The sequence below is a fragment of the Nuphar pumila genome, chromosome 7 (genome assembly GCF_984573655.1).
Source record: "Nuphar pumila chromosome 7, dmNupPumi1.hap1.1, whole genome shotgun sequence".
NCBI classification, from domain to species: domain Eukaryota; kingdom Viridiplantae; phylum Streptophyta; class Magnoliopsida; order Nymphaeales; family Nymphaeaceae; genus Nuphar; species Nuphar pumila.
The window spans coordinates 100186749-100305321 of record NC_143255.1 but is presented as its reverse complement, the minus strand read 5'-3'; the positions used below and the strand labels follow the sequence as shown (position 1 = coordinate 100305321).

Genomic DNA, 118573 nt, shown 5'->3' with positions numbered 1-118573 from the left:
CTATAGAAAATACATAATATCTTATAAATCGATATACATATCACATAATATATTACAAATGGATAAGATAATTCAGCATAATAGATTACAAATCGATATTAACAAACAAAACAATATTTCACAAATCGGTAGTATGTTACTATAATCGTGATTTGCGATACATTGCATATATTGAGTGAATGGACAATAACAGATGGAGTAGAGGCTCTTCCTTGCATCTGTAACAAAGCATTTTTGTCAACAGGTCCCAGCATCCTACAAATATCTTTAATTTTCTAACCGTCAAAAATACAACATTCACCTGCAATAACAAAACAACGCCTTAGTGGCACTCACAATCACATACGTTCTTCAACAATAACATGATGACATGGAAAGGTACTCACGACGCCTTAATGGCACTTGTTGGAATGTTTGTGCATCATTATTTTTTTTCATATTGCCTAACAAAAATGAAGAAGAAGAGAAGACTGTAAAAAGTGATGGCCGACAAATCCCCCTATGACGCTCGCTAATGATCGAACCAGTCGATTGATTTATAGTTATCTCCATGAGGTTATGAATGAACCCGAGAATGTTTTGTAACAAAAGACAGGAATGAGAAGGCGATAATGTGTTGTAACATAAGCTAAAAACCAAGGCGATAACCTGGACTCACGGGAATGTGCAAAGCTATTTACGGGAGAACATTTTTGTCAAACGCATATCTATCTTATGGGAAGACATTTTTGTTAAACATATATCTATCTTTTTTATATATTATTTTATTATAAAATCATCATGGGTAACATTAGCATATGAATTATCACGGGTCCCAAGATATTCCTCCGTACACCCCGGAACACACGAATCTCTCTTATGGGGAAAACACACAACCCCTCCCTCCTGTAGGGGAGCCCCTAAAGATAGCGTACCTTTGCTACTTAGTACGTGCTAACTTTTGAGGATCATAAATTTGTTTTGGATTTTGGATCTACATGGGAACGCAGGGAGGGATGGGGACTATGTCAGATGAGCGTGGATACAGACCTGAACGTAATGCGGATTCGGGGCAGATTTGGTGATGCATATTGGGAGTCACGTTCCACCCCTATTACGAAAAGAATAGGACGGGAAATCATTTAGAAGAAAAAAAATGCATCGACGAGCGCGTCTTAGATGCTTCTCTCTCAAACTCCCTTTCCAATACTCCCTCCTTTCTCTTCCCATCTTCTTCATTGTCCATCTGTTTGCAACTAAAACATTTCTTCCAAACAAAATCACCATCTTCGTCTTCATTCTCTCACTAACAACAAACCATTTTTCTTCATCTCAAGCAGCATTGTTTTCGAATGGCGTCAAACGACAAGCGAAGCCAAGGACAAAACCAATTTAAGAATCCTCTCTCTCGATCAACGCCCATTTCGATCTGTGTGAGATTATTTGGCCTCAAACCCTCGTTTCTAATTTGCTATCAGCGGAAAAAAGGGGGGCCAAGGAGAAGAGAGCACTCTTCCTCTTCTCCCTCTCTCATACGCAGTGTTTAACCCCAAACCCTCATTATCTCAATCTGAGGACCCAATCGATGTCATCGGAGATGCATCTTGTAAGTCGATCATCCCCTTTGATCATCATATGATCCCTCCAATCGCCCTAAGATCCCTCCGATCATCATAAACTCATTCTAATCATCTATGATCATTGTAAACAATGTCTGATCATCTTCATCGCATAGTGAGTGGCAGTGCATGTTTGTTCTTTGTAAAGCCTTGTTGAGGACGACCTCTCTTAGAGATCAAGCCCGTGGTTGCTAAAGCTAGGGCTATGAGATTCTGATGCTTGTCCTTATTGTCCCCACATCGTCATTAAGCAATGGACATTTGGAACATAGCATCCCAGTACAGTCCAAACAAACGTTGGACTTGATACAGTTGTTATGGAACATCATCTTTTTTGTTCATTTTTTCCAATCCAGTACAAACCATCAAACATAGCATGCTATGTTGTTCACTTCGTTCATTTCGTCTGAGACATAAATATGTTATTTTTATTAGGGATAGCAGGCAAAGGAACTAGACAAAAACGGGTCGGGCTGGTTTGGCCCATGTTCTTGAACAAGCTCAATCATGCCATTGATGAGCAGAGCTGGATAAAGTTCAGTCTATCAACTAGCCGGTTGAGGTCGGCTCTGGATTTGATGCCTAATCGACAACCCACTTGTTAGACCTATATGGACTTAAACCAGGTTGTGCTGGCAGACCCATATGTGCATACTCTCTCTCTCTCTCTCTCTAAGGTAGGGATGGCAGTGGACTAGGGCAGAGGCGGGGGACAAGGTCTCCACCCCCACCCCGTCCCAAAATTTTGCCCTCTAGCCCCACCTCCATTCCTGCACGAGTTTTGATTTTAACCTCCATCTCCAATCCAAATAGGGCGAGGCAGGGTGGGGCCCTATTTTTCCAATCCTTCTGTGGCTGACGCCGTCAAAGGAAAAGAGAGAAATAAGTGCTTGTGCGGTGATAATGCATGAAATACATATCATATTATCATAAAAGCACACAATTATATGAACTCTTATAGCTTAAACACTCCTTTTTATGTTGTTTTAGGTACAAATGAGCTACGATTCGAATTTCATCTGAATCAGAGTTAAAACAAAAAAATTAGAGCATTTTATGAGAAATCAGATCTGTGTCGATATGATTTAGATCCAGATACGATCCAAATCATGCCAAATGAATATTCAATCTGGTCCACATGTCCTCCAGACCCAAATCTAATATCCACATGTGAATACTTTCACAAAAACCTTCTTTAAAAATGTTATAGGTGGTTTTTAGCAATTTTAGAAAGTTTCGAGTACTAAATTATAAATAGTGTAAAATGGGCATTGATTTGAAATTTGTAAAAAGTTTTTCTACATAGAGTGAATGTCCAGACCTATGTTCATTATCTTACACCTAGGGTTTCATGCCCCCTTTTACCAGATTCTTCTTTCCCCTTTTTGTCTCCCTGCCTCTCCCTCATTTCTGCTTTCCTTCTTTATGCTATTTTGCTTCTCTATACCATCATGTTTTTCACTATTATTCATTTTTTTCTTTATTTGTTTTTTGTATTTGTTGTAGGTACACATAGCTAGAAGCTTATAAACTCGGATTTGGTGTGAACCACCATCTACCACCACAATCGGCGGCCAAAACCTCTTCTCCTGCAACCGACCGATCTCTTTCTTCCAACACTGATCTCCCCATTCATTAACTTGGTTTCCAACCATGCTGCAACAAAAATGGAATCCCAGCAAGAAAAAGATGTATATGACCTGAGATCTAAAGTCTAAGTCCATTCTTTCCTCTCCCTTTTTAATTTTTGGTTTTTATTTTATTTTTTTTAAATATAAAGAAAATAAATCTTGGCCATTTTTCTTTTGAGTTTTTGGTTTGGGTTTTTTATATTAGGTATTATTTGTCATTTAGAGTCAATTTATGATGTTTGATCATTTTTTTGGTATTTTGGTTGAGTCTTGAGTCATCCGGGTCCAAGAACTTAACCGAAAATACTCGTTGGGTAAGTTCTGATTTATAAAATCTATTTGTATTGATTCATAGCATAGTATATTTTTATATTTACTTTGATTTGATTAATTTTAGAGTAGTTTTAGAGTAGATCTGAATTTCTTTAGTTTTAGATTTAGGTTTTTACAAAATAAAGATTAGGCAAAAATTAGGGTTTTTCCATTTTCTTGGTTAATCTTCATACTTTTAGGATTTTCTTAAAATCGTTAGGTTTAAATTAGTTTCTTTTCATTATTTTTGGGATTTTAAGATAGTTTAGGTTCAGATTTAGTGTAGATTTAATTTAAATTAGGTTTTAATGTTTGGTATTCATTTAGATTTAATTTTTTTAGCAATTTTTAATTAGCCAATTTAGGGTTTTTAACAATCTTTTTAGATCTTTTTAATTGGCATCAATTAGATCTGATTCCTTTTTGTTTATCTTCAGTATTAGTTTAGTTTATTCAGTATTTAATTCATGTTCTTGATTATTTTAATTGCCTAGATTAGTTTTTATTCAATTAATAGTAGAATAGATTAATCGGTAAAATAAATAGTTAGTTATTTTAATTTTTTTTATTCAACCGAGCAGCTTAGCTTTATTTTTTTGTTTCTTATCAGTAGTAAATGTTACTTCAATCCCAGAATTTTTAATTTCAATGCTTAGTTAGATATATAATAGTTATTTATTAATTATCATTTTAATTAAATCATTAATTGTTAGTCGATTAGATAGTTGTATTTTATTTGTAATTGCAGTTTTTAATTCATGTCAGATTTTATTTTCACAGTAATTAGATTAGTGTAGTGTTAGTTTAATGAGATTAGTTAGATTAGTTCAATTAAATTAAATTAGATTATATTAGAATTAAAGTTATTTTAGCCGATTTCCGTGTTTTCATAATTATTGGTTTGCTTAGTAGTTAATATTATTTTTCAATCAAGTTTTGTTGCAGCTTAATAATAGTTTATTTCAGTTAGTCATATTTAGTTTTAGTCACGTCAATTTTAGTTTAGTTGGCTTTTAATTTTTATCTTGAACATTGCATAAATAAGTAGTTTGTAACATTAGCCGATTCTTGTTCTTATTTTAATTCATTGTCAATTAGTTAAATTAGATAACGTAGTTAGTTTCTTTTTATTATATTTCCATATTATTAAATTAGCTATTAGGTACATTACAACCATTAGTTAGTTATTGAATTAGTAACCTTCTTAGTTCACATGTTTGTTTTATTTCTTTTCTTGAAGTTTCAGTTAGATGATTCTTTTCATTGTTTGTTAGTTTGTTATTTTTGTCATTTAGCATATTAGTAGTTTCAATTCTTGTTATATGGTTAGCATGTTTCTTCATTTAGTTAGTTGGTTATTTCTTGATACTTGTTTAGACTTTGGATTAGTTGATTAGTTCTTGAATTTACGTTAGCATAGTTTATTAGTTAATTGAATCATTGTTGCATTAGTTAATTAAACAGTTTAATTATCTTTCTTAGCCAATAGTAAGTTTTCAATTAATTAGAGTAATTGATATTTCTTTATTAGTTATTAATTACCCTTTTTAATTTAGTTTTCTTTAATTTTGTAAACCCTTTGGGTAGTAGTTTCCTTGGCTTTTTATTTTTATATGACAGGTCCCTACTGTGCTAGTGTAAGGAGGAAGGGTGGGCTGAGGTGAATACAAACAAAGATGAGGATTATAAAGCTCTCTTAATTTGATCTAAGGGCCCAAGCATAATTAGCATTTTTATTATTTTGGTTCCATTTTTATTTGTATTAGCTTGTAATTAAGAGATAGTGCAATTTTCTTTTCTAGTTATTAATAAAGTAAAGTTCAGAGAATTATTTTGACTAAGTTTCATTCCTTGTGGAGACGATCTGACTTGCTACTCTACAATGAGTGCAAGAACTGATTTTAAATTATTATTTGGTGTGTAGTTCTTGATTTAAAAATATTATTTTCAAAATCATCACCAAATTTTTGGTGTTGTTGCTGGGGAACGACGAAAGACAATAGTTCACTACTTGATTTGTTAATATCTGTGTTAGTTTAGTTTCTTACATAGTTAGTTAGATTCAGGTTTGAACATATCTACATATAAACTCACTTTCTTTTGTGTTTGTAGTTAGATTTTTTTATTATTCGATTAGGTTTGTCTGCATACCTGGTTCATATACCAGTGTATGTAAGGGCGTAGGACTTTGGGTAACCTGTTGCATCCCTTTGCCGAACATCCCTAGAGAATAATTCATTCTCCTCGAGGTCCAACAAAAACAGGTGACATGGAACCTGTTGCTCCCGCATGCCCTCTGAGGGAGTACTTCATTCCCACGGAGTACACCTAGGCATCCTGCATCAAGAGACCTGAAGTTGGGGCACCACAATATGAGATTAAGGCCAGCGTGATACATATGTCATCATCCTTTTACGACCTTAGTCACAAAGATCCCTATAGGCACCTTGACTAGTTTCTCAAAATATGCTGCACGGTAAAAATTCAAAATTTTGGAGACGATGCTTTAAAGTTGACCCTTTTCTCATTTTTATTGAAGGACAAGGCCAAATATTAGTTAAAGTCCTTAGATACCATAGAAATAGGGTCATGGGATCATATGCAAAAGGAGTTTCTGAAAAAATACTTTCTCATAGGTAGAACCAACCAGTTTAGGTGAGTCATCACTAGATTCTTAGAGCAAGAGGGCAAACAATTTCATGAGACCTGAGAAAGGATGAAAGATTTTATTCATAAGTGTCCCCATAACCAAGTGGCAAGATGGCAATTGGTGCAATGCTTCTATGACAGTCTATTTAAACGAAATCGTCAGATGATTGACTCTTCTTGTGGGGGCACATTCATGTTGAAGAACGAAGATGAGGTATGACAGTTATTTGATACATTGAGCAAAAAAGGCACATTCATGTTGAAGAGCACATTCATGCCTCTAGATCTCGTACCGAGAAACCCACACCTAGCATTCTCAAGAAAGGTGGTGCTTTAGAAATTGGGAAAGTTGTTGAGTTAAGAAGAAAAGTTGATCTTATTACTCAAAAGCTCGACCAACTTCTCGCAGGCCGATCACCCATTCATCAAGTGTGTGCTCTCTATGCCAGTCTGGCACATTCTGTTACTGAGTGTCCTTCGGCATCTCAGTACCCTAAATTTGTTAAAGAACAAGTTTAGTCTGCTCAGAGGTTTACCAAACCCATGAATGACCCATATTCTCTTATGTATAATCCGGGTTAGCAAAACCATCATAACTTCTCATAGAGAAATCTACAAGCTTTAATTCATGTCCCTCTGAATCATCAGGTTGGGCCTAGCGCTTTCACTTATTCTAATCAGAGGCTAAAATATCCCCAGACCTCTCTGATCTTTCCTTCGGTTACCCCTCAAGAGACCACTCCACAGTCATCGTTTAAGGAGAAACTTCTCCAAGCACTTTAGGATATGACAACTTCCAACCAAAATGCTTTCGAGAAGTGTAACCAGGTGCTAAGTTCTCATACCCAATCCATAGCCAAGTTTGAGTATAAGATGAGATAATTAGCAGAGGGCCTAACATAGAGAACTGAGGGTAATCTACCCAATCAACCTGTTATGAACCCCAAGAGCAAGGATCCCATGTTTATCCTACATATGACAGATTTTCATCAACCACAGGCTAAGACAGTGATGGCCCTTAGGAGTGGACGAGAGTGCCATGTAGCCCCGAGAGAGACGACAAATGAGCCCAATGAGACCATGACATCTACTTCTGCTCAGTCATCTACCTCCAATAAGAGAAATGATAGATGTGAGTCTCCTCAGTAGGAGGAGGAACCCCCAGCATATGTCCCTAAACCACCCTATCCTAAAGCATTAGAATCTCCCATTGGCATCAGCAAACAAGGGGTTAAAATGCAAGACATGCTTGAAGTATTCAAGCAAGTGCAAATTAACCTTTCCTTGCTAGAAGCCATTAAGCAAGTTCCAGCATATGCCAAATTTCTGAAAAAGCTTTGCAAACAAAAGCATAAATCTAGAGGCAAAGTTCCTACCAAGGTTCTTCTGACTGAGGAGGTGAGTTTGGTGTTTCAACACCAAACTCTACTTAAGCTCAAGGACCCTAGCGCCCTGATCATCTAATGTATTATTGGAAATATCAAAATCGAGAGCGCATTGTTGGATTTAGGGGCTACTGGGAATATCCTACCTGGATATTTCTATGATTCTTTTGTGTTAAGAGAAATGAAGCCAACACCTATGACCCTACAACTAACAAATCATTTTGTCAAGGTTTTGAGAGGAATCCTAGAGGACGTGTTAGTCAAGGTCGATGAGTTTTATTTTCCAGTCGACTTTATCATCCTGGACATGGAGGGCATAGAAAGCCATCGACAGACTCTGATTATTTTAGGTCGACCATTTTTGACGATGGACAATGCATATATTAATTATCGTACCAGAGCGATGTATTTATCCTTTGGCAACATGAAGTTGAGACTGAATATCTTTAATGCTGCCATGGGACCCGTCGAAGATGAGTCTTGCTTCCATGTAGATATTGTTTAGGAGTTGATGAAAGAAGATTCAGACTTGTTGTTTAGAGATCAACTTGATCATTATTATACATTCAGAGATAGCCTAGATAGAGACTTTATAAATGTGTCTTCCGTTGTGTCAGAGGAGGGGATTATGCTCGGGTATATTGTGCCCAAGAGAGGAATATGATAGGATTTAAGCAGAGATATTGTACCATATGTATATAGTAAGAGTATGATTAGATTGTTATTTTCTTTTCATCGTTGCTTTGCTTTTGATTTGATTGTTTTATTTCTTTCCATTTTTATTTTTTTTATTTTGTCATGCATATATGCTTTAATCTTTTGTGCTTTAGTGCTATGAGTTATAGGTTATAGAACATAGAGCACTTTTACAAGAGCATCCTATTTGTCAGACCAGTAAAAAATTATGTATTATCATATGCATGGTGGTGGTGTGAGGACAAGGCGACAATCAATTCAAGAGGGTTGTATCCTTCATTTCTCCTATATTTATTTTTATGTTCTTACGTGTGCATCAACATTTGCATGTTTGCATTATTGTATGCCACTAGGGACAATGTCATTCAAGCATGGGGGAGGGTATGAGATGCATACAAAAAATTTATCTATGTACCTTTTAGAAACTCATAAAATTAGGCTTTTAAGAAACAAGTTTTAAGCATACATGAATATTTTTTACATAATCTGACATCTTAGAGATTTTTAAGTCCCATGTGAATTTTTTTTCTAAAACTAATCTAGAAAGAGTGGTTATTTATATGGATTTTAAAGAAAATATTGTATATAAATGTTAGAGTTTATTTTGAATCACAAATATGAATATGCATAGTATGTTTTTAAAAAACTAAGGGAATGAAAAATATAAAGAAATAAGAGCTTTATAGAAAAAAGAACATACATTTAGTTTGTTTGATATCTTGGTTGTTCTTTAGCAACTGGGTTCAGATACAAGCAGACATGTTTACTTCCCATGTTGAAAAGAATAACTAAGAAGATCATTTCTTTGTCTAGTCAATATATGTGGCCTATTTGGTTCGAGCAAGTAGAGCCTGAGGGGTGTTTACACCTGGTGGCCTAAAGTCATCTAGCTTGGGAGCCATCGACCCGAAAGCCCATTACATGGACTCAATGGAAAGCCTAAGAGATGTAGACATTGCACATGACAGAAAGAAAACTATATGAAACTATACAAATCTAAGATTTAGTGACTCAAGTAATTAAGTTTGAGGGATATTGTGGCGCCCCAAACCCCGACCTTGGAAAATCCTTTGAATTTTTTTGAGGATTTTTTTTTTGAAATGGTTTTACGATAAACAACTGAAAGCAAGGAAAAAATGGCTAACTTAAGTAACAAGGCCTCAAGTCTGAGCGGGCCACATGTAAGTATGCATATCCAACAAGTTTAAAATATACAACCCAAAGTTTAATTACAAAATGAGACAAGAGTATAACAAATGTAACAGTCTCTCAAAAGTAAGGAGGGACATCCCCTCAAAACCCCAAAACCAAACATGAGCAGGATCTGCAGCTAAGTGTGGGTCCCCAAGCCTCCACCGTGTGCCGTCGCATCGTCGATGTACCTATTCATCACCTGCATCCTCATAAAATGGGGTCAGCACTCTTGCGAGGTGGTGAAGAATCAACAACATCATATCTCTATTTCTCAAAGAAGAACATGTACATAACATGAAACATGTGAAACAACAATTATATGTGCCTGTGTCAAGTAAGTGCACGTGTAACAAGTGCAAACAAGCTAAAGCAGTGAACAGAAAACCAAGAAACTACTAAGCACAAGTAGCTAAGAAATAGTAAACAAACAAAACAAGTGCAGTAAGAGAGGTAGCAAGTAAAGAACAACTAAGGTACGTCAGTTGTGATTGGCTAGTAATTAAGTTCTTCTGATTACTCCTTTGGGTACGCGAAGGAACCTCGCATTCTGTGAGCCATGCACTCGGCGTCTGTTATTCAATTTCTAATGTGGTAACCGAGGATGCTACAGACCGAGTAAACCTCATGCGGCAGCACACAACTGAGAGAAACCCTCGCATAGGTAAGGATTTCAATCCATAAGAAAATGAAGACACAAGTGGTGATCTTCACCTTTGCTTTCGGATGGAGATGGAGGAGAATCTTGGAGTGCCACGAAGATGGTGCCTAACACCCTCACACCCACTGTTGGAGGAAGAAGGGGAGAGAGAGAGAGAGAGGGAGAGAGAGAGAGAGAGAGAGAGAGAGAGAGAGAGAGAGAGAGATCACCACAATGGGCCTCTCTCTCTCTTTCTTGTAGGTTTAAATAAGAAGGAGGGCAAGATGGATGGTTGGGAAGAGGTTGGAGAAGATGGAGGGCTGGGGTGATTCACGCCCCCCATAGCCACCAAACTCCACCCCTTCACCTTCCAAGATTCAAAAGGGTGAAAAGAAGTTACAAGGGTGCCATGGGGCTGCACCCAATGAGGCTCCACCACCTTTATTATGGCTCTTTCTTGGAAAGAGCCATAGGGATTTCGTAAATCCCATGGAGCACAACCCCATGCTGATTGCTTGGAGGGGCGCCCCACCTTCATGATGGTGCTCCTTGTATCATTATGAAGTCGCCTACTATGGGTGGGGCCAATCGTGACCCTCCCTTTAAAAATGTCTTCTAGTTCTTACAAAAATGTCATTACCCCAGCTAGTCAACTTGACCAACTGGTCTTCGTGGCTAAAGATGTCCACTCTTGCCAAGGATGGTCGACCATAGGCTTGGTCAACCCTCCCCAAGTCGCCCCTAATTCAAAACGGGATAATGCTTCATGATTAAATTTATTTATTTATTATTATTGATAATAATAAAAATATCACCATATATTTTTATACTTTATTTCTTATTACAACCAAATTCTCAAGCCTTTCCCAAGAAAAATATCATCTCTCATGAAATTTACTCGTGTTATGACTCGTATACTATCGATATGCATTTTTCAGTAATTCACATGCACTGACGATGTTTTTTCCTCGTTTGGGTCTCAAATTTGGGGACAAACTAAATATATACATTATGAATTTACCCTTAAAATTTCAGAACTTAATTCATTACGGAATTTCCTCAAATGCTATTTATATTTTACTTACGTGATTTTCAGACTTCGTATATTCATACAGGTACAGAAATGAGAAATTCTCTAAATCGCACAAGAAATCTCATACTCTAAAACACTTTGCATTTTATTACCTTAAAAATATCATGGATCTTACATTCTTTCCTCCTTAAAAGGATTTCGTTCGCGAAATCACCCATATTAGGTTACAAAAAGATCGGGATATTTCTCTCTCATGCTAGCTTCTGGCTCCCATGTGCATTCTTCGATGCCATGGTATTGCCAGTGTACCTTACCTAATGGTACAGTCTTCGTATGCAACACTTAATCTCGTCGATCAATAATCTCAATCGAACATTTTATCATTGTCAGATCTTCTTGAACTTTTATGTCTTCATAACAAATGATATGCGATGGGTCAGGAATGTATTTCCTTAGCATCGACACATGAAAGACATTGTGAATATGGGCATACTGCTGAGGTAGCTTGACCCGATATACAACTTCACCAACTCTTTCCAGAATCTCGAACGACCCAATGTATCTAGGACTCAACTTTCCCTTCTTACCGAAACAGAACACACTCTTGGTCGATGAGACTCTGACAAAAACCATGTCACCAACCTCGAACAATAACTCTCGCCATCTCTTATTAGGATAACTCTTCTGTCTATCTTGTGCTGCTTTCAAACGTTCTTGGATCTTCTGCACTTGCTAAGTGTAGTGTTGAAGAACAATTGACGATTCTCTGGATCTATTGCTGATATCTTTCCAATACAACAGTGATTGGCAAGGTCTCCCGTACTGTGCTTCGTACAGAGCCATTCCGATTCTGGCATGATAACTGTTATTATACGCGAATTCAACTAAACACAAATGTGAATCCCATTAGCCCTTCTAATCGAGCATACAAGCTCGCAACATGTCCTCTAACGTCTGAATAGTGCTTTCTGATTGACCATCAGTTTGAGAGTGAAAAGTTGTACTGAACTTTAACTTCGTACCCAAAGCCGACTGCAATTGACCTCATAGTCGTGATGTGAACTTGGGATCATGATCGAAAATAATCGATCTCGGTATGCCATGCAATCGTACAATCTCTCTGACATACAAGTCAGCTAAACTTTTAAGAGACTGACTGATCCTGATAGGTAAGAAATGGGTAGACTTGGTGAGTCTGTCCACAACTACCCAAATTGCGTCATGCTTACGTCTAGTTCACGGTAAACCTACTGCGAAGTCCATAGTAACATATTCGCATTTCCACTGAGGAATCTCAATCCTCTACATGGAACCACCAGGACGCTGATGCTCAATCTTGATCTGTTGACAAGTCAAGCATCTCAATATGTACGCTGCTATCTCACGCTTCATACCATTCCACCAATATTTCCTTTGTAAATCTTTAAATATCTTTGTCTCACCAAGATGAACTGTATACCTTGACATGTGAGCTTCATCAAGAATTGCGTTCTTCAGCTTAGGGTTATTCGAAACCCAAAGTCGATCTCTCATACAAATACCACCAGCATCTGCCACACTAAAGAATGTATCTTCTCGTTTTGCCAGGGTTAGAAGCTTACCATACTAAGCATCGAGCTTCTGAACCACCACAATTCTGGGCAAAATCTCAGATCGAATGGTCAGATCAGACAACTTGATTGATCCATTTCCAATCGAAAAAGACTTCCAAGCCACGAAATCTTCAATCAGCTTCTGGCTCCACACGAGACTAGCCAGAACATTGCTCAACTTGCAACTAAGCGCATCTGCCACTATGTTTGCCTTATCAGGGTGGTAAGACAATGTGAAGTCGTAATCCTTAATAAACTCAAGCCAACGTCGATGTCTCATGTTCAACTCCTTCTAAGAGAACAAATATTTGAGACTCTTGTGGTCTGAAAAGACCTCGAATAATTCTTTGTACAAATAGTGTCGCCAAGATTTCAAGGCAAACACTGCTACCGCTAATTCCAAATCGTGCGTCGGGTAATTCTTCTCATGAATCTTCAATTGCCTTGAAGCATTAGCAATCACCCTACTATGTTGCATTAGCACGCAACCCAAACCTGTTCCAGAGGCGTCTGTGTACACTACAAAACCACATCTGCCTGAAGGTAAAGCTAACACCGGTGAGGTCATCAGCTTAGACTTTAAGATCTCGAAACTGTCTTCACAAGCATCATTCCACTCGAACTTGATGCCTTTACGCAAAAACTTCGTCAATGGTAGTGTGATTCTTAAAAAGTACTGGATAAATCACCAGTAGTATCCTGCTAACCCAAGGAAGCTACAAATCTCTGAAACATTCTGAGGCTGCTTCCAGTCTAACACAGCTTCAACCTACATTGGATCAACTAACACTCTATCCTTGGATATCACGTGACCCAGAAACATAACTTGCTCAAGCTAAAACTCGCATTTGGAGAACTTGGTAAACAATCGATGCTCATGAAGTATTCCCAGAATGATACACAAATGTTCTTGATGCTGCTCAGAACTCTCTGAGTAGATCAAGATGTCATCAATAAACACGATCACAAATGTATCCACGTAAGGACAAAAAAACTGGTTTATCAAATCCATGAAAATGGCTGGTGCATTCGTGAGGCCAAAAAGCATCACCACGAATTCGTACAAACCATACTTCGTTCGAAAAGATGTCTTTGCAATATCTTCCTTTCTAATATGAAGCTGATGATAACCTGATCTAAGGTCTATCTTCTAGAAAATCCTCGCTCTCTGCAACTGATCAAAAAAGTCTTCGGTCCTTGGTAACAAATATTTATTCTTAATCGTCGCTTGATTGACATCCTATAGTCAATGCACAACCTCAAAGATCCATCTTTCTTCTTTACGAACAACACTGGTGCACCACAAGGGGATGCACTGGGTCGGATAAAACCTTGATCCAAAAGTTTTTTCAATTGACGCTTCAACTCTTCAAGCTCTGTCGGAGCCATACGATATGGTTATAGGAGTAGTTTCAGGCAACAACTTGATACAAAACTCAATCTCATGCTTCGGAGGTAATCTGGGCAATTCCTCTGGAAACACATCGGGAAACTTCCGAACTACATCCAAGTCCTCGATCGAAACTAACTCGGGCTCAACTAGGGTAATACTGATCAGAAACGCAGTACCCCCATTTCGCAAATACTTCTGGGCTTTGAAAGAAGAAATCAAACAGCTATCTCGCAACGGTCAAGAGAGCGTGATCTCCAGAATAGGATGATTAGGCGAAAATAAGACTACTCTACCTTCTCTACAAAGAACTTAAGCATGATAGTCAAACAACCAATTCATACCTAGAATGACATTAAACTTAGTCATATCTAGCAGGATTACGTCAGCTGACAAGTTCTGCCCTGCCACTGACACCTCGATGCTCAGAATATAAGAATTATAAAATGATTGATCATCTGTCAAAGTACAAACTTCCAACGGGTAATTCAAAGATTCTACGGTCAAATGCAATGTTCTAGCAAATCTGACAGATATAAAGGAATGTAAAGCGCCATAATCAAATAACGTAAAAGCTGCATAACCAGCAACTGAAATAGTATCTTAGACCAATTCGCCTTTGGTCACTTGTTCCACTATAGCTGCGTAGGCACGACCTGTGATAGCTTTATGGTTGTCTTGCCTCTGCTGATGCGACTGTTGTGGTTGATATTGCTGAGGTTGTCTATGTTGTACTGGTTGTGATGTGCTTGGTGTATTTCTCTTCAAATCGTCTGACTACTTCTTTCGGCAGTCCTTGATATAGTGTCCCATCTTGCCACAATAGAGACATCCGCCTGTATCACGAGGACAAGGTCGACTCGGATGGTCGACAGGACACTTAGGACATCCTGCTGTTGTTGCGATCTGCCTCTGAGGCTGTTGATGCTGGCGCTGTTGCTGCTGGTATTGGGGTCATCAATGCTGATACTGCTGTTGTTAGTTGTTGGTTGTTGTTGTTGTACCGATTCTTTTTTGAAGGTAGATGAAATTTCTTTCCACCTTGGTGCTTTTGAAACTGACGCTTTTTAGACCAACTCTTTTGGCCTTGCTGTTGCTGTTGTTGACCCTGAAAGATTGTGTCCTTTAGGACTAGGACCTATCTTGTTCTAACAATGAAGTTGTCTCCAAAGCCTCGTCAACTGTCATCGGGGCACATGTGTATACCTTCGTGCATAAAACAGGCTTAAATCCTTGAGCGAACTTCAACGCTCGGTCCTTCTCAGTGGCATAAAAGTTAGGACAATATCTCTCAAGACTGCAAAAACGAGTGGCATACTCCACCAACGTAGAATTTCCTTGTTGTAGATCAAGAAATTCTTGCATCTTTTTGCTCTTCTCATGAGCCAGAAAATAAGTTGCAAAGAAGGTCTCTATAAACTGCTCCCAGTTGACAGGCTGGTTCTCGAACTTAATCTCCCAGGTGGTAGCCCACCACTGCTCTGCATCTTTTCAGAGATGGTATGTCCCGAAATCAACCTTCTTGTCATCGTTCACTTGCAAAACGCAAAAAATCTGCTCGATCTCTGGCACCCAATCCTTTGTTGCTTCTGGTGTCAATCTTCCATTGAAAGAAGGAGGGTTCATACCCATAAACTGTTTATAGGGAACCACAATCACAAGAACTTGAACAGGTGTTCCTCGTCCTTGGGCAGTCTGATGAATATGATTGCTCATGTTTCACATAGTTTCTGCTTGACGGCCAACGACATATGTGAGGTTGTTGAGTGACTCCATCAGGTCATCGCAATGAGCACGCCACACCATCTTAAACAAGTAAACAACATATAATCAACAAGACAATTCTCAAAAGCAAATTTTGTTGCATTACTTAGAAAGTTTATGCATTACATGCCCAAAATACCCTTCATCAAAGATAGGGTTACAAATCACATCCAAACATATAAGCAAACCAAAAAGTGGAACACTGACTCAGTGTTTCCAACCAAACAACAAAACATTGTCAAGGTTTGCTGGTGTAAAAGTCTCGGTAATCCTTCCGAATTCCACATCGTCGTGGCCTAATACGAGGAGGAGAAACAGGAGTTCTCAAGGGCGTATCAGATATTTCTTGAACTTCCATCAATACTAGAAGAACAGGAGGATCTGGCATAAACTTTGAGGAAACTACATACGGGTAAGATTCTGGTGAGTACTAAGGAGAGTTTGGTGAACCACGCCTATCTCCTTCCTGACTATCCACTTCCACCATTTCTGGTCTAGTGATCGATGTCACATCTTCAAGATCGCTTGCATTACTCTTCCAGAGTTCATCGTGAAGCTTCGTCTGACATTCCTCTTGTATATGCCCCTTAAGACCACAATATGGGCAATCATACAATCTGTCCTGCGTGATCCACAAGACACATGGCACACTGAGGTGCCTGCTGTGTCATCATATGAACACCACGAGCAAGGTGTTGAACAGCTCAGCCCAAGGATTCCTCTCCTCAAACTAAGTCTTGGAGAGCTTTCAAAATCTTCTCGTAACTTGGGTTCATCGACATCTAACCCATGCACATACAATTAAGCATATAATTCCATCTAAGCAATAGAGAGCATTTAAGTAGCATCAATTCAAAATTAAACATACTTACAGTGTGATAAAAGATACACGCTGAAGTCTTGGACCACACTTAGGCTACTTTGATACCAATCTCTGTGGCGCCCCAAACCCTGACCTTGGAAAATCCTTTCAATTTTTTTTTTGAAATAGTTTTATGATAAACAATAGAAAGCAAGAGAAAAAGGGGTAACTTAAGTAACAAGGCCTCGAGTCTGAGCACGTCATAGATAAGTATGCATATCCAACAAGTTTAAAATATACAACCCAAAATTTAATTATAAAATGAGACAAGAGTATAACAAATGTAATAGTCTCTCAAAAGTAAGGGAGAACATCCCCTTAAAACCCCAAAACCAAACAAGAGTAGGATCTGCAGGTAAGTGTGGGTCCCCAAGCCTCCACTGTGTCGTCGCATCGTCACTGTACCTATTCATCACCTACATCCATATAAAATGGGGTCAACACTCTTGCGAGGTGGTGAAGAATCAACAACATCATATCTCTATTTCTCAAAGAAGAACATGTACATAACATGGAACATGCGAAACAATAATTACATGTGCCAGTATCAAGTAAGTGCATGTGTAACAAGTGCAAACAAGCTAAAGCAGTGAACAGAAAACCGAGCAACTACTAAACACAAGTAGCTAAGAAACAGTAAAGAAGCAGAACAAGTGCAGTAAGCGAGGTAACAAGTAAAGAACTACTAAGGTACGTCAGTTGTGATTGGTTAGTAATTAAGCTCTTCTTATTACTCTTTCGGGTACGCGAAGGAACCTCGCATTCTGTGAGCCATGCACCCGGCGTCTGTTATTCAATTTCTAATATGGTAACCAAGGATGCTACATATCGAGTAAATCTCATACGAGCAACACGCAGCTGAGAGAAACCCTCGTATAGGTAAGGATTGTAATCCATAAGAAAATGAAGACACAAGTGGTGATATTCACCTTTGCTTCTGGATGGAGATGGAGGAGAATCTTGGAGTGCCACGAAGATGGTGCCTAACACCCTCACACCCACAGTTAGAGGAAGAAGGGGAGAGAGAGAGAGAGAGAGAGAGAGAGAGAGAGAGAGATCGCCACAATGGGCCTCTCTCTCTTTCTTGTAGGTTTAAATAAGGAAGAGGGCGAGATGGATGGTTGGTAAGAGGTTGGAGAAGATGGAGGGCTGGGGTGATTCACGCCCCCCATAGCCACCAAACTCCACCCCTTCACCTTCCAAGATTCAAAAGGGTGAAAAGAAGTTACAAGGGTGCCATGGGGTTGCACCCAATGAGGCTCCAATGCCCTTATTATGGCTCTTTCTTGGAAAGATCCATAGGGATTTTGTAAATCCCATGAGGCGCAGCCCCATGCTGATTGCTTGGAGGGGCGCCCCACCTTCATGATGGTGCTCCTTGCATTATCACGAAGTCGCCTACTATGGGTAGGGCCAATCGTGGCCCTCCCTTTAAAAACGTCTTCTAGATCTTACAAAAAATGCCATTACCCCAGCTGGTCTTCGTGGCTAAAGACGTCCACTCTTGCCAAGGATGGTCGACCATGGGCTTGGTCAACCCTCCCCAAGTCGCCCCTAACTCAAAACGAGATAATGCTTCCTGACTATTTTTTTTATTTATCATTATTCATAATAATAAAAATATCACCATATATTTTTATTCTTAATTCCTCATTACGACCAAATTCTCAAGCCTTTCCCAAGAAAAATATCATCTCTCACGAAATTTACTCATGTTATGACTCGTATACTATTGATATGCATTTTCCAGTAATTCACATACACTGATGAGGTTTTTTTCTCGTTTGGGTCTCAAATTTGGGGACAAACTAAATATATACATTATGAATTTACCCTTAAAATTTCAGAAGTTAATTCATTACAGATTTTCTTCAATTGCTATTTACATTTTACTTATGTGATTTTCAGACTTCTTATATCCTTACAGGTACAGAAATGAGAATTTCTCTAAATCGCACAAGAAATCTCATACTCTAAAACACTTTGCATTTTATTACCTTAAAAATATTGTGGACCTTACAAATACTCTGTATTTGGTGCCTTAATGTCATCTAGATTGAGAGTCACTGACCCAAAGCTCGCTACACGGGTCATGACAACCTGAAAATTGACAGTGCTCAACTAAAAAAAATATGGAAAATTGAAAATAGAAAAAGAAAAAGAAAAAAATAAGAATAAGAGCTTAATAAAAAAATCATTGCTTAGAAATAATTATGAAAAACTATGCAGAAAATATACAAGTGATGATAAATGAGCAATATCATAATTATACTTGACTTTTTGAGAAAAAAATATAGATAATTATAAATTTTAGTAAAGTGAAAGAAATTTTTTTTCTTCTGTGGAGGCATGTAAAACTCTAAACATGTCGTGAGAATGTAATCGCATGAAATATTTATTTAAACTAATTTTTTAATTGCTTAATACTTTTTAAAAAATTTATACTTATGCATGACAAAGATGTTTGCGGGTAGCATCACTGCAAACCCTCACGAGACCTTGCTCATCCACTTGGATAACCTAGGGGTTTAAAGGCCTTGTTGCATATGCCAAATACAATCATGATTCCTATGAAAGTGAGTTAGAATTTATTTATTATTTACTTTTAAATTTATGCATTGTTATTTATAGTTTCTTAGCAGAGTAGTTTAGATTTAGTTTGCTCAAGGACTAGCAAACAAATAAGCATGAGAGCATTTGATAATACGTAAAATACATATTATATTATCATAAAAGCATGCAATTATACAAACTCTTATAGCTTAAACACCCTTGTTTATATTGTTTTAGGTGCGAAGGAGCTACAACTTGAATTTTGTCAGAATCAGAGTTAAAATGAAGAAATTAGAGTATTTTCTGAGAAATTGAATCTGTGTCGATGTGATCTGGATCCAGATCCAATCCAAATCATGCCAAATGGATATTCAATCTGGTACACACATCCTATAGACCCAAATCCAATATCCATGCATGAATACTTTCACAAAAAACTTCCGTAAAAATGGTAGAGGTGGTTTTTAGCAATTTTAGAAAGTTTTACGTATTACATTATAAATAGTATAAAATAGGCTTTGATTTGGAATTTGTAAAAAAAAAATCTACATATAGTGAATGTCCAGACCTGTGTTCATTGTCTTACACCTAGTGTTTCAGCCCCCTTTTACCAAATCCTCCTTTCTCCCTTCTGCCTCCCTCCCTCTCCCTCCTTTCTGCTTCCCTTCTTTATGCTATTTTTCTTCTATATATCATCTTGTTTTTCATTGTTCCTCATTTTTTTTCTTTGTTTGTTTTTTTGTATTTGTTGCAATTACATAAGGTTAAAAACTTATGAACTCAGATTTGATGCGAACCACCATCTACCATCATGATCGGTGGCTGAAACCTCTTCCCCTATAACTGACCGATCTCTTTCTTCCAATAACGATTTCCCCTTTCGTTAACTCAGTTTTCCGCTGTGCTGCAAAAAAAATAAAATCCCAACAAGAAAAGGACATATATGATGTGAGATCTAAAGTGTAAATCCATTCTTTTCTCTCCCTTTTTATTTTTTGGTTTTTATTTTTTATAGAAAAAATTTAAAGAAAATAAATCTTGGCCATTTTTCTTTTGAGTATCGTTTGAGATTTTGATATTAGGTATTATTTATCATTTAGAGTCAGTCTATGGTGTCTAGTCATTTTCTTTTTGGTGTTTTGATTGAGTCTTGAGTCGTTCGGGTTCAAGAACTTAATCGAAAAGGGTCGTCAGGTAAGTTTTGATTTGTAGCATAGTATATTTTTATATTTGCTTCGATTTGATTAATTTTAGAGTAGTTTGAGAGTATATCTGAATTTATTTAGTTTTAGATTTTGTGTTTTACAAAATAAAAATTAGGCAAAAAATAGGGCTTTTCGATTTTCTTGGTTTTTCTTCATATTTTTAGGTTTTTCTTAAAGTTGTTAGGTTTAAATTAGTTTTTCAACATTATTTTCAAAATTTTAATATAGTTTAGGTTCAGATTTAGTGTAGATTTAATTTAAATTAGGCTTTAATATTCGGTATTCATTTAGATTTATTTTTTTTAGAAATTTTTAATTAGTCGATTTAGGGTTTTTTGCAATCTTTTTTTTATCTTTTTAATTTGTGTCAATTAGATCTGATTCCTTTTTGTTTATCTTCAGTATTAATTTATTTTATTTAGTATTTAATTCATGTTCTTGATTTTTTTAATTGCCTAGATTAGTTTTTATTCAATTAATAGTAGAATAGATTAGTCGGTGAAATAAATAGTTAGTTATTTTATTTTTTAATTCAGCTGAGCAGCTTAGTTTTATTTTTTTGTTTCTCATAAGTAGTAAATGTGAATTTAATCTCAGAATTTTTAATGTCAATGCTTAGTTAGATATATAATAGTTATTTATTAATTATCATTTTAATTAAATCATTAATTGTTAGTCGATTAGATAGTTGTATTTTATTTTTAATTGCAGTTTTTAATTCATGTTAGATTTTATTTTCACAGTAATTAGATTAGTGTAGTGTTAGTTTAATGAGATTAGTTAGATTAGTTCAATTAAATTAAATTAGATTATATTAGAATTAAAGTTATTTTAGCCGATTTCTGTGTTTTCATAATTATTGGTTTGCTTAGTAGTTAATATTATTTTTCAATCAAGTTTTGTTGTAGCTTAATAATAGTTTATTTCAGTTAGTCATATTTAGTTTTAGTCACATCAATTTTAGTTTAGTTGGCTTTTAATTTTTATCTTGAACATTGCATAAATAAGTAGTTTGTTACATTAGCCGATTCTTGTTCTTATTTTAATTCATTGTCAATTAGTTAAATTAGATAGCATAGTTAGTTTCTTTTTATTATATTTCCAGATTGTTAAGTTAGCTATTACGTATAGTACATCCATTAGTTAGTCATTGAATTAGTAACCTTGTTAGTTAACATGTTAGTTTTATTTCTTTTCTTGAAGTTTCGGTTAGATGATTCTTTTCATTGTTTGTTAGTTTGTTATTTTTGTCATTTAGCATATTAGTAGTTTCAATTCTTGTTATACAGTTAGCATGTTTCTTTATTTAGTTAGCTAATATATTAGTTGGTTATTTCTTGATTCTTGTTTAGACTTTGGATTAGTTGATTAGTTCTTGAATTTACGTTAGCATAGTTTATTAGTTAATTGAATCAATGTTGCATTAGTTAATTAAATAGTTTAATTATCTTTCTTAGCCAATAGTTAGTTTTCAATTAATTAGGATAATTGATATTTCTTTATTAGTTATTAATTTCCCTTTTTAATTTAGTTTTCCTTACTTTTGTAAACCTTTTGAGTAGTAGTTCCCTTGGCTTTTTATTTTTATATGATAGGTCCCTTGCCAGCGTAAGGAGGAAGGGTGGGCTGAGTTAGATACAAACGAAGATGAGGATTATAAAGCTCCTTGAATTTCATCTGAGGGTCCGAGTTTGTTCCCTTTTTATTTGTATTAGCTTGTAATTAAGAGATAGTGTAATTTTCTTTTCCAGTTATTAATAAAGTAAAGTTCAGGGAATTATTTTACCTAAGTTCTGTTTTCTATGAAAACAAGCTGACTTGCTACTTTGCAACGAGTGCAAGAACTGATTTTAAATTATTATTTGGTGCATAGTTCTTAATTTTAAAATATTATTTTCAAAATTATCACATTGCTCGTTAGAGAAAGAAGAAGAAGAAGAGATGAGATTTTTGAGAAAGGCTTTTATTTTAGAGCTAGGAATATATGTATGTACATGTATGTATGTATTTATAATAATATAATAGTAATTTCCTTAACGGGGATTGGAAACGAGATGAGGTGGGGCAGGGACAAGAGTAAGTCCATACCCGCCTCCATAGCTGCATATGTTTTGATTTTAACCTCTATCCTTGATCAATTCTTCGTTTCATGTCCTCCATCCCCAATCTAAATGGGAGGAGGTGGTATGGGGCCCTATTTTCCACCTAGTTTGCTGTCGGCCCTACTCTGAGCTTAAGTCTTGGTCCAAAGACCAAGCCCAGGTCTGACCTAAATGAGCTGGGTCACAAGGTTCTCATGGGCCACCCACCAAGCCTATTGTCGACCCCTAGTTTTAACTTATTGTAAAGAGTTAAGGATAAATAAGCCAATGTTATCATGGTACACTTCCCTATATTCTTTTATTTTTCTATTGGAGACAATGTGAAGGAATCACCACTTTGATTTGGATATGGCATTTTGGTCTAGAGATTCCTATTTCAATATTTATAATGCCTTGTTTTAGGGAATGAAAAATTGAAAATTGTTCATGCGACAAAAATAATGTAATTAAAAAAAATACATAATTTGTCAAAATTGGCCTGATAACCAAAATCGCAAATATTAGGCATTAAATTGACCATTTTAACCTTTGCATGCATGAACCTCTTGAGGATATGTTAATTCCTTCTATGATAAACTTTACTATTGATTTTCGACCCAAAAATTAAAGGATTATGGGAAAACCTAGAAAAGAACAAAGAAATTAGATCAAAATACATTTTTAATGACATCTGAATCGCTCAAAATTAATGAATGTGCACTGAGATACAACTTCAATAATGTTTCAAAAAATGAGATGAATAGACACAGTTGCTTCTAGTCTAGTTATTCTATGTTGTTTTTTGAACACCTACTCTGAAAACTAGGAAAACAATAAAAAAGATAGACGAATCAGTGAGTTAACGCCACCAAGATCACCTTGATCTGATGAGTGGTTTGGAAGAAACGTGATCTGAAAGATAATATTTTCAGTTGTATTACACCCTCTCATTAAAAGATAGCTCCAAACGATTTTTTTTTACCTCATAAAATTCGCATAAAATACATGAAAAAATTATCAATATTTAAGAGGATGAGGAAGTCTGCATAAAATATAGGCGAGGATAAAAAAGTACACATATATTTTATGAGAGGTGAGGAAGTCCCCATATATTTTATGGGAGGATGATGAAGTCTGATTGTGAGGTCTTCCTAATAAAATATATGCAATAAAAGAACATGTTGCAAGCATAAAGTTATCATTGAGGATCTCAAAGAGATTATGTAAAGTCAAAGTTAAGATGCACATCCTTCCATCAACGGTCAAAGCCAACAATAGTGCTCGGACCCTCAGAAGCCTTGAAAGTCGGCACAATAGTATACCAAGAGGAGGTAACCATATTCAAGAAGACAATTCACTCATCGGAATCCAGTTTTATCTTCTCCAACTTATCCTTAGAAACCCTATTGTTTATGGTTCCTTGGATCTGCGAAAATTGGTGCAATCACCGCTCAAGATGATATGCAATCCTATAATAAGGATCAGCCAACCAGAGAACCTTCCGAGGGATTGGTACTGTAAACTTAAGTGATCCAAAAGTAGCTAAGGGCAAGTCATTCTTGCATAAAATATATGCAGACTTTCTCACCCTCATATAAAATATATGCAAAATTTCTCATCCTTGCATAAAATATATGCAAACTTTATAATCCTCGCATTAAATATATGTGAACTTAGTCATCCTTGCAAATATTGATTATTTTTTTTCTATAGTTTATGCAAACTTCTTGAAGTTTGCATAAAAAATATATGAATCTACCTTTTAGTCAGAGGGTGCGATACAACCAAAAAGTCTATCTTTCAGAGGATGTTTATTCTAAATCGCTCATCAGAATACGACAATCTTGGTGGCATTGGAAAGTTAATGCACTAATCTATCTGTTATTTTTTTTTTGGATTTTCAGCGCAGGTGGCTGAAAATTAGCATAAAATAATCAGGTTTTGCGCAACCATGCATCTTTTCTTTCTTTTTTGAAACATTGTTGGGGTTGTATCTTAATGCTTGTTTGTCATTTTCTAGCGATTTAGATGTCATTAGAATGGTATTTTTTTATAGTTTCCTTGTTCTTTTATGTGTTTATTCAAAATCTTTAAATTTCTAGGTCAGAAATCAATAATAAAGTCTATTATAGAGGAAATGTGCATATCCTCAAAAGGTCCGCATGTGCAAATATTAAAATGGTCATTTTAATGCCCAACATTTATTGATTGGGCCATGAGGCAAATTTTTGCAATTTGTGTGTTTTTTGAGAAACATATCATTTTTTCATACAATAGTCATTTTTGTATTAATAGTAAATCGATAATACAGTACTTCTACTTCGATGCTTCTATTTTGTCAGCTTTGGTATGGTGTCAAAGGATGTGCACCCTAAATGTCAAGCTCTTAATGCCCTAACGCTTGACCCAATGTTGTCAATATGGGTGCATATTGATGATATGTATCATATCACTAGAAAATCGATACGATACTGACCTGAATCAGCTATTTTTAAATAAATAAAAAAACAACTTAAAATAAAATGTAATATAATTTTAATGGTTTTAACACATATCATGTTTTGATTGACACATAATATTTTTTAATCATTTTTTGGCCGATTCAAAATGATACACTCGGGTATCGGTATCGGTCGATACACCTGAATCATTGGCCAAACTTTACAGGTTTGATTCTGATACTGACAACATTGGGATGACCAACTTAGTCAAGTATAACTGTCAGAGTATGTCTGACGGCTCGTCCCGTGCGTTACACAGGACAAAAAAGATATCGAGAACATGATTTTTAACAAACATTAGACACGATGGACGATGTTCCGTGTGTCTGCCACGTTCATTAACCTATGTTATTTTTGATCCACCTCCTTCCCCATTGCAAAAAGAACAGAAATGAAGGGAACAAGGTAAAAAAAATGGTCGCAGGTGAGATGCTCGGTGGTACTTGATCCTGGGCGATACTCATTATTTTCAATCCACCGTCGTTGATCCTGGGTGCAGGCACGATGCTCAATGGAGAAATGCCAAAAACCGATGATATGGTGGGGATCTTTGGTTATGGCGAGTAATCAGGCCGGGGGGGGTGTATGTGTGATTGCCACGAGGAGGATTTTAGTGTCAATGGCGACGGATCCATTAGCACTAGTGAAGCTGAGGGTGAAGCTCCTGATGCCACGCTCCTCCGTCTCAAGGGTCGGCTGAACGGGGTTGATGATCGACTACAATGAGCTAAGCGGGTAGTAGAAGTGGAGGACGTGGTACTTGAGCACCACCACCTTCGTATTGGCAGCAAGGCTTTGAAGGCATTGCACCGAGAGTGAGGTGAAGGCATCGTCCGTCGGGAGGAATGCGGTGATCTCAGTGCCCTGCTTGTTGGCCTTGAACTCCGTCATGATCCCAGTGCCTTGCTCGTTGGTCCGCCCTCTTCGTACCGGCAAGGCTGCTAGGATGCTTGGGGTTTAGCTCCAAGAGCTACTCGGTGGTGAACGACTTTGCCAAGGCCCTCCATCACCACCATCTTGTTCCATCCAGGTGAGCGGTGGAGAGCCCCGCCTCCTTCGACCCAACTTCTCCGTATCTGTCCTCTAAATCTCCATCCTCAACGTCACTGACAGTTGTCCGCACATCATCATCAAATAAGAGATATTTGAAACATAGCATTTAAGTGCGGTCCAAACAAACGTTGAACTTCAAACAGTTGTTATAGAATGAACATAACCAATGTTTTGCTCGGTCTTCTTTATTTATTTCGTCTAACCCTAGACATGCCATTAAACGTACCCTCGTGTGCCCCCATCATTGATTATTTTAAGAGGTATAGTTGGCTTTCTGACGACGAGTTTGTTCCTGCCCAATTTGTGGCTGAAATCTTCCCATTGTTCCTCATGCGACAAATCATTTAGGCAGAGTGTTTGTAACACCATCCCCATCGCGGGGCGGTTACGAGAAAATAGGGAACTGTCGCCCCTTCCTCTCCCATGAACTCGATCATGGGAGAGAAAAGGCGGAGGGGAACAGTTCCCCCCATTAAATTGCAATGAGCGATTCTGGGGGGGAGTAACTGATTCCCCATGGCTATAAAAGACAGGGGGGCTCCTCCTTTCCCCATTCGAATCCAAGCTCAGAGAGAGGGAGAGACATTGGGAGAACGAGAGAGGAGGAGAAAGAGGTTGTAGCAGTCAGCCACCAGGTAAGTTCCTCTCTCTCTCTCATTTTTCGTTTAGAATGAGGGTTGCCGACGAATCGCAAAGATATAGGGACAAGGAGAACCCTATCATTGTTCCTTGTAAGATGAGGGGGTAGCAGAGGGATTTTCCCTCTACTATTGTCAACCCCCCCCCCCAGAGACAAAAATGGGGAGGGACGAACTGCCTGTCGCGAGGAGTCAGAAGGTCTGGCCGCTGACCTCATCATTTGCAGACACAAAAAAAAAAGATTGATCGACATACCAAGTCAGATTTGTGTTATTAGACAGACTGAGTCAGGGTTGTGTTATTAGACAGACCTACTCGGTCTTGACAGACAGAGTCAGGTGTATGTTTTTCGACAGAATGAGTCAGGGTCTGTGTATGGTGACAAACCATCTCGGTCTGGGCAGACCAAGTCGGGTTTGTATTTGTGGACAGATTCAATCCAGACCAAAGTCAGACCCAATATGAGTCAGACCAACTTAGTTTAGACTGAGACAAATCGAACTTGTGAGGTATATAAAGATATGCGTGCACGTGATTGATAGGGTGCAGTGAAAAAATTGAGATAGCGAAGACTCGATTTTTTTATTACGAATTGGATCCCAGTTTAGACCCAAAACTTAAGTGGATTGTATATACCCAAATGAATTAAAAAATAAGTGAACTTAATAAACTTTAGTCCAAAATCCAAGAATGTCTAGTGTAGATACCATACATGTGTCAAACCATCACAAATAGGTTTGGATCAAGTGTACTGGATCAAAGATTCAATTGGAATTTTGGTTGAAAAAACTAAAGTGATCAATTTTGAAATCAGTGTGGATTTGGATATGGAATTGAATACGAAGTTGACATAGTATACAGAAGCAGTGTAGAAACGATATTGATATCATTATGAATGGTTGAAAGAGCAAAAAGACTACTTTAGCCTTGGTATGCCTACATAATAAACATGGCATAACTTGATCCCCCAAAGTCAGATTCATGAGATTTTTGAATAATTGGATTCTATTGCTTGAGTAGAATCCATTAGTAGGGGATATGAGGACAAACTCTAAAAGAATAAAGTTAGAGCTTGACATTTAAGTTTAAGGGTATTTTTGTAATTTTGATGATAATACAAGATATTTATTGATTTTAGATCAAAGGTTATGTAAAACTAAGAATTAGAATTTAAGCATTTCAGGTAAGTGAACATTTGTAAATTCTTCCTTAATTGATTAAAACACATGCTAGCTAGTTTAGGCATTCATTGATATGATTCTAAGTGCTTCAAGTATGCTAGTTTTGTTTATTGTGAATAAACACGGTTTTGCATGCTTAAGAATCTATAAAGTTCAAGTGTGATGCTTAAACTTGATTATACATATTTTCTGAGTTATGAAATAAATATAGCATGATATGATTGCATGTATGAGATTGATGTGTTACGTGGAAATTGAGGGTAAAGTTTTAGAGTCTGAGAGTAAGTATTACATTGGAGAAAGTCACGTTTATGCCTTGGGAGGGGCATTGTAAGTATCATGAATTAATCTGTGGTGGGTTGTCATCTTTAACAGTTCAAACATGTGATCATATGTTAAAAAGTAGTTAGTAGATATACATTGATGATTGTATAATGCACTGACTTCAAGACGTGAATATTGAAAGAAAGTTGTGTATATGATGACCACATAGAATATGATGAAAAACTTTAATAGGAGGCATGGTCTGAGGCAATGTTGAGGTGTGTACCTCTTGAGCAACTTGAGAATACCTCAGATGTTCCTAGGTGACCCTTAGAGGTTAAAACATTGCCAACTAGACACATGTAAGATGTAACATGAACCACAAAAACCTTGGGGGCAAGTATAGCTCATTGAGACACCTTGGGGGTAGGTATAGCTCCTTGAGACACCTCAATGGCAGGTATTGCCAACCTGGCTCTTCGGCTAGCTATCGATTGAGCTCATTCGTTCCCGGCTTGCAATTGGCAAGTAGCTGCAACACCTGTATCTTTAGTTTGGGTCAGTTTGGACTACGTTGTTGTGAGTGATTCATATGTCTGGCCAACATCGTAGACTCTGAGTTGTCTACATGGGTTGCTACGCCCGATGAAGCTATGTTTGAAATAGCCGATTAGAGTAGAAGATGTGTTTGAGAATGATAATAGAGATACAACAAAAATGAGGTAAAACTCATAAATAACATGTGTGCACAAGTCGCAAAATAAACTAAGACTAGGAGCTTAGAGCTCACTAGATTTGTAACGGTCATCTCTATTTGTAAATGAAATCTTACTTGGTTGTAGACTCATCCCTTCTTTTGGTTATAACTGTAGGTTCAGAAACTGCTATTACTCACATGACCTAGTTTTGAACTGCAACTCTGCTACATCAGAAATATGATTATTCACTTTTACTTTTTATTCTGCTTTTGTCTTTGGATGATTATGATATTATAAAGGGATGTATGAACTTTCAGTTATTAAATAAAAAAAAATCTTGGTGGATTTTGAGTTTTTGAGATTATTGAGTAATTTCTTTCTAAAAACATTCACGAACCCAAGCCCGAGAGGCCCCGGATCGGGTCGTTACAGTGTTTGAGGTGAACTAAGTATCATTTGCTGTGTTTGGGATCACCGAGTCGGTGTGCGTGGGCGTTGTATTGCAGAAACGTCGGTGCACTCCACTGTTTGGGAGCCACGTTTTGTCAAATCATGAGTATTGGGCAGGGTGTTTGAGGTGAAGTAGTATCATTTGCAGTGTTTGGGATCACCGAGTCGGTGTGCACGGGCGTTGTGTTGCAGAAACGTCGATGCACTCCATTGTTTGGGAGCCACGTTTTGTCAAATCATGAGTATTGGAGAGGGTTTTGCCAGTGCCAAAACCTTCCCCAATGCGTGGTTTCGACACCCATCCCAGGAGATGGGTTTTGGTGATTCCAAGAATGAATGCAGGGCCTGATGCCCTACCCAAGGCCTTGTGTCCATCCTACTCTGGCTCTGCCTCCCTCCATTGAAGCCATGCTTACCTAACCTTCTCCAATGAACTCAATCCCCCGCTTTCTCTTATCCACCGAAATGTGTCTGCTCGCTACAGAGGGGGCAAGTAAACCCTTATTCTCCCCCAAAAGCTTCGACCAAGGTGAGTTTCAATCTGTTTTACCTTCCGCCCATCTTTGGGTTTGCTTCTTTGGAGCTCTTTTGTGTCTCCCATATACTCATTGACCAATATCTTTCCATTTGGTTCCCTTCAAATCATCAAATGCTCCAGATTCTTGGTTTTTAGTTGAAACGGTCACTTGGGTGCCCTTGAATTCAAAAATCCCCTCGTCCATTTGAGGCGGTTTTGTGTTAAACCATCATCTGGGTGTCTCAAAATTTGTGAGGAAGCCACTTCTATCGCTCTCAGGCCATATTTCGGCTTGCCTTTTTGTTTTCTTGTTGATTTTGATGAGGGTTTCTCCATTGCATTTCTTCAGTGATTGCATTAGAGGGCTGCTTTTTGTTTCAAAGAGGCACTCGCTTAGTTTTCCCTCAATTGGGGTCATTGCCTCACTATGGTAATCATGCCTAAAGGTTCAACCAATGGAAGCATAAGATGAATTGCACAACCGTGGGTGTGTGTCGGTGGTGCCCAAGAACGAAAAAATGGATTTTACCAATCAGATATCATCTACTATAAGAAGTGGGTGAGATTTCAATTCATCTGACAGAATCATACACTAATTCTGTTTTTTCTTTTCAGTAAAACAGTTGCAAAAAAAGGTGGAGAGGAATCCCGTTATGCAGGAAAACAATTTTTGCACACTAATGCAAGGCTCCCAAACGCAGCCTTGTTCTCTAACCATGTGTCTAAATCCTCTTAGTAACTCGTCCCATTTACATCGGTTGCTTTGTGCGCCCCCCCCCCCCCCCCCCCTCTCCCTCTGCCACGTGTCTTTTGAAAACCGTTGGTATTTCTCTAATGATTCGGATCTCTCGTTCATGCACCCACCTACACAAAAGCGTCTACACATTCGGATATTTTAAGACCTCATCTCTTGTTTCATCCCCCATTTTCATATACCTTAATCTTATGATGATGCAAGTTGTTTTGTGAGTCCTAGTTGCAGTTTGCACATCCTCGTTCTCATGATTTTTCATTAAAAACATGTTAATTTTTGTGATTATCTAGGATTATAAACTTGAGCCTAAAAAAGCAAGCAAGTCTGCCTTATACACGGATTTAACAAGGTCAATTTGATAAGAATAGACCTTTGAATCATTTCTGTTATAAAAATTTGATTTTATCATAATGTTGTATTGCAAGTTTTTTTTTTGTAGTGGTTTGGTTAAGACATTTACATCGATTGAATGAATATTGTTGTGCAAGATATTCTTTAGCGAACAAATTCATAATTACTTTGCACATGTTTGTTAACTCAATTCGTACATATATCTATCCTTGACTTAGTATTTGATTGTTCCATTGTGGAATATTTATCCCAATATACATACAATACTTGGGCTTAAGCGAATAATTAAATTTCATTAAGGTATGTTGTATGTCATGTTTTGTTACAAGCATATGTTTATTTTTTTATCTAAACTATTGCTAGTTGTTTATTAATAACCTTTTTTTGATGGAGAAAGTCTATTTTCAGTGCGCCAAAAAAATGGTTGTAGAGATAGAGGGATGAAGGAGAAAATAGAGGGCATCAGATGATGAGGTGTCAGATACCAAGGAGAATTTAGCTGAGTTATGGATAATTTTGGAGAATATACATTGATGGTTATGTATATTCTATTTTGACAATAAAAAATGTGGATGCAATTTTAGCAGAATGAACAAAACCTTAGATGTCATTTGGATGTAAAGTTCATTCATGATTCTATTTAAAATTCTTTTTATAATTTTGTATGTTAGGTTGACATAATTTATAGATGTTCTGTTATGTTTGTAGATGAATTTAAGTTATAAATTTTAATTCATTTTTTGTGTATCACTAAATTGTTAAACATGCAGATTTGTTCCGTAACAATGTAATTTAAAGAAAAGATATTATATATATGATGAAATTTTGTACATATGTTTAATTTCTTATAAAAATTCACACGTATATATGTACAGTCTATTCTTTATACGTGCAAATTTCTCATTATTTTGTGAAATTTTACACATAAGAAGAAAATTTGCTTACATACGAATTTGCATAAAAAGTTTATATGTTTAGTTGAAAAATTTTGCATATTTTGTATACATGCGATATGTTTTATATACGTGCAAAATTTTCATTCTTTTGCAAAATTTTGAATACAATGAGAAAATTTGCTAAACTCATATGTATACATGAAATTTTACATAAGAAATTCACATACATAGATGAAATTCGCACAATTCAATCTTCAATTCAAACTTCATTTGAAACTTAGAATTTTTCTATTATTATACAATTCAAATACACTTTAAACTGAAAGTTTTCTTGCTATATACAAAATTCAAACTTTATTTCAACACAGTCACCTATTATATATACAATTCAATCTTCATTTCAAATTTCTACATAACATACTCACCTGTTATATATACAATTCAATGTTAAATTCAACAAAGTGCCACGTGATATATACACAATCAAATTTTTAATTCAAAAACATTTCAAAATTCATTTCAACAAAGTATTACTTGTTATATATAAATTCAATCTTCAATTCAAACATTTTAAACTTTATTTCAATAGAGTCACCTGATATATATATATAATTCAATATTCATTTCAAACACACAAACATATACAATTCGAACTAGTCAACCAATGTTAAATAATAATTAAATTATAACATTATTTATAATAATATATATAACAAAGTTTATGTTATTTTTATTTTATAAAACACCTAAAAAATATGCAGTCATTCATTGTTTACCTTATCCATGTATTCAATAAGGCCAACTTGACTTTGTAGCATGACATCATTTGTTTTAAGTAATTCTCTTAGCATGCCAACTTCTTTCCTTAAAAGGGTCATCTTTACCTCCACTCTTATAGCACTTTTTGTTTTTGCGTAATTTAGACTCCTTGCCCCAACTTCCTCCTCTATAGATGAGTTGTTAATTTTTTTTCGTTGTCGTACAAATCTTCAAGTTCAAATTAAAACATTGGGTAATCCTTCTTTCGATCCTTGAATGTGTCATGGATGGTTTTGCTTATAACACCAGGGTGATGGGGGTGGTTATTGAACAAAATCACATTGTTGAACCACTTAGTTGGTTAGTTGGCACTCAACTTGTAATATCTGTGAATTTTATCAGATAAATAAACTTGAAATTTAGGTCGTTAAGCTGGTATGAGGTTATTTGTATTGTTTTAATTGTTTATTCGTAGTTGGATCTCGGATATCCTATTTGGATCTTCAATGTTGGATCCCTAATATCCTGTTCAGAACTCTGATATTCTATTCGGATCTTAGATATCGGATCACGAACCTTAAATTAAATATTTAATAATAGATTTTCATCAAATGGATTGGATCCTTAAAGTTGAAATCAAATTTTTAATGAGAAAATTTCTATATTGGGCCTACAACACTTTAGTGGGAATGATATAGCCTACGGGATGATCAGATCTATAATATTGCATTTGGATCTTCGACATCGGAACTTCAATATTAGTCTGGATCCTTGTATCGAAACCATAAGGATCAGTGTATATTTAGTTGGATCCATAATAATTCATTTAGATCCATAGTTTCAAATCCTGTTATCAAAACTTTGGATTCCTGGATCCAGATTTATTAAAAGGATTTACGAAGCACAATGGATCCTGGATCCATATTAAGTTATGTCAATTTTTGGATAACGTAAACGGATCCGGATAAGTCGAGTAAGGATCCATGAAAGAACCATATATATATATATATATATGTATATATATATAACATAAAATAAACATATTGCATGGATATGTAGTTGGATCTATTCGGATCTGACCTTCGGATCCACTCCGCAAGGCTGTCACGGATTCACACCATTGGAGTCCTATGGATCCAAATCGCGGACCCTAATAAGCAAGGGATCCGTTGATCCATATCGCGGCAGGTTCGCGGGTCTCAGACCTGAACCGCGCCCCGTGTAACGAACTAGGTTAAAAAAAAGGCAGCCCAATATAAATGAGTGTTAGGGTTCATTTTTGAACCCTAACACAACGTAGAGATGAGGAGGTTGAGGAAAGGGGATGCGCAGCCGCCGGAAAATGGTGGTGGGGGGGGAGGGCAACCCACCTCCCTTCTTTCTGGGACCGCCATCCCTATTTAGGGCCTCACCCACCCTCTTTCCCTCTCAACTCCTTCTCGCTTTCCTCCGTCTCTGTCTTCTCCTCTCTCTCTCTCTTGTCTTACAGTCTCCCTCTCTGCTTCTCTTGTTCTCTCCCTCTCTCGCTCCCGTCCTTGTCAATGACTCCGACCATCAGCACTAGATGTCACCAACAACCATCTTCTCACTGTGGCAGCCACCCTCACCGGAGCTGGCGACCCTCCACCCGTGACAGCAACCTCTGAGCGTCGAAACAGGTAGGATCGATAACTTTTCTTGTGGGTTATTGATTGGGTCTGGGTGTGCTTGGGTTGGTCAAGGGGAAAACTTTGAATGATGAAGGCCACTGCTAACTCTAAATCGAGAACCCCAATTTCTTGGATTTGGGGGTTTCGGCATTCTGTTACAAGTGGTAAAGGTTACAGTGATGCAAGTGGGGGTATCACTATTTTTTTTGAAGTCTAAAAATCCAAGGATTTTGGCTTGTGTAGATCTCTTCCTAGCTGTTTTTATTAATTCTTGTAATGTCATACTATCACATTCGCCTGTGGTTTTGTTTTGCTACATTTGTTTGTTAACATACTCTTTCTCCAGGATGTCCTTGTAATCTTTGTACGCCATTATAGTAGTAACTTTTATTACGGTTGTTTCTTTTTCACTAACCATTCAATGTTTTGTTTCTAAAGGTGTACTTGGATTTTCTCTCAATGATCTAGACTGTTTTTTTTAGTATGTGGCTTGAAATAGCGTTCACCGACTTCTGTATTTCATTTAGAGCAGTTCCTTCTTCTTCTTCTTTTTCTCCATCATATTCCTTGAGGCCTTGTGGCAAGTGATTTCTGGTTTTTTTTGTGGTAAATTGTGTAAATATGTCTGTATTTAAGGCATATTGTATTTGCAGATGCTGGTCAAATATTTTATCAAAATCTTTTGATTCAGTAATTTAGTTCTGAGGATCAACTCGTGTAGAAAGTGATCAATTTTCTTATTACAAGGATTGCTTGATTTGGATTTAGTCGCAAGATAGCATCCTATTATTGAATATTCTGAGAACTGGGGTCATCTCTGACTTACTAGTCTTGTAGGTGCAAGGTGGTTGTTTCTTGAATTTTGAGTCGACTTATTTCTTCTTGGATGGTGGAGTTGTTTTAACAGATTTCAAGGTCATGATAGTTGAAAGTTGAAAATCTGATTTGGGATTATAATTTTTCCTTTGGATTCATCCAACTTCTATCTCATGCTTCTATAATGCAAAGTTAGCAATCTGGAACTTTATATTTTTTTTATAGGGCTGGTAAACGAGCTGAACGAAGCCAATCCATGAGATACTCAGATCATTTACTTTCCCTAATTGTGGATATTTGAGATACATTCTTTTGTATGTTTTGTTCAGTTGATATTTTCCATATGCTGCTAAATATGTTGTTGTTCAATATGTTGTAGCATATGAAGTGTAGCCTAACTTAGCAGGATATTACATTGAAAACAGGTGAGTGCATGCTCATTAAAATTATATCCTACACCGAGAGTTTCTATCCCAAAGTGTCTCTCAGGTTAGAAGCATGAAATCATGTAAACTTGAAATGTATATGACAAAGGATTATTGTTGTACCCAGTTGCTGTTGGGCTCTATAGGGTTCTTCAAATTGCATTCTTTCGGGTTTCTCTAATGCGGTGACTGATTTACATGAAATACCATGTGCTTAAACTGCTTTTTGTCAGAAAATGCATGTTTTGTATTGCTTATCTGCAACATGTATTTGGAAGTGTATCTTCGGCTTTAAAGTGGATATGCTTTGATCCATATTGCATACTACTCGTTAGATAGTGCAATAGCCGAAGGGTGCGTGTTTTATTTTGTGAAATACGGCATGCTAGCTAAATGGTGCATGTTTTATTATGTGAAATAGAGCATGCTTAATATAGGTTCTGTTACAGTTAATTTAATACTGTATGAAAATTTCGTTGAGTAATTTCACTTCAAGATTGTCAATCCTTTTTTTTGCACTGACTATCCTAAGTATGTATAATTGGTTGAAATGAGGCAGAATGGGTTATAGTAAAGAGCCTTTGACATGTTTAAGCTTGCATATATTTTCCTGAGTGGGGTTCGGTTTTTTGACTCCCTTATGCACTATATGGTTTCCTAAAATTCTGATTTTTTTTTTATATTACTCTTAGTGATGCCTAATAAATTCTTTCATGAGCCAACCATCATTACTTTATAGAACTTTGGCTTGACCTTAGATTCCACATGTAACCACAAGTCACATTACTTTCCAATTTCTACTTAAGAGCATGATTTGCACATGAGTGGAGACAGTTGACTCATAAACTATTGTTGAACATACATAAAAGCCAGTATATACTGGAGGTTGTCTCAAACACACTCAGCACATATTCTTGTGCACTCTGTGGCATTTAGATATGTGCCTTGCTTAAATGGGCAAGATGGGTTGAATACCTGATACGGGTACTTGGATTGTTAACTTGTGTGTTATGGCAATAAAGTGGTGAAAAAACTGTGGGCCCGACTGGTTTAAAGGTACAGGGGCATCCGTGCTTGATGGTTTATAGGTACCAAAACATTCTGGGTAATAATCAAAATACTGATGAGAACTTAAATTTAATTTATATGGCTTGATTGGTTTAAAGGTACCGGGGCTTGTGTGCTTGACTGGTTTAAAGGCACCAGAGCACTCTGAGTGAGTTTATGCAATCGATATGAAAAAGGATGGGATGTGTTTAAACCTTGGTAAAATGACTAAGGTTGGGAATCTACTACTATGGTAGTAGAAGGTAGTTGGGGAAATGCCCTGTACTTCGGTAAATTATTTAAATGAAAAGATCAACCCACTCAGTTCTTCGGCTTACCTTGGAGAGGGTAGGTGGTACAAAACCCCGGGGATATGTGTTTTGTGTTTCAAGCAAAAATGGCTCGTTGGTCCCCAGTTCTCGGAGTTAGGGGACCCGGACTACCAATTGTGTCCTAGGTGGTAGCTCTATGTTCTTTTGCAGAAGTTAGGGATGCATCATGTTTTGGTTCTGCCCTTGGGAGGTTCTCTTGGCTATTGGCCGCTTCATTGGGATTCCAGTCTCAGTTAGAATATTCGGGTTAATAAAACAACCTTGAATAATATACCCCCGAACGTTCTTTTCTGTGATGGTTGCCTTGTCCCGTGTGTACTCGCGGAATAAGATAAGATAAACATTAATTAGAACATTTTAAGGTCATTTGAGTAGACTTAGTATATTGCTAGTCTTACCTGTTCTTGCAGAATGTATTTCCTTAAATTTCAGTATGCTTTAAAATTTTAATTATGAGATAATTGAATGCATATTATGATTGTTACATGAAAGTTATGCATATTGTTGTTGTTGCATAATTTGCTTTACTTGCTTAGGTATATATATGTTATTGCTATTAATTCGTCTGCTTTACTTGTTTTTGCATATGCTAAAGAACTACACATGACACCCACATCACATACTAGATTCATGATATACCTGCAATAAAATTTATCATTTTCGTACTTAGACAGTTGTAGTTTAATTTCTATAATTTTATAATTTTTCAGGCGATGATTAAAGTAAATGAGCGACTGCAAGCCGAGGCTTCGATCGAGATGTTGATTTATTGTGTTCCTGGGACAATCTCATTAAATTTCAATTTATTATTATTTCTGTTATTTAGAAACTCTGATGTCATTATTTATTTGGAATAAAATAAATGTTGTTGTTTGATCACTCCTGTAATGCGCCTGAATGCTTAACCCAATGAAATGATTGTTTTTGCTGTTATAAAAAAAACCTCTAAAAATTTGGGTTAAAATTTTAGGGCGTTACACAACTTCATTCATGTTGTGAAACCAAATATCCTTGTTCGTGAGACCCTTCACTACCACAATCACATCTTGTTTATCCTCATTCACCATGTCTACATAGGGCACCACCTTACCTATAATAACATTTTATTCATGGTTGAACTTATATCACATTATAGCAAAAAACATAAAAAATTATTTCAAGAATATTTACATATGGCATGGTCATCTTGTACAATTTTGCAACACAAACTTCCTTGCTCATATGATGACTTAACCCTCTTTGATTTGTGACTGTCTACACATTGCAATATGAGAAAATTTAGGGAAAATGTCACGTCTCAGGGGTCTTCCAATAGATATGTGCTTTCATATTTCGACCTACAAGGATCAATACAATGATTAATACAAATTAACACATGATATAATACATCAATGATTTTTACATAATGTTTGAGTATAAATCATAAGTTAAGAAGAAATAAAATAATAAATACATCCAACAACACCAACATTCGAACAATATTTTTCTTGTCATTTTTGCACTCATTCAAACTTGCATATAGTTGTGCAGGTGCAGAAACTTCCTATGCATACTTATCGACTCGATCCAGTGAATGCAACTTTTTCAAGTATGATTCATAGATCATCTTGCTACTAGTGTCGATGAATAAACATGTGTCAAAAAAATAGAGTAAAAATATTGTGATCTCCATGTCCATACTATAAATGTCCTTCCCTCTAAATTTTATTAGCTTCACATTTGAACTCTATGAAATAATAGAGTTATAGTGGCTCCTCAACCATCTTAAGTTGAGTTTGTCACCTTCAAACATAACCTCCCCTACTTCTAGGATCACTTGACCAAAGTGCTTTAAATATCCCCATCGATGTTCAATCACAAGCACCCCATGACACTTAAATTTTGTGATTTGTGCTATGTCCTTTAATGTAATGGTTATCTCAATGCTTCCGAACTGGAATGTATTTGTTGATAGATTTTCAAAACTAGACAACGAACTCTAAGAGACTTTGACCAGTGTTTCATGATGTAATCTTCAAGAATTTTTTAAAATGCATCTGATTCAGCCAATCCTTTGTATTTTTTGTTAGTGCTCGAAACCACAAGTGTGCTTAGAACCAGTATAATTAGTGCATGCGTGAAGTTAGACCCTCTAAATATTCTTCATGTGGATCTTGCATATATAAACCAATATAACATTTTAAATATTTAAATAAAAGATTAAATCTACTTTTTTGTAACATAAAAACATGCTTACATACACAAATGAAGCAAAGTACATCTAGACGAACATGAGACCTTGTTGGAATATGCAACCTCTTCCTCAGAGCATGCACTATCTCTGATTCCCGGAGAGGAGGAACTTCATGCGTACTCACCAGCCTAGCCCCACTCTCCTCCACTTCCTGTAGACCCTCCACAACTGCCTTGACTTTCAGCCTCTCACTCTCTTCCACTTTCGGTCCCTTACTTTCCTCTACTCTCCAACCCACCCTCACATCCTCCCCTTGTTGTGGTAGCTTCTCCACCTTTATACATATTGTTTCTCTTTTATTCTCTATCTCGCCATGACCACTAGAGGTGACTCCGTCTCCAACTTGATCTAGTTGAGGATTGAGGTTAGCAACAACCTCAGGGTGAGTCAATGACTCAAACTTATTCACTAATGGGTCTCTCTCCCCTTTAATGCTTTCAGGACGAAAAATAATATTTTGACGCAATCTCATCAACCTTTTTTTACAGCTTCAGTCACATCTTTGGGCCAATTTAAAATTGCTAGCTGTTGTTTTGTTGAAAGTGCTAGCAACTCCTAGGTTGAGCGAACATTTTTATGGTCCAACTTGGTGAGTGTATTTTTTATGCATATTTGACACCTATATTTTTTGCCACAAAGTAGGCTCTCTCTACCCAATGAGCAAGCGTATTGTAAGTTTCAGTATAGGAAATATGACCCCACTGCATAAGGATCATCAAGTACTTCAGGTTATGGATGTGAACTACTTTTACTCTTCTTTTGCAAACATATTGTAGGTTATGTGTTTTTCTTCTTCTTTGGTGCCACATTAAATAATCAAATTAAGTAATTGTTGCAATAACAGAAACGCGAAACAATCTACTGAAAATGCATGACAATCAATATTCAAACTTATGACAATGCAACAAAAAAACTTGACACTCACATGCAAATGTAATAAACAAAGTGACAAACATATGATGTTTCTAAGTATAACCAAATCGAAGATAGAGGCATACCAATGCTTAAGAAAACAAGGCTGCAAATAAAAGGCTTTAAGAAATAAAACATGCTAAAATGGCCTTGGGTTGCACATAAAAGACTTTTAAGAAATGAAACATCGCTTTTAATGCTTGCAAAATTCTCATGCTAAAAAGGAATTTTGCATCACCTCATGCGAAACTTTGCGATTTATGCAAACTTTTAAAAATATTGCAGATATTTCAGGAATTTCTCATACACCAACGTGCAACTATTGATGAAATTCACATTATAAACACCTATATATATACAGGTAAATTCACACACTAAAACATAATCGCACATCGCTTAAAGTCGATAACATGCGAAAGCCGATGAATACTGCAAACTTTTTATGAATCCCATATCGAAAGTAGATTTTCACAACGTGAAACTCTTGACGAAATCAGTACTCTAATCATCTATATACACACACACACAAATTTGCACGCAAAAACAACATTTCACATTGAGTTAACAACATGCGAAAGTCTATGAATTCTGTAAACTTTTAATGAATGTCATATTGAAAGACAAAATTTTGCAATCGTCAATGCGAAACTCCTGATGAAATTCGCAAGTAATGGATTTTTGCAAGCAGAGTTGGGATATTTGTACTATTTGTGCAAAATTCATGATGTTTGTAAAAATATCATGTGAATTTAGCTTTTAGTGAGATTTAGCAAGGCGAGAAAGCTTTGAAACATAACACGAAAAAATCCGAGAGACATTCACACGTGATAAGAGTAAAAATGTCATAAAAAAATTGGAAACCTAAAAAAAATGGACATCCAACAAATTTCAAAAATTATGTAGCATTTGGGAAAACACATCAAATTTGTTGTAGAGTACAATCATTTTTAGTATATATATATTTAGCTTATTCTGTTTGACACGACCTAATTAGGCCTACGGGTCTAACAGGTGGGCCATGACCCGAGATTTACCAACGAGCCATCCCGAATAGGGCTTTTGATCTGACCAGCCCGGTGGGGTCCAAAGAACCTTAAACAGAAAAACCGTACAAGATATCATCGTCAAAATGAACCGCACCCAACACCTACCAAAAGCACCATGTTTTGGGCGATTTTCAACCGTCCATTTATCTGTCATTGATGACATCAATTTTTTCTTTGAAGCCTATCCAAGTCACATGTCGTGGTCCCAGATTTTCCAATGAGAGCCTACGGGCTCGTTGATGAGATCAAATTTTCTTGAGGAGCCCACGGACCTAACAAGTATTTGTCCTGGCTATTCTGGTGTGGTACAAGGACAAAAAACTGTACATGGCACCACAACATGACGTTCATCATCAAAATGAACAGCATCCACTACCTACCAAAAAACACCCTGTTTTGGGTTAAAAGATCAGGTGCAATATGATTGTAGAAATATTTGTCCTTAAGTACCTAATCACCATCCATCCTGGGGACAGGGCTTGTCAGGTGTGGGACTCAAGACCTGATGGAGGGCGATGGAGTTCTTAATGGACAGAATTCTGTGCAATCAAATTTAATCCGGACTACTGTTTTGGGGGCTTTTCAACCGTCCATTTATCTGTCATTGATGATATCATAGTTTTCTGTGGAGCCCATCCAGGTTGCATGTTGTGGGCCCAGATTTCCCAATGAGCCTTTATGAATCGAGCTTTTGACCTAGCCGGCCCGGTGGGTTCCAAGCATAGTGACGAACTTTTTTTATGGCAAAATCTCGTTTGTCAAAAACTCGTGAGAAATTGAAAATATTTCATAAATCATTCATTTTTTTGGGTAAAATCTCGGCAATAAAAAAATAAATTTTTTATAAGAAAATATTAATAAAAATTATTTTAAAATACAAATACATGGGTTTTTTATGATAAATATCCGTTTAAAACATAAATATCAAGTTTAAATCACGATATTTATGTTATTTTCATAAATCTCAGGATATTTTGAAAATCTTGCGAGATCGCCGTTTTAAACTTTCAGGCACGCGAGATTTTCATAAATCTAGCGATATTTGTTACAGAGGTTTCAAGGAACCTTGGACACAAAAAACTGTACATGGCAGAATCATGCCGTTCATCATGAAAATGAATGACACCCAACACCTACCAAAAGCACCATGTTTTGGGCGATTTTCAGCCGTTCATTTATCTGCCATTTTCTATGGAGCCCATCAAGTTAACATGTCGTGGGCTCAGATTTCCCATTGAGGTTACAGGCTTGTTGATTACATCAAAATTTTCTGTAGAGCCCACGAGCCTAACAGGCGGGCCCATGGGCCCAGATTTCCCTAATAGTTTCTTTTTTACCTGGCCGGCGTGGTGGGGTCCAAGGAGCATCATCAAAATCAACGGCATCCAACACCTACTAAAAGCACCATTTTTGGGGCGATTTTCAACCGTCTATTTATCTTTCATTGATGACATCAGAATTTTCTATGGAGCCCATCAAGGTTATATATTATGATTTGCGCTGCAAGAAGACAATGAAAAGATAAAGTGTTAAATAGCATGTTAAATGGATTTTTTCCAACACATTTATAGGGTTGGGTAAGAATTCACATCAATCATTCAATCATGTGTTTTTGATACAAATGATGCTTGGAGCCTTAAAAATTTTCAAAAATTTTGGACCGTTATTTTTTTTGAACTTTATAAAACTCACCCATGTGTTGGAATCAAACGCTTCAATCTGTATTGTCAGAATTTATAAATAAAAAAAAAAAACCAAAAAAACTATTTAACATTAAACGGGTTTAGCACCGATCCGATACTATATATATATATATATATATATATATATATATATATATATATATATATATATATATATATATATATATAATAGAGAGAAAGAGATGAAAAAGCAAAAGTGAGAAACAGACAATTAAGAAAGGGTTGGCCAACAGGGAGGAACATGGAAAGAAGCAACACCAAATCTGCAAAGTGGGACTCTCATATAAGAGGAGGACTGAGATGATGATGGTGACGAGGGCTCTCGTGCCGGGGAACTGCCTCTGAAGAACCCCTTCCTCTTCTTCTCACATCTTAAGATAACAATGTACTGCTCTACTGCTGTTCCACAGGCCACATATTTTCGGAATGTAAGTTCACTTTTCCTTCATCTCTAATGTCATGAGTGTTTATGTACATTTAAACATGTAGTGAGTGTATGGGTAAACATTATTCTCTTCACTGAGTTCATCCTCCTCTTGCCATCTATTTCCTTGCTTTTTTTCAAACTTTTTATTCATTTAACTGAAGGATCAGCATTGGAGCCTATAATAGATTGTAGGATTTTTTGTAGCATCATCACTAATGGCAGAAAAAACCTGACTCCCGACCTGATGCCATCTAGCTCTGCACCAGGTGGTCTACCATGATTCCTGTGTTCTGAAAATCCTTTATTATATACATCTGTTTTTTTATTATTTTAGATTATTTTTCAATTGGTATCATCCCATTAATTTCGAAGCCTACAGAATGGAGGCTCATTGATGCAAAAAAAAATGATGGTATGTGAAGTGACCTAGTTGCAGGGGCTTTACATAGTGAAAACGAGGCTCAAGTATGTGATAGGTGACATAAAGTAAATCTCAGAATTGGAATTTTAATTTTGCTCAATGAAGGCAATGAAAATCGCTGATTGGTCATTCCTAACCATAATAACAAATATCAGTGATTTTCAGTGATAAACACACACATCTGCAGATTTAGACTAGGCAAAAACTACTTGTAATATTGAAAACTAAAACGGTCTATTCCTTGTATACACTATAAGGTGTGAGGGGAGACCAACACACATATATGTATGTATGTATGTATATAAGCACGCAAAACCCTAAGTACAAGTTACAGTTCATTGGGATGATATAATGATCATTTTAAAGCCTTTACTTTTTCATTGACAGAAATCCAGGGGAGAGAAACCTGCTTTAAAAGTCAGTCCAATTTGGAAAACTGATAGATTGAGGAATTTCTTTGGCTACAATTCTTTCCAGTACTGTCAGGGCTTGCATTCATCATTGAAAAAGGTAACTGTCGTTTACTATAAGGACATGGACTTTAATATCTGCAAAAGACTTGCGAACTATTAAAATAATAATATGTTTAAAGTCGTGATATTTTTGCTGCATAAATATCTAGATTCTCGACTGATGCCTAAATGTCCTCTGTGTTTTCTATTTTTTTTCTTTATGTGCACTGAAAGGCTGAGAATGATTTCGCAAGATATACTTGTACTAAAAATGATGGATTGATAGCTACAGTTGTTGAAAATGATTCTGAGATTCTCAGTATCTTGGATATGGATCCAACTTTGAGACCATATAAAGAACATTTGAGATACAGATCAAGAAGGTATCTAGAACAAAAGGAGCAGATAGAAAAGTATGAAGGAAGCCTCAACGAATTTGCCAAAGGTCATTATGGTTTATGGAACCTGCATATCTATTTTTCATCTTTAGGAAGATAAGTGTCAATAAGAATGAAATGGATGAATGTGCTAAGACAAGAAACCTAACTGGATTTCTGTTCTTTCTGGATGTAGGGTATTTACAGTTTGGATTCAACAGGGAAGAAGATTGTATAGTTTACCGTGAGTGGGCTCCTGCTGCAAAGTGAGTTACTTACAAGGCTTGCAATTTCTAGCTTAGACAATTCTGTTTCAATTTCTGCTTAATATGTGTCATTCCTGTTTTGCTTCTTTTCAAATAATGTAAAAATATTTTATGATACACCCACAAATATCTGACGTTAATATGATATATCTGTAATGAAATACAAGCTCACAAGAGATAGATCACAAGAGGCTATAGAGAGATCTCAACCACACAATAATAAAGCTACTAATGGGCAAGATACATAGAACCACAAAGTGCTTAAGCACAAGATCAAAATACAAGAGCATAAAATAAATAACAAATTGATTAATGGAGTGCTAAAAAGCATAGAAGAGAAGAGGGGCTAACACCCTTTATTTATACACCAAAGGAGACCAAGGGGGGGGGGGGGGTTGTGCTCCCATCGAGTTGTTGAGAGCTCCCAAATATGTCCGATGGGGAGAGTCCCAATGGCTCTATGAGAGGACCAAAATAACCCTTGGTCAAAAGAATAAAAGAAAAGAAAAAAATAAAATAAAAAGAAAAGAAAAAATACAAAATAGTCCCCAGTGGACTATTCTAATTACATATGACAAAAAGACCAAAATATCCTTATGAGTTGTGACAAATTACAAAAGTATACATATATATTTTAATATATATGTATTCAATAAGTTAAATGACATATATAGAGAGAGAGAGATAGATAGATACATCTTGACATACATTTTGACACCCTCCCTTAAATACGGTGATCTCACCGTAAGTTTGTTGAGGAGAAAAATAAATTGAGGTCCAGGAAGAGCTTTGGTGAAAAAATCTGCAAGCTGGTATTTTAATATGACATATGACAACTCAATAATTCCTTTCAGATACTCATCACGTACATAGTAGCAGTCCATGTCAATGTACTTTTTTTTTCATGGAAAGTGTGATTATAATATAAATTGCACTTTTGTTGTCACAACACATCTTTAAAGGTTTGGAGATTGAAAGTCCCATGTCTTGGAGAAGAGAACTTAGCCATACCAGCTCCGTTATATCCATTATAGTTGTAGCCATTGCTTGATATTCTGGCTCAGTTGAAAACAACGAGACCTTCTTGTATTTCTTATATCCTCAAAAAATTAAGGAATTGATAGAAATCGCAGGTTTCTTCTTCCATACACAAGACCAAGCACAGAAGAGAGAGAGAGAGAACGAGAGAGCTGCAGAATCCCCAAATTAAAGGTTGCGGTATTGGCTTCCCATTAGATATATGCTATTACAATTACTAGGGTACGAAAATACCCATTACACAACAAGTGAAATTTACAATATGCCATTAATGAACATGTGCTTAAATATGTAATTAAATAAACTCGAGGGTTTGGATAAGATCCAAACCCAGTCGTGAATGATGGCTTCTTTTCATCCTCCCTCAAGTTGTACATAGTTTTGAACCATGAACAACTTGCCTTTTAACATCCAAAATTTGTCCTTGATAAGCCCTTTTGTAAACAAGTCAACAACTTGATCAATAGTCCGAACAAATTCTGGTTCAATTTCCTTCTCTTCGACTTTCTGTCTTACAAAATGTTGATCAATTTCAATATGCTTAGCACGACTGTAGTAGATAGGATTAAATGACATATTGACGACACTATAATTGTCACATAAGAGAATACATTTAGATATCGATTCTCCTACTTCTATCAACAGATGTTTGATCCATGTTACTTCAACACTGCAGCAACTGCCATTAATCTATATTCAGCTTCTGTGCTTGACCTGGCAATAGCCCTTTGTTTCCTATTGCTGCTCCAAGAGACAAGATTTAGGCCAACGAAAACACAATATCCTGAGAGTGACCTGCGCTCATCTGGATCTCCTGCCCAGTCTGCATTTGTGTAAACGAGAAGTTCATGCATGTGATGTTCATTCATACTCTTTCTGTACAGAAGACCATCCCCAATAGTTCCCTTCAAATATCAGAGAATGTGTTTAACAACTTCTATATGCCCAATAGTTCATGCATGAACTGAGATGTTGATTGACTGAATAGACAATATCAAGGTGAGTAAAGGTGAGATATTGAAGCATCCCTACTATCCTGCGATATCCTGTAGGATCCTCATACAAATCTCCATCTTGGGAACTGAGTTTCTGATGAAGTACACTGGATGTGCTTAGAGGCTTGCAATCTTTCATACCTGCGCTGCTGAGAACATCAATAGTATACTTATGTTGGGTAAGTGTCATGCCTTCAATAGTTCTATCAACTTCTACTCCAAGAAAATATCGCAGTTTACCAAGGTCCTTCATCTTGAACCTGTGGTTCAGGAGTTCTTTGACCTACTCAATATGCTCATTAGAGTTATCTGTAATGATTATGTCATCTACATATACCAATAACAAGGTAACTGTATCTTTACATTTGAATATGAAAAGAGAATGATCAAGAAGAGGCCGACTAAAGCCATATTTCTCTATTTCAAGAGAAAAACTGTCAAACCAAGATCGAGAGGCTTGCTTCAAACCATATATATCTTTAATCTACACATTCTTTGGAGTTTCCTTCTGCGTACCGAGTGGGCTGCTCTATGTACACTTTCTCCTTCAGAGTTTCATGTAGGAATGCATTTTTTACATCCAGTTGACTGATAATCCACTGATGCTCAATGGCCAATGATAATATGATTCGAATAATGCCCATTTTCATAACCGGACTGAAGGTCTCATCTTAGTCTTGTCCTTGCTCCTGGGTGAAAACCTTGGCAACCAGTGTAGCCTTATATCGCTCAATAGTACCGTCTGACTTATATTTTATTTTATACACCCATTTGGACCCAACCATATTTTGATCATGTGGTCTGCGAACGATTTCCCAAGTGCCACATTCATGAAGTGCCTCCATTTCTTCATTCATAGCTTCAATCCATCGCTTAGAATTTGCTTCTTGATAAAATGTTGTGGGCTGATCTGCTGAAAAAGGTGCCCCATCTCCTCTTCCTGATCTGCGTGAGTCTCCTGCTGAAAAAGCTGCCCAGCCTCCTGCTGAAAAAGCTGCCCCAGCTTTCCTTCCTGATCTGCGTGAACAGCAGATCACGTGTATGCAGTCTCCTGCTGAAAAAGCTGCCCAGCCTCCTGCTGAGCCTCCTGCTGAAAAAGGTGTTGTCTGCAATTTCCTTTGCGTGAACAACAGATCACGTGATTGATCTGCCTGAACAGCAAGCTGCCCAGCCTCCTCTTTCTGATCTGCGTGAACAACAAATCACGTGATTGAACTGTGTGAACAACTCCTGCTGTAAAATTGGTCTGAAATTATCGTAAATCTGAAATACCTTCAGATTTATTATCGTGTCTCGCTCTCTGTCGCAAATCTGAAAGTTGCGACAGATCTACTATCACTTGGTATTCATACAAAGTTATTGTCGTATCTCTCTCTCTCTGTCGCAAATCTGAAAGTTGCGACAGATTTGCCTTCTTCTATTCCTCGCAGATCTGAAATTATTTTCAGATCTACTATTAGTCCTTTTCAGCCCTCAAATCTGTCTGACGCACCTACTTATTTTGTCTTTGTTTTAATTCTTTGTCAGTCCTTTATTTTCTGTCCCAGCCATCATTTTCTTTCCGCTGTCAAACAGTTCATCAATGGATTCTTCGGGTAGTTCAGGTCTCTCTTCCAGTTTCTTGGGGCAGTTAGTTTCAGAAAAGTTAACTACCAACAACTATTTGACTTGGAAAGGCAGATTGCCCCTTTTATTCAGAGTCAAGATCTTTCAGGTCACTTAGATGGATTGACTCCAATGCCTCCAGAATTTATCACCACCGAAGCCAAAGAGGATGGAGGATTGCCGAATACTATTCGCAACCCTGCATTTATTACCTGGATGAAGCGTGATCAGGCACTCGTCGCATACATCACTTCCACGTTGTCACAAGAAGTCTTGATTTCTATTCTTGATGATTGCACATCTAAAGTTTTGTGGGGTGCTTTAGCTCAGACCTATTCTCAAATATCAGAGGCTAAAGTGTTGTTTCTTAAACGCGAATTTCAGATGTTAAGAAAGGGTGGAATGAGCATTGTTGAATTCTTAAATAAAGTCAAGAGCATCTCAGATCAATTAGCCATGGTTGGATGTCCAGTCTCAGATAAAGAAAAGGTGCAACAAACACTGAATGCCCTGGGATCAGAATATCATGTTCTTGTTACATCCTTATTATGCTTGCCTACGTTGCTCTCTTTTGAGGAATTACGCGCCAAACTTTTTCAGTATGAGATGACACTGAAAAGCATGTCTGAAGCTTCAACAGGACAATCATCTACGCATGAGGTCCTTGCCACAGGGGTGATAGCTGATCGTGCACGAGGAGGACGTGGCAGAAGCAAGGGAAATCCAATCCAGGGTGGACGCGGGTTACTACCTACACCAACTTCCAATGTCAGTTTTTCAAATAATGTTCCCACATGCTATCAGTGTAACAAACGAGGTCATATCAAGGTCAACTACTGGTTCAACCCACAAAATCGGAATAGAATGCAAAACAATAGAAATGTTGGTATATCAGGAACTGCAGGTACATTTCGGGTCAGTGATGATGCTAAGGATCTCCTACTATCTGCTATGGCCAACTTGAATCTGAAGCAGAATGATGATGGAATATGGTATGTTGACTCTGGAGCAGCAACCCATGTCACTGGCAATGCAGGTAAGTTCTCTACTTTGACTCCCTATTTTGGTAAATCTAATATTGTAACCGGAGATGGGACTCACCACCCTATTTCAAACATAGGCAATGTCCTCATTCCTTTGTTCGAGTCATCTATCCCTTTATCTGATGTTGTTCATGCACCAAACATAAAGAAAAATATTGTATCTGTTTCTAAACTTGTTGATTCTACCAATTCTTCTGTGGAATTTACTCCTACTTCTGTCTTTGTCAAGGATCTTCAAACGAGGGAGATGTTCGCTAAAGGAGAGCGACGTGGAGACATGTATGTCTTTAATGAAGATCCAGCCTCCAGTGTCCTGAAGCCCAAGTCTGATCTCATCTCTAAAAGTGTCCTAAGTACATCCAAATGTAATAAGTCAGATCTCTGGCATTCTCGTCTTGGTCATTGTAGTCAAGTCTTTATTGAAAAGTTAGTGTCAAATGGTTTTCTTTCAGAGTCTGTTTCACCTTCATTGAAGGATAAAATATGTCCCAGTTGTCAGGTCTGCAAAAGTCATGTACTCCCTTTTCATCAAATAAATAAAAGAGCTTCCATGCCTTTTGAGATAATATGTTCAGATGTTTGGGGCCCAACCCCTAATCCCTCCTCTTCTGGAAGTAAATATTATGTATCTTTTATTTACAGTTTTTCTCGTTTTACCTGGATATTCTTTATGAAACACAAATCAGAAGTTTTTTCCATTTTCCGTCATTTTCATGCCTATGTTAAAAATCAATTCTCTCAAAATATCCAAATTCTCCAATGTGATGGAGGTGGTGAGTATTCCTCCAAAGAATTTTTAGATTTTCTCCAAGATAATGGGATGCATCGTAGAGTTTCTTGCCGGTACACTCCACAACAAAATGGAATTGTTGAACGTAAACACAGACATATTGTGGAAAGTGCAATGAGTATGATGCATGGGAGTAATTTACCCATTAGTCTTTGGACTGAAGCTTTTCACACTGCCACTCATGTGATAAATCGTCTTCCTATGCCTATCTTGAAAATCAATCTCCCTATTATGTTCTCTTTGGTGCACATCCCGATTATAATGAGTTACGAGTTTTTGGATGCACATGTTATGTACATATTGACAAATCCATGAGGACTAAATTTCAAAACAAAGCCTCTATATGCCAATTTGTAGGTTATGCAGATGAACACAAGGGTTACAGGTGTTATGATCCTGCCAATAAGAAGATTAGAATTTCCAGAAATGTTGTTTTTAATGAAAATAGTTTTCTGGAAAAATGAGCAGACGTCAATCGTGAACATATTGGTGCAGTTGCTAATTGGTATGACCCATGGCTTAGTGCTGAACTTATTTCACATGCTGCTGAGCATACTATTTTGACTCCTGAAAACATACATGGTGAGACAGTTTCATATGATACATCACAAGCAGAGTGTCTGAGATACAAAGGTAATGTGTATACCAGGAGACCTAGAGAGCAAACGAATGTACCTGCTGAAGAACACATTGCATTATCTAATAACAGAGAAGCACCAAGAAGATCAGGCAGGATAAGGCATCCTATTGAAAAGTGGGTTAGTTATGACAACTTTTCTATGGACTTTCAGATTTTTCTATCCCAGATTGAAAAACACGATGAACCTCTTGGTTTTCATCAAGCTATCCAATCCAACAAATGGATTGAAGCGATGAATGAGGAGATCGAGGCACTTCATGAGTGTCAAACATAGGAGATAGTTGGCCGCCCTCCAGATAAAAATGTTGTTGGTTTCAAATGGATTTATAAAATTAAATATAAACCGGATGGTAGCATTGAACGGCATAAGGCGCGTCTTGTAGCCAAGGGTTTCACTCAAGAGTATGGTCAGGATTATGATGAGACATTCAGCCCAGTGGTAAAAATGGGAACTATTCGCATTATACTTGGCTTGGCGATTGAACATGGCTGAATCCTTAGTCAGCTTGATGTTAAGAATGCATTCCTTCATGGGGACTTAAAGGAAGAGGTCTACATGGAGCAGCCTCAAGGTTATGCAGAGGGAGACCCAAAAGAATATGTATGCAAATTAACCAGAGCTTTGTATGGATTGAAGCAAGCTTCTAGGTCATGGTTTGAAAGCTTTTCTTTAGAAATCCAGAAACATGGTTTCTTTCGTTCCCAACTTGACCATTCTCTGTTTACATATAGGGACGGTACCACTATGGTTTTCTTACTCATATATGTTGATGATATTGTTATCACTGGTAATGCTCCAGATCACATTCAGTGAATTAAAGTTTTGTTGAGTATGTGATTCAAAATGAAGGACCTTGGGGAGCTGAGATATTTTCTTGGTGTAGAGGTAGACAGACAAGATGAAAAAATGTCATTAACTCAACATAAATATACTCTTGATCTTCTGGCTAAAGCAGGAATGACAGGTTGTAAACCTCTACCCACACCCAGTGTTGTCAACCAAAGGCTCAGTATTTGTGATGGTGAGTTATATCCTGATGCAGTCAAGTATTGCAGTTTAGTGGGTATGCTACAATACCTTACTTTTACTAGACCAGACATTGTATATTCTGTTAATCAAGTATCTCAATTTATGCATGAACCAAAGACTGGTCACATGGATGTTGTCAAGCGCATCCTTCGCTATCTAAAAGGAACGGTGGGTGATGGACTCATATATTCAATCTTCATGGAAGACACCAAAACATGACATACTGGCCTATACAAATGCAGACTGGGCAGGGGATCCAGATGAGAGGAGGTCTGTTTCAGGATACTGTGTTTCATTGGGAGAAATCTTGTCTCATGGAGTAGCAGAAAACAGAAAAAGTGGCAAGATCTAGCACAGAGGCAGAGTATAGATCTATGGCAACTGCCACAGCAGAAGTGACTTGGATTAGGCATCTACTTACAGAGATGGGAGAGGATATCTCAAACTCAACACTTATGTGTGATAATAGAAGTGCTATACAAATTGCATTCAACCCTATTCATCACAGTCGGACTAAGCATATTGAGATTGATCAACACTTCATCAGACAAAAGATAGCCGACAAAGAAATTGAACCAGTTTATGTCCCTTCAAAAGACCAAGTTGCCGATATATTTACAAAAGGTCTCACAAGTCACCGCTTCTGGTATCTGAAGAACAAGTTGCACATGGTTCAACCCCATGCACAACTTGAGGGAGGGTATTAGAATATGGAGTATGGATTGGATATGGATCCGATAAATGATCCATATCCAATCACGTGTTTTGTTTCCTTTGTACTCTAATGTAACATGTGTTACTAATGAGGGGCATTTTTGTCCTTGTAAGGTTATTGTAACCCTATTAAGCGTAATATAGCATTACTGCAGCTGCTAAGAAAAACAGTTGCTGCCGATTCCCAAATATCGAGTTTTCTCTCCTCTCTCTCTCTCCCCTCTCTCTCTCACACCAATTCCTTGATTATTTTAAGAGTTCTTTCACTTCCTTACCTAAAGAGGTTAAGAAGAGTTAGAAATCCATAGTGAAATTCTCATAACTAACCTATCTATCAATAGAATGTCGAGGTCGAGTGGATCTCCTGGGAACAGAGGATGGAACAGAAACAGAAGAAGAATTCATCTCCTGATTAGAGTTGGGAAGGATCCCGTTCTCACGTCGAGAGTAAACAATGCCCTTATACCTTTCGGGAGCCAAGAGTGGATCTGAAATGACACTTTCTTGAATCCTTTGTACAACATCAGACATGTTTCTCTCGTATCTTTGATTATATTCTGAAGGACAAATATCATCAACACTAGAAAAGAGATCAGAGTTCAACCAGGGGTGATAAATTTCAATTTCAGGAGAGGTGTTAACTTTGTGGTCAAAATTCAATTCATCAAATATAACATTCCTCAATATTTTGATACGCTTGCTCACGGGATCATAGCATCTATACCCTTTATAATCATCAGCATACCCCATAAATCTGCACTTCAAGGCCTTATCCTGAAACTTGTGCCACATTGAACTGTCAACATGAACATAACATACACACCCGAATACCTGCAAATCATGATAATTTGGATGAACACCGTGTAAAGAAAGAAAGGTTATTTTTTTTGCAAGATATTCATGGGCAATCAGTTTATGATATGAACTGCTGAATGAAAAGCCTCTGCCCAAAAGGTAACTGGAAGATTACTATCATGCTCATTGCACTCTCGATAATATGGCGATGCTTTTGTTCAACAATCTCATTTTGTTGAGGTGTATGAGGGCAAGACACCCGCCTACGTATTCCATTTGTCTGGAGAAAATTAATAAAGTCATTTGAGGAGAATTCACCCCCTCCATCACATTGAAAACAAAGGATATTATTAGAGAATTGATTTTGAACAAAGGAATGAAAATTCTGAAATAACTTGAATGTTTCAGATTTACATTTCATAAAGAAAATCCATGTATATCGAGAATAACTATCAACAAAAATGAGATAGTATTGAAAAAGGTGTTTTAGGTGTATGGGTCCAAACCCGACCCACAGCCACCTCCTGTATGTACGTTTTGTTTTGCTATTTTTTTATTCGAGTCTGGATATTACAATGGATCCAGACCCATACTGTACATTCAAGTATTAATATAGGTTTTAGGTCACGATTTCTGTAGAAAGCCGCAACTCTCTTAGCTCTTCTTCATCTCTCTCTCTCTCTCTCTCTCTCTCTCTCTCTCTCTCTCTCTCTCTCTCTCTCTCTCAATACAGGTATTCTAACATGGTATCAGAGTAGAGATCCATCTAAGGGCTGAAGAAGGTTTCCGACAGGTGCGACGATCGGAGATTTGAGGTTTTTCGTTCCTCCCCTTCTACTTTTATTCCTTTCTCCTTCTTTTCATTTTTATTTTTGTTCTCTCTGAAATTTTCTGTGCACCCGACCCACATCTCACGTGGGCTTGAGATTCACGTGGCTCATTTCTTCCTTCTTCCTGAAATTTTTTGTACACCTGACCCACATCTTACGTGGGCTTGATCTCTTCGTGGTATTCTGAGATTCACGTAAACCCTGTTTACATGAATTTAGACTGTGCAAAAAGGGCAGATTCTTTTTCACGTGAATCGCTTAGATTCTTTTTCACGTGAATCGCTAAAATCGATTCACGTGAAACACCAAATCGATACCTATTTCAGATCCGCCTTTGTTTGGTATCACTTGATTTGTTTTCTTTGTCCGATCTTCTCTTTTGTATCTGTTTTTGCATATACAGATATACCAGTTTTTGTTGTACGTTCCCTGACTCTCATTTTCTACATTTACGTGAAAACGTATCTAACGTGTGAAATTTTCTTTTCATCACGTCAATCTCAAAAAAATTCAAGAGTGTAAAGAAAAGTTCAATGTTCAGCCTCAATATTTTCTGAATCTGACAGCCTGCCGTTTCCTGTTTATTTAAAAAAAAGGAGACTGAGCACTTCGTGAACACTCTTCTTGAATTTTATTTCTCTTGTTGAATTTTATTTCTCAATGGATCCTTATTCTTTTCAATCGAATCTTTCTTCAAGCTTTCTCAATCAACTCGTTTATGAAAAGTTGAATACCTCAAATTTCTTGATTTGGAGGAGACAAATTATTCCTTTTATAAGGAGCCAAGGTCTCTTAGGTCACCTGGATGGAACCACTTCAGTCCCATCAGAATTTGTCCCGAGAGAAGAAAAAGATGATAAAGGGGCGACTTCGATCGTGTATGTCAAAAATGCAGAATTTCTCAACTGAAAAAGGAAAGATCAATCAGGTGTTGCATACATCAGATCTACCCTGTCTCAAGAGGTGCTTGTTGTCATCCTTGACAATTGTACAACATTGCAACTCTGGGAGCGACGGGTTCAGAAGTATTCACAGGTTTCACAAGCGAGGATGGTTTTTCTCAAAAGGGAATTTCAGTTGCTAAGAAAAGATTTCGTGACCATCATGGAATACTTGAACAAGATAAAGATTATCACAGACCAACTTGCAGTTATAGGATGTGCGGTAAGTGACAGTGACATGGTGCAACAAACTCTGAGTGGATTGGGATGGCAGTGGCAACGACGATCGAACGTAGGGAGCGAGAGGGAGAGAGAGGAAAGGTCAGGCAACGAGGAGAGAGGGAGACAGAGAGGGAAAGAGAGAGCGTGAGAGGAAGAGAGGCGTGGGAGGGGTCTTTGTAGGAGGGTGCCCCAAAACGGAAGGAGGTCGGTTACCTCCCTCCCTTCACTAGGCGGCTGCGCACATAACCCCCCCCCCCCACTCTCTTTCCCCTTTCGGCTGTCAGAACACTAACGCCCTTTTTATCGGGCCAGCACAACTTTAGTGTTTTTTTTTCTTTTACCTTACTTCTTAACACGGGGCACAGCCCGGGTCCAGGTTCGAGACCCGAGATCCAACCGCGGGTTTGGACCTGCACCACCTTTGCGATGTGGATCCGTAGGTTGGATCCAATTGTGGATTCCTCGGTATATATATTTTTCATTTATATTTAAATTTTTTATAATATTATTATCATTCATCGTTGTTTTTTTCTATTTCTTTCTCTCATACATATATGTCTATATGAGAATATATATGTAGATCTGTTATGGATCCTGGATCTGAAACTAGGATCCCAGGCCCAATTCAGGAAATTATGTATTATTTTAAGATAATTTCAAGTAAATAAAAAAAAAATTGAAGTTATTACATTCAATGCACATGCATGAACTAATGCTGAACAGTAAAGATGCATGATTCATGCACATGTATGAACTACAACAACAACAACAACTACGCCTTCATCCCAAAACAATTGGGGTCGGCGATATGAACCAACAAAGAAAATCATTATGGGTCTTCCACATGAATCCTTCTCCTCCATTCATTTCTATCCAATGCCATGTCCTCGGTGAGGTTCAAAGCATTCATATCCTTTCTTATCACCTCCATCCATGTCTTCCTAGGCCTACCCCGACCTCTTTTAACTAATATATTTTTCCATTTCTCTATCCTTCTAACTGGAGCATCATTAGGCCTTCGTCGAATATGTCCAAACCACCGTAAACGATTCTCTCTCATCTTATTTTCAATGGGTGCAACGCCTACCTTCTTACGTATCTCCTCATTCTGAATCTTATCTTTTATTGTATTTCCACACATCCATCTCAGCATACGCATCTCAGCTACACTCATTTTTTGAATATGATGTCTCTTGGCAGCCCAACATTCCGTACTATATAGTAAAGCGGGCTTAATAGTCGTCCTATAAAACTTTACCTTCAACCGCAATGGCATTCTACGATCGCACAACACTCCAGTTGCACTCTTCCATTTCATCCACCCAACCTTTATCCTATGATTTACATCTCCATCAATTTCTCCATACTTTTGAATGATAGATCCCAAATATTTGAAAGAATCATCCACCGGTATTTCGTGCTCACCAAGCTTCACTACACTCCCATCACTACTTTGTTGCTTACTAAATCGACATTCCATGTATTCTGTCTTACTCTTACTCAACTTAAAACCTCTTGCTTCCAATGTCTGTCTCCATAATTCTAACTTAGCATTAACCCCAGCTCTAGACTCATCAATCAAAACAATATCATCAGCAAACAACATACACCACGGCACATTTTCTTGAATTGATCTCGTAAGCTCATCCATCACTATAGCAAATAGGAAAGGGCTTAAAGCAGATCCTTGATGTAACCCAACTGTTATAGGAAAATTGGTTGTCACCCCTCCACAAGTGCGGACATTGGTTACTACTCCTTCAAACATATCTTTAATTATACTAATGTACTTGAGAGAAACACCTTTCTTCATCATTGTCCACCAGAGAACGTCCCTATGTACTCTATTGTAAGCTTTCTCCAAATCAATAAAAACCATATGCAAATCTTTGTTCCTCTCTATATTTCTCTCAATAAGTTGTCTAAGAAGATGTATAGCTTCCCATAGTTGATCTTCCAGGCATAAAACAAAATTGATTCTCCGATATCATGACAATCTTCCTCAACCTAGACTCAATCACCCTCTCCCAAAGTTTCATAGTATGACTCATGAGTTTTATACCACGATAGTTTGTGCAATCTTGTATATCACCCTTATTCTTATATAGAGGCACCAAAGTACTCTTCCTCCACTCATTAGGCATCTTATTTGTCCGCCAAATCTTGTTAAAAAGATTTGTCAACCATTCTAAACCTTTCTCTCCCAAGCATTTCCAAGCCTCGATAGGTATACCATCTGGGTCAACTGCCCTTCTTGATTTCATTTTCTTCAAAGCCTCTGCAATTTCTTTCTTTTGAATCTTGCGCATGAAGTCACGATTCATCTCATGAAAAGGAATTGAAAAGTCTCCAAGATCCTGAGCATGACTTTCATTAAATAGCTTATCAAAATAATCTTTCCATCTCTCCTTAATCTCCTCATCTTTGACTAAAACCCTTTGTGTTTCATCTTTGATACATCTAACCATACCCAGATCCCTCGATTTCCTATCTCTTATCTTTGCAAGCCTATAAATATCCTTCTCACCCTCTTTGGTATCCAACTTGTCATAAACCTCTTTATATACCTTATCCCTCGCATTCCGAACTACTTTTTTAGCTTCCTTCTTTGCTATCATATACTTCTCCAAATTCTCATTATCACGATTTTTACTTAGATTTCTATAACACTCTCTTTTAACCTTAATAGCTAATTTGACATCCTCGTTACACCACGATGTATCCTTACCTAGCGGTGCACCGCCTTTAGACTCACCCAATACCTCCTTAGCCACCTTTCTCATGCCACCCGCTATCTTATTCCACATAGATTATGAATCCTCCTCGAGACACCAATCAACTTCCTTAACTACCCGCTCTACAAACATTCCTTGTTTAGCTTCTTTCAGTGCCCACCACTTAATTCTAGGATCTATCATATGTCTATCCCTTTTGCGGTATTGTCTAATTCTAAGATCTAAAATTAAGACTCTATGTTGTGTAGCTACACTTTCTCCCGGTATAACCTTACAATCGATGCAACAACCCCTATCTCTCTTTCTAAGTAGGAAAAAATCTATCTGACTCGTATTAACCCCACTTTTAAATGTTACTAGGTGAGACTCCCTCTTCCTAAACCAAGTGTTTGCTAAGATCATATCATAGGACAAACCAAAATCTAAAATCCTTTCTCCACTTTCGTTTCTTTCTCCTATACCATAGCCTCCATGGATACTCTCAAATCCATCCCTACTAATGCCTACATGCCCATTAAGGTCACCGCCGATGAAAAGCCTTTCTCCATAAGATATCCCTTGTACTACTCCATCTAAATCTTCACAAAATTGACGCTTAATGGAATCATCTAAACCTACTTGAGGTGCATAAACACTAATAATATTAATAATATTCGTACCTAATACAGATGCATGATTCAATATACATGCATAAATAACTTATTAACTTATTTATCAGAGTTACTTTTGCATGCATGTCCCTATTAAATGCACACAATTTTAGTTTTCACTTTTTCTTAAACCCACAAATACTCAAAACAGGCACAAATTCTCGAAATCTAAGTTAAGTTCTTAGTTGTGGCTTAACACACAATTTGTATTTTATTACTGGGTTCTACACTTGTTCTTCGACCGATATAAAAAATCCTCACCTTCCATCAGAACATTAGAAATTCTCACCTAATGCCAGGACATCAATGAAGATCATCAACCATTGATGTTATTTTCTTGGTATACCAAAACTATATTTGAGTCAACACCACCACCCCCAAGCAAAGTGGCTGAAATCTCCTTAAAACCATGGTCGGGAGGTGAACCATCATATTGGGTTTAGGGGCACAATCGCACAAGGAGTTTTAGTATCCTCACAGTCCTCCATGACCGCTATCTAAGATTCTCACACTATGAAAGGGACATTAAGGAAAAGATTAATTACATCGTTTGGTCTCTTTTACCATTTTAAATAATTTTAAGTTCTTTACACAAGAACCGTTTTGCAAACCCACATGCAAAATCAATTTCAGGCCCTGGCCAACAAAATGTAATAGTATAATTAATTTAGAAAACCAATAATTTTTAGAAATAAATTTTGCAATGCATAAATAAAATCAACAATAAGTGGAGCAACACATGCTCCTGGCCTACACGGCCCATAGTGGTTCACATCTGACCACAAAAGCATCTCAAAAGTGATTTATACATCATTTACAAAATTTCAGTGAACATGTAACACACTCACTATTTCTGAACATATTCACAATGGACATTTAAACACACAACATGAATTCACATAAAGCCAATTGGATACACATGCGAACAGATGCTTGCAACATGCATTATCATGATCAGTTCCATACATAAACACCCAAACATGCACATGATCATATTTATGCAAGCATCAAAATAAACTTTAGAATTTCGTGCGTATGATATGCACATTTGCAACATGGTATTCAAATATATAAGCATACACAACCAAATCAAAATATATAATCAGATGCCTAATCCTGCGAACACGAGTTTGAACATAGCAAAATTGTTCAGAGTTAATCTAACACACTGTCAATCTGATCAAATTGTAAACACCTAACACTGCTAATCTGATCAGATTGCAAGCACCCAACATAATCGACAGTATGATAAGATTGCATATGCTTAGCCCCATCAGCAGACTAATCAGATTTCTCATGCTTAAACCGTGGCCAATCTGGTCAAATTTCACATGCAAAAACAGTGACAAACCTGGTTAGATTGCATATGAGAAAAAATAATGGAAAATCTGATTAGATTGCACCTACGCAAACAATGGAAAATCTGATCCAGATTGCACATGCGCAAAAAGTGGCAAATCTGATCAGATTGCACACACTTATCATGGTGACAGATCTGATCATATTGCACACAAGCAACCTAGTGTAAACCTGATCAGATTGCACCTGTACACACAATGGCAGATCTGATCACGGCACCGAAACTAACGTGCAGGCAAATCAGGTAACAATCACCAAAGAATAACATGAAATCAAGACTGATAAAAGTCATACAAAAAATAACTTGTCAAAATTTAATAATAGACTGATCAACATCAAGAACAATATATAAACATGTCTGATAACAACATAAAAAAATAACCCTTTTGTAGGTCTGATAACAACATAAAAACTAAACCTTTGCAGATCTGATCAGACTATACAGACACAACCTGTAAACAAGTCTGAACCAGTTATCAAAAAAATAAAACATAGAGTCGAGTTTGATAACAACCAACAAAAACATGTAATCAGATCTGATAACAGTCAACAAAATAACATGTAATCATATTTGATAACAGTCATTATAAATATATATAGTCAAATCTGATAGCGATCAACATAATAGCATAAAATCAAATTTGATAACAGTCGTCAGAAATAACATATAGTCAAATATAATGACAGTCATCAAAATACATATAATCAGATTTGACAACAACCATCAAAATATACAGTCAAATTTGATAAAAAAATAAGTTCAATCAGATTGCCCAAAAAAACATATAGGCAAATCTGATCAGACTACTTGTAAAGACATATTGGCAGACCTAATTAAACTGCTGAAAACTGCATAATGGCAGATCTGATCAAGTTTGCTAATATGTTGGAATCAACAAATCTAAATCAGATCAAAATTGATCTCAAACAATATATATATTTTTCTTTCCAGAACATAGAAGGAACTATCAAATATCAAAGTCGATCCATATATATGTTCAACATTCTTTGTGAAAAAAAGAATCGATAACATGTATCTACACATATGAAACATCAACAAAAAATTGGCCACATGCTTCATCAGAGAAAAATATTGATGGCATGCTCATATTAATATATATATATATATATAAAATTGTAACTTAATACATATACCTATACATATTTTTGAATCAGTTTTCCCTTTTCCATCTAAACTTACACATGAACCAGATTTAAACCTATTTCTTCCCGTAAGAACTTAGAGAGAAACATGTACCTTATTCGTAGTGTAGAAAAATTAGAAAAATCGACGATTGTATGGTGAGAAAATAAATTTTCTTTCTCTCCTTCCTCTTCTTTTTCTCTTCTTTTTCTCTTTTTTTCTTTTCCCTTTTTCCTTCTCTCTCTCTCTCTCGAATGCTTTTTCTAGAGAGAGAGGAGTCCAACCCCTCTTGTATTGTTTTCTAGAAATTCTTATCCTCTTATTTTACTTTTCTTTTAATTTAAGATATATCTAGAGGGTGACGTCCCCTATAGAGAACGCAATTAGGTAGAGTTTTACTTTATGTAGAACTCTACATTATCTAGAAGATAAATCTAAAATTTATTTACTTATTTTATTTTATTAATTATTTTATTATTATTTAATTTAATAATTCATAGAAAATTCTAGAGGGTGCTGCCCCCCTCTGGAAGACTCTCATGGGGTAGAGTTCTACCTGTTGAATTTAAAGTTTTAAATGGGCCATATATGGATTTCGAATCCATATCCAGATTCAAGATCCAAATCCATATTCAAAATCCACGTGGATCCTACCTGAACCAGATCCTAGTTAATATGGGTTCTGGATTGAGTCCAGACCTATATTAACTTGGGATCAAACGAAGCGAATCCAGTATGATCCAATCCAGAAAAAGGCAAAAATATAGGCAGGTCATTTTTGAAGAAATGTGATTTTTGGGTCAATCGTAACCCGATTTCATAAAAAAAAGGCACCAACGTGCTCAGAATTACGAGACGCAGCTAACGGTATTCATACCTAATTTTTGCCTGAATTTAACCTGAATCTCGCTCTATTTTTGCTCAAATTTAAAGGTTTAAAACAAAAATTTTCTGAAACTTTGATTGGATCATCAAGGTCATGTCAGTGGGCTCCGGGCCACGCCCAGACCCATCTGACATCACCTACAATTAAATATATTTTCCATGATTTTTATTAATTTAATTAAATATTAAATTAAAAATTTATATTTTTCGAAATTAAAAATCATGAAAAAATATGCAATATTACAGATTGACCTTAATTATCTTGCACTATTTATCTCAGAGCCAATAAGACAGCAAAGAATTGAACCATAGAAAAAGGTAACTAATTTTTTCTATTAAAAGACAACTTATGGTTACTACTCAGCTTTTCTACAAGTGAACGGCTACAAAAATATATGCCCAGTAAGCAGATAAATACAAGTAAAAGGTTACACCCTCTTTAACCATATACGGATGTCAGAATGTTAACTTTTATGATATGGAACTTTTTGAAAGAAGTGGCTACTATTTGATCCTTACCTCAAAAAGTTTTGTTCTTTACTGTGTAGGGAAGCACAACTCATTGGAGACTTCAATGGTTGGAATGGGTCACGCCACCAAATGGAAAGAAACGAATTTGGTGTTTGGACTATCAAAATACCAAACTCAGATGGCAATCCAACAATTCCTCATAATTCAAAAGTGAAGTTCCGTTTTAAGTGTGCCAATGGAGCATGGCGTGATCTAATCCCAGCCTGGATAAAATATGCAACAGTTGATCCCACGAGATTTGCAGCTGCATATGATGGAGTATATTGGGATCCACCCCCTTCAGAGAGGTTAAATTTTGTCTAGTTGTCCTTTGTGTAGCTTGCTAACTATTTTAGTTTAATATGCTTGTTTCTCATATGCCTACAGGTATCAGTTCAAATATGCTCGACCAGCAAAGCCTTTGGCACCACGCATATATGAAGCCCATGTAGGAATGAGTAGCTCAGACCCACACATCAGCTCATACAGAGAGTTTGCAGACAATGTTCTGCCGCGTATTAAGTCAAATAACTACAATGTTGTCCAGTTGATGGCTGTCATGGAACATTCATATTATGCATCTTTTGGGTATCATGTTACAAACTTCTTTGCTGTTAGCAGTAGATCAGGAACACCCGAGGATCTTAAATATTTGATTGATAAAGCTCATGGTTTAGGCTTGCAAGTATTGCTGGATATTGTTCACAGCCATGCAAGTACAAATGTGACAGATGGCCTTAATGGTTATGATGTGGGCCAGAGAACACAAGAATCCTACTTTCATACTGGTGAAAGAGGTTATCATAAGCTGTGGGACTGTCGTTTATTTAACTATGCAAACTGGGAAGTCCTGCGTTTTCTTCTTTCTAACTTGAGATGGTGGCTTGAGGAGTTTCAATTTGATGGGTTCCGTTTTGATGGGGTCACATCCATGGTGTATCATCATCATGGCGTTAACATGGTATTTTCAGGAAACTATAATGAATATTTCAGTGACGCTACTGATGTGGATGCCATTGTATATCTTATGCTAGCCAATTCTCTTATCCATAATCTCCATCCTGATGCCATTTTGATTGCTGAGGATGTCTCTGGTATGCCCACACTGGGTCTAGCTATTTCTGAAGGTGGAATTGGTTTTGATTATCGGTTGGCCATGGGAATGCCTGACAAGTGGATTGATTATCTAAATAACAAAAGCGATGAACTATGGTCTGTGAAGGAGATTGTCTTGTGCCTGACAAACAGGAGATACACTGAGGCATGTGTTTCATATGCTGAGAGTCATGATCAGGTATTGATAAACTTCTTATTTGGTGTGTACCTCTTTTTTTAGGCTACTAATCTGGTGAAGAAATTCTTAGAAACATCTTTATTTATACTGAACCATCGGACTAGAGAAAGTTTTGTTGTCTCAATCTGTTTGTGAACAATTATTCTGTGTCAACCATAAGTTGAAAGTCTAGAAGATATTATTTATGTAAAGTTGTATATTAATCATCAGACTTTTTGTTTTGTAATATTCAAATTGAAGAACATTTCTTCCATTTAACTTAATCAGCGTTCTCATGGAGGACATAATGCTTAGAAGATATGGAGTTTCAGTCATGGAAAATTCTTTTGAACAATTGCAATTTTTTGTCTATTTGCAGACAATTGTTGGTGGTAAGACACTTGCGTTTCTACTAATGGACGAGGAAATGTATACTGGAATGTCTTGCTTAGGGCGTGTCTCTCCTATTATTGATCGTGGAATTTCACTTCACAAGGTCTGGATCCTATGGCTTGATGCCAAGGGGGAACGGGCGGGGTTGGAATTTTCTTGTTAGCAATCTTAGATTTTATAAATTCTTCTAAAAAAAATCTTAATTTTATAAATGCTATAGTAGTTTGAATTCTTTGTCACCATGGAATGTGGATCATTTCAACCATTTTTCTTGCATATGTTTTTTTTCTTTTCAGATTATTCATTTCATAACAATGGCATTAGGAGGCGAGGGCTATCTTAATTTCATGGGTAGTGAGGTAAAACAGTTGTCACTTGCATTTACCATGTGTTTCATCATTTTTATGCTAAAGGAATTTGGTACTTTGAGCAATGCCTACATCAAGACAGGCTGCCCTGGATGCTCCTACTCTATGTATAGATTGTCCCTTAGTACTGCTACTTTATGTGCAATTGTAAATTTTGTTTGGTAATTATGAGTCTTCGTCTGGTTTCCAGCTATTTTCGGACACAATTTAGGCAAGTAGCAGTGTATGACCTCCAACACCACCTACTTACCTACCCTACATTTTGCGTGCCTGTGTGTGTGTTGCTGAACAAACTTTAGCAATCTTAGGATTGATGAGCATAATATTCAAATAATGGCTAGTTTAGATCTAATTGAAAATTCAATTGTTATCATAAGCTTGATGAGTTCAGCATCGATGTCTGTCGAAAAAAAATATAATAATTAAAGATATGTAAATCATGTCCAAAATAATAGATGAACGCAAGGTGCACAGCTGGATATTGACAGAGCAAACTATGAAAAACTGAAGGTTATCATAAGCTTGATGAGTTCAGCATCGATGTCTGTCAAAAAAAAATATAATAATTAAAGATATGTAAATCATGTCCAAAATAATAGATGAACGCAAGGTGCACAGCTGGATATTGACAGAGCAAACTATGAAAAACTGAAGGTGATCAACTGAACGAGATCAGTCATACATTGACGGAAAAATATAATGGCCGATTGCTAGTTCTAATATATATGATTATTTTCAGTCATAAACTTTATAATACTTGAACTTAATCAAACACATATTCAATCTTTACTTCTTAAAAGAAAATCCAGTTATGGCAGAGAGCAAAGCAAACTAAGCTGAAGATGATCAGCGAACCAAGATCAATCATTCATCGAATCTGAAAAATATAGCAGCTGATTACTAGGCTTTTAACATATTTTTTCAGTCATAAACTTTATAATACTTGAACTTGATGTCAAACACAAATTTATTAAATCAAATTGCAGTTGAATTCAGATCTGAATGCCTGTAGTAATATTTGGTTCTTAAATACACCATTCAAGAGTGCTATCCTTTATGTCATTGCCTCTTCTCCAGAACTGGTAATGTGTCATTGTGGTAGTTGAGAAAATCACCATTTTCAGCCTTCTTCTCCACAAATCCCAGAATAGGAAGGGGATGACAGCTACAAGACATGGAGGATGGATAACCTTTTACTAATTACAGTACCCCTCATTTTCAAATATGCCACTAAACCTGTATGCATATCTAATCTAAGATAATACTAAAAGTATACTTAGTGTGAAACAAAATTTAATCTAAAGATGTATGAGTGTGGGTTTTGACAGCAGGGATCGAACCAAGGCCAGAACTAATTGGTTTGAAGTTTGGATCTGATCTAGCATGATTGCTTACCAAACTTTATCCATTAGTTTTATATTGATGAACAGTATGAACCCAAACTATACCATCAAAGATCATCTAAACCCAAAATAAGTTCATTCTAAACAGGGTGGTTGGATTGCATGAATCTAATGATTGGGTTTTAATAGGGGCTGGCTACTATAAGCCAATGTTGTAAAAAGCATATAATAAAGTATTTTGGGAAGGTCTAAGATACAGGTTTATCATAACCCATCATATCATATCAAAAGATACAGAAAAAATATCTTACATTCGAACGACTCCATTTATAAATAAAAAAAATAAATTTTAAAATGATCACAAGAAGTACACGAATGCACATTGAGCAATAAAACGACAATACCAATTGAATTGATTTCTCTCTCTCTAGATCTCTCTCTCTCTCTCTCTCTCTCTCTCTGTAACGACCCCAATTCATAGCCCTTGAAAATGCAGATTTTTTTTTTCAAACCATTGCGAAAATCTTCTCAGAAACCCAAGGCCTTTACAGTTCCACTCTCAATTGAATAAAATGACCAACCACAACAGAGCTTACATTTATCATCTACACCAAACCAAACCTTTATTGAACTAATGAGTGATAAGTCTCAAGACAATTGCATAAAGGAAATATTCAGAGCGCAATATCAACTAAATGAAACAAAAGGAAATAAAAGTAGTCAAGCTGTCCATTTGTGATCTGTCTAGCAAGTGGGTGACACCCGTAACCTTCTCCAGAAGCCAGTCGCTTCACTGATCACCTGCGGCTGCGAAAAATCATAAAAAGAGGGGGTCAGAAATCCTAAGAATTCTACGTACAGATCCCTCTAATGAAAATAAATGAGCATAAAGAACACATATACGATTTCATGCAATAATTTAGAGTCATGCAATTATGAAAATTACATAATTCAATTAAGCATTCATGCAAATCTGAAACATTTATTAAGCATGAAGAATATAAATCAATAACAAGGATTACAATTTAAGTAAGCAGTATATTTAACATGCATTAGAACTTAAACATCAAGCATCCACCAACATGTAACAATTAAGGAAATAGATAAAAGATGTATGTCATAATGTATAGCAAGAATATGCATGATTTATGTGCAATGCATAAACACTTTATTATCTTTTATTAAAGTTTTTCTTTCCATATGCATGTTCTATTAAATGCATACAATTTAAGTTCATCTTTTTAATTGTCGTTGCCCGCGGATACATCAAGCGAATATAATTTTACCGAAGTCAAGTTAGGTTTCCAGGGTAACTTAGCCACAAGTTGTATTTTATTATAAGGTTACAAACTTAGCCATCGACCGAATCACTTTCGGAATATTAGACCTCCATATCTAATGTTGGGGACACTAGGGACACTCCACGCCCACAAGTGTCACTTCCTTGGTATACCAAAACAACAGCTCTGTCGAACACACAACCCTCCGGTAAAGTGACAGACTCTCCCTAAAACAGTGGCTAGGAGAAAGAATCTTAATATTGGATTCAGGGGTTAAAATAAAACACACAGAGTTTTTGTATCCTCGTAGTCTCCCAAAATCGAACGTCTAAGATGATCATTCTTTTGATGGGAGATCTCAGTATATATATTACAATGTTCTTATTCATTATCTTTTTAGTTAAAGCCATTTATTAAGTTTTGCAATTCTACATGCAAACGCAAAAACTCGCATCTACCCCTGCGAGAGTCATCACGGGGCTCCCGCCCGTGTAACCACATAGAACAGTGCAATACAATGCAATAAAAGTAAATATGATTTTTGCGATGCATTTAAATTAATAAAGGAAAGAGCAAACCACAACTTGGGCCTACCAAGCCCACGATGATTCATTACGATCATCGTTGCACCCTACGCAAAAACCATAACATCATGCGATAATTTACATGGTTTCTAACTACACATTCATAGATGCAAATTTTCAGCTGTGTGTGTGAAACAAGGATATTTAGAAGCATGTTCACATTCAATTTATGTGATAGTGGCAATTGCACGCTTTCACGTAATGCACATATTCAATTTAATGGCATGCTTTCATTCATTGTGCATTACTCATGTCGTTTGCATACACATATTCGCCTCAAAGCATAGTTTCTTTAAGTGTGCATACAATTGTCAATCTATAGTACCCTTTGAATATGCATAGGTTCATATCAATTACATGATATCAATAATCTTGCATATACTTGTCAATGCATATTCTCATTCATTTTTTTTTTTTGCATCACCATAGCACTGCATGTTACGATAAAATTTTCAAATCAAATTCAGCATAAACCTGGCATGTGCCACTTATCAAATGCAAACATATGTGTAGATACACTTTCATTTTGACATAAACCTATACTCATTAATGCATAATAACTTTTAATGCCATGTTTCCCTTTTTTTTTTAGAACATACACCTCAATGCAGATGTTTCTCATTGAAAAGAACATTAATGCACACAACACATACACCCTTTGTGATGCAAGGGTCCAACACCTCCACACACACTTATATAATTTTTTTTTCTTGTTGAACTCTTACCTCTGGTTCACGCCCAGCCGACTGATAGTTGGTTGGGGGTGTTCCTTCTTTTTCTTTAAAGGGTTTACACCCAGCCAACACAGTCGGCTGGGGTTCCAACAAGCCTAGCCAACCCTGGTCGGCTGGGTTTGCTGCAAACCTACCCCAGGTCAGGCCTCCTTGCTGATTTTTTTTTGTAAGGCACTACCAACACCCAACCGACATGGTTGGGCTCTGGTCTAATCCAGCCGACTTAATCGGCTGGGCACAGCAAAGCGTAGGCTGAGCTTGCGTATCACTTGCCTCTGGCAATCAGCTGAGTATCTTTCAGCTTGCTGCCAGCCGACCCATGCCCTTGTACCACACATCTTTTTTTTCATGGATTCCATCCAAAAAATGCATAAAATCGAACCGGGGTTCGATTTCTCATCTATTTTCAAAGGAAGAGACCCGTACCTCAGAAATCCTAAGCTTTGGAGTTGCCGCTATTGCGAGAAGAAGGTTTGCCGGCCACCGATCCTCTTGTCCGGCGCGATGGAGGTTGCTGAAGCGAGTTGGAGGGTGCTTCCACCGGCCTCGACTGCTCCGACGTCGTGAAGGGTTTCGAGAGGGAGGGTGAAAAGGCGAGAGAGAAGGAGAGAATGAGAGGGGGAGAAAAGGGGTTCGGGACTCTCTTTTGTAGGAGAGAGGGGTCCCAGAAAGGGAGATTTCCTTCCTTTCCCCGACAGTTGCGCATGACCCCTCCCCTTGCGTCCATCGCGTAACAGCACAAAAAAAATCCCCTTCATTTTATCGGGCAGACCCTGCCCCTTTACTTTAAGTTTTTTTTTTCGTTTCACAGGGCACGGGTCGGGTTCGAGTCCGAGATCCAAACGCGGTCTGGATTATGGATCCGCGACATCTTTGCGAAATGGATCCGCAGGTCGGATCCAAATGGATCCAACTGCGGATCCTCGCGTAGTTGCATTTATTTGATAGTAAAAATTGAGATTATTACATCCTTACCCCCTTAAAAGAATTTCACCTTCAAAATTAGAACGTAGGTAATGTTGATGCATATCCGCCTCAGGTTTTCAAGTGCACTCATCGAGCCCGTGATACTGCCAACGCACTTTCACAAACGAAATTGTCCTATTACGCAACATCTTTTCTTGACGATCTACAATCTCCATTGACCTTTCCTCCGTGATCAAGTCAGGTTGTACCTCGATCACCTCATAGTGAATCACATGTGAGGGGTCAGGTACATACTTTCTCAACATCAAGACATGGAACACATCGTGGATTTGCGAAAACTGCGGAAGGAGTACTACTCGATAAGCGGTTTCTCCAACGCGTTCAAGAACCTCGAAGGGTCCAACATATCGAGGACTCAGCTTCCCCTTCTTTTCAAACCTGAAGACACTCTTCATAGGCGAGATCCGAACAAACACATGATCACCTACCTCAAAACTAAGTTTTTTGCGCCGCTGATCGGCATAACTCTTCTGTCTGCTCTGCGCTGCAAGCAATATCTGTTGGATTAAACGTACCTGGTCCGCATAATGCTGGATGATCTTTGGAGACTCCACTGCTCTCACTCCAACTTCATCCTAGCACACTGGGGATCTACATGGTCGGCCGTACAAAGCTTCATACGGGGCCATGCCAATACTGGCATGGAAGTTGTTATTGTACGAAAACTCTGTAAGCGTCACATGTCTGTCCCAATCGCCTGCCTAATCCAAAGCACACGCTCTCAATATATCCTCGAGCGTCTGGATTGTACGCTCTGATTGCCCATCCGTCTGTGGGTGGAACGCAATACTAAACTTCAACGTAGTGCCTAAAGCCTTCTGAAGTTGGCATCAGAATCGAGATGTGAAACGTGGATCTCGATCTGACACTATCGAATGCAGCACCCTGTGAAGTCTAACTATTTCATCCACATAGAGATCGGGCAAGCTCTCCAAACTCTGACTGATTCTGATCGGAAGAAAATGAGCATTCTTCGTCAAACGATCCACTATTACCCAAATGACATCTCACTGTTGTCGAGTCTTAGGCAACCCCACAATGAAGTCCATCAGGATATCGTCTTACTTCCACTCTGGGATCTCAAGTGGCTGCAGAAGTACACCATGTCTCTGGTGTTCGATCTTCACCTACTGACAGGTGAGACACCGAGACACAAACTCCGCGATGTCCTGCTTCATCCCATTACACCAGTAAGTCCTATGAAGATCTTTAAACATCTTGGTGGAACCAGGGTGAACGGAATATCTAGACCTGTGAGCTTCACTCATTAGCTCCTCCTGCAATGCCTTCGGAACCCACCATCTGTCTCCAAACATGATGGTCCTGTCTTCCTCTCAGCGAAACTGTGCATCTGGCTTTTAGGCACTCTCACGTGACTTCTCAAAATTTGGATCGACTGACTAAAGCTCCTCGATCCGATCTATGATCTCTAGTCTTGCCTGCATCCCCGCACACAGGATGTGTCCAGAATCATCCGCAAACGGCTGTCCTCTGACAAACTCCTCGACCAGATCCCAACTACGTCCAATCATGCTAGCTGTTGTGACCGACTTCTTTCTACTAAGCGCATCTGCCACTATATTCGCCTTACCAAGATGGTAAGCGATGGAGAAATTGTAGTCCTTCAAGAACTATAACCACCTACGCTGCCTCAAATTCAAATCCCGTTGAGTAAATATATACTTGAGGCTCTTGTGATTGGACATAGCCTCAAATTGCTCTCCGTAAAGGTAGTGGCACCAAATTCTCAATGCAAAAACCATTGCCGCCAACTCCAAGTCATGCGTGGGGTAAATCTTCTCATGCACCTTCAGCTGCCTAGATGCATACGCTATGACCTTTTCATGTTGCATGATGACACAACCCAGTCCGGTCCCCGAAGCATCACTGTACACAACGAAACCACCTATCCCAGAAGGCATCATTAAAACGGGTGTCGTGGTCAACCTTTTCTTCAGCTCCTGGAAACTGTCCTTACATCGAGGTGACCACACGAACTTTACTCCTTTCTGCAACAATCGAGTCATAGGGACAACTATACGCGAGAAGTCTTGAATAAATCGACAGTAGTAGCCCGCCAATCCCAAGAAACTCCTGATGTCAGTCACTGTCTTTGGCTGCTCTCATGACAAAACAACCTCTACCTTGGTTGGATCAACCTCGACGCCCCTTTCAGATATCATGTGACCGAGAAACATCACCTATCAATCCAGAACTCACACTTTGAGAACTTAACACAGAGCTGGTGTTCTCTCAGTGTTTGTAATACGATCCGCAGATGCTCTCGATGCTCTTCTATACTCTCCGAGTAGATAAGAATGTCATTGATGAACACGATGACAAACGAATCCAGCCATAAACTGAAAACCCGATTCATCAGGTCCATAAACGCTACAGGGGCATTGGTGAGTCCAAAAGACATAACCAGGAATTCATAATGCCCATATCTGGACCTGAATGTTGTCTTCAGAATATCCTCTGTCTTGATTTTCAACTGATGGTACCCAGAATGAAGGTCGATCTTCGAGAACACTTTTGCCTTCCTCAGCTGATCGAACAAATCATCGATCCTAGGCAATGGATATTTGTTCTTCATTGTCACTTGGTATAGCATACAGTAGTCGATACAAAGTCGCATTGAAACATCCTTCTTGACAAAGAGGACCGGTGCACTGCAGGGAGACACACTCGGCTTGATAAAACCTTTGTCAAGAAGCTCCTGCAATTGCTTCTTCAGTTCTACTAACTCAGCAGGTGTCATGCGATATGAGGCTCGAGAGACTGGTGTCGTACTAGGCACTAGCTCAATCGAGAACTCAATCTCTCGGTGCGGTGGAAAACCCAACAAATCCTCGGGAAAGACATCCGAAAACTCACGAACGTCTATTTGCTCCAAGGGTGTCGCTTGACTGTCCTGAGCGGACACACTGACCAAGAACACCATACAACCCTGCTTGTGGTACTTGGAGATCTTTAATGCAGAAACAATCTTCACCTCACTTGTCGTTCCGATCAAATGGAAGGACAATGCCGACAAATTGGGACATTCTAAGATAACCTTCTTACCCCGACACTGGAGGGTAGCATTATGTCTGGACAACCATTCCATACCCAGAATGACATCATAAAACGTCATATCTAGTATGACCAAGTCAGCAAACAATTCATGCCCCTCGATCACAATGCAAACTGCCGGAAATACTTCTTGCACGAAGAGGATGCACCCATAGGTGACATCACATCAAGAGCCTTTTCAAGGCTAGAAGAAACCAGTTCGAGCAATTTTGCAAATGAAGTAGAAATAAAACTATAGGTTGCGCTTAAATCAAACATCACATGTGCAAAGTGATCAGCGATTAAGAAGATACCTTCGATCAGGTCAGGCTCATCACCCTGGGTAGTTGCTATAGTTGTGTAAACTCCCCCATTGGTCCTGCCCTAACCTTGTTGCTGCTGAGGCCTCTGTTGTTGCTGCTGCGGTGGCTATTGCTGTTGTTGTCCTCCTTAAGCCACTGGCTTGTTCGGACATAATAGAGTGATGTGCCCTAGTTCCTGACACTGAAAACAGACCCCCTTGAACATAGGGCAAAAGCCCAGTTGATGGCTCTTGCCACACTTGTGACACACCGGGGCCTTTTCCTGCTGCCTCTGCTGCTGGGGTTGACCCTGTTGTCGCCCATCGCGGGTCCGCTGCTTCTTGCCGCCTTGCATCGTTCCGCCTGTCGGTGGGTTCTTCCTCATACCGCCCGAAGAACCACCTCCGTTGCCACCTCCCTTCTAAAATATGGTCCTGGACCTCTCTCAGTCCTCTGTCAGGACTGTGGCTAACTCGATCACATCGGCCAAAGTAGTAGGTCGACTCATCAGCACATGAGTCTGCAAACCATCCTTCAGCTCGCGCTCATATTTCGTTGCCCTCGCCTTCTCATCCTTGAATAAGTTCGGGCAGTACCTTTCAAGGCTCCAAAATCTAGTGGTGTAGTCCACCAGACTCATGGTCCCCTGAGTCAAATCGAGGAACTTCTGTTGCATCTGTTCCTCGGCGTAAGAGGAAAAGTATGCGTCCAGAAACTCTTCTCTGAACATCTCCCAGGGAATCTCATCCCAGTCGGCGAACTTCACCCTTCGCAGGGTGTCCCACCACGTCTTGGCATCGCTCTTCAGACGGTACGTGCCAAATAGTGTCTTCCTGTCCTCGGGAACAGGTAGGACGTCGAACGCTCGCTCCATCTCCTCGACCCAGCTCTTTGCTGCCTCTAGGTCGGCCTTTCCTGAAAAAAATGGCGGATCCAACTTCAGGAACCTCTCGAAGGAAACTACGTCTGCGTTCGGAACGACCTCAACAGGAGGATCATGCGCCGCTGCCTGCACCGCCTGTGCTGTCTATGTCGCCTGAGCCGTCATGGTCTCGGTCAGGGTGTGAATGGCTTCCATCATAAGGTCTCTCTGCTTCTGCAAGTTTGCGGGAGCACCGATGGAAGATGAAGCACCTCTACGTGAATACGACATCTACAACGCACATATTTTTCGCACAAAATTAGACCCTTACCGATCCTACCCCCTTGGGGTTGATCCCAAATAAAAACTTTTCATACAATTACATCAAACGTTTTAATCACACCATAAGAGAATTACTCATGAATACAAACAAGCATAAAAGATTCAATACTTAAATAAGAGTATTAAATAGCCTTACCAATGAAAGAGACTGCTCTGGAGTACGAGGCACGACTTGCTGACACTTCAGGAAAGGGCTCATTTACCAAAATTTAAAAACTTAATGCTAAAGAGATGGTAAAAAATGTAAGATTTTGTGGTGGCTTTGATACCAAACCTGTAACGACCCTAATTCATACTCCTTGAAAATGCGGAAATATATATATATATATTTTTTTCAAACCATTGCTAAAATCTTCCCAGAAACCCGAGGCCTTTACAGTTCCACTCTCAATTGGATAAAACAACCAACCACAACAGAGCTTACATTTATCATTTACACCAAACCAAACCTTTATTGAACTAATGAGTGATAAGTCTCAAGACAATTGCATAAAGGAAATATTCATAGTGCAATATCAACTAAATGAAACAAAAAGGAAATAAAAGTAGAGTCACGTTGTCTATTTGTGATTTGTCTAGCAAATGCGTGACACTCGTAATCTTCCCCAGAAGCCAGTCGTTTCACTGATCACCTGCGACTGCGAAAAATCATAAAAAGAGGGGGTCAGAAATCCTAAGAATTCTACGTACAGATCCCTCTAATGAAAATAAATGAGCATAAAGAACACATATACGATTTCATGCAATAATTTAGAGTCATGCAATTATGAAAATTACATAATTCAATTAAGCATTCATGCAAATCTGAAACATTTATTAAGCATGAAGAATATAAATCAATAACAAGGATTACAATTTAAGCAGTATATTTAACATGCATTAGAACTTAAACATCAAGCATCCACCAACATGTAACAATTAAGGGAATAGATAAAAGATGTATGTCATAATGTATAGCAAGAATATGCATGATTTATGTACAATGCATAAACACTTTATTATCTTTTATTATAGTTTTTCTTTCCATATGCATGTTCTATTAAATGCATACAATTTAAGTTCATCTTTTTAATTACCGTTGCCCGTAGATACACCAAGTGGATACAATTTTCTTAAGGTCAATTTAGGTTTCCAGGGTAACTTAGCACACGAATTGTATTTTATTACTGGGTTACAAACTTAGCCCTCGACCGAATCACTTTCGGAATATTAGACCTCCATATCTAATGTCGAGAACACTAAGGACAATCCACGCCCATAAGTGTCACTTCCTTGGTATACCAAAACAACAGCTGTGTCGAACATACCACCCTCAGGTAAAGTGGCAGACTCTCCCTAAAACCGTGGCTAAGAGAAAGAACCTCAATATCGGGTTCAGGGGTCAAAGTAAAGCACACAGAGTTTTTGTATCCTCGTGGTCCCCCAAAACTGAACATCTAAGATGTTCATTCTTTCGATAGGAGATCTCAGTATATATATTACACTGTTCTTATTCATTATATTTTTAGTTGAAGCCATTTATTAAGTTTTGCAATTCTACATGCAAACGCAAAAACTCGCATCTACCCCTGCGAGAGTCATCACGGGGCTCCCGCCCGTGTAAACACATTGAACGGTGCAATACAATGCAATAAAAGTAAATATGATTTTTGCGATGCATTTAAATTGATAAAGGAAAGAGCAAACCACAGCTTGGCCCTACCAAGCCCACGATGATTCATTAAGATCATCATTGCACCCTACGCAAAAACCATAACATCATGCCATAATTTACATGGTTTCTAACTACACATTCATAGATGCAAATTTGTTGTGTGTGTGAAACAAGGATATTTAAAAGCATGTTCACATTCAATTTATGTGAGAGTGGCAATTGCACGCTTTCACTTAATGCACATATTCAATTTAATGGCATGCTTTCATTCGTTATGCATTACTCATGTCTTTTGCATGCACATATTCGCCTCAAAGCATAGTTTCTTTAAGTGTGCATACAATTGTCAATGCATAGTACCCTTTGAATATGCATAGGTTCATATCAATTACATGATATCAATAATCTTGCATATACATGTCAATGCATATTCTCATTCATTTTTTTTTGTATAACCATAGCCTGCATGTTAAGATAAAATTTTGCATATATTTAGCAACTGCAGGTTCAAATCAAGCCACTTATCAAATGCAAACATATGTGTAGATACACTTTCATTTTGAGATAAACCTAATGCATAATAACTTTTAATGCCCTGTTTCCCTTTTTTTTTTTAGAACATACACCTCAATGCAGATGTTGTTTCTCATTGAAAAGAACATTAATGCACACAACACATACTAAACCCCTTTGTGATGCAAGGGTCCAACACCTGCACACACACTTATATAATTTTTTTTTCTTGATGAACTCTTACCTCTGGTTCACGCCCAGCCGACTGATAGTTGGCTGGGGGTGTTCCTTCTTTTTTTTTTAAAGGGTTTACACCCAGTCGGCTGGGGTTCCAACAGGCCTAGCCGACCCTGGTCGGCTGGGTTTGCTGCAAACCTACCCCAGGCCAGGCCTGCTTGCTGATTTTTTTTTATAAGGAACTGCCAACACCCAACCGACATGGCTGGGCTCTGGTCTAATCCAGCCGACTTAGTCGGCTGGACTTGGCAGGGCACAGCAAAGCGCAGGCTGAGCCTGCGTATCACTTGCCTCTGGCAGTCAGCTGAGTATCTTTCAGCTTGCTGCCAGCCGACCCATGCCCTTGTACCACACATCTTTTTTTCCATGGATTCCATCCAAAAAAAGCATAAAATCGAACCGGGGTTCGATTTCTCATCTATTTTCAAAGGAGGAGACCCGTACCTCAGAAATCCTAAGCTTTGGAGTTGCCGATATTGCGAGAAGAAGATTTGCCGGCCACCGATCCTCTGGTCCGGCGCGATGGAGGTTGCTGCAGCGAGTTGGAGGGTGCTTCCACCGGCCTCGACTGTTCCGACGCCGTGAAGGGTTTCGAGAGGGAGGGTGAAAAGGCGAGAGAGAAGGAGAGGAGAACGAGAGGGGGAGAAAAGGGGTTCGGCACTCTCTTTCGTAGGAGAGAGGGGTCCCGGAAAGGGAGATTTCCTTCCTTTCCCCGACGGTTGCGCATGACTCCTCCCCTTTCGTCCATCGCGTAACAGCACAAAAAAAAAAAAAAAAACCTTCGTTTTATCGGGCAGACCCTGCCCCTTTTAACTTAAGTTTTTTTTTTTTCCGTTTCACAGGGCACGGGTCGGGTTCGGGTCCGAGATCTGGGATCCAAACTCGGTCTGGATTCTGGATCCGAGACATCTTTGCGAAATGGATCCGCATGTCGGATCCTTGCGCAGTTGCATTTATTTGATAGTAAAATTTGAGGTTATTACACTCTCTCTCTCTCCTTTCTGTCACCTCTCTCACGGTTCTCTCTCTCCTTGTTGTGACTCACATGAACCCCAGCCCTCACTGGAAGGATGGTTGCACCTTGGTAAGGGCTCAAACCCTTCTAGCCCCTAGACGCTATCTAGAGGTGCTGTCCATCCGGTAATCCGACTTGGTGCTGCTCCCTAGCCGTGGTTTTGTTGGTCCAACTATTTATTCCTGGGCTTATGGATAAGGTTAATAGGACCTTACTGAAGTCTTATTTAATAAAAAGAATAAGGTTAATAGGACCTTACTGAAGTCTTATTTAATAAAAAGAACTTATCCAAAGTGAAAAAAGAAACTATAATGCAATGCACTCCTTTTCCCAAGGGGGGGGGGGGGGGGGCGCTTCTTGGATGGGAGGTGGTCTATCCTATTATATGGATTTATGCTACTACAATATATGATATCTGGTAGGATATAATTTTTACATCTTTATGAGCCTCAGTTTGGATCTAGATGTTCATAAATGGTCTGAATTAACTATTATTCATGACCCAAATCCACAATGAATTAGGTCTAAATGAATATACCTAAATCTCACTATAATGGATTCAAATGCATGTGATTTTCATATTTAGAGCCCCAAAATATTTGGAATATAACATTGTGACTTGTCTTAAGAAACACCAAATAAATTGGCTTGCAGAAACTTAAGATCTGCTTAGTTCAAAAAGGTTTTTATGTAAGCTTTCAGAACAAACTCTTTGAAACTAAGAAAAAACAGAATTTGTAATATTTGACGTTGTTTTTAATTCTTGCAATGAACAAGACCAATGATATCATTCAGTTTGGTTAAAATAAACTGGTTGAAGCTAAGTCCATATCCTGATTCTATTATTCCTTAATTAAAGCAGGTCCAATCTTTCGTTGCCCAACAGATACTCTATGAGCTCAAGTATTTTTAGACTTATCAGTTGAACATTGCAAGCTTGGAGTTGATGACAAACTGTTCACATATAAAAGCATTAAGTAGTGGCTGGTCATGAATCAGTGGATGGTCATGGCGTGCCCTTATGGTTAGTACACTGCTAATAGCCATTTTGTGCAATTGTCTCCCATGACATTAATGAGACGGTTAGTTGCATAGTTCTGAAGCTATTAGCATTATATTAGTTCTTATTCTCAAACTATTAAATAATATATTTCGAGTTAACCAAGTCGTTACAATCCTATGGGGGGTTATGCCCCAGCTTGATTATTAAAAAAAGAGAGAAAAAATCCCAAGTCGTTGTCAACTTGTCATGAAGTGGCACGGAACCCAAAATACAACAAAAATAAGAAAATAAAAGGGACTAAATGCACAATTCATTTAGTAAAAAAAATGAACAACATATTTGAACATTCATAAGAACACAAAGAAATAAAATAAAATAAAATAAAAAAATTTATTAATAACAAAATATACAAAATTTATAATACATCCTCACTACCAAACATTCAAGCATACACTCATATTTGAGCAATATATAGAGGAAGACATAACGCTAGCCGTTATGGCAAATCCCAACAACTAGTTTGACTATTCAAACTAGCCATTAAAGCAAATCCCAATGGTCAAATTAGCCGTTAAAGCAAATCCCAGTGGTCAAACTAGTCGTTTAGAGCAAATCCCCAACGACCAGCTTGGTTAAACAAATTTGACCAAAATCAATAAAAAAATAAATACAAAACTAGTCATTTAAATAATGACTAAAAAGTATAAGAAATAAAAATACCTATTCTACCCCTAAAAGTTTACACTAAGTATACTTAATCTACTTAAACTAAAGATTAAATATCCAATAGGTATACCAAAGATATACCTTAAATACAAATAATTACAAATATAGAGGGAGTACCTATAACTATACCTAAGTATACCGCGTAATAACACCACAATATTACATCTATCTTATCAGTTATTGCATAGATAAAAGTGCCATCAACCTGGCCATGGCTGGTTTTTATTGTGGCGACAAATCACCCATGGATCAATAAATGTATTACCAGGTTCCTCCTTGGCACACCTGTAGAAATAGGTAGTCCAAGGTAAAACAAAAGGCAAACAACCTTGACAATCAGTAAGGGTCATTTTTGTACCACTAACTGCAACAAAGAAGAATATGAGTGCATGCCATTTATTGCAAGCAAAACTCCTTATTTATCTCAATCTATTAAAAAAGGGGATGTACAGCCAATGATATTTTATGGAGAATGATACTGCATTCAGGTGTATGGCACTGATGCTTGTTGTTGACCATGTTGAGTCCGAAAACAGTAATATTGGTTTCATTCAAGGGTGATTCCAACTTACACCAGTTTCCCTTGCCACTAATAGGAGTATGTTGTTTAAGATGGGTGCCCTATCGTAAGGAGCTGCCCAAGCATCTGCGTTGAGTCCTTGATCAGCACCATAAAATCATGCTTGGTAAAAAATAAGCAAGGTTAGGAGTAGGACTACAGAGGATGGATGATACTACCCATCTGGTTATCGTGCCATTGCTTAATGCTAGAGAATGCTATAGTACTCATGTACTGTTTTTGGTTAAACGGATGGAAACTATGAGCAATCTGTTCTTTTTATTTGAATGCTGCAAATAGAGATTTTTATTCATCATGTGCTGTTGTCAAATTTGCTCTGGCCACCACTCATGTATATGGGTCTCTTGATGGAATGCTTCACTTTTGGATGCTTCAGTATCCAACTTCTAGTTTCTTTTTAATTACCATAAGTCCATAACTTAGCTAGGAAAAGGAAAAAAAAAAACTATTCAATTCATTCAGGTATAATTTTTGTTAATAATGCATGGATGCTTTCTGAACCATTTTACTTAAGTTGTATTTAGCAGTAGCTATAGAAAAGAAAGACATATGACTTATCTTGTTCTTGTCTCATATTTTATCAAATTTTGAACAAAATATATATTCTCAACTGTTTCAACAATTTAAGTCTATAACTGTACCACTTTTCCTTTATGGTCTACTATCTATTTATTTCATTATGCCTGCTTCCTGCAGTTTGGTCATCCCGAATGGATCGACTTTCCAAGAGAAGGCAATGGATGGAGTTATGACAAATGTAGGCGACAATGGAATCTTGTGGATACAGATCATTTGAGATACAAGGTTTGAACATTTCATTGTACAGCTTGTGCTCGAAAATCAGTATAAAAATATTGACCTTTGGTTATCGGATCTATTAAGAACTTTATCTAATGTAATTGGAAACCATGTAAAAGAAATATGCCAATTTCTCTATTTGGATACCATTAGATTGATTTTTAATTTGATGTATCTGATCAAATAGATGGGTGTTCTGATGCTTGCTTGGATGAATTAATATTGCATCAGAAAAAGCATCTGTCACATAGTCAAATGCACTATATTCCACTGTCAATCTCCAGTGGTTGCATTGCTATGAGGGAAAGTATAGTTGCAAACGCCGCGGCTTGCTACTTCATATTTGGGGCATGATCCTTCTTGTGCCCTAAATCTTTTCAGTAATTACACCTTATTTGCACTTGTAGGCCTTTAAAAATTGGAACTTAGCTAGGTTGCAGTTACTTTCTTTAAGGAACCCAATAACCATGATTTAGCCTGAGCATTATGGACTATCCATCCATTTAGCCAAGTTGATGTTACAAGCTATTGGTATTATAATTTCTAACATAGTTATGAATTTTTTTAAAACATTCAAACACTTCGGATTTGAGTCTAAGAATATCTATGTATGTCTACTATAATCATCCACAAAAATAACATAGTATGATACTCATCCTTTAGGCATAACCGGTGTCAGTCTCCATACATCTGAATCTATTAACTCAAACGGTTCTTTAGAAACAATGTGACTAGGTCCAAAAGGCAAATATTTCATTTTCCCAATGATGCAATCTTGACAAATAAAATATTTTTCATTACAATTTTCAACAAATGGAAACAAGTACAATTTTGACATACTTGGATGTCCTAATTTCCTATGCCAATTTTTTATGTCTTTCTTTTCAACAAAATTACAAAAAACTTTGCTTGATAACTCAAGATTGTCTATGAAGTAGAGATCCCCACTTTTATGGCCTCCCCCTATCGGCTTCCCGGACTGGAGATTCTGCACCAAACAATCTCTAGATGAAAATGAAAACCTACACCCATGGTTGGTGATTTGAGAAACAAATAGAAAATATAAATTTTATTTTGGAACTACTCTAATATTTGAGACAAATTTTTTGAGTATTTTGGGAAGAATTTTGCAATGTTCTAAAACTTTTGATTTTTAGATAGGTTCCATCGGTGGTTGAAACATAAGAATCATTTAGGTTAGCACAACATTCGGATAATATGGACTCATTTGGATTCATATGAAAAGTTGCATCAGAATTAAGGATCCAAGAGGTCTTACCGGGGTCCATGCAAGTAGATATGTCTGCACTGAAGAGGGAGGAAGAATGATTCTTGAATAGTGGTTGTAGTGCATTCATAAGTTGAGCAAACAACATTGATCCAATACCTTTAGAGCTTTCATCTATACCACTTTTCTCAAAGGATGGTTTTACGAAAATCACCTTATTTTCTTCTCTTCTATCTTCTTTCCTTCTTTTTGGGCAAAAAGGCTTGATGTGGCCCTGCTCGTTACAAAAATGACATGATCTTTTTTGGTTCATACTCATTAGAGCCTCTTCCAAAATATGGTGGCTTATAGGTTATTGTATGATTTTTGGGTTTTGACATAACAAGAATCAAATATTCATCTTTGGAGGAAGTGAGTTTCTTTAACTTATTTTCTTCCATAGTCAATTATTCTAGAGTTTCAACTATGGATGGGGCTTATAGGGCATACCTAGTTTTCTCAAATTTGGGTCCAAGTCCATTAACAAATTGATAAAAATATTCTGTTTTGATTTTTTTTTCATGGAGCTCAATGTCCATAGGACAATGTCATTTAGGCTCTAAGAGAGCCGACTCATCCCAAAGGAGTGATAGAGCATTATAATATTCTCTTATGCTTATGTTTCCTTGAGTCATAGTATTAAGTGTCGTAAATTTCGTTTGGGTTTGATCCAGACCCAAATTGAGATTTGCGTGATTGACGTGTTTACTGAGACACACGTGTAATTTTATATTTTGTTGTAGGACAGATATGTTCATAATCGAAATACTTTGTAACCTAATACATAAATATAAAGTATCGCCAGGTCACATATGATTGATGAAAGCGTGAACGTGTGCAGCCCAAAACCTCTCGGCATCCCCTTCCTCTACTTCAATGTCTTCTTCTTCTACTACATTTTCTTCTTATTTTTATCTTCATTGCAGACCAACACAGGTGAGAACTCATGTTCTAACACATAGTCATAACTTTATTTTGAAGGTTACATACATGAGCACTATTCTTTAGGGAATACATATCTTGGAGATATTTTTAAGCATCATTAGCAAAATCAAACTTTGCCAAATTAGAATACTTTTTTACTATGTCGCATTGGTACGGGTGTGGGGATGCGACACTTTAGAAAAACTTAGGTGCGGGAAGTGCGGGAGGGTATATATATAATTCTTTACAGTTAATAGTAACATTAATGAAATAATTTTTTTTTATCATATCATCAATTCATCATGTGTTAAATCAAATTAACAATCTACAATCGCTATTCTTCATCAATAAAAACTAACACCACAATTAAATCAACCTAAATATATTATGACTACGCTAAGTGAATTAAGAAAACAAGAAACAATTAAACAAGTAAAGCAGAAAAACAGTAAATTATACTAATAAAAGAAGCAAACAATGCATAATTACATACCAAAAGTATATCGTACACAATATATATGACGATGAGTTAATGATCCTAATAATTTTATGCTTCATCATCAAATTCATTATAAGAAGGAGAGTAAGCTTAGATAAGTCCATATTTATAATGTTGAAATCATGCTCCTTCTCTAAATCACACTCCTCTGGGTTTACATCCCAAACTTTGGTTGATCCTTGCCTGTATTACAATTAAAATTTAGAAATGCTAAATACTTGCATATTTAAAAGACGAAACTAAGAAATAGTCAAATAACTAAGCGAACAATTAGTACTTATATTCCTCATTGGTTTGCGAAAGTAATCAAAGATTAGAATGAATAAAGACTAAATACTCTGCATGCTTGCTGATGAGTTTGTTTGTCTTCATGTTGTAGATTTGAGAATATGTGCTCAAATTTCTTTCACAACAAGAAGAACTAGTAGGCTGAGATAACAATCTCAATGCAAGACGTTGGAGAAGAGGCGTTTCTAATCCATATGTTGACCACCATGTGATAGGATCTATATCCTCCTCTCTCTCTATATTAATGTCTGTCCATATAACTTCGAAGAGGAAAATTTTTTCAAACTCGTGTGACTTGATTTATAATATGTGATTCTCGATAAAGTCTAAATACACATATTTTTATGCCTTGATAGTTGTGGATCTAAATTTGGAGGAACACAATCAACATCACCTTTTTGCAACTTCTTTGCATAATATTTGGGATTAAGAGAATGTGTCATGCAATGCAAATGAGTGTTGCTCTTATCCCGTCTTCTAACTAAAATTGAATGTGTATGATTAAAAAATTCTGAATCATTCACTACAAGATTTTTTTCTTCATGCTTAAAAACTGCAATTTGAATTTTTTTTATCATATTATCTCATATTTTATAAACTTTGTGAAGTATGAGTTCATCCTTGTCAACTTTTCTCAATATTTTTCAAATAGTTTGCGTAAACTCAAGTATATGACTTTATCCTAAAACTTATCATCAATAATGAATTTCTTAATTTCTTGAGCCTTGACAACATCATCAACACAATAGAATATTCAATTATCATCACTCATCATGTTAACCAAAACATTATTGACTTAATTTTTTTCACCATCACAATGATGAATACAAAATATGTTTCAACAACCTTCAATAATTTCATATCAGAATGCTTGTTAAGTATGACATTAGCATGATGGTGATTGACAACAAAATTCCTAATGCTTTTGACATTTTTCTAATTCCTCAATACATAAATATAGAACATATGCTGGTGAATTTTCTTCTTTTAAGTTGCAGATGCTCTTGAGAGCCAGATTCAAGCTTTATGTTACACAGGGAGTCCAAAAAATGTGAGAATACTCACTCTTCAAATTCAATACAGAGTTGCCAGTCAAGGGAGCGGGAAGCGATACGAAAAGCGAAAGCAGGAAGCGAGGCACTTCTAAAATTTTAGGAAGCGGGAAGCGCAGGACGACTTAGGAGGGAACCAGGAAGTGTTTCAGAAGCGTCTCGGAAGTGAAGTGAAAGTGACCTAAGAAGCGAAGAAGGAAGCGACATAGGATTCGAGTGAGAAGCAAAAGGAAAGCGAATAAGAATCAAAAGGGAAGTGAAAATGTAATTATATATTTTTATTTTATCAAAAAATAAGATTTATGTCATCATTGACAAAATAAAACATGTATCTAAGACAATAAATAATATAAGTTGCAATTATCTAACAAATACATCATATTGCAACTGTCAAGGATTCAAAAAATAATACATCAAGTGAAATCATAATTCACATTCTTGTTGCAACCATTTAACAAATGCATACTTTAAAATTTTAAATAAGCATCATTCGTAGAGGTGAAAGATCTATCTATAATATACTATGATGAAGCAAACAAAATTAAAAAGAGAAAAAAAAGGAAGTTTTATCATAAGTTTACATTTATGAAAAATTGTTAAACAGTCAAATAAAAATGAACGTAGATAACAAAAGAGCTCGATTATGTAGTACATCAAGTACTAGTTTTATAAAAAGCCAAAATAATTCAGATAAGTTGCCATAGTTAGGAATAGGGTTAGTAAAGAAACCAAGCATCTCATGACTAAGCTCGGGCCGGTTTGCCATGAACTCATTCATGAGCGGTTTGTATAGCTGGCAAGCCAAGCCATGAGCAGTTCATTCAGCTAAAAAAAGCTGAGCCCGAACATATATATATATATATATTCTCTATAACATCTGACCGTGTATTGATAATGTCATTATTGGCAGCCATGTTGGGGGCCATTGATATCCATAATGGATGGTTGATGGTGGGGATGTTAGAGCATTTTCCCATGGTGATTTGGCAGAGCATCTGATATGCTCTCGTTTTGTAATGTTTTTTGTTTCCTTGAATCATGCTGCTTTTATTTCTGCAACCTTCTTCCTAAGTAAATTATCTTTTATGATTAAATTGGGCTATTAATAGCATTTCGGCATATTAAGAGCTAGTAAGTATGAAATATATTAGCAAGTGTCGTACTGGACTTTAGAGAACAGTGTGCAGAAAGTGGAACTTTGCTACCAATGGGGGTTCCGCTTGTCTGGTAGTAGCAGCAGCTAGTGCATGTCACCTTGTGTTGGGACGTTGCATGTTCAAAACCCAATGGTATAATTGTCTAATTGGTAGGGATTTGTCTAACCCCAGCTTGCCTTAAGAAAAAAAAAACTAGAACTTCGCTCAAGGATGAACCCATAAACTTTTATTGGGGGCCAAACATAAACCAATTTTTTTTGGGTGGGCACAAAATTTTTTTTACCTATGTTGAAAGCAGACAAATAAAGGCACTCTAATATAAGTTTTAAGGGGGGCAAGACCCCGGTCCTAATGTAGGTTTGTCTTTGACTTCGCTCCTTTGACAAAACGAGAACCTCTTGTGAAGCGGATTGTCTCTTTTGTGATTGAAATTCGATTAAACAAGTTGTCTAAAAGATCATGGGTGACATGCACTAGTGTTTTAGCTTTTCACTTTTCAGGTTGTCTAAAAGATCGTGGGTGTGCAGGAATATAAACAGTGGATCTTGAGAAGGATAGAAGATGTCTGGAATTTTGAGAAAAAATTTATTGCACTTTGGGAACAACATAAAGGGGCCAAGTGATGCGTATCTTCTAGGAATATATAACATCAGTTGTTTATGCAACAGAAGTACATGAAATATTTGTTTCATGATACTCTTGCCTTAAAAAAAACAAAAGCAAAAAAAATTCTGAGGGCTTACTTTCTCACCCCAGAGAGTCGCCGACTCGCCATGCTTGGCTTGTGTTGCAGTCGTGTGAGTGAGTGTGAGAGAAATGGAGAGAATCAAGATAGAGAGTGAGAGGAGAGCATACCTGAATAGATTCATCGCGACGAGGTCGCCAGAATTTCTTTCATCGCAAAAAATGGGTGCATGAAAACTCAAGAGAGAGAGAGAGAGAGTCGGATGTAAAAAATAAAACCCTAAGCCCCTTTTAGGTTTTCATGGGTTTGTACAATATCCATTTTGCCCCTTTATTAATAAAAATTTTCTATTAAAGGGGTACGCGTCTCCCATTAAATAGAAACATGTTTCTCTTTAAAGAGGTACGCATACCCCTTTAAATGGAAATGTGTCCCCTATTAAAGGGGGACGCGTACCCCTTTAAAGGGGGATGCACTTCCTAAATTTAAAATGTGCTTCCCCATGCGTTTCAGAAGCGCCGCATTTTGCGCTTTCGAAGCGCGTATCGGGGAAGCGCGCTTTCCATATAGCAGAGGCGCTTTTGGTAACTCTGATTCAATACTTGCAAACTGGAGCATTTTTTTTGTTGATTTGTACTACTTTCTAATCACCCACTTCTTTTATTCTATAAACAACTTTTTCAAATACTCAAAATTTTTATATTGCCCAGATGCATCAACTGCTTTCAAGAATAGTGAGTCACTAAGTGAAGTAATGAAATTAATCATTGGACACCTTTGAATATTTGTCCACCTATCAGAAACAAAGAAAACTCTATTTTGTTCCCATGAAAATGTTTTAATCTATAGTAATCTCTCAACATTTGCCCTATCTTCTGCAAGAATTATTGTTTGCAGTTTTTTTGAGCATGGAGGTATCTAGCCACTCGTTACAATTTACCAGTGAAGTAATTAAATCTTTCTAATAAGGATTTCCAGCTGCATTAAATGAAAGTGAACTAGAATGAAAACACCTCTCTACTTTTCTATCCATCTCCTTATTTCCATATATATTGAATGAGACTTGTATCGTTCATCTTCCTCTACCTCCTACATCCACTTTTCTTTTTTTTTAGCATCTTCTTAGTGGCTTAAAAAGGGTACATTGATTGCACAAGAATCACTCATTGTCTTCCTCTTTTTATACTTATTTTTTATTTTTTTGTATTGTCTTTACATTGTCGCAACAACTCTTTTGCATCTTGAATTGCCATGTCCTGATATCTTTAACAAATGAGCCTTAACTCTTGTGTAAGACCCAACATAATCTTTCTTACAAAGCTTGCATCAAAATCTCTTATTTCCACCACCTCCTCCGGCTTTTTCAATTTTATCTACATGTGCCTATAGTGGCCCCCTATCATCACATTATGCAACCAATGAACGAGAATCAACATTATTACTACCACTGTCAGAAACACTAAACTTATATGTGTGGATGTGGATGACGCAATTCTTTTCCCTTTGTTTGCAAGTCATTTCCCTTTACCCGCCATTTTTGTTCTTAAAACAAAAAAAAATATTAAAATAAAATTTATTTAAGGTTCTGCAGAACCAAATAAAATAGAATTCATGCATGAGCAGGACTGGGTTCAGCAGAGCCAAACCCAGGGGTTCAGCTTCGCCGAACTGAACCCTTCTTGGTTTGGCTATGCTGAACCCAGGGGTTCAACTCATCCGAGCCCCAACCCAAGGGTTCAGCTGTAACGCCTCGAAAATCCCAAACTTGTGACTTTTTACGAAATTTTTGAAAGCCTTATAAGCATTCCTTTATCAGGGTTTTAAATAGTAATTCGACGAAAAATGGTATTTTTGAAATAACAAGTCAATGGACCTTGGGAGCATTACCGTGAACCTTTCCTTTACATAACGGATTTGAAACTCCGTATATTCAAAACTAAATAGATTAAAAATACAATTTTCATAATTTAGAGTTTATACAAAAGATGAATTTTCAATGAAGCCTTTATGCAAAATTACAGAAATATCCTCAAGAGTAAAACGTCAAGGAAAGAGTCGCATTTTGATACCATCACGTCATCGTGCCATCGCTTACCGTACCAACCTAATCATCACTTGTACCCATAAGATGGGTCAGTTTCATGAAAAACTTGTAGGTGCACAAGTATAACAATTTAGAACAAAACTAACACATGTGTAGTTTCATTCATGATATGCAGTTTAACATAAGTAAAATGAGTATACTAATCTTATTTCTGTATTGTTCCAATTTTATCAGATGTCTCCGAAGAGTAAGCAAAATGAACATACTAACAAAAATTCAGAACCAAACTAACATATACATTGTTCCTTTCGCTGAGTCCGCTCCTAAGTGGACAATCAATGACAGAGAAAAATTTTCAAAGGCCACTCATTCAAGGGATACATCCAACTTTTGCAGAAGTCCATGGGATCTGTTACCTAGGATAATTTTTAATAGTCCTGTCTCCTAACTTCGATGACTGGGGACGCTGAGTCATTTGCCTGATGGGTGGTTGTTAACAATCTGTCCATCAAAGTTTTTGTACCATCTCATCCTTTCCCTTGACGAAAATAAAGAGGTGAATGGGTACGTCAGGTTTTATTTAACTAAAGACCCATTCTACATGTTATGGTCTTTTAAACTAGCTAGAGCATCTTGCCTGTGAAGGTGATCGTCATTATTTATGTGATTTCAACAATGTGCCATTTGCACGCTTTGAGGTTACCACAAACCTCTCATCCAATCATCGTAGTACTAACATGCCATGCATGTCTAAAAGTAGATGAGAGGGGGTATTGGTTTCTCAGAAGAAACCCCAACTCTATTATTTCATAAAAGAAACGATGCAATTATTTTGTTTAGTTTGACATGATCTGGTCCTTTAAACCACTTGTGTATCATTGTGCAATTTGTACGATACGAGATCGCCACGAATCTCTCATCCAACTATCGTAGTATCAAACATACAACGCATGTCTTGCGATACCCCTTACGATAAAAGGGGTATGGGTTTCTCAAAAGAAACCCCAAACACATTCTCATGCTCCCATACGAGGATATCTGGGTCATATCGAATGTTAAACCGAAGTTAAACCATTTCCCCCTATCATGTCACTTTGAGAAAAACATAGTTGCAATTTGGCAATTCCCAAGTATTCAAATCTTGCTTTTCAAAACTATGCATTTTTGGAATGCTAGATTCTCGCAAGAATTTTTTTTTTTTTTAAGTTTTTGTGCTTATGCGTAAATCCATGTCTTTTGAAAAAGCGCAAGCTCAATACAGGATAGGATAGAATACACACTTGTATGTCTTATGCGGTTGCATCTATGCATGAACAATATATATATTACATAATGCAAGCCTGTGCACATTTTAGCGTGATAGCAAAGTATAAAGCAAGGCTCGATGTGCGAAACCGTACATCGAGCTAAATAAATGCGTAAGCAGTACACGAGGTACGAAACTGTACTTCGGCTAAATAAATGCATAAGTAGTGCACGAGATACGAAATCGTACCTTGGTTAAATAAATGCATAAGTAGGGCACAAAGTACGAAACCGTACTCTGACTAAATAAATATGTAAGCAGTAGCTTGTGCATGTAACAGTGTCGTGGCAAAGTATATGACAAAAAACAATGCTCGATACGTGAAACTACATATCGAGCTAAATAAATACGTAAGTAGAAGCCTGTGCACGTAAAAGCGCGATGACAAAGTAAATGACATAAAGCCTATGTCACATGGGTGCAGGTGCGGGTGCGGGGATGCAACACTTTAAAAAACCTTGGGTGCGGAGGTGAGGGGGTGCGGCGGGGCAAAAGTATAAAAAATTATATATATATATATATATATATATATATATATATATATATATATATATATATAATTTTGAAGTTTTAACAAGTAGCATTATCATAATATCATTCATCATGCATGCAATATATCAAATTAACAATTCTACAATTTTATTTTACATCACAAAAATTAACACCACAACTAAATCAACCTAAATATCAATCAAATAAGTAAAGCAAAAAAAACTAAATTACATACTAAAAGTATATCCTACAATGTATATGACGATGAAGTAATGGATTTTAATAATTTCCTGCTTCATCATCAAATGCATCATAAGAAGGAAGACTGGGCTCAAATAAATCCATGTTTGTCATGTTGAAATTATGCTCTCCCTCGAAGTCACACTCTTTTGGGTTTACATCCCAAAATTTGGATGTTCTTTGTCTGCATTACAAACCCCATTTAAAAATATTAAATATAATACAAGTATATTTAAATGAAAAACTAAGAAATAATCAAATAACTAAGAGAGCGAATTAGTACCTGTATTCATCATTGGTTCACGAAAGTAGTTGAAGATTTGAATGAACATAAACTAAATCCTCTACACGCTTGGTGGTGAGTTTGTTTCTCTTCATGTTGTGAATTTGAGAATATGTGCTCCAATTTCTTTCACAACAAGATGAAATAGCAGGTTGCAATAGCAATCTTAATGTAAGACGTTGGAGAAGAGGTATTTTTTATCCAAATGTTGACCACCATCTGATAGGATCTATATTATACTCCTCTCTCGCGAGTAATGCCTGTCCATATAATCTCAAAGATGAAAATTTTCCAAACACTTGTGTGACTTGATTTAGAAGATATGCTTATGAAAAAAGTCTTGTCATACACATATTTCTATGTCTTGGTAGCTCTGGGTCTAAATTTGGAGAGACACGACCAATATCACCTTCCTGCCACTTTTTTGCATAATATTTTGGATTAAGAGAATGTGCGATACAATGCAAAGGAGTGTTGATCTTATCCCATTTTCTGACTAAAATTGAATGAATATGGTTAAAAAATTCTGAATCATCCAATTCAGGATTTTTTTCTTCATGCTTGAAAACTACTTGTATTTTTTCAATCATATTATCCTACATTTCATAAACTCTGTGAAGCATGGGCTCATCCTTATCAACTTCTCTCAACATTTCTCAAATAGGTTGCGTAAATTGAAGGAAGTATACCACTTTGTCCCAAAACTCATCATCAATAATGTATTTCTTAATTTCTTGAGCCTTGACATCATCATCAACACGATAGAATATCCAATTTTCATCAGTTACCATGCTAACTAAAGCATTCTTCACTTTTTTTAATCTTCTTCACCATCACAATGATGAACACAAAACGTGTCTCAGCGACCTTTAACAATTTAAGGTTAAAATGCCTATTAAATATAGCATTAGCACGATGGTGGTTAATAACAAAATTCTTAATGCTTTTGACATTTCTTTCTAAATCTTCAATTCATGAACATAAAGTATATGCTTGTGAATTTTTTTCTTTTTTGGGGTTGCAGATGCTTTTTAGGGTCAGATTTAAGCTGTGTGCTACACAGGGAGTCCAAAAAATATGAGGCTACTCACTCTTCAAACTCAACGCTGCACTTTTACAAACTGGAGCGTTGTCTGTAATGATTTGTACTACTTTTTGATCACCCACTTCTTTTATGACTTCTATAAACAACCCCTTCAAATACTCCACATTTTTATATTCACCAGATGCATTAATTACTTTCAAGAATACTAGGCCACTAAGCGAAGAAGCAATGAAATTGATTAGTGGACGCCTTTGAATATCTGTCCATCCATCAGAAACAATTGAAACTTCATTTGCTCCCATGAATATTTTTAATCTCCAACAACCTCTCCACATTTGCCCTCTCTTTTGCAAGAAGTGTGGTTTGTAGTTTTTTTGAGCTTGGAGGCACATAGCCACTCAAATTATAATTTGCCAAAGATGTTACTAAATCCTTCCAATGATGATTTCTAGCCGCATTAAATGAGAGTGAACTAGAATAAAAATACCTCCCTACTTTTTTATCCATATTCTCCCTTCCATATGCATTAAATGTTGCTTGTATCGTTTCTCTACATCCTACATTGACTTTCTTTTTTTTTCAGCATCTTCTTGGTGGCTTCCAAATAACACACTAATTGCACAAAAAACACTCATTGTCTTTCTCTTCTTATATTCTTCTTGTATTGTTTTCACATTGCCTCATCAACTATTCTGCATCCTCAAATGTCATGTCCTAGTATCTTCAACAAATGAGCATTCACTCTTGTGTAAGATCCAACAAAATCTCTTTCACAGAGCTTGCATCGAAATCTCTTATTTCCACCACCTTTTTTTTCAGTTTTTGCAAGCTTATCTACATGTACCCATAGTGGCCCCACATCATCACTCCCACCACAACTATTAGCAACACTAGTAGCAGAACTCACATGTGGGGATGAGGATGACGCAAGTCCTTTCCATTTATCTATCATTTTTGTCCTGAAAACAAAAAAAAAAACATATTAAAATCAATTATGCACACAATCAAAATTTATAATATTGAGTGCAAAGTCAATAACATATACAATCAGTTTAAAAAATATAGTAGTAGTACGTATAAATAAATACAGAAAGGTACGAGAAAAACATATAAACATTAATCATTAATACAAAAGTGAACACTCCTAAACCTAAGCATGGGATTATAAAAAATATATTTTATAGGATTAATTAAGCACTCACAAAAATAGCGAGATATGTTGCTAATTTTATAGTTTTGAAGTGTCATATTTTTTCATTAAGAAATCATGATCCAAGAGTCGATTCTCACTAAATCAAGCATGTTAAACACATCTAATGTATGGTAGATCTGAACCATTAGATGTGTTTAGCATGCTTGATTTAGTGAGAATCGACTCTTGGATCATGATTTCTTAATGAAAAATATGTTTTTATGAGAAAAAAACCCTATATAGGTAAGATTTCGGTGATCCAAAAGCCACAACGACAGTCGGCAGGGCAATGCCTCCCTACCAAAAAGATTGTCGGCAGGGGCCTCGCCCCTACTAGAGGAAAGATGGTCGGCAAGGGCAAGGCCCCTGTCGAAAGAGGATTGCCGGCAAGGGCCTCACCTCTGCTAGAGAAATGACCGACGACAGGGCCGCCAACCCTCCAATAGCACAGAGAGGCGGAAGGGAGGGGCGACAGGGGCCGCCAGCCACCTGCTGACCCTCAGGTAGGCCCCAAAGGAGAGGGGGAGGGCTGCAGGGGCCACCGACCACCTACCAGACTCCCTCCCGCAAACAAAGAGGGAGGAACGTGCGACAGGGTCCACCAGCCTCCTGCCGGAGAACACAGGGAGAGGGAGGAAGGAGAAGACAGAGGGAGAAGTGGAAGAAGAGGAGGAGCGTACATGCGAGCTCCGGCTGTCGTCGGGGTTGCGGGTGGCATTGACGCCGACGATCGTTGGAGGTTTGCGACGAGGGAGAGGAGGTGGCGTCGGGCTCCCTTGAGAGACGTCGGAAGGAGAGGAGACGAGCGAGAGAGCAGAGGAGTGCGGGAGAGGAGAGGAGAGGAAAGGTTCGGTGGAGATCAGCGGCGACGTCAAAGTCTGGTGGAGAGATCGGTGTCTGGGTTCGGCTGCGAAGTCGAGAGAAGAGAAAGAAAGGATTAGGGCAAAACAAATTTGCCTTAATCCGCTCTTCGCAACCCTTTTGATCAGGCAAAAAAAATTTTTTTAACTCCTAAAATTGGACCAAAATGACCCTCGGTGCGTTGACCGCATCGGGTGCTTCACTCGTGTCGTGACACATCGACTTGAATGCGGCACTTCATTTACCGAATCCCTGTGACAGCATAAAGCAATGCTCGATATGTGAAACCACATATCGAGCTAAATAAATGCATAAGCAGAAGCCTGTGCACGTAAAAGTGCGGCAACAAAGTAAATGACATAAAGGAAAGAGGACAAGGATCACAAAACTGCATCCTTGAATTAAATGCGTAATGCATACATATATATATATATATATAAAATTCACAAGTTTTAAGATTTGTCCATCCATTGTCCTTTATGCAACTTTTCCTTACCTCGAAGATGGTCAAACTTGCTGACGATTTCGAGCGTAGGTCTTTAAAGGCTTATGCCTTGCTGCACGTGCCACATCTGTTGCGCTAAAGGGTTCATCGTACTGCGTAAAATGAACGAGAGAACTCTTTTTAAAATAGTATAAGTGTGCCAGGTATGTGACAGAGGGGTCGAACCCGACCCTGATTCAAGCCGCTCGGCTGGGCCGAGTCCAGAATCGGGGTGAGTTGAGCTAGGACCTGGTGTTAGCCGGGCTTGGCTCGGCTGAGCCCGATAGGCCATAGATGGGAACCGAATTGGGCTAGATAAAGACTGAGCTCAACGCGATATGGCTAGGCCATTGCCGTAGGCAGCGGCTAGCCCATGGCAGGGTGAGCCATGGTCGAGCTAGACTCAATTGGATCCTAACTAAGCCGGGCTCGGTTCTGGTTGACAAAGGCAAACAACAACAAACAAAAGGGAGGGGGCATGCTCGGTAGTCAGGCCGAGCCCGACCCTTTCTTAGGACAAGACCGAGCCTAGGTTCGGTCCTTAAATGTTGAGAACCGAGTTGGGCTCGGTTCAGGCTGAGCCTAGCTCGGTAAGCCCCCCCCCCCCTCGGTTGCAGCACCCTGTTGTACCTGAAGGGCTTGGAAAGAAGGAAGGGGCAGGAGGGGGTGGGATGCAGCTTCAGTCGCCCCACCAGGTCGGCAGGGGAAAGCAGAGGGCGGGGAGTGTGCTCGGTACCCTCCCTCTTGGCAAATCCAGAGCCACCACAATGGTGGCTCTAGTCCGCATACAAAAAAAAAGGGGTGAAAGGCAGGGGGCGGTGTCCCTGCCTTCCGACCGAAAGACATAAGAGGCAGGGGGCATCGCCCCCCCCCCCTGTCTGTTGGCTAGAAAAAAGGGGAAGAGAGAGCAGGGAGGGGCAACACCCCTCCTCTGCTAAAAGAGGAAAGAGAGAGAGAGGGCAAAGAGGGGAGAAAGTGGCCGACAAGGCCTTTCGCCGGCGCAGGGAGGGCTCTGGCAAGGAAGGGGGTCAAGAGTTTACGTGAGGGGCTCCGACGTGCGGAAGATGGAGACGGGAGTTGGAAGACTCCGACGGGGTCCGGCTTCCAGCAAAGAGGGGGGAGACGAGAGGTCGCAGGCGCAGGGAGTGGGGTCGGGTGAGAGAGAGAGAGAGAGAGAGAGAGAGAGAGAGAGAGAAACACAGGCAAGAGGGAGAGCTTGGGGTTGGGGAGAGAGGAGAGCGGGGTTTCCCTTTTTGAGTAAAAGGGGAACCCCCTGCTTGTTTAAATAGAAAAAAAACATGGGGGAGGTTTGGGTCCAGATCCGGTCGGATCCAACCTGGATCCAAAACCATTTTTCCCAGAAAAAGCGAGTTTTACATCAGCTTTGCCAAACCCAACACTTCTAGGTTTGGCTTTGCTGAACCCAGCAAGCATGGGTTTGGCAGGGGCGAACTCTTGGGTTCAGCATTGCCAAACCCAACAAAGCTGGGTTTGACAGAGCCAAACCCAATTGTGAAGGGCTGGGTTCGACAAGCAAGGGTTGGGTTTGATAGCCTAGGGTTGGGAGCCAAACCCAGACCAACAGAAGAAGTAGAAGAAGAAGAAAGAGAAGAAAAGGAGGAGGAAGAAGAGAGGGAGTGAGAGAGAAAAAGAAGAAGAAAAAAGATGAGAGAGAGAGAGGGTTGGGTTTGGGTCCCAGCATGAGCTACATGAGCAGGGTTGGGTTCGACAGAGCCAAACCCAGGGTTCATCTCTGCTGAACCCAACCCTTCTTGGTTTGGCTATGCTGAACCCAGGGTTCAGCTCATCAGAGCCCAACTCAGGGGTTCAACTCTGGGTTCTGCTCTGCATAGCCCAACCTAGGGGTTCAGCTCTGTAGAGCCGAACCAAGTGGTTTAGTTTCATCGAACCCAATACTTCTAGATTTGGCTCTATTGAACCCAACAGGCATGGGTTCAACAGAGGTGAACCCCTGGGTTCAGTATTGCCAAAGCCAGTAGGGTTGGGTTTGATAGAGTCGAGCCCAGGGCTGGGAGCCGAACCCAGCCCCAATAGCCCAGGGATAGGAGCCAAACCCAGCCCAGCAGGGTTGGGTTCGACAGAACTAGGGTTGGGAGTTGAACCTAGACCAACAGAAGAAGAAGAAAGAGAAGAGGAGAGAGAGAGAGGCATACCTTGCAGTCACTGGAGAATGAGAGGAGTTCTCGGGGAAGGCCGTCACCATGGAAGAGGAGCAGGAGAGGAGAAGAAGGAGGCATCGGGGTCGGGATAAGGAGATTTGCTCTAATGCCCTGCCCGCCCCTCTTTTGTAGTTTTTTTTTGGGTCCAAGATGGACTCGGTCAAAGTTGATCGAGTCCATTTTGGATAGTCATTTTAACCACACCGGGTGCCACACCCGCACCCAAGCCGCATCGCGTCGACGTGGTGCGACATCCTATTGGGCAAATCCCTGTGACATAGCCTTTTTATATTAACACTATTAATGAGCCATCCTATAATCTTGGAATAACTCATTTTTTATTCCTTTCACCTCTTCTCATAATCAGCAATGACTTTGGTCATGTCATCTCTTTGAAGCATCACTTCTTTTCCATTGTCATTTTTTGTAAGCACAAGTTTTAGCTTCTTCTCAAACTCGCATCCACATGAACAACACGTCCTAAAGAATCAAATCTTCAAAGCTCTGATACTATGTAATAAAGTAAAAAGAACACTTGAACCTTACACAAGCGGTACAAAACACACTCAAAATGTGTTCACTAACATAAGCCACTAAGGGCCAATAAAAACACTTAAAAAATATTATTGAGAGAGGAATGCACAAAGAATGCATTAGGAACAAACATAACATTTAATAGGACGAGGTTCATATTTATATACAAACAAGAGGGCCAAGAGGACCCATATAATTGTTGGGAAAGGCCCCTGTTAGAAAGTATGCGGAAATGAATTACAAGAATGCATAATGCATTCATAAGGTCCAATATTGGACAAACACAACCTCATAATGGGGAATAACAAAATGGTCCACTAAATGACACCACAAGAAGCCTACGAAGAGGCATAAGTTGCACATACATCATTGAATGAGGGCTTAAAAGATCATAGAAATACATGGGGTAGAGACCCTTATTTATACAAGAAAGAGGGTTGAAAAAAGGGAGTCATTGGGAGCTCCCCATAGAGACGTTGGGAGCCCCAACAGTCACATTTGTGACCGTTGAGGCCCCAATGACTCTGTGTGGGGCCCCTTATGCGTGGATCCCTTATTCAAAAAAAAAAAAACTAAAAACTAAAAATAATTATTTACATAAAATAGCTGTTTCTAAAAACAACAATGTAAAATAACAAAAATACCCTTATCGGGTATTTCACACACACACACACACATATATATATATATATATATATATATATATATATATATATATATATATATATATATATATATATATATGAGAACATATATATTTTAACAGCCCCAACAACTAGAAATGGAGTTGTTGGAGATTCCCAACAACTATATTGACTAAAAGACAAACATGAATATAGCTGTTGGAGATTCCCAACAATATATTGACTAAAAGATAAAAAATGCCAGTTCTGCCCCTAAAGGTAGAGCCTGTTACATATACATAATTATCATTCTACCCCTAATGGGCAGAGCCTATTACATGTACATAATTACTTACAAGACAGACCCTATTACATGGTGAAATTACCAAAATACCCCTAAGGGGTATTTCCTATTACAAGATAGAAAAAATATTATATATATATACATGAACATATTTTAATTTTTAACACACATATATCCCCCATAGAGTTCTGTCTAAATATTTCTCTGAGGTCAAACAGGGGTTGCATGTGGATCTTACCAACATGGATGAAACGTGGTGCAATAACAAATATTTTCTTTAGAAACTATTAACATGGGTTTACATGGGATGGAACAAGATGGAAGGACCATTTTAGGGGTCCATTGTCATTTTCTTGCGGCCACATAAAAATTAAGATCAGGTGCTTCGTACTTAAAAAAAACTTGAAAAATTAAATCAGCCTCTAAGCTAATCAGCATTTGTTTATGAGCGTTCTACTTCTATATATTCATGTTTATAGCACAACACTTCAAATTTATGTCTAGGAACATTTTCTTTGTTGCTGTTGTTTGTTCTTAAGTCTGTTCTTTTAATTTCCAAATATTCGTAGCAATCATCAAACTCCATCCTTGATGCAGCAAGCACCAATATCTTTTTTCATCTGAAACATTACTCTTTTCTAAGACTTATGCTAAGCAGTTGAAATGCTTCTCTATGTATTTTGCTGATAAAGTCAATAGACTCGATACCAATAAAAATTTGTCTTATTCTTCTACGATCAGCAAATGGGTTTCATTAGGGCTAGGTATATTCATCTTTGTTCTCCTATGCAATTGAAAATTTCAATTAATGGGTAAAATATAATTTTTTATTCAGTATCCCTTTTTCTAGTATGGTATTTTCTAGTTATTAACTTCTCACGAGTTTTCTTTGTATGCTTTGAACCAGTATATGAATGCTTTTGATAGAGCTATGAATGTGCTTGATGATAAATTCTTATTTCTTGCATCAAAAAAGCAGATGGTGAGCAGCGTGAGTGAAGAGGATAAAGTAAGATCTACTTATTCAGTATTATTCTCCAGCTATTATTGCTTTTCTGTTTCCTATAAAATCCTTTTTATTATATTTTCAATCTTATTATTGATTTCCTTAATATCTTGTTACTTATTGCTTTGTCTCTCTTATTAGGAGATATTCAGACATGAAATTTTTGTAGCTTTAGATATGAGGGTTTTTTATATGCAATTTCTTTTCTTTGCATTTTTTACCTAAAAAGCTAAGTGCATGTATTAAAAAATTCAGTACCTTGGAGCATATTCAAAGATACAGGGGCATGATTCTATAACTGCATATATGCACTGAGTTTACGAACATGCAATGGTGGAAAGTGGTGTCTAAGCACTCTCTCTACTAATGTCCAGCCTTGCTGTTGCTGGAACAGGTGGTATGATGCCCTTTAAGGAGAGTTGGATACCTGTGATATCAATAGTTAGGTTGATACCAGTCCCTGTTTGTCCAAACAAAACCCCTCTCTTTGATGGGAAACTCTATGACACTGGACTGATTGGAAACAGATATGGTGGCACCATCCATCTGCCGCTGGATGGTGCCAAAAGACATCAGCAGCCTCTCTTTGATGGGCAACTCTCTGAACCTGCATTGATTGGAAACCAATACGGTGGCACCTATGTCACATAGGTACGGATGTGGGTGCGGTGATGTGACACTTTAAAAAAAAGGAAGGTATATATATATATACTTTAACAGTTTTAAGTTAGCATTACTAATGAAATAAAAATAACTATCATATCATCAATCCAACAAGCTTGGGTTCAGTTCTGCTGATCTCATATCTGGGTTCAGCAGGGCCGAACCCAACAACCCTAGGTTATGGTTATGCCGAACCCGGGCCTGGGTTCAACAGGGCCTAACCCAGCAACCCTGGGTTCGGTTCTGCTAAACCCAGAAGCCCAAACTAGCATGCCTGGGTTCAGGTTCTGTTGAACCCAGGAGCCGAACCCAACCTTGGGTTCCACCCTTTCGGCAACGAGGGGAGGTGGAGAAGGAAGAAGAGAGAGAGAGAGAGAAAGGAGGAGGAAAAGAAAGAGAGGAAGAGGCAGTCGAAAGAAGAAGAAGAAAGAGAGGAGAAAGAAGAAGAGAGGGGAGAGAAGCTTAATGGTGCCTCTGCCGTAGGAAGAGGAGGAGGAGACCAGCGTCGCTGCCGCTACCGCTACATCACTAAGAGGAGTGGTCGAGAAGGGGTGGGTGGGTGGGTTACCCAACTGTGTCCTAACACCCCCACCCCAAAAAAAAAAGAATACTATTTTCATTTTTTTTACTTGGACCGAATCCATTTCTGGACATTTTTAAGGGTCCGGGTTGACCGCACCCAGAGAAGTTTGACCGCACCCGGTGCAGATGATTCTTATGGTAGTCACACCGGGTGCTACACCCGCGTCGCGTCGATGCATGCAGGTGTGGCGACCCTTATGAAGAGTCCATGTGACATAGGGTGGCACCATCCATCTGATGTTGGATGGTGCCAAAAGACATCAGCATTTCACCTCAGAGAGAGTTTTCTACTCTTTTTTTATTGTTGGAGCAAGTATAGCATAAATTACAATGACTATTCTCAACGTCCCTATTTTCTAGTACTTCTGACATTATTCCCTAATGCTGCTTTCTGGTCCATGTTCAGAATGAATATTGCAGATGCAGATCTGATATTGAAACATCAAATGTGTTGCTAACTGACCTTATTTTCATCTCGATCTGATTGAGGCATCATGTTTCATATATTTAGATGTAAAAAATGGTATCAGTTAGTCCTTTCTGTACGTTTGCCTAGTGTGTTTACTGCTTGTACATTGGGCTGAGTTTCCTTTCAACCCTTCTTTTATATTTCAGTTACACTTTTGCAATTGTTGACTTCAAATTTAGTTTTCCATCAAACGATCAGTTCCTCTTTCTTGATCTACCCTCTGGAAAAATAACTTCTATTTCTTATTTGGAGCTGGAAGGAAATATTTATTCACTGGATTCTCAAGATTTTGCTTTGTAATGGAAGATGGGATGTCAATTTTTAAATGAAAGCATCTGTAAGTTATGGTCTCAAGGCTCTGAACTGAATGAACATCAACTTGCTCTTATTGGTCAATCTCTTCAGAAGCAATGTGCTGCAGGTGTTGGATGGTTTAGTTCCTGAATTCCTGATATGACAACCACAGTTGCTTATATAAGGGGATTTCAACTGTCACCAGTGCAAGTGGAAGAATAATGTGTTGCTAGTAATGGAGGTTCCTATAATAAATATTTCTAGACCAAATTGAGTTTGTGAAATAGCAAGCAACTGTTGTGGTGATTAACTTTTAAGAAATCTGGTGATATTCAGATTGTTCATGGAGCACGATTGTGGGCCAAATAATTGGATTGAGCTGCAACTTCAATTCAGAGATCTGCACAAGCATCTTCCTATTATCCTACTGCTAATTTAATTTGATTGACCAATCATCATGAGGTTCTCTTATCTGTTGATAATATGAAGTTAAACATGTTCAGTCCCAACCCCCAACAATAGGTAGCCTTGACAAAATTAGTCAATTTACATTGGATCTGAAAGCAAAGTCAGACTCCAAATCCTGCTTACATATTTCTAACAATGAAAACTTGTAACCATCTATATTTGAGCTAACCATGAAAGGATAGGTGGCTTGATGTTCCTTGTAATTTTCAATCTTTTTAGGATTGTGGTTCACCGAGTCTGATCAATAAACTAAATCTGTTGACAGCCTATAGAATCTTATTAGGTGCAATCTGTTTATCATACATCTTTTGATTGCTTGCTACATTTGTTCAACGCTGAGAATTGGTTGTCAAAATTTTGATTAACTCTTCATGACTGGAATGATGATGCACATTTATCAGCCCTATTATTCAAGTTCTCCCTAGACTAAGTCTTTTTGCCAATAGAGGTTCTAGCAGCATGATTATTTATGATCTCGGATGCTTTTTGAATCCAAGGAGCGGTTAGAAATCAGTTTATTAGAGTATATTTTCCTTTAAGAGGACATTGCAGTGGTCGTGAGATATGCATCATAAAGAGAAGTATTTCTTCAACCTCATGTGTGCCAAGAGGAAATTTTACAAGCATGCTTCGAATGCTGTGATCATCTACTGGATCATTGTGTTCATCTACTTACTGATGATGTATTTCATTGTGGGGTATGCCATGATGGATCATCAGTCGATGACCCTGAGCATGTTTTCTTTCAGTGGATAGATTTTTCAGCTTGGGAGTATCACCATCCATGAGAATATATGCTTATTGGAAATTTCCCTTGAGGTTGATTCCAGGAAAAACTAAAGTGAGACTCGACCTCTTCATATGTGAAAGCTTTTTCATGGCTTTCCTACTGGTGTACTTATTGAACAAGGCAATGGAGTATTTAATGTATTGGAAATCCGTGCTTTCAGGGTTCATTGTATGAATGCCTATACCTGCAGGCAGGTTTTTTTTTTCATCATTCCAGGTTTGCTTTCTAAGTGGGCGCTTAGATTTATTGCCCTGTGCTAATGCTGCAACTATAGGCAACATCTTTTCTTCTAGCTTGTGTTTCACATAACAATTGGATGAATTTCATTTGATAAATTTGATCTGATTCCTAGGCTTCCTTAGTGTAAATAAATCAAGCGGAAAACTTAATCATAATATGCATAAGCACAAGAACAAGTTCTACAAGGGACAATACAAATGCCTAAGGCAATACAAAAACACTTAAGTGCATACAATGGCTACAAAGAGCCTAAATGTGCACAAGTCCACAAAAGGACAACACACAAGCCAATCAATGGCAAATACATAAGATCATAAGAGGCACCAAAGATCATACACAAAAGAACACAAAAAACATAAAAAATAATAATCTTTATTGAAATGGAATGCTTAGAAAATCATTAGAAACAAATTGGGGGATTTACCCCTTTATATAGGCTACATGGGTCACCATATAACTGTTGGAGAGATCCCAATGACCAAAAATCCCTTGTGACAAATAACAAGGACACAAAAAAGGAAAAAATAAATAAAGGTCTGAAAAGACGTCATTCACGACTGGGTTTGGGTCTCAGGATCTAGACCCAATTCGGTTTTATTTTAACACATGCTCATTAATGGCATACTGTAATTTTAACCTGTTATGTAATGGGTATTTTCGTACCCTAATAGTTGTATCAGCACATACTTAATGGGAAGCCAATACCGCAAACCCTAATTGGGTTTTCTGCAGCCACCGACGTCTCTCTCTTCTTTCTACTCCTCTTATTGTGATTGAATGGTGGAATACTATTTTCTAACATGGTATCAAAGCAAGAGATCCATCCTTGAAGATCGTGTTTTTCTTATGAGCATCCAGTCAAGCCTCTTTGTCTTCTTCTAAGGTATTTCCCTATCGGTTCATATCATTCCTTTTTTCACAATCCAAAATCTTGGATTTGCTTCTTTCCTTCCCTTGATTGTTTCTTCTCTTACTATTCTTTCTTTCATACTGCTGCATGTGATTTCACCCAAACAATAACCTTACATAATCACGCAATATCAGATTTCATATATGCGTGATTTCAACCTTTGAAATCACGTCAAACTCGTTCTTTCTGTTTTTCCAAATTGACGTCGGAACAGATTCTGATCTGGACATGATCTCAGTTTTGTCTTGATTTATTGATATCACTTTGAACCTATTATCCTCTCTGCTTTGGATTTTTTTCCTTTTGGAAAAGAAAACACATTATTCTCATATTAACGTGCTTTTTTTTACTGATTGAATTCTTATTTTTCTTCAGAACAGTTTTTCTTTACTGCATAGTCTGGTTTTCTTCCTCGGGTCTACAGGTTATTAATTTTTTTTTAAAAAAAAGGGGCAGCCGAGTTCTCTGAAATTCAAATATCGGTTCTAAATTTTTATTTTTTTTGCTCTAAAGTGAATTTTCTTTCCAGTCTCTTAATCTTCCACGTTTTCGCTTCCCATTGACTATGGATTCATTTTCTTCTTCTCAAACTGGTCTTTCTTCCAACTTTCTCAGTCAGGTTGTGTCTGAGAAACTGAACAATTCCAATTTTCTAACCTGGAAGAGACAAATCATCTCATCCATAAGAAGTCAGGATCTTTCTGGGCATCTGGATGGCTCTGTTCCTGTTCTTCTAGAGTTAATATCACAAGAAGGAAATAATGATGAGGGTGACACTTCAATTACTTTTGTTAGAAATCCAGAGTATATATCCTGGATGAAGCGAGATCAGGCTTTGGTTGCCTACATCACTTTCATTCTGTCACATGAGGTGCTTGTGGCAATCAAAGATGATTGCTCAACTATGCAGTTATGGCATCGTCTTGTTCAGACGTATTCTCAAGTTTCTCAGGCTAGAGTTTTATTTTTAAAGAAAGAGTTTCAAATGCTGAGAAAGGACTTCATGACTGTCATGGAGTACTTAAACAAAATGAAGACTATCACGGATCAGTTGGCCATCGTGGGTTGCGCGGTCAGTGACAAAGATATAGTGCAACAAACTTTGAGCAGGATAAGACCCGATTATCATATGATGGTTACTTCCTTGCTGTGTTTGCCAGACTTACCTATATTTGAAGACCTTCATGCTAATCTCTTACAGTATGAGATGACTTTGAAGGGATTCTCTAAAGGTATTCACAACCCCATTGGAGCACACGATGTTCTTGCCACAGGAGTTACCTATGGTCGAGGACGTAGCAGGTATGAATCTTGGGAAAGGGGAGGTCAAGAGAGGAATGGATAAGGAGCTCGTGGAATATTACCTACTCCCAGTATGCCTCCTAATATGCAAAGGCAAAGGACAATACCTACTTGTTTTCTCTGCAACAAAAAGGGACACATCAAGGCAAATTGTTGGTTTAACCCACAAAATAGAGGAAAGCAATTGGAGACAAGAAAGAGAATAGATACATTGAAGAATAGTGGAGAAGTCAAAGAGTTGTTATTATATGCCTTGACTGAATTGAATATCAAACAGAATGATCAAGGCACTTGATATGTTGATTCTGGTGCAGTCACTCATGTCACTGGTGATGCTGGTAAGCTCCTAAATCTTGTTCCTTATGTTGGTAGAAATAGAATAGTCATTGGAGATGGGTCTCACCACCATATTTTGCACATTGGAAATTCTGTAATTCCTATGTCATTCATGCTCTTTCAAATGTCATTCATGCTCCTAATATCAAGAAAAATATTGTTTTTGTCTCTAAGCTTGTAGATGACATTAATGCTTCAGTTGAGTTTACTCTTTTTTTTGTTCGTGTTAAGGACCTTCACATGAGAGAAATGCTCGCTAAAGGAAAGTGACAAGGAAATATGTAAGTGTTCTAAGAGAATCCTTCCTCTCGTGTTCAACCTGTTGATTCCATCTTTAAGCTCACATCATCATCTTCAGTTCCTCCTGAGAGTGTTTTTAATCTTTCTGAATGTATTGAGCTGAATCTTTGGCATGGTCGTCTGGGTCATTGTATTAGTCGCTTTATTGATAAGCTTGTTTCAAGTAGTATTATTCCCAAGTCAAGTCTAAATTTAAGTGTCGATAATAAAAAATGTTCTAGTTGTCTTCAGTGTAAGAGTCATGTTCTTCCATTTCATTCCATTAATAAAAGAGCTTCAAGATCATTTAAAATTATATGTTCTGGTGTTTGGGGTCCGACTCCAGTTCCTTCCATGTCTGACACTAGATATTATCTCATTTTTGTTGATAGCTATTCTCGATATACATGAATCTTCTTTATGAAAAGAAAATCTGAAACCTTATTATTTCGGAATTTTCATTCCTTTGTTCAAAATCACTTCTTTGAGAATATTATTTGTTTCCAATGTGATGGAGGGGGTGAATTCTCTTCAAATGACTTTATTAATTTTCTCTAGACAAATGGAATAAGTAGGCAGGTGTCTTGCCCTCATACACCTCAATAGAATGAAATTGCTGAACGGAAGCATCACCATATTGTCGAGAGTGCAATGAGCATGATGCATGATAGTAATCTTCCAGTTACCTTCTGGGCAGAGGCTTTTCATATAACACTTTATGTCATAAATCGATTGCCCGTGAACATCTTGAAAAACAAATCACCCTATTTCTCTTTGCATGATGTGCATCCAAATTATCATGATTTGCGTGTATTCGGGTGTGTATGTTATGTTCATGTTGACAGTTCAATACGACACAAGTTTCAGGATAAGGCCTTAAAGTGCAGATTTATAGGGTACGCTGATGATTACAAAGGATACAGATGCTATGATCCCGTGAGCAAGCGCATCAAAAATTTCAGAAATGTTGTGTTCGATAAATCAAATTTTGGTCATAATGTTAACACTCCTCCTGAAATTGAAATTTATCACCCTTGGTTGAACTCAGATCTCTTTTCTAGTATTGATGATGTTTGTTCTTCTAAATGTAATCAAAGAGATGAGGAAAATGTGTCTACTGCTGCGCAAAGGACTCAGGAAAGTGTGATTTCTGAACCATTATTGGCCCTCGAAAGGTATAAAGGCATCGTTTACTCTCGACGTGAGGTGATACCTCCCAGCACTAATCAGGAGCTGAATTTTCCTTCGGTTTCCATTCAATCACCTGTTCACAGAAGGTCTACCCGACCTCGACATCCTATTGATAGGTGGGTTAGTTATCAGAACTTCACGATGGATTTTTAACTCTTCTTAACCTCTTTGGGCAAGGAAGATCAACCCACAACATTTTATCAAGCAATAAATTCTAAGAGATTGATTAAAGCTATGAATGAAGAAATGGAGTCTCTTCATGAATGTGGCACTTAGGATATTGTTCCCAGACCACACAATCGAAATGTGGTTGGGTCAAAGTGAGTGTATAAGATAAAGTATAAGCTGGATGGTACTATCGAGCGATATAAGGCTAGACTGGTTGCCAAAGGCTTTACACAGGAGCAAGGACAAGACTATGATGAGACCTTTAGTCCGGTCGTGAAAATGGATACTATCAAAATCATACTATCATTGGCTATTGAGCACCAGTGGACTCTCAGTCAACTGGATGTGAAAAATGCATTTCTATATGAAACTCTGAAGGAGAAAGTATACATGGAGCAGCCCACTGGGTATGCAGAAGGAAACTCCAAAGAATACGTGTGCAGGTTAAAGAGAGCTATATATGGTCTGAAGCATGCTTCTCGATCTTGGTTTGACAGTTTCTCTCTTGAAGTAGAAAAATATGGTTTTAGTCGGTCTCTTCTTGACCATTCTCTTTTCATATTCAAATGCAAATATATAGTTACCCTGTTATTGATATATGTTGATAACATTATCATTACAAGTAATTCTAATAAACATATTGAACATGTTAAAGAACTCTTGAACCATAGATTCAAGATGAAGAATCTTGGTAAACTGCGATATTTTCTTGGAGTAGAAGTTGATAGCACTACTGAAGGCATGACACTTACCCAACATAAGTATACCATTGATGTTCTTAGCAAGGCAGGTATGACCGATTGCAAAACCCTAAGCACACCCAATGTACTTCATCAAAAACTCAGTTCCCAAGATGGAAATTTGTATGAGGACCCTATAGGATATCGCAGGATAGTAGGAATGCTTCAGTATTTTATCTTCACTCGGCCTGATATTGTCTATTCTGTCAATTAGGTATCTCAGTTCATGCATAAACCACATATTGGGCATATGGAAGTTGTTAAACGCATTCTTCGATATTTGAAGGGAACTATTGGAGATGGTCTTGTGTACAGAAAGAGTATGCATGGCCATCACATGCATGAACTTCTTACTTACAAAGATGCAGATTGGGTAGGAGATCCAGATAAGCGTAGGTCAATCTCAGGATACTGTATTTTTATTGGCCTAAATCTTATTTCTTGGAGCAATAGGAAACAAAAGACCATAGTCAGGTCGAGCACATAAGCTGAATATAGGTCAATGGCAGCTGATACACCCGAAGTAACATGGATCAGACACCTATTGACAGAAGTAGGAGAATCAATTTCTAAATGCATTTTATTGTGTGACAATCAAAGTGCCATCAACATGTCATTTAATCTTATCTACCATAGCCGTGCCAAGCATATTGAAATTGATCAACATTTTGTAAGACAGAAGGTTGAAGAGAAGGAAATTGAACCAGAATTCGTTTAGACTGTTGATCAAGGTGTTGACTTGTTTACAAAAGGGGTTATCAAGGAAAAATTTTGGATGTTAAAAGGCAAGTTGTTCATGGTTCAAAACCATGTACAACTTAAGGGAGGGTGAAAAGACATCATTCACGACTGGGTTTGGATCTCAAGATCCAGAACCAATTCGGTTTTATTTTAACACATGCTCATTAATGACATACTGTAATTTTAACCTGTTATGTAATGGGTATTTTCGTACCCTAATAGTTGTATCAACACAAACTTAATGAGAAGCCAATACCGCAGACCCTAACTAGGTTTTCTGAAGCCACCAACGTCTCTCTCTTCTTTCTACTCCTCTTCTTGTGATTGAATGGTGGAATACCATTTTCTAACAAGGTTTGCCCCTAATGGGCAATATTTATTACATGTGTAAGATAACCAAAATGCCCCTACATAGAAAAACCCTATTTACAATAATAAAACAATTTAAAATATATATAATATATACATATCCACTCATATATGAATATACATATATATATATAGGTACATGCTAAATGAAATATGCTAAATGAAACGTGCTAAATGAGTTTTTTATGTTTTTTCGTTTTATTTTTAAATTCTGACCGTACAGATGTGATCTATGTACTTGATTTTATAGGGATCGGCTCTTGAAGTGTTCGATTCTGACACGTGTGGGTTTTTATAATGTTCAAAAAATCAACGGTCCAAAATCTTTGTAAATTTTTGAGGCTCCAAATATCATTTTTTTCATCGAAAACACATGATCCAGGTGTGGATTCCTCATAAATCGACCATGCCAACACATTTATGGGGTTGGAACTGTGCAAAAAACACCGGAAGAGCAGAAAAACCCATTTAGCATATTTCATTTAGCATGTACCCATTTATGAATCAATACATTTTAACACTTGGCCTAGCGAATCTCTCTCTCTCTCTCTCTCTCTCTCTCTCTCTCTCTCTCTCTCTCTCTCTCACCGAAACCCTCTTCGTCCCCCCTCCCCCTCCCACCAAAAAAGAAATCCCTGAACCCTTCTTTTTCAAAAAGCCCTGCCACATACCTATACCTGAATCCATGTGATGTAGAATGCAAGTCATATAAATCAGCGCTATCTCTGTGATGCTACTTGTAAGTTCTTTAGATCCCAGATACTGATGGTCTTCATGAACTAGTTTATCCTTAGTTTTATTCTTCTTGTCATTGAAGTTATCTGGCAAATACTTATTTATTTACATTTCATTTATCTCTTTCCTCTTCTTCTCTATTAATGTTTGGTACTTCAAGGCGTTAACTTCTGTATGTGCCTTCAGGTTATTGTGTTTGAACGTGGGGAGTTGGTTTTTGTTTTCAACTTTCATCCAGAAAATACATATGAAGGGTATGGTGGTATTTTATAGCATCAGAGCAGTCGATACTTTGTTTTATCTGGCTCATTTTGTTCCAACAAATTCAGGTACAAAGTTGGGTGTGACTTGCCTGGAAGGTATAGAGTTGCATTAGATAGTGATGCATTGGAATTTGGTGGACTTGGCAGGGTAAGGAATCTCTCTTGCAAAACTTAATATTTACTATTCTTTGTTCTTACACTTCTGACAATAATAAGTTCTGATGTGCTGAATGGCCTTCTTGGCTTTTAGGCTTTTGTGTGATAACAAATACAGGTGCAACAAATTTTTTCTCATTTTTCGAGACTTTAATATTCTTTAATTTATTATTTTTTCTAGAAAAAGTCAGATTTTCTGACTTGGAATGCCATGAAAGACGTATACCATAAAAAAAAGTAACAAGTACATGAATGACATGGATAAATCATTGTTAAGATGCCTGCTGCAAAGAGTAGGGTAGCATATCTAGAAGAAGATTATATTGGAAATATGGAGTATTACACACAAAGTATCAACATTATGTATCTAACACTTGATGCTGAACCGTTATAAAAGGGAACAAGCTGCAAGGAATCCAAACAACCTTGATCACCTAGTTTCTTTGAGCTAGTCACCTTTGGGGTGGGGGGCGAGATCCCACCTTCCAGTGTACAACTATCAATCCAATAACTGGATTGGAAGCATTTATTGGCTATTAGATCCTGTTGTCATAACTTATCTAAAATCTAAATTGCTATATAAACACAAATCAGATCCAGAATATTGGATCTAGTGGATATCCAAATAGCAACACATGGATCAAGATGCACACAACATTGAACAAAAAGTTGAAGAAATTTTAGTTTGCATAGAAGCACAAAGCAAACTGATTTACATAAACTTGTGCCCAAACCAATGCAAAAGTTCAAATCTGATTTTTACAACATTCTTCAAAACAACCTATAGCTTAAATTCTAAGAAAATCTTTGGTCCTTGTAAATCACTTTCTATCCTAACAATGGACTGTAACCATTGTTTGGCATGAATCATACTAGGCTAGATCCATTTCCTCATTCTGGTATTCCTTGAATAAAAAGACAAAACTTTCTTCACTCAACACCATTATCGGTTAGCCTCAAAAGCGAAATACATTCCTAAAAGTCAAGGGTCCTTATTAATTAAATGTTTTAGCTGAGCACCAACCTCCTAGCTCATGAAGCCTTTGGCCATTTATGGACATGGATCTGTAGTTCTTCACAATGTATACCTATCCCTTTATGTTAAAGTGCAATGCCATGCTAGATCATTCAACTAATTATCGTGATAAGATCAGGTACTGGTCCTTTTTTCCAGAAGCTTCTGAACCAGATGATTCCTGGTTTTGTTGGATATGTATTTCAGAATTGCACATTCTGAGGTTGGACCTATCAGTTTTAAGTGGGTAAAGCAGTAAAATATATTACAACTTGATTAGTAATCGCCGGTCAGCCATATGGTGGTGAATTCATTCCCGGGCCTTGTACACACCGCCCGTCACACTATGGGAGCTGGCCATGCCCAAAGTCATTACCTTAACCGCAAGGAGGGGAATGCCGATGGCGGGGAGTATTATTTATGTATCAGAGGCTGCTACATGTCATTGTTTTTTTGGTATACTAGAGCCACATTTACAAATTCTTTGAAACTGAAATATGTTGATCAGAATATTGCTTTGTGTTAAAGAAATTCGAGTAAAATTTGCAAGGGATGTAACGAAATCCTTGAACAAAAGGTGTGTGGTGTGGTTTAACATTCTATGGCTGCAGGTGGGTCATGATGTGGACCATTTCACTTCTCCAGAAGGCATACCAGGGAAACCTGAGACAAACTTTAACAACCGTCCCAACTCCTTCCTAGTACTATCACCAGCACGGACATGCGTTGTATGATTAATTCTTCATCTTTAAATTCTTGTTTCTGATTCAGTAGCTCTACTATCCTAGTCAAGATATATTTTGACATTTGCTTAGTTTTGCCCACAGGTTTACTACAGGGTTGAGCAAGAGTTGAATGATAGCCACTCGAGTAATGGTGATATGATAGAAAAAGAAGCTTTAGTGTTAAAGCAAATTATTTCTTGTGAAGAGATGACTATTGCTGAAGGTGGTGAAGAGAAGAATGTGCATGGTGCACCTGAAGTAATTGATCTTTGATTGGATGCAGAATTTTGGATTTTTTGCTGCTGTTAGCCTGTTTCAGTAGCTCTATTGTCCTAGTCAAGATATATTTTGACATTTGTTTAGTTTTGCCCACAGGTTTACTACAGGGTTGAGCAAGAGTTGAATGATAGCCACTCGAGTAATGGTGATATGATAGAAAAAGAAGCTATAGTGTCAAAGCAAATTATTTCTGGTGAAGAGATGACTATTGCTGAAGGTGGTGAAGAGAAGAATGTGCATGGTGCACCTGAAGTAATTGATGTTTGATTGGATGCAGAATTTTGGGTTTTTTGCTGCTGTTAGCCTGTTTCAGTAGCTCTATTGTCCTAGTCAAGATATATTTTGACATTTGCTTAGTTTTGCCCACAGGTTTACTACAGGGTTGAGCAAGAGTTGAATGATAGCCACTCGAGTAATGGTGATATGATAGAAAAAGAAGCTACAGTGTTAAAGCAAATTATTTCTGGTGAAGAGATGACTATTGCTGAAGGTGGTGAAGAGAAGAATGTGCATGGTGCACCTGAAGTAATTGATGTTTGATTGGATGCAGAATTTTGGGTTTTTTGCTGCTGTTGGCCTGTTTCAGTAGCTCTATTGTCCTAGTCAAGATATATTTTAACATTTGCTTAGTTTTGCCCACAGGTTTACTACAGGGTTGAGCAAGAGTTGAATGATAGCCACTCGAGTAATGGTGATATGATAGAAAAAGAAGCTATAGTCTTAAAGCAATGTGAAGAGATGACTATTGCTGAAGGTGGTGAAGAGAAGAATGTGCATGGTGCACCTGAAGTAATTGATGTTTGATTGGATGCAGAATTTTGAATTTTTTGCTGCTGTTAGCCTGTTTCAGTAGCTCTATTGTCCTAGTCAAGATATATTTTAACATTTGCTTAGTTTTGCCCACAGGTTTACTACAGGGATGAGCAAGAGTTGAATGATAGCCACTCGAGTAATGGTGATATGATAGAAAAAGAAGCTATAGTGTCAAAGCAAATTATTTCTGGTGAAGAGATGACTATTGCTGAAGGTGGTGAAGAGAAGAATGTTCATGGTGCACCTGAAGTAATTGATGTTTGTTTGGATGCAGAATTTTGGGGTTTTTTCGGCTGTTAGCCTGTTTACTGAGACATGTTATCAAGATGATGAAATTCACCCAGCCCTGTAAATAACCTAGTGCCTGTTATCACGGTGGTCTTTTGACCAGGACAGAGAGAAAAAGCTGCTCTTTCAAATTGACGAAATTTTAAATTAAGACGGTTAATCCAGAATGCAAATATCTTGCTGGTACGGATTACTCTTTGTCATCCTTTTAGTAGTCAGAAGTTGATAGGTCTTAAAATCAGCATGACCACGTTAAGAATGCTAGCCAATATTGGAATTCAGTGCTCTACTGTATAATTAAGAATGCTAGCCAATATGGAATTCAAGGTAGGAAAGTATTCACTACCTTGGTGGGTAAGGAACCCTTTAAACTCCGGAAGGTTTTAGCCAAATCTGATCTCATGGATGTATTCAGCATGGCCAAAACAGTAGAACATCTCTCAATCGTATTTTTTAACATAAAAAAATAGAAAATGATTGTACTGTACAACAAAATTACACATTTTTTTCGAAATGCCTCATAATTTGCAAAATCCACCTTATGTCCAAAATTACATATGCCTTACTTTTTCAGGATCTTTTTACCCTTTTCACTGAGGTTCGCGTGATATATTGGTACGCTGTTAGGATAGTATAAACTCATTAAAAAGACATGATAATTGCATGAATCTCATGAATTTTGCATATACAAATTTGTGAATCTGGATAGTTTTTATCCCAACAAATTATATTCACATCAAACACATGCATCTTCTCCATTTTGTGACACCAATGCAAACTTGCTCTGATTGAAATGTTCTACCTCAAAAGGTTTGTCTCATGCATTTCTAGATCTAGGAATTCATGCATAGGTCATGTAAAACTCCTGGAACTGAAAACCTGCGTAGATTTTCAAATATCTTAAGACATTCGCATATATAGTATGACTTTTGTGAGCTGCCATGCGAATATCTCTTAACTGATCCTCTAGGAGGTCCACAAATGTGTGGCGACATTCATATATACATCTTGCGAATGTTGCACTCTAAAACGAACTTCGCGAATCTCTTTGGATGAAATGCATCTATTATTGTGGATGTCATCATGACTATCACATTTTTCATTTTGAATATGCTCTGTATATGCGAAACTGCTGACTAAATTGCAGAATTGTCGGATATTCACAAAACTTGGGAACGATTGCAATGTGAATTTTCTTACTTTTGCAAAATTTTGTACCAACATTAAATGAAACCCATCAATTAAAATCGATGGTTTGCACCTCAAGGCTATTTTTGTATAAACTAGAGGTTTTTATGGTCCCCAACGTTCTTCCCTCCAACAAAAAATTTTGATGATTCATTAGTGGCACTTCAAATTGTTGTCAAATTCACAATAATAATCAACAATAATGCCCCAAAATTGTCCACAACTCACCTTTCTAAGCAAGGTCATTTGATACCTCATCGTCTTATGTCTCCTCCTCCGCCTTTTTTGGTTCTTTGCCTCTTCTTCAATCTCCTTTTGGACAACTTCTTTTTGCTTCTTCTTCTTTAGGTGGTTATAAAATTTGACCATACATGTAGTTTGTTGCATAATCTTGAAAACAAGGTTATTAACAAATAACTAATTATAACTTATATAAAAAAATATAACAAAATAAGACATAAACACGTACTTGCGTGAATTTGATGATTGTGTCTCTACCCAAGTATTGCATATATAATAGGCATAATCAGACCTGTAAAAATCATATATCAAGTAAAAAACATGTATATATATGAATTGAGTTAACAAACGCATGAAAAGTAATTACTTGTTTTCTTGATGAGGAATATCATCCATGAGACAAACCAGTGTAAGCGTCATAGCCAAACACTCTGCAAAAAAAAAAAAAGACTTAGCTCAACTTTAAACTTATTGAATACAAGAGAAAAATAAGAATATTATTGGATAAGTCATGTTATCATACTAGATGTTTGATGTTTTTACCTGCATAAGTTGTTGCCATGAAATTCTACAACTTGAATTCCTTCACATTCATATTTATTTATCAAATAACCTAGTGCTGGTTGTCCTATTAATAAGAATTAATATTTGTGACATAAGCATATGAAACTTGTGTATTCTAAAAGTAAATATAAGTACACAAAGTTGTCTAATAGATACCTTGTCACATTCTTGAAAAGAATCTGACAATTTGTAGGTCTCAAAGAAGGAATGTGTCCCCATCTCATATTTATTTTGCTTCAACTATTTGTTGTGAACAATTATTCTTAAGTTGTTAATTTCTATTAGTCAGTAGAAAAACATGACTATCGCTTTTGAAGCTCACTGAGAAATAAGAAGTAAGGTAAATGGTCTTTGACATGTCATGAATGTGGTACGGTTGGAGTCTTTCTAAATTCTACATAATCAAAATATGTGATACATTCATTTTAGATTCAAATAAGTTTATATACAAACGTAACAAACAAACAAATGTATAAACCTAACACTTACATCATTGCTCAATATAGTGTCTTTACATAAATCACGATCTTTCAACAAGAAGAGTGATAAATGAGAACTTATTCAACCATGTTTCATTAGTATAAAAATATAAAACAAATATAAAACCGAACAAATGCTCGTATAACTTATACATCATACTAAGGATTTGACTTCTCAATTGCCATTTATGCATTATTTTCATCTATTATTATTTGTCCAATGTCATAAGTATGTTGGTCCTCTCCTCTCGTTTTCGAGTCATCCTCAACTGACATGCTATAGTCATCATCATCCTATTCTTCAGTGTCAACGTAATCGCGGCTACCACTAATTGATTGTTTGGATGTATAAAATAAATCAAAATTCATTATATCTATCAATTCATTTGCTTTTATATATGCACCATTCATACATTTCTAACTTTCAAAATTAACAATAAAAATAATACCTTCATCATCGCACCTACATCTCAAGCATAAATTATAAAGTTCAACAAATTATACCTAGTTATGTCATCTGCCATGAAAGGCTGGATGTTATCTAAATTACTACTGTGAAGATCACTAGCACTGGTTTGCCAATGTTCCATATCGTCTTCCATGATACTTTGATCATATACAACATCAATTATTCATGAAAATTATTCATTGACTGCACGTAGAACATCTATATCCTTAATTGGTTTCGACAATTACGTGCCCTCAATGTGCATGTTAAGAGCATCAATATCGCCCACTTTTTGGGATAAATGGATATTCATCAAAGGACAGCTCAATAGACGATGCTTGAGATACATGCACATTTTCCACAGGATTCACAGATTTACATCATTAACTGCTTCTTGTTTAACTTTGTGAGTAACTAAGTAAACATTGCTACTAAATAACATCGATTCTAAGTCCATCATCAAAAACATCTATCCATGTCTGTTGGCTATCTAAGTTTGGAGAATAACTATATTAGAGGCTCAATAACTCTTCTGCATATCTGATTTTATGAGATATCAAAGCATTAAATTTCTTAAAACTAATATTTTTTAAAATCACTATAAATCTTCAAGGTAATCAGTACTATGACAATATACTTTAATCATTTCAGAGGCTATCGTTAAGTGCCTATATCAACCACACAACATATCATTCATTTAATAAAAATAACATGTGATAGAAAAACCATCAATATATCTTTCATTCATTCAATTAAAAAAAAACTTTCTAAAATGGACTACATAAAGTAACCTTAATCCCTATTCAATGCTTGTGCACAATTAATCACAACTTCATTACACTATTTGAATGCTTGTGCAGCCAACCCTAGCTAATAAAATCAACACAAAAATATCGAATAATAAATAAAAGACAACCAAACAAACATAAATTATCTAAAACACCAATAAATATGTCTATAAAAATAATCATAATCATAGTAAACCTAAATGGTAAATTTAATGCCAAATTTTAAATAACAACAAACACAAATACTATAAGGCTATTAAATGCTTATATTTTAGAAAAAAACTTTTAAATAATACATATATATATTATTTAGATAAAACTCAAATTTTGGCTTAACCCCAAAAATCAATAAAAATATATCAATTATTTACAAAAAAAAACTTTATAATGAAATATATATCCTGAGAAACTCACCTTTGTACCTAACCAAGAAAGTTGATGAAAAAAGAATATAAATATAGTGTCATGTGTCCTTGCGACAGATTTTGGGGCACAATTCATTCCTTCGATTCAACCCACTTCTTAGATCCAACATTATTATTTACATGCAGGCAGAAACAATTGAATTTTGTGGCCTCGTCGATGCCAACAAAAGCGCAAAGAACTTCACGAGCAAAGAGGAAGAAGCAACCGAGAAAAAGCAAACTTCCATCTCCTAAACGATGGTGTTAAGACTAGGAGCTTAGAGCTCATTACAGTTGCAATGGTCGTGTCTATTTGTAAAAAGAATCTTACTGTGTTGTAGATTCACCCCTTCTTTTTGTTGCAACTGTATGTTCAGGAACTACTGCCATCACTCACAGGACTTAGTACGACTTTGCCACATCAAAGTATGATTTGCCTCTACTCTTTTATTTTGTTTATGCATTTAGATGGTTATTGAAAAAAAAATGGATGTATGGACCTTTAATTATTAAATAAAAAAATTTTCTGGCATGGTTTGAAGTTGTTTTTGAGATTATTGAGTAATTTCCCTCTGAGAACTAACGTCCACGAACCTCGACTCGAGAGGCCCCGGACCAAGTCGTTACAAGTAGTATCAGAGCTAAATTCGATAAGAAAAGTTGGATTTTGAAAGAAAAATTTTGTTTAGATCGAAATAATTTGAAGGTTATAAAAGAACAATAATTGTAACCATCCAAATGATTATGTGGCAAAAAGAGTCATAGGAAGGTCCACATAGGTCCTGAACTTATGTATGCCTCTTGTTAGCAGGAATGGACGCTAACAGCGATAGTGACAATGAGAGCGACCGTAGAGGCAGTAGGAGCTCGAAGAGGCACAAGCATCCTGAAGTGATCCAGACAGATCAGATGGTTGATATTTTTTCACTCTTCGTGACGACCATACTGGACATCACTAGGGCAATGGGGAATATGATACCTCCCATTCTTTCTCCAACCCCAGTTTCAGTCGCAATCAACAACTGAGGTCACAATGAACAAGAGGAAGGGGTAACACCACCCCAACCACCCATTAGAGAATCGCAGAGCCACAAGAACATCCTTCATACATGCACGTCAGGAGAGGTTCACTGGCAAATCGAGGTGGTAGGGGAGCTGCAACATGTTGTTCGGGCTGCGGTAGGCCTTGCTTTGGCCAAAATGGGGTAGGACCGAGCAACGCTATACCTACCATTAGCGGAAGAAGTCAAGAGCAACCCGGTACATCCTGTCATAAAGGTGCTCAAAGGTCGATGGTGCAACAAGGTAGGGGCACTAATGTCGTAGAAGAGAAACAAACAAGAGAATCAACGCAACCTCTTTGAGCAATGACCCTACTAAGGAGAGGCAGAGGGCATATGAATAGGCATGCATACCTACGTGCTTTTAGCAATATGGCAGCGCTAGCACCAGTTA

The 118573-nt window shown here is 37.5% G+C and overlaps 1 protein-coding gene and 1 long non-coding RNA gene across 2 annotated transcripts; one reads left to right on the top strand and one right to left on the bottom strand.

Annotated features, from left to right (window-relative positions):
- Positions 1-43191: 43191 nt before the first annotated feature.
- On the top strand, positions 43192-118144 carry LOC149832633 (1,4-alpha-glucan-branching enzyme 1, chloroplastic/amyloplastic-like). Its single transcript, XM_090013279.1, has 18 exons — positions 43192-43236; positions 44044-44166; positions 44343-44553; positions 44682-44751; positions 62716-62985; positions 63065-63971; positions 64330-64446; positions 64640-64702; positions 80624-80731; positions 99093-99194; positions 109655-109722; positions 109798-109879; positions 111514-111630; positions 112003-112158; positions 112276-112431; positions 112549-112695; positions 112813-113002; positions 117930-118144. The coding sequence occupies exons 1-18, from the start codon at positions 43192-43194 to the stop codon at positions 118142-118144; spliced, it is 3147 nt and encodes a 1048-aa protein (XP_089869405.1).
- On the bottom strand, positions 66661-69368 carry LOC149832634 (uncharacterized). Its single transcript, XR_016433354.1, has 2 exons — positions 69079-69368; positions 66661-66855 (listed from the first exon to the last, which is right to left on the bottom strand). It is a non-coding gene; the product is annotated as an uncharacterized LOC149832634 (long non-coding RNA).
- Positions 118145-118573: the final 429 nt, after the last annotated feature.

Coding starts and splice junctions, on each gene's coding strand:
- LOC149832633 (XM_090013279.1), top strand. CDS start 43,192: ATGTACTGCTCTACTGCTGTTCCACAGGCCACATATTTTCGGAAT. Junction 99,195..109,654: donor GCGTGAGTGAAGAGGATAAA/GTAAGATCTACT, acceptor ATGTGCCTTCAG/GTTATTGTGTTTGAACGTGG. Junction 112,432..112,548: donor ATGTGCATGGTGCACCTGAA/GTAATTGATGTT, acceptor TTTTGCCCACAG/GTTTACTACAGGGTTGAGCA.